The 144,179-nt window shown below is 42.3% G+C and overlaps 2 protein-coding genes and 3 pseudogenes across 3 annotated transcripts in view; 3 read left to right on the forward strand and 2 right to left on the reverse strand.

Moving 5' to 3' along the window:
• Nucleotides 1–1,523: 1,523 nt before the first annotated feature.
• LOC122706223 lies at nt 1,524–3,172 on the forward strand (annotated as a pseudogene).
• Nucleotides 3,173–25,484: 22,312 nt separating this feature from the next.
• On the forward strand, nt 25,485–34,151 carry LOC122704776 (pregnancy-associated glycoprotein 1-like). The gene is made up of 9 exons (XM_043919758.1): nt 25,485–25,585; nt 26,663–26,813; nt 27,793–27,910; nt 28,010–28,128; nt 29,327–29,520; nt 30,341–30,457; nt 31,989–32,130; nt 32,218–32,316; nt 34,002–34,151. Exons 1-9 carry the CDS (start codon nt 25,485–25,487, stop codon nt 34,149–34,151), a joined length of 1,191 nt encoding a protein of 396 aa, XP_043775693.1.
• Nucleotides 34,152–61,335: 27,184 nt separating this feature from the next.
• Nucleotides 61,336–88,163, reverse strand: LOC122706229 (annotated as a pseudogene).
• Nucleotides 88,164–133,938: 45,775 nt separating this feature from the next.
• On the forward strand, nt 133,939–142,788 carry LOC122674347 (pregnancy-associated glycoprotein 1-like). The gene is made up of 9 exons (XM_043872598.1): nt 133,939–134,039; nt 135,113–135,263; nt 136,241–136,358; nt 136,458–136,576; nt 137,774–137,967; nt 138,894–139,010; nt 140,461–140,602; nt 140,687–140,785; nt 142,481–142,788. The coding sequence occupies exons 1-9, from the start codon at nt 133,987–133,989 to the stop codon at nt 142,628–142,630; spliced, it is 1,143 nt and encodes a 380-aa protein (XP_043728533.1). The 5' UTR covers nt 133,939–133,986; the 3' UTR covers nt 142,631–142,788.
• Nucleotides 142,789–143,937: 1,149 nt separating this feature from the next.
• Nucleotides 143,938–144,179, reverse strand: part of LOC122674369 — a 1,350-nt pseudogene continuing 1,108 nt past the window's right edge. Inside the window, exon 1 of the transcript XR_006334960.1 lies at nt 143,938–144,179. This exon is cut by the window's right edge and continues 1,108 nt beyond it. The product of XR_006334960.1 is annotated as a Y-box-binding protein 1-like (transcript).

The following is a 144,179-nucleotide window of genomic DNA, read 5'->3' on the forward strand; positions in this document are numbered from 1 at the left end:
ATTGTGTCACATGGCATGTATAAACCTCACTTCAGTCCTTCGAAGATCTCTACTGACCAGTCTGTCTCTTTTATTCTGAAGCACAGTTCACATCCATCTAGCTGTTTCTCATTGCTTCCCCTTCCTCCTGGCTCCCATACTGTGCCCAGCAGTTCAGCCTCATCCATTAGAAAAGATTTATTCTTTAAGGCAGGCACTTATGGCTACCTACCAAATGATCTATTCTCTGCTTCTCTTTAAAACTAAAAATAGTTTGTTATGTAGTTATGAGCCCAGTAGCTACAGGACTGCATTTCCTGCCCACCCATGCTCTTAGTCATGACCGGTGACTTTGAGATGCAAGCAGACCTAGAAGAGGGATTTCTTGGAAGACTGCTTTCAAAGAGCTGATTTAGCTGAGAGATGAGACTCTTCCTTTGAGGCGAGCATAAGTAATGCAACTTAGATTAGGAGTAGGCCTTCCTACTATCAGGTAGCTTTTGCTTAACAATGACCACTGCTTGCCAATTAGGACCAATTAGCTTTCACTGATGTTTGCCAATTAGGAAATTAGGAATGGGGCGGAAACCCCCGGGAAAGTCCCAAGCGCGTGAAAGTATTGACCAATGAAATTGCTTTGCAAACGTGTAACCAATCTGCTTCTCACCCTGTAAATTTTTGTAACAGCTTGGGCTCGGGGCTCTCTGACTCGCACCACTGCGTTGATTGCGGGCGGAGAGTCCTGGCTCGAGTCAGTAATAAACTTCCCTTCCTGTGAGTTGCATTGTCTTGGAGGCCTTCTCTCTTCCCGCTCAGGGATTCAGACATTGGGCATAACATTTGGGGGCTCGTCCAGGATCCCTTTACCGGTGGAGGAGAACACTTCCAGGACAGAGGGGAAGGATAGATAATAGCACCGGTGCTCAGGAAAACTCAGGGGGCCTGAAAACCCAACGCTGTGTTGTCAGCTGTCCGTGTGTTTGTCTTTGGCTCTCCATGTTTGTGTGTGTGCCGGCATTGTCTCAGGCAGGACAGGAAAAGCCCAGAGTAATTCTGGGGCCCTACTGCAAAGCAAGAAGGTATCTGGCACGGGAAAAGCCCAGAGTAATTCCGGGGCCCTGCTGCAAAGCAGGAAGGTATCTGGCACAGGAAAAGCCTAGAGTAATTCCGGGGCCCTGCTGCAAAGCAGGAAGGTATCTGGCACAGGAAAAGCCCAGAGTGATTCCGGGGTCCTGCTGTGAAGCAGGAAGGTATCTGGCACAGGAGAAAGCTTTCTCCAGCCGGCGTAAGGCTGAGGCCAGCGAGCGCGCTGGAAGGCAGCCGGCTCTGTGGGAAGGAGAGTTACTCTCCTGATCCCGAGTCTGGTCAGGGGGCCCGAAAACCCAGCGCTGTGTTGTCGGCAGACATTTGTCTGTCTGTGTGTTTGTCTTCAGCTCTCTGTGTTTGTCCGTGTTTGTGTGTGTGCTGGCATTGTCTCTGGTTTTTAATTAGACTCTTTTCAGGCAGGAGTTTCAGTGAACAGGTGAATGGTTGCAGGGCAATTGATGAGTCCCGGCCAGGGCTACACTCTAGCGGACTCTGGAGGCCCTACAATAAGTGAGCCTCAGTAACTAGAGCCCAACCAGGTGAAACTCTCCTTTCACTACGATTGTCAGCAGCTGTTGCAGGAGCGAATTCTGGCAGAAGCATGGAAATGGGTCCCAGGGGCCGACGGGAGGCCAACCGCTCAGCCTCATCTCATGGACGAAGGGTTTCCTCTGTTGCAGCCTAACTGGGATTTTGAGTGAGCAGAAGGTAGGGAGCATCTCCGAGTGTACCGCCAGGCTCTGATGGCTGGCCTGTGGGCCACAGCAAGAAAGCCAACAAATTTGTAGTAAGGCAAGAGCCCACTGAGAGCCCGGCAGCCTTCCTAGAGAGGCTAATGGAAGCTTTCAGGACACCTATGGACCCCCAGGCTTAGGAGTCAGCGCTGCATTTCTGTTAGCATTTGTAAATCAGGCAGCCCCAGATATTAGGAAGAAGTTACAAAAGATAGAGGGATTGGAAGAACAGATTTGCTGAAAAGGTATTTAATAATAGGGAGACCCCAGAAGAAAGGGAAAAATGAATTCGTCGGGAGGAAAGGGAATTAGCTGAGAAGTATGAGGGAAGTAAAGAGACCCCAAACTGCACTTGGACTGAGCCAATGAAACAGACTTTCCAGACACTCAGATGGGCCCTACTAGAAGCCCCAGCCCTTGCCCTGCCTAACCCAAATAAGCCATTCCAGCTGTTTGTAACTCCATGATTGCAGCGAGATACTTGCTGAGGCCCTGGTGGCACAAAAAGACTTAACTGATGTACCCCTAGACAACAGTGAGCTAGTATGGTTCACCGATGGGAGCAGCTATGTAAGAGATGGGCAAAGGAAAGCTGGAGCTGCCGAATATGGCTCCGTGAAGTTTTATGCACTGTCTGGCTTTGGTGGGGTCTTAAGTTGTGGTCTGACACACACTGCTGTTGTTCCTCTGGATCTGGTGAAATGCTGTATGCAGGTGGACCCACAGAAGTACAAGGGCATTTTTAATGGATTTTCAGTTACACTCAGAGAGGATGGTTTCCATGGTTTGGCCAAAGGATGGGCCCCGACCCTTATTGGCTACTCCCTGCAGGGGCTCTGCAAGTTTGACTTTTATGAAGTTCATGCTTGGAGAGGAGAATGCCTATCTGTGGTGCACATCACTGAATTTGGCTGCCTCTGCCAGTGCTGAATTCTTTGCTGACAATTAACTTGGACCCGCCTCCCACAGGGGTTCAAGAACTCCCCTAATGAGGCTCTGAGTGAGGCTATGGAAGCTGCTAAGGTTCGAGTTCAAACCCAACCAGGTTATGGTAACACTCTGAGGGATGCAGCTCCCAAAATGTATAAGGAAGACAAGGGGGTTGCTCCTCTTTGGATGAGACAGATACCATGAAGTTTGCCTGCTTTGAACGTACTGTTGCCGATTCCATGGTGTCTGTGTTGAATAAAGAGAAGGGTAGCAGTGCCTCTCAGATCCTCAAGAGACTTGGATTTAGAGGTGTATGGAAGGGTATCATCATGATCGGCACTCTGACTGCACTACAGTGGTTTAAGGTCTACTTCAGGCTCCCTCGCCCTCCTCCCCCTGAGATGTCAGAGTCTCTGAAGCAGAAGCTTGGGTACACTCAGTAGATAAATGAAAGCAAATATGGACTGAATCTGCGTGTTGATCAGTGTTTGAGGAAAATACAACTGGACAAGAGATAATCCAGGCTTGTAAAGCGTGCCAGCTGATGAGGACAGGGAAAAAAGCAGCACACAGGAACGAGGTACTGAGGGGAAGAGCCAGGGCAACACTGGGAGATAGATTTCACTGAGGTAAGGCCAGGCAAGTATGGGTATACCTTCTCGGGGTGAGTGGAAGGGAGAGCTTAGAGGAGACAGTGCCTAGGTACGGGCTGCCAGTGACTATGGGCTCTGATAACGGACCTGCCTTTGTGAGTCAGATTGTACAAGGGCTGGCCCAAGCTCTGGGGATGAAATGGAAATTACATTGTGAATATAATCCCCAGAGCTCAGGACAGGTTGAGAGAATGAATTGGACCCTAAAAGAAACTTTGACAAAGTTGGCAATAGAGACTGGTGGGGACTGGGTGACCCTCCTTCCCTTCGCACTCTTTCAGGCACGTAACACCCCTTATAAGCTTCCCTTTTGAGATTCTGTATGGAAGACCCCCTCCTGTGTATTAGAACCTAGATGGAAAGGCCCTTATGTTGTTCTCCCTACCACTTCTACTGCTGTCAAGGTCGACGGGGTTGGACCCTGGGTTCACTGCAATCACGTGCGGCAAGCCACACCGGAAGAACAGGAAAAAGCACGAGTAGAATGGAAGACGAGTCCTCACCCGTCAAATCCTTTGAAACTGAAACTCGTCCACGGGGAGGTCTCCTAATTCTCCTGCTGATTATTGCAGGAGTTGAAGCTGCGTAACCTCTTGTGATGGGCCCCGGGAATGGGAAGTAGGAAACAGATTTGGTAGCCCTGAGTGTGGCGCAACCCGCAGGGAGTGCGGCCGCCCTGGGAGCTGCGGAGCGGTGGCGGTGGCGGCGGGGGGAGGAAGGAGAGGAAGGCCGAGCCGGCGGCCGGGGATGCCCGGTTTTGAAACCGCTTCTTTGCCAGAGTTTGGTCTCTCCCAGCCCTGTTTCTTTCTCATGCGTACTTTGCACAAGTAAGTTTGGGAGCATCGCTTAACAGCCTATGGGTGAAATTTGGCTTTCATTCGTGCATGAGGAATTCTTGACAGGCTTTCATTCGTGCATGAGGAATTCTTGACAGGCTTTCGTTCATGCATGAGGAATTCTTGACAGAAGTATTTTGAAAGAAAAATCTTTACAATGGCCTCAGCAGTACTTAGTTCTGTTCCCACTACTGCCTCTCATTTTGCCTTGTTGCAAGTGAATAGTGGCAGTGGTTCTGATTCTGAGCCTGGAAAAGGCAAAGGTCGAAATACTGAAAAGTCTCAAACAAATACAAATGAGAAAAAAAAGAGAGAAAAGAAGAAAAAAGAAGGAACAGCAGCAGAGTGAAGCAAATGAGGTAGCAATTATATTTCATGTCTGCTTTCTCAGTAGATTGTAAGCATGAAGAGGACAGTTACTATCTTGTTGATCCATGTATCCACACTTCCTGGTCCATAGGTACTTGGTAATTATGACTGTAGAAACCAAGTACCTCAGATATGGGTGAACCAAGCTTTACTATCTCTGCAAGGCCAAGGGCTTTCCTCCATACAAGCTGCTGTAGATGACTTGATTTTTCTCCAACAGGGTAGGGTCTGCGAGGTTTCTATGCAGACCATACAAGAGTGGTAAGAGAATCAATCAGTCATTTAGAGAAGTCTTTGACTTCCTTGTCTGAGGTGGTCTTGATTAGAAAGAGAGAACGGGAAGCCCAGCAGAGATGGTTTGAGTCTTGTTTTCAACTACCTTAATTTCCACCCTCCTGGGTCCAAAAGAGGAAGATTCCTCTACTTGAACAACAGACAGGGGGGAATGTGAGGCAAGAAGAAGTAATGCAACTTAGATTAGGAGTAGGCCTTTCTACTATCAGGTAGCTTTTGCTTAACAATGACCACTGCTTGCCAATTAGGACCAATTAGCTTTCACTGATGTTTGCCAATTAGGAAATTAGGAACGGGGCAGAAACCCCTGGGAAAGTCCCGCATGCACGAAAGTATTGACCAATGAAATTGCTTTGCAAACGTGTAACCAATCTGCTTCGCACCCTATAAATTTGTGTAACAGCTTGGGCTCGGGGCTCTCTGACTCACACCACTGCGTTGGTTGCGGGTGGAGAGTCCTGGCTGGAGTCAGTAATAAACTTCCCTTCCTGCGAGTTGCATTGTCTTGGAGGCCTTCTCTCTTCCCGCTTGGGGATTCAGACATCGGGCATAACACTTCCCTTCCTTACCTATTTCCTAACTGTTATCTGGATTTTAGTTGTGATGACTGGATCTCCTGTAGCTGTATTGGACAATCATGTAACCTTGGAGATGCATACCACACAAGCTCTGGCTGGCCCACCTCCAGCTTGGTTTCACCGGGAGAGAAAAATCAAGTTTGTCTTGCTAAAGTTATGGTTGTTTTAGTTTTTTGCAATGTGCATCCAACTTAATCCTGATACTACTATGTGTTGAATATGGTAATGCCTTACTATTTTGCTGGGGTTAGTGAATATGTTTATATTTTACATTTCTCTTATTTTTTATTCCATAAATTGATGCATAAAGCCCAGGTATACCTAAATTGTATAAATGCAAAATTATGATTATAAGCATGCTTTCCTATAGATTTTGCATTTTTATACTTTCTTATCTTCTTTCCTTTTTTGTTTTCTCCATATTTTTACACCCTTAGCCATGTTCTCTCTTATAACCTCATCCATATCCATATCTGCAGGCCAAAACAGACTGAGAGCTGTGTGGGGAGAATCAAAGAAGAATGCATTACAGGACATGAATGAAGGATGGTGGCTCTTGTTACTCATCATGAATGCTCTGTAGTAGGATCACATTCCCCTGCCCTTGGTGGACCCACCACCCTCAGGTTTGCCATGACCATGGAAGATACTTCTGCCAGTGGAATTTGAGTAGAGTTGATAAGTCACTTCCAAATGGAAGTATTATTTTCTGTCCCATGAGCTGGGATGCAGATGTAATAACAGGAGTTGGAGTAGCCATTTTAGACCAGAGGTAAGTAGCACAGCTGGAAGATGTGATAAGAAAGAAGTGGGTCTCCATCTCTCTGGAGAGACCTGAACTACTATTATATGATAGAGAATTGAAAGTGTATTCTATTTCAGACAATGCTATTTAGGGTTTGATTACAGCAGTTGAACCTGTAACCTAGCACTCATAATAGAATAAGTGATCTTTGTGTTAGCCTTGTCTTGGCATAAGAGTCTGAATGAGACAAGATCTACTGACATATACTTACAAGTGAGTCAACTGACAGCCCTGCCCTCTGGAAGCTGTGATCTAGTGTGGGTTTCAGAAACTCAAGCAAGAACAAAGCCACAAGGCAGGACAGTCAAGATGCTGTAGGAACACTTGGGAGGGGAGCCTAAACCAGTCCTGTTCTCAGGAGGTTGCTTGAAGCAGGGCACAATCCTCTAACAGTCTCCTCATAAATGGGCCATGGTGCCAAGATTCATGTAATAGTGATGCATTTCAAATTCTTTCCAGAGTGTTTTCCCTTTTGATCCAGTGCTTAAGATACGTGTTTGAGACCTGGTTTGGGAAGATTGCTTATGCCCAAGGATAACTAAGCCGGTGGGCCACAACTACTGAGCATGAGTACCCTAGAGCCTCTGATCTGCTCAAGAGAAGCACAGGATTGAAAAGCAGTGCACTGCAATTACAGAGTAGCCCCTGCTTGCTGAAAAAAGAGAAGTCCTTAGCAGCAATTCAGACCTAGTGCAGAGAAAAATTAAAAAAAAAAAATTATCCCAGAGAAACCAGTGTGGTCTCAAAAGAAGCAGGCCATGATGAAGGATGAAACCAGCCTGGGTCTTATTTCATGCAAGTTGTCGAAGAGGGAAGCTGCGGTCTGTTTTCACATGGAAGTTGGGATATAAGTTGTGCTTCAAATGTGCCCAAACCCAATGCTAGGGAGCTGTGATTTCACTGTCCTACTAGCACCTCTGTCCCATCCTGCACCTATACCCAGCTGGTTTTCTCAAGCCCTTGTATTAGATCCTCCAAAGACAAATGAAAGGTGACACTAGAATCAAAAGACACCAAAGCTCAAAAATGAAACCTCAGGTCATGTCTAGATTTCTGCACCCACTCTGTCATCTCCAGCATCATATCTGGAATCCTGCACGTCTAAAGAACCCAGTGGGTCACTACAGGTAATCTTTTTATTTTTTTCTAAATTGAGCTTTTAATTTATATAGGTGTATACTGTATTTACAGTATTGTGTTAATATCATGTGTATGGTAAATTAATTCCCTTATATATACATATGTATCCATTTTATCTTAGATTCTTTTACCATACAGGATATTACAGACTACTGAGCAAAATTCCTGTGCTGTACAGTAGGTCTTTGTTGATTATCAAGTAAATATAGTAGTATACATATATTAATCTCAAACTCTCAATTTATCCCTCTCCCACCTTGCCACTGTGGAAACTATAATTATTGTTTTGACCGAGGGAAGTGTCTGGGTGCTTTTTGGATCTGAGTCTGTGCTTGTTAGAGTGCAGTGGCCAGGGAAAGCAAACCTGAGAGACACACATTTGAGATGATGCTAAATGTTGAGAAGGACATGGCGATGAAACAAGCTGGGAGAAAAGCATTGTAGATATGGAAAGTAGCCCCTGCTAAGAACCAAGGTAACCAAGCTTAATAAATGGCTACCGTTCCACTGCCAACCATCCTTCCATGCTTGGAACGTGGCCTACAAGTCAACAACCATGGCCTCATCGCATACTTCAGTTGTGAGTTAGCAGCAATGAGCCATATCAACCTTCCCAAGAAGGAAGAACCTCGGACTATCACAAGGCTGAATCGGCTCTGGACTCAGGGATGTGTACACAAACTGCTTATCACCAGGCGCATCAGGTGCCAGGGCCACCACCAATGCCTTGACTATCTCCATGTACTTGTTCTCAGGCGTAGAAACACCAAGGAACTGATAGAGCAAAGAAACAAGTAATCACTCGTGTTTCATCTTGCCCTGTGTGATTCCCATGGCCCTTTGACCACACTGCTCTCCGCCCAAAAGCTCTTTCCTCTATTATTTCTTCAAAGGTGGCTTGTGAATAACATCAGCCCCTGACTCTGAAGCCTGGTGGCTGAAACTCAACTCACAATCAGATGGGCCCCAGAAATGTCCAGCCTTGTCCTGTGTTTCTGTCCTTTTTATCCAACCAGATTCATAAAGCACAGCCCCTGAAAAACATAAATGTTATTGTAACCTACTCAAGGCCTTTGAAGCTCCAAGATCTCTTGGAGCATCAAAGAGGGAACACATCCCCTTCATCCAGGCTAGTCTCAAACCCCAACTTCGCTCAGCCAGGGGTTCCCTGGGGAAACATAAGACATTTATCTAAGATGCCAGAAGGCTGAGAAGAGAATGATTCTGTGAATGCAGGTTCATGTTACCCAGGCAGCCAAGGGTCTGTGTTGTGTGAATGAGGGGCAGGTGCTCTTTGGATTCTGAGTTGGGAGTGACTCAGTCACCACCTGCACGACTGCCTCCTGGTGTCACTACAGCTAGAGTTTCCCCACTGTGCCTTGAACACAGAAGAAACAGCCCTGAATATTGCTTTCCTGCTGCTACATGGTGGCAGGTCTGCTGATAAAATCGGAGCCAGACTTGAGGGGTGACAGGAAATGAACTTCCACTCTGGTAATTACAGACATCTGAGAGCTGCCCAGCAGTGGATGCAATTGAGCTTTCACTCATCTTGCCCTTCCTGGAAGTGTCCTAACCTGAGAACCAGAGTTCCTGGGTCCCAAGTCTTCAGTAACTTACCTGCAGCCTTACACTGAGTCACACACCCCAGGGTTCAGTTTCCCATTTCTCAGATGAGGGAGACTGGACTTCCTCCAGAACACTTGTTCCATACTGAAGCTCAGTGCCAGTCAGTGGACAAGTGGCTCAGAATTGCGTGTTGCTGAGGATGCTGAGGCTGCCTCTGGTGGGCCGGGGGCTGTAACTGTCTGGTGATGTTCCTAGGTCCTGAGCTCAGGACTGGGAGTGGTAGACCACTTGGCACACAGCTGCTGTGACACCGAGAACCTTAGAGGACCTGCCCATTGGAACTTACCATGACTTGGGTTCTGTGGGATAAGATCAGGCCATTATAAATCAAATGTTACCAAAGGGGAAGTTTGTAGATTATTCAGCAGAAACCCAAATTAGGCTGATGAATCTTCTCTCCTAAAAAATTCCTGGAACAAGATATGCCAGGACTCTTAGACAAATTTTATAGTATTTTTTTTTTCAATTTTATAGTATTTTAAATACTATTTCAAGTAGGTAATCTTTTGGATGACCTGTCATTTGCTCTCTGACTTGGGAGGATACCCACTGTTAGAGTGGAATCAAAAGGCCTCAGAGGGAGGCTGCCCATGTCCCTGTGACTCGTTGACAGTGTGTACAGCTCTATCCCCTCCACACCTGGAGTAAGACTTCCAGCAGGAAAGACATGACTTCCATGTTTAACGAGAAGACTCAGGTAGGTCTGGCCCTCTGTTAGGCACTATTCTTTTCCCAGTGCTTTTTACTTCCCTCCTGGGTCCTGTGTAAGCTGCCTGCCTCCTGGTTACTAGCTTCTGATTTCCTCCTCCCTTACCTTGCAGTTATCTATGGAGCCCCACTTGTGGCTCACTCCTTACCCAGGCCCAATCCCTCACCTGACAATGGCACTAAAGAAGGGAAAACCAAGGAGGCGTCTGCTCAGTTCATTGTTTCTAAAATTGTCTGCTTTCCTTCTGCTTCCAGACCCTGTCCTGATCAAAATCTCCAGCTAGATGACTCAGTTTAGCAGGGAAATGGAGATGCAGATGGTGGGGGGTGGGGAGTGGCAGTAAGGTTGTCATGTGTGGGGGACAGTTTTCAGATGACAAGAGATGAGTTGGAGTAATGAACATGTGGTCCTCCAATCACTCATTCATTGGGGACCTGCCAGAATCTGCTATCTTGGGCTCCTCAGGGTATCACTAAGACATAAACTTCAAAATGGACCTTCTATAAACTTCTTACTACTAAACGACTTCACACATAACAAATATAAGTAGGAAGAGTGTCATGAACCCTATATTTCATCATTTGACATCTATAACTGCAAAACTAACCTCTTAGTCCCACAGGTTGTCAATAGACTAGAGACTAAGCAACATCAAGGTGGTGGACAGTTGAGTTCCCAGTAAAGATATTCTTGACTTGCATCAGATCTTTCTCTTCTTGCTATGTTCACGCATGTGGTGGGGGAAGGGATGGATGAAGAGGAAGAATAAGAAAGAAAAAGAAAGAGAGGCTAATCCCATCATGAGGGACCACCATCAAAACCCCATGTCAACCTGCATACCTCCCAAAGACCCTACTTCCTAATTCCATCACATTGGGAGTGAAAGGTGGACACAATTCAATCCATAGCAGCTATGCAGATATCTTTTTAAATCAAGACAGACCCTCATTTCATTCTCTCTTTTACTCCGTATTCATTTTGTCTGAAGTGTTTTAGGGATGAGATGAACATTTCACAAAAGGTACATAATGAGTATTGGGGGTAAAATCATAGGATGTGAAAAAATTGATATTTTTTCCCCAATAAAATGAACATCTTATATCCAGTCCATATGCAAATTTCCCTGATTCTCAAAAAGCAGATGTCTTTTCAAAGTTTATTGAAAGAATGCACTCTGTTGCACTTGGTTGTTTTCCTTTAAGAAAAAATAACTGTTCCTCTCCCAATTCTAATACCATCTACTGTTCAGAAACTGGGAGGAAGCATGGTGGTTTGTCTTACAGAATGTCCCACTATTGGGTTTAGAGCAGGAATCAACAATACCAGCAGAGTGGGCCAGGACCCGTACCAGTCCTTGGTCTATTAGGAACCAGAATTCCATGGTAGGAGGTGAGCTGCCAGCCAGTGAGTGAGGCTTCATCTGTATTATAGCTGCTCCCTGTCACTCTCTCATCACCCCCAGAAGGGACAGTCTAGATTGTTTTCCTAAAACTGTTTGTAGTTGCATGACATATGCTTAATAGAAACAAAAATAGCATACACATTGATGATTATTTCCTTTCTCAGAGCTCAGAATGGTGAGTTGGTGCCCCAGCAGTCTATCACAGTGCCAAATTAGATGTTGCCTATTAACATTTGGACACATTTGGCCAGCTTAAAATTAAATATTAGAACACTCTGATCACGGGATCCAGCCCCATCCTTCAAGGCAAATAGAAGGAGAAAAGGTGGAAGGAGTGACAGATCTCTTCATCTTATCCTCTAAAACCACTGTGCATTGTGACTGTAGCCATGAAATCAGAAGTTTGCTTCTTGGCAGGAAAGCTATGACAAAGAGAAACAGTGTGTTGAGAAGGAGAAATATCATTCTGCCCAACAAACTTGTAGATGTTTGGGCTTTTCATTTGGATTCCTAAAGTTTCTGTCCAGTCCCCACTGGTCTTTGAAGTTCCTAAGATTCCTGTCATTCAAGATTCTCAAGATTATTTTGTGCATTTCTTGACCCAGTCCTGAAATCAGCCATCTCTTTAAGATCATGGGATGGGAAATGACTTTAGAAGCTACATATTAGACCTCAGAACAGTCACTGTTATGAAGTTGTCTTGTTTCTAGGCTTTATAGTGGTTACAGGAGGAAGGATACATTTTCCTTAGAAAATAAAAATAAAACGGAAGATAATTAGTTGGTACAAACTTATGCTTTTAGTTCAAGATTTAAGACTCAGGGTTTTAATTAAGCTTCTTTATGTTATGTGTTAACTTTTTTTTCTAGCCACTGAAAGGCTTACATCAGAATATTAGCTTTAATTATTGTCTTGCTTTTAGCTATTAACGTATGTATGATTCTGTCACAATAACAAAAACAATATTAGGAAGAATAAGTTTTTGAATTATTGCTAGCCACAGCTGTGATGGCAGGGCAGAAGCATGGCAGCTGCAAAGGCAGCAGAGAAGCGCATTGGAGAGGAGCTTCCCCGCATCCAAGGTCAGGGGTGGCAACCTAGAGGAGCTACACTAGTTCCAAGGTAATGAGCAGTGGCTGCACTTTGCTGGAGCAGCCGTGAAGAGGGACCCCAGGTCCAAGGTAAGAGAAACCCAAGTAATATGGTATGCACAGTGAGAGGGCATCAGCGGACAGACAGACTGAAACCACAATCACAGACAACTAGCCAATCTGTCATATGGACCAAGCCTTGTCTAACTCAATGAAACTAAGTCATTTCGTGTGGGGCCACCCAAGACAGATGGGTCATGGTGGAGAAGTCTGACAGAATGTGGTCCACTGGAGAAGGGAATGGCAAACCTGTTCAGTATTCTTGCCATGAGAACCCCAAGTTCAGTATGATAAGGGAAAAAGAAAGGACAGTGAAAGATGAATTTCCCAGGTTGGTAGGTGCCCAATATGCTGTTGGAGATCAGAGGAGACATAACTCCAGAAAGAATGAAGGGATGGAGCCAAAGCAAAGACAACATACAGTTGTGGATTGGACTGCTGATAGAAGGAAGATTGGATGCTGCAGAGAGCAATATTGCATAGGAACCTGGATTGTGAGGTCCATGAATAAAGGCAAATTGGAAGCAGTCAAACAGGAGATGACAAGAGTAAACATCGAGATTCTAGGAATCAGCGAACTAAAATGGACTGGAATGGGTGAATTTCACTCAGATGACCACTATATCTACTACTGCAGGCAGGAATCCCTTAGAAGAAATGGAGTAGCCATGATAGTCAACAAAAGAGTCTGAAATGCAGTACCTGGATGCAATCTCAACAATGACAGAATGATCTCTGTTTGTTTCCAAGGCAAACAATTCAATATCACAATAATTCAAGTCTATGCCCCGACCAGTAATGCTGAAGAAGCTGAAATTGAAGTTATATGAAGACCTACAAGACCTTCTAGTACTAACACACAAAAAAGATGTCATTTTCATTACAGGGGGCTGGAATGCAAAAGTAGGATGTCAAGAAACACCTGGAGTAGCATGCAAATTTGGCCTTGGATTACAGAATGAAGCAGGGCAAAGACTAATAGAGTTTTGCCAAGAGAGCACACTGGTCATAGCAAACACCCTCTTCCAACAACACAAGAGAAGACTCTACACATGGACATCACCAGATGGTCTACACTGACATCAGATTGATTATATCCTTTGTAGCCAAAGATGGAGAATCTCTACACAGTCAGCAAAAACAAGACTGGGATCTGGCTGTGGCTCAGATCATGAACTCCCTATTGCCAAATTCAGACTGAAATTGAAGAAAGTGGAAAAAACCACTCGACAATTCAGGTATGACCTAAATCAAATCCCTTATGACTATACAGTGGACGTGAGAAATGGATTTAAGGGACTAGATCTAATAGTCAGAGTGCCTGATGAACTATGACAGAGGTTAATGACATTGTACAGGAGACAGGAATCAAGATCATCCCCAAGAAAAAGAAATGCAAAAAAAGCAAAATGGCTGTCTGAGGAGGCCTTACAGATAGCTGTGAAAAGAAGGGAAGCAATAAGAAAAGGAGAAAAGGAAAGATATACCCACTTGAATGCAGAGTTCCAAAGAATAGCCAGGAGAGATAAGAAAGCCTTTCTTAGCGATCAGGGCAAAAAAATAGAGGAAAGCAATAGAATGGGAATGACTAGAGATCCCTTCAAGAAAATTAGACATACCAAGGGAATATTTCATGCAAAGATGAGCTCAGTAATGGACAGAAATGATATGGCCCTAACAGAGGCAGAAGATATTAAGAAGAGTTGGCAAGTATACACAGAAGAACTGTACCAAAAAGATCTTCACAACACAGATAATCACAATGGTGTGATCACTCACCTAGAGCCAGACATCCTGGAATGTGAAGTCCAATGGGCCTTAGGAAGCATCACTACAAACAAAGCTAGTGGACGTGATGGAATTCCAGTTGAGCTACTTCAAATCCTGAAAGATGATGTTGTTATAGTGCTGCACTCAATATGCAAGCAAATTTGGAAAACTCAGCAGTGGCCACAGGACTGGAAAAGGTCAGTTTTCATTCCAATGCCAAAGAAAGGCAATCCCAAAGAATGCTCAAACTAGTGCGCAATTTCACTCATCTCACACACTAGTAAAGTATTGTTCAAAATTTTCCAAGCCAGGCTTCACCAATACGTGAACCATGAACTTCCAGATGTTCAAGCTGGTTTTAGAAATGGCAGAGTGGCCAGAGATCCTATTGCCAACATCCAATGGATATTCGAAAAAGCAAGAGAATTCCAGAAAAACACATACTTCTGATTTACTGACTATGCCAAAGCCCTTGACTGTGTGGATCACAATAAAATGTTGAAAATTCTGCAAGAGATAGGAATAACAGGCCACCTGACTTGCCTCTTGAGAATCCTGTATGCAGGTCAGGAAGCAACAGTTAGAACTGGACCTGGTAACAGACTTGTTCCAAGTAAGAAAGGAGTCTGTAAAAGCTGTATATCGTCACCCTGATTATTTAACTTATATGCAGAGTACATCATGAAAATGCTGGGCTGGAGGAAGCACAGGCTGGAGTCAAGACTGCCAAGAGAAATATCAATAACCTCAAATATGCAGATGACACAAACCTTACGGAAGAAAGTGAGGAGGAGCTAAAGCGACTCTTGATGAAGGTGAGAGAAGAGTCAAAAAGTTGGCTTAAAGCTCTATATTTAGAGAATTATCATCATGGCATCTGGTCCCATCACTTCATGGCGAATAGATGGGGAAACAGTGGAGACACTGGTTCACTTTATTTTTATGGGCTCCAGTATGACTGCAGATTGTGATTGTAGCCATGAAATTAAAAGACACTTACAACTTGGAAGGAAAGTTGTGACCAACCTAGACAGCATATTGAAAAGCAGAGAAATTACTGTGTCACCAAATGTCCATCTAGTCAAGGCTATGGTTTTTCCAGTGGTCATGTATGGATGTGAGAGTTGGACTATAAAGCAAGCTGAGACCCAAAGAATTGATGCTTTTGAACCGTGGTGTTGGAGAGGACTCTTGAGCATCCCTTGGACTGCAAGGAGATCCAACCAGTCCATCCTAAAGGAAATCAGTCTTGAATGTTCACTGGAAGGACTGATGCTGAGGCCGAAACTCCAATACTTTGGCCACCAAAATATTGAGGGCAGGAGGAGGAGGGAATGATAGAGGATGAGATGGTTGGGTGGCATCACCGACTCAATGGACATGATTTTGTGTGTACTCCACGAGTTGGTGATGGACAGGGATTCCTGGCGAACTGCAGTTTGTGGGCTCACAGAGAGTTGGACACGATTGAGTGACTGAACTGAACTGAGGATGTTGAATATAGTTTCAGATTTCTTTCCTTTTTTTCTTTTGGTTTTCTTTGGTTTTGTTTTTGAGGGGCAGTGTTTTTATTTTTCCTTAGAAGATATTCCACTCTGAATGTAGTCAGAAGCCTGAATTTTAAAGCCACTTAAGTAATGTGTTGTTATATGCAACTTGTCACCAACTTGATGCAATTAGATTTATTAGTCTTTGTTCTCATTTGTTCAGTTCAGTTCAGTCCTTCAGTCGTGTCTGTCTGTTTGCAACACCATGGACTGCAGCATGCCAGGCTTCCTTATCCATTGCCAACTCCCGGAGCTTGCTCAAGCTTATGTCCATCGAGTGGGTGATGCCATCCAACCATCTCATCCTCTTTCTTACCCTTCTCCTCCTGCCTTCAATCCTTCCTTACATCAGAGTCTTTTCCAATGAATCAATTCTTCCCAACAGGTGGGCAAATAATTGGAGCTTCAACTTCAGCATCAGTCCTTCCAGTGAATATTCTGGACTGATTTCCTTTAGGATGGACTGGTTTGATCTCCTTACAGTCCAAGAGACTCTCAACAGTCTTATCCAGGGGGAGGAGCTAAGATGGTGCAGAAATAGGATGGGGAGACCACTTTCTACCCCACAAATTCATCAAAAGATCATTTGAATGCTGAGCAAACTCCACAAAACAACTTCTGATTTCTAGCAGAGGACATCATACACCCAGAAAAGCAGCCTTTGTTTTTGAAAGGAGGTAGGACAAAATATAAAAGATAAAAAGAGAGACAGTAGAGTAGGGAATGGAGATCTGTCCCAGGAAGGGAGTCTTAATAAAGGAAGTTTCCAAACACCAGGAAACCCTCTCACTGGCGGGTCTGGGGTCAGTTTTTGAATCTCGGAGGGCAACCTAACTGGGAGAAAAAATAAATAAAACCCACAGATTACGTGCCTAAAAACAGCTCCCAGCAGAAAAGGACCCCAGATGCTCACTTCTGCCACCAGCAAGTAGGGGCTGAATGGAGAGGAGTGGGTGGCAGCATTGCTTAGGGTAAGGACAGGACCTGAAAGCCCTGAGGGCAACCTGAGGGAGCTAACAAGAGATAGTAACTTAAACTGTGGGATAGCAAGATAGAGAGAATTAACCTGGGAAAAGCCCTAAACTAAGGCACTACCCGCCTGTTCCCAGAACAAAGGACTGAGCGAATACCAGAGAAAAGCTAGCCTGCTGTGGACTGGCCCATCCCCCACCAGAGGCAGGAGGCAGGGGGGAGGGGAAAGGGGCAAACGTGGCCCCAGAGATGGCATCCCCTACCAAACTGCAAACAGGCTTCCAGTCTCCAACCAAAGACTTCCTGAGATTCTGGATGGTTGACATCCCCCGGGAGGGTCGCTGCCAGAAATCAGCTCCCCAGAAGAGACACAAGGCACACCTGACCAGCGCACCCTGAAAGTGAGGCTGGGACCGGGTAGTGAATAAGGCGCACTACACCCGGGCAGAGTGCACTCGTCAAGCTCCTGGTTGTCTGAGCTGCTCAGACAGGGAAGGCAGAAAACGCGGGCCCCACTGAGTCTGGGCCTTTGTGGAGTACCCCAGAACATGAATCTGAGCGGCTAAGGCTTGGGAAGTGCACACAACTCAGGGTCCGCTCTCTGTAGAGCAGACTGGAGCCTGAGCAGTGTAGACGGGGAAAGCACACATGTCGTGAGCAGGGGCAAACCCAGTGTGGCCAGAACACTGTGAGTACTCCCCACACATGCCAGTGATATTTGTCTGCAGTGCCCCTCCCTCCCCACAGCACCACTGAACAATCGAACCTTAGCAACAGGCCACCTCCACCCAGTTGTGTCAGGGCAGAAATTAGACACTGAAGAGACCTGCAAGCAGAAGCCAAATAAACAAATGGAACCGCCTTAGAAGTGACAGGTGCAATGGATTAAAATCTCTCTAGTGAACACTGACCACACTGGAAGGGGCCTATAAATATTGAGAAGTGTAAGCTGGAAGAAGGAGCTGTCTGAAACTGAACTGAATCCACATTGCCTGCAACAACTCCAGAGAAATTATTAGGTATATATTTTACTATTATTATTAACTATTTTTTCTTTTTTATTTAAATATCTGTTTTACTCCTTAATTTTCATTTTATAACCCACTATAAACTGGCCCCCAAAAAAAAAAAAAAACACCTATTTTGAAAACGAAATTCATATATATTTATTAAATTTTTGTTTATTTTAATATAGTATTTTTAAGAGTCTAACCTCTACTCTAGATTTTTAATCTTTGTTTTTCAGTATTTGATATCAATTTTGGACATTTACAAATCCAACCTTCAATATCCATTTTTACTGAAGAGTGTGATTACTGGTTTGATCACTCTTTCCCCATTTTAATTCTCCCTTTTCTCCCCCAGATCACCTCTATTTCCTCCCCCACCCCTTCTTTTCTCAATCCAATTCTGTGAATCTCTGTGTTTTTGGTCTGCAGAGAACACTTAGGGAACAGAGTACTGCCTAGATCTGTCTCTCTTCTCTTGAATCCCCCTTGTTCTCCTGCTTCTCACGTCTATCACCTTCCTCCCTCTCCTCTTCTTCATGTAACTTTGTGAACCTCTCTGGGTGTCCCTCACTGTGGAGAACCCTTTCACCTTAAACCTGTAAGTTTTATTATCAGTGCTGTATGGATGGAGAAGTCTTGAGGCTACTGGAAGAACAAGACTGAAATCCAGAGGCAAAAGGCTTAAGCCCACAACCTAGAACACCAGAGAACTTCTGACTACAGGGAATATTAACTAATAAGAGATCATCCAAAAGCTTCCATACCTACACTGAAACCAACCACCACCCAAGAGCCAATAAGTTCCAGAGGAAGACATACCATGCAAATTCTCCAGCACCGCAGGAACATAGCCCTGAGCATCAATACACAGGCTGCTCAAAGTCACACAAAACAAACACATAGACCAATCTCAAAACTCTCTACTGGACACTCCATTGCACTCCAGAGAGAAGAAATCCAGCTCCACCCACCAGAACACCAACCCCAGCTTCCAAACCTCGACAAGCCAAATGTCCAGCACCACCCACAGGGAGAAAGATCCACAATAAAAAAAAAAAAAAAAAACAGACTACCAGAATACAAAAAGGCCACCACAAACCCAGCAATCTAAATAGGATGAAAAGGCAGACAAATACCCAGCAGGTAAAGGAACATGAAACATGCCTACCAAGCCAAACAAAAGAGGAGGAGAAGGGGAATATACATGAAAAAGAATTTAGAATAATGATAATAAAAATGAACAAAAATCTTGAAAACATAATAGAGTTACAGATAGATAGCCTGGAGACAAGGATTGAGAAGACACAATAAATGTTTTAACAAGGACCAAGAAGAAATAAAAAAGAGTCAATTAAAAATGAATAATGCAATAAATGAGATCAAAAACACTCTGGAGGGAACCAACAGTAGAATAACGGAGGCATAAGATAAGATAAGTTAGGTAGAAGATAAAATGGTGGAAATAAATGAAGCAGAGAGGAAACAAGAGAAAAGAATAAAAAAAAAAAAATGAGGACAACCTCAGGGACCTCTGGGGCAATGTGAAACACCCCAACATTCAAATCAAAGGAGTCCCAGAAAAGAAGACAAAAAGAAAGGCCATGAGAAAATACTTGAGGAGATAATAGCTGAAAACTTCCCCCAAATGGGAAAGGAAATAGTGACACAAGTTCAAGAAACCCAGAGAGTCCCAAACAGGATAAACCCAAGGTGAAACACTGCAAGACATATATTAATGAAATTAACAAAGATCAAACACAAAGAACAAATATTAAAAGCAGCAAGGGAGAAAAGACAAATAACACACGAGGGTATTCCCATAAGGATAACAGCTGATCTTAAATAAAAACTCTTCAGGCCAGAAGGGAATGGCAGGACATACTTCAGGTAATGAAAGAGAATAACCTACAACCTAGATTACTGTACCCAGAAAGGATCTCATTCAGATATGAAGGAGAGTTCAAAAGCTTTACAGACAAGCAAAAGTTGAGAGAATTCAGCACCGCCAAAACAGCTCTTCAACAAATGCTAAAGGATCTTCTCTAGACAGGAAACACAGAAAGGCTGTAAGAACGTGACCCAAAACAACAAAGCAAATGGCAACGGAACCATTCTTATCAACAATTACCTTAAATGTAAATGGGTTGAATGCCCCAGCCAAAAGACAAAGACTGGATGGATAGATACAAAAGCAAGACCCCTATATATGCTGTCTACAAGAGACCCACCTCAAAACAAGGGACACATAGAGACTAAAAGTGAAGGGCTGGAAAAAAAATATTTCACACAAACAGAGACGAAAAGAAAGCAGGAGTCACAATACTCATATCAGATAAAATTGACTTTAAAATAAAGGCTGTGAAAAGAGACAAAGAAGGATACTACATAATGATCAAAGGATCAATCCAAGAAGAAGATATAACAATTATAAATATATATGCACTGAACATAGGAACACCACAATATGTAAGGCAAATGCTAACAAGAATGAAAGGGGAAATTAACAATAATATAATAATAGTGGGAGACTTTAATACCCCACTCACACCTATGGATAGATCAACTAAACAGAAAATTAACAAGGAAACAGAAACTTTAAATAACACAATGGTCCAGCTAGTCCTAATTGATATCCATAGGACATTTCAAACCAAAACAATCAACTTCACCTTTTTCTCAAGTGCACAAGGAACCTTCTCCAGAATAAATCACATACTGAGCCATAAATCTAGCATTGGTAAATTCAAAAAGACTGAAATCATTCCAGTCATCTTTTCTGACCACAATGCAATAAGATGAGATCTCAATTACAGGAAAAAAAAAAAAAAAAAACAACTATTAAAATTTCCAACATATGGAGGCTAAATAAAAAGCTCCTGAATAACCAACAAATCATAGAAGAAATCAAAAAATAAATCAAAATATGCATAGAAATGATGGAAATGAAAACACAACAACCCAAATCCTATGGGACACTGTAAAAGCAGTGCTAAGTGGAAGGTTCATAGCAATACAGGCTTACCTCAAGAAACAAGAATAAAGTCAAATAAATGACATAACTCTACACCTAAAGCAGCTAGAGAAGGAAGAAATGAAGAACCCCAGGGTTAGTAGAAAGGAAGAAATCTTAAAAATTAGGGCATAAATAAATACAAAAGAAACAAAAGCGACCATAGAAAAATCAACAAAGCAAAAAGCTGGTTTTTTAAAAAGGTAAATAAAATAGACAAACCATTAGCCAGAATCATCAAGAAACGAGGGAGAAGAAGCAAATCAACAAAATTAGAAATGAAAATGGATAGATCACCACAGACAACACTGAAATACAAAGGATCGTAAGAGACTACTACCAGAAGCTATATGCCAATAAAATGATCATCTTGGAGGGAATTCACAAATTCATAGAAAAGTATAGCTTTCCAAAATGAAACCAGGAAGAAATAGAAGATCTCAACAGACCCATCACAAGCATGGAAAGTGAAAATGTAATCAGAAATCTTCCAGCAAACAAAAGCCCAGGACCAGATGGCTTCGCAGCTGAATTCTACCAAAAATTTAGAGAAGACCTAACACCTATCTTACTCAAACTCTTCCAGAAAATTGCAGAAGAAGGTAAACTTCCAAACTCATTCTATGAGGCCACCATCACCCTAATACCAAAACCAGACAGAGATGCCACAAGAAAAGAAAACTACAGGCCAATATCACTGATGAACATAGACGCAAAAATCCCTAACAAAATTCTAGCAAACAGAAATCAAGAACACATTAAAAAGATCATACATCATGACCAAGTAGGCTTTTTCCCAGGAATGCAAGGATTCTTTAATATCCTCAAATCAATCAATGTATTACACCACATTAACAAACTGAAAGATAAAATCCATGTAAATATCTCAATAGATGCAGAAAAAGCCTTTGACAAAATTCAACATCCATTTATGATAAACAACTTTCTAGAAAGCAGGAATAGAAGGAGCATACCTCAACATAATAAAAGCTATATATGACAAACCCACAGCAAACATTATCCTCAATGGTGAAAAATTGAAAATATTTCCCTTAAAGTCCGGAACAAGCCAAGGGTGCCCACTATCCCCACTACTATGGAACATAGTTTTGGCAGTGTTGGCCACAGAAATCACAGCAGAAAATGAAATAAAAGGAATCCAGATAGGAAAAGAAGAAGTAAAACTCTCATTGTTTGCAGATGACATGATCCTCTACATAGAAAACCCTAAAGACTCTACCAGAAAATCACTAGAACTAATCACTGAATACAGTAATGTTGCAGCATATAAAATTAACACGCAGAAATCCCTTGCATTCCTATACATTAAGAATGAGAAAACAGAAAGAGAAATTAAAGAAACAATACCATTCACCATTGCAACAAAAAGAATAAAATACTTAGGAGTATATCTACCTAAGGAAACAAAAGACCTATATATAGAAAACTATAAATACTGATGAAAGAAATCAAGGAGGACACAAACAGATGGAGAAATGTACTGCATTCGTGGATTGGAAGAATCAATATTGTGAAAATGCCAATACTACACAAAGCAATCTATAGATTCAATGCAATCCGTATTAGCTACCAAAGGTATTTTTCACAGAACTAGAACAAATAATTTCACAATTTGTATGGAAATACAAAAAAAAAAAAAAATCCTCAAATAGCCAAAGCAATCTTGAGAAAGAAGAATGGAACAGGAGGAATCAACCTGCCTGACTTCACGCTCTACTACAAAGCCACATTCATCAAGCCAGTATGGTTCTGGCACAAAGACAGAAATATAGATCAATGGACCAGAATAGAAAGCCCAGAGATAAATCCACGCGCCTATGGACACCTTGTCTTCAACAAAGTAGGCAAGGATGTACATTGGAAAAAAAGACAGACTCTTTAACACGTGGTGCTGGGAAAACTGGTCATCCACTTGTACAAGAATGAAACTAGAACACTTTCTAACACCATACATGAAAATAAACTCAAAATGGATTAAAGATTTAAATGTAAGACCAGAATCTATAAATGTTCTCCTAGAGGAGAACATAGGCAAAACACTCTCCGACATAAATCACAGCAGGATCCTCTATGACCCACCTCCCAGAATATTGGAAATTAAAGCAAAAATAAACAAATGAGACCTAATTAAACTTAAAAGCGTTTGCATAACAAAGGAAACTATAAGGAAGGTGAAAAGACAGCCTTCAGAATGGGAGAAAATAATAGCAAATGAAGCAACAGACAAAGGACTCATCTCAAAAATATACAAGCAACTCCTGCAGCTTAATTTCAGAAAAATAAATGACCCGATCAAAAAATGGGCCAAAGAATTAAACAGACATTTCTCCAAAGAAGACATACAGAGGGCTAACAAACACATGAAAAGATGCTCAACATCACTCATTATCAGAGAAATGCAAATCAAAACCATGATGAGGTGCCATTACACGCCAGTCAGGATGGCTGCTATGCAAAAGTCTACAAGCAATAAATGCTGGAGAGGGTGTGGAGAAAAGGGAACCTTCTTGCACTGTTGCATGGGAATGCGAACTAGTACAGCTACTATGGAGAATAGTGTGGGGATTCCTTAAAAAACTGGAAATTGAACTGCCATATGACCCAGCAATCCCACTCCTGGGCATACACACCAAGGAAACTAGATCTGAAAGAAACACATGCACCCCAGTGTTCATCGCAGCACTGTTGATAATAGCCAGGACATGGAAGCAACCTAGATGCCCATAAGCAGACGAATGGATAAGGAAGCTATGGTACATATACACAATGGAATATTACTCAGCCATTAAAAATAATTCATTTGAATCAGTTCTAATGAGATGGATGAAACTGGAGCCCATTATACAGAGTGAAGTAAGCCAGAAAGATAAAGACCAATACAGTATACTAATGCATATATATGGAATTTAAAAAGATGGTAATGATAACCCTATACCCAAAACAGAAAAAGAGACACAAATGTATAGAACAGACTTTTGGACTCTGTGGGAGAAGTCGAAGGTGGGATGTTCAAGAGAATAGATTTGAAACACGTATACTATCAAGGGTGAAACAGATCACCAGTTCAGGTTGGATGCACAAGACAAGTGCTCAGGACTGGTGGACTGGGAAGACCAAGAGGTATGGAATGGAGAGGGAGGCGGGAGGAAGGATCGGGATGGGGAACACATGTAAATCCATGGCTGACTCATGTCAATGTATGGCAAAAAACACTACAATATTGTAAAGTAATTAGCCTATAACTAATAAAAATAAATGAAATAAACCATAACAACAACAAAAAAAAACAAACGAGTCTTGTCCAATGCCATAGTTCAAAGAGCATATATGTGTGCCAATTCTCAGTGATGTCATATTCCCTCTGTTGAGATTTACTCACCAAAACTGAATTGAAACAAAATGCAAAAATGAGGATTAAGACACAGAGCCCCACCTACATGCACCTGGCAAAAGGAGAGGCTCCTATTGTATTTAAGGGACAAGCCTGGATAGATCTCATGCTGAATAGGCCCTGGGAGTCCTAGATGAGTCATTAAACACAATTGTCTGTACTTTGGCTGCCACGGGTGTTTGTCTTCTTTGATTGGGAAGACCTTTCAAAATTATTTTTTGTATGTTTGCTTTGGTAGACAAAATTTTTCATGTTATAGACCCTATGGGGGAAATTATATCAGAAATGTATCCATTTATCTTCAGCAGTTAAATTTGTTGGTCTGTATGTCCCCGATGACCTTTCTTTATGAGTAGAAAAGAAACAAACATGTTCAGTATGCATTTAGTCTCTTTGTAAATCAACCAACTTGAATTACATTCCTCTCTGTCCCCACTCTACTCCCAAGTCTAGGCTAGAAATAAAAACCTGCAGAAACTGAAGACTGATTACAGCACATCATTGTGGAGATTTTGTTTCCACTGTTTTTTGGGGAAGAAAAAATTAGTTGTTACCATTAAAATCAGTAGCTTGGACGTAAATATCCAAACTTCTGATTCTCTTGAAACAAGGCCAACTGGCTTGCTTTCCAGCATGGTTGAAGCAGAGGAAAGGCTGCTCCCAGTGGTCAGGCCTGTGCTGCCCAGGGTCCAGCATGGCCGCCTAGTCTGACAATCATTTCTCTTGCCTGCTGGGGCCATGAGTTTGTGAGAACTAGACTGCTGGCTCTCTTAAGATAAAGATTACTTTTGTCTTGATCAGCTTTGACTTTGAAGACTTTAACCCAGAACCCAGCATAAAGTTCTCCCTTGTACATTTGTTGGGTGATATAAAATATCTTGTGGATGCATATGACATTTTTTATGATACTGAAACCCATGTAATTGAAGTACAACTCTGCCCTAAATCTTTGATGCAGACTGACATCACAGGTGCCCCTGATCTCTGCCATTAGACCCACTACATAAGGCCAGTTGTAGGTCCCTGGGCTGTCCCTGAAGTCTTCACTTTGCTGTCTGAAAACTTATCCTCCTAGCAATCTCTTCTCCAATGAAGACAGCAATGCATATCTCATGAAGTGGCTAGGAAGATGACATGAAACCATTAATGTCGAGTATGGCCCCTAGTTACCATTTTCATGATGTTCTTAGCAGTTTTTTTTTTTTTTTTTTCCTACAAGTAGGCAAGGTTCTCCATCTTCTTAGATGTCCACGCAGATCAGGTAGATTTTCCAGCCAAGATTCAAGGAAGAGATTACAGTTCAATTATCTGTATTTTGAGAAGTTTCAAAGTCCATTCACCAGGGACACTGAGGAAGGTAAAGATTTTATCAAAAGCTTTGTATTTTTATCAGATCTACTAGTGGCATAAAGGGGAAAACTAGGGTAGGTCAGAGCATATATAACTAGGGGCTCATGGTCACCACTGCATGCTCAGAACCCAAACATCCCTGAGTACTTGGAGCCAGGAAAGAAGCATGAAGTGGTTTGTGCTCCTCGGGCTGGTGGCCTTCTCAGAGTGCATAGTCAAGTAAGTATGGGGACTGTAATATGTGTCATCTTGCTTTCTCGTATTTTTCTTTTCATCTGATTATTCTTCCACCCATCAGGTTTAGATGGGAATGGAATATTTCCCTGACAGTCTTGAAATTCTACCCTTACTTATTGATAAGTACCTTGCTTTAGGAACTGTGGATCCCAAGGGTCTTGGTGTAGATTTGCATGGTTGCACAACTCTTGGGGTCCAGTCATGACCTATTGAAAGTGCAACTCCTTACAGCTGTTCAGTGTACAGTCTATGCAGATGTAGGTGTGGTCCTGTGGAATGGCACTTTTCTACATTTTATTCAACAAGTCCTCTTTGTTCCCTGTCTACTTCAGTGTGTATATGACTATGTCTGCATCTCTCTATCACTATCATTTTCCTCTCCATCTCTTTGGAAGTCTCTGTGAGTACATTTCTCTCTGTGTTGTTTTCAATTAATTTTTTCATTTGACTCATCCTTCCTTCTCAAGCCTCTGAATTTCCCTTACTTATTCCCTATCTCCTGGATTCTTCTTTCAACTCCCTCTTCTCTTTCAACTTGGAGATAAATACACTGATTTATATACAGTTTTATATCTGACAAGCATTGTGACCACAGCCAACTCAGTAACCTCCTGCATTTCAAATTGCTCCCTTGTTAAAGGGCATAAGAGTCCCCCTTATACCTCCTTCCTTGAGGTTCTATGAGAAGGATACAGTGGGATGGCAACAGCAATGCTAATGCCTGTCATTGTTGAGACTTCCTATTTATCAGGTACCTTATATCCATCACTTCACTATCTCCAAGATATTCTATTTGGAGATAGTTTGTTTTGTTACATTCTACCATTTTACCAAGGGGGAGATTGAGACACCACATGGTCATATGGCTTATCCCAGATTGCAGAACAGAACCTGTAATCACACCTATGTCTTTCCTATTGTAAATGCATAAAATTCTGATAATAATGTGCCTCATAGAAATGATTAGAAAATACACAGGGCCATTACAACAACAGTTTTATCTTAACAATGACGGCTAATTGTAGCTTCTTTGTTTTCTTTGTCAAATGCTCGGTAAAGAATACCTCTAACGAGAGTGCAGATCATGAGAAAAACCCGCAGTGAAAAAAAAATGCCGAACAATTTCCTGAAGGAACATGCTTACAGTCTGTACCTGACATCTTCTCCTGGCTCAAATATAACTACTCACCCCCTGAGAAACATCCAGGATGTGAGTATTTTGGGAGGATGGTGCTTCACAGCGCCCCCTGGTGCTCTAGCCTAGAACCGGGGCTCATCTGGAGGTGCCAGGTGGGATGTTGGAGTTGGGGTTCCTGCAGGAGGTAGAAACACTGGAAAACAGGTACCCCACCAAGAGGAGAACACACTCTCATCCTCAACTGTTGGTCTTTGTGACTGGGCATGGCAATTACCAGGTGGCAGGTAAATATCCATTTCTGTGTCAAAGATGTGTCATTAGTTTGAGGGAGATTGTTCCTTCTGAAATAAGTGAGTCAGTAAGTTACAGATGAAGAGTGAACCATCACTGATCACATGGTAGAACCAACGGCAAATCAATTGTGAATGACCAGGCAGAGGAATTCAGTTCACACAGCAGCAAGAACCAGAGCCGTAAAATGTTACTGAACCCGTATTCCGTGTAAGGCCATGAGTATCTAACACTGTGGTTACTGTTTTTAGATTGGAAAAAGGGCTTATTTTGTCTTCAAGAATACTCATGCCAGCCTGAGAGATAGGCATATTAGTAAATACATGTTAAATGAAAGGGTCACCTGTGTGGTATTGATTGAATGTGGTCTGAGTTTAGATGGAGTGGCTGAGGTTGATCAAGAAGGACCTCCTGGAGAAGGGGGTGCTAAGGCTGGGTTTGAAGAGACTACAGAGCTTCTCAAATGAAGGCACCAGGACTTCCCTGGGTGTCCAGTGGTCCTGGAGGCCCAGTGGTTATGCCTCTGTGCTTCCAGTGCAGGAGGTACCACTTCAACACCTGGTCATAAAGTCAGTATCCTGCATACCATGTAGCACAGGAAAAATATATCAAATGCAGGAACCTCTGTGACCAAAGTCAGTGAGCTGCACGGTGGTTAGAAAGTGATCTCAAGAGATATGTGACATCCAGAGGGAGGCATGAGTGTGGGAATAGAGGGTAGCCAGTTCTGCACTAACCCACTCCCTCCTTTTCCCTGTAGATGGTCTATGTGGGTAACATCACCATTGGAACACCCCCTCAGGAATTCCAGGTTGCCTTTGACACAGTATCAGCTGACTTGTGGGTGCCCTCCATCTTCTGCATCAGCCCAACCCTTGGTGAGTACAGACACCCTGCACCCAGATCATCATTCTCTTGCCCTGCCACCCTGTTTTGCACCCTTGGCACCTGATGACACTTATCTCTTGTGTCTGCAGCCTCACACGTTATGTTCAATCATCTTCGGTCTTCCACCTTCCGGCTTATCACAAAGACCTTCAACATTGTATACGGTTCTGGGAGGATGCAGGGATTTCTTGGTCGTGACACCGTTCGGGTAACAGTGTAACAAATGCTAAGTCAGGACTGGCTGTGGGGTGACCACTGCTTGCAAAACAGATGCAGGACCATCTGGCAGGACCCTTTCCGGCCTAAGTCCCATAGATATTAGCCATCTTACCCACAGGATCCTGTCCCTGGGTAGGCAGTGCCCCTGGTGACACATGAGCACTCAGATTAGCTAACCCAGAGAGTGGCTTGAGATGGGGACTTGCAGCTTCTCTGCCCATGAGCAGTTCAAGGTTCATTTTGCTGGGAATGAGAAGAGGGAGGAAAAGGCACCCACTTTTATATTCACAGACTGTTCCAGGCACTTTCAGGTGATAACTAGTTTAGTTCTACAACAACCCCACACAGCAGTTACTCTGATTACCTCATGAGACATATGAGAAAACTGAGGTACAGACATCAAGGGCCTTGCTGAGGAAACACATGTGGTAAACTGTGGAGCTCGGCTGGCTTTTCAGGACTGCAGTTGCTGTGGGGTGTTTGGGGACAGGATAAAACTGATCTGGGGACCCTCTGTGCAGTCAAGGGCTTCAGGTATCCAGACTGGGAAACTGGAGGCCTGAGAAGTTAGGGGGCTGATAAATGAGTTCTCACTCTAGAGGGCCTTTGAGAGTCCAACAAAACTTATGGCCTGCCTCCCCCAAAGTATTTGAGTAGTTCCCCCCTCTCTCTTTCTCTCCCATACACACTCACACAAAGACACACTTATCCCCAAAAGTGAATCCCCAGGCAGGAATTTTATGGATACCTGCAAGCAAGATTGTGTTTTTGGCTTCTGTCTTCCTGGACAGATGCAGAATCCACAGTACCTTACAGAGAATGCAATCCATTCCTCTCATTAGGTCAAAGTGATGCCAAAGTGAAGGCTACCTTTCTCTCGGTTCATTTTGTCCACAATGGGGCACCGATGGGACCTGGTCTGACTCTTGGTTGCCCCACCTGTACAGAAGTCACGAGGCCAATTTGACACCAAAGTGGTGTTTTTCAGAGGGGCAGATGTTTTAAAATTCACAGCCTCTCTCAAATGGAACACAAAATTCCTCTCCCAGCTTAGTCTAATGTCTGAGGTCCACCGAAGACACAGCCCAGACTCAATTCTTCTCTGAGGATCTACTGGCAATGCACCCCAGCCAAGTCCTAGCCCCAATTCACATATCTGTAAGTGGGATCACTCTTCTCTCCCACAGATTGGAGACCTTGTAAGTATTGACCAGCGATTCGGTCTAAGCTTGGAGCTAAGCGAGTTTGAGGAATTACCTTTTGATGGCGTCTTGGGCTTGAGCTACCCCAACATGTCTTTCCTGGGAGGCATCCCCATCTTTGACAACCTGAAGAATCAAGGTGCCATTTCTGAGCCTGTCTTTGCCTTCTACTTGAGCAAGTAAGTCTGAGATGGACAATCCGTTTCTCCAAATTAGCTGAAATATGCTTTCAGTTGTAGGAAATTAATAGAACATTTTATAAAGAAGTATCCTGAGAGATAATCTAATCCAAGATAACTATGGCCCCAAGGCCCTTCCTGGCTTCACCATTGGCTTTTATAAATAACATTTTATTGGAACATAACCCTGTTCCTGGGCTCCAGATCAGTAACCTGGTCTAGGGGGATGAGTGAGGAGAAAGACTAATGGAAGGCAAGAGGAAACAAGTTGGAGGGAAAGGCATTAGGATTTGCTTATGTATTGGATAAGGAAGGAGAAAGATGTTGGGTAGTTTTCCTTCCTCATTAGCATTTCACTGTGAGCCCAGGACCAGCTACTCAATTTGCAATAGCCAGTGAAAAAGGAAAATGTGGGAGGTCACAGGCCAGTGGAGCCAAATCTGGGTGACCTGAAACCATACCCTTAGCACTCCCAGGCCTTGATTTTGCTGAAAAATGACAAAGTGGATAAGAGGAGAGACAAAATGCTTCAGCACCCTGTCCTCTGAGGGTGTCTGAGCACTCATGTCACAGGAGGTAAAGGGCATCTTCAGAAGATATAGTGGGTGGAGCCCAGCAAGGTGACTCAGCTTCTAAACTCCTCTGTGCCACTCATTAGCCAGTAACCTACCTCAGTCTGGTTCTCAATTGCTCCTAGCCTCGATTTCTGCATCTGTTGATGAGGACCTTATTAGGGCCTTGATGGGTAGACAAGCACAGCTCTCAGACAGTGTTGTTGTTACCATCCTCCAAGGATCCCCTTGCTGTCTTCTCTCTACAGAAGCAAGCCAGACGGCAGTGTGGTGATGTTTGGTGGGGTGGATAAATCCTACTACCAGGGAACGCTCAACTGGGTACCATTGATCCAAGCGCGCACCTGGCGTGTACACATGGACCGGTAAGCCTTTCTTTCTGAGGTTCAACCCAAGGGAGGCTCCCACTACTGTACATGGACACAGGCAGACACTCACAAATGCATTCTCAGACAAACAGTCACAGAGACATATACACCACCCACAATGACAGAGACAGACACACAGACACATGTAAAAAACAAACAGACACATATAAACGTACAAAGAGACACATAAAAACATGCAAGAATTGCATAGCTCATCAGAAACACAGAAGTACACACAGAGACACATACAAACAAACACACAAGCAAATAGATACACAAACAGCCCATGGGTTCATAATCCCCAGGCCTCCTGACCAGGGCTCAGAGCAGGGTCCTCAAAGGGTCCAGAGAAGTCTGTGCAGCTGAGAGAGTGTTGCACCCACTGCCCTGTGAGGCAGGGAGCATGGTCAGAGGACTCTGCAGTGTGGTAAACAGGATCAGGGAGGATTTTACTAGCATGGACAGCATTATAAGATGACAAAATGTCCAGGTATACTTAGGACCAAGGAAGTTCTCAGTAGAAATAAATGTCAGTTTACAAACAGGGAAAGTCTTGAGAAAATGGGGAAAACTGGTCTCCTTATGGAGAAGCTACCCAGCAGTCGAAAGAGGTTGGCTGCAGTCTTAAGATGTGAAAGCAACTAACAAAAATGACACCCTGCATCCCTGGGCACAGAGTGGGGCAGGGGCTATAGCTGAAAGAATCAGAAAGGTGGGATCCAGGAGTGACCTGAGGACAAGAGGCAATAACTGATAGGATTCTGTGTGATACCCTCAGGCAAAAGCTGACATGTCCTTTGGAGTTTCCGTGGGCTAGTCATGTATTTCCTGGCCACGGTCTCAGGGTCTGAGCTGGTTGTAGGAGCAGTGCTGGGAGACACCCTCTCCCAGAGGAGCCCCTCTTTCTCCCTACTATGAGAATCTGCTACCCCTGCGAATCTCCATCTTCACTCTGTGTTTGACCCATTATTTCCTCCCCACCAGATACAGCTCTCTGGATGTCTCTCATTATTTTCACAGTCTTCATTCACTCATTGAACAGACAAACATTGGGCATCCACTGTGTGCCAGGCACTTTAAGGAGGCAATGAGAATAAAACTTGCCCTCACATCTAAGAAATCAGACGCACAGAAATGACACAGACAAATAGTGAATTGTGACTTTGGTACATGCTAGACATGAGGAAGGCTCTACAGAGAGTGTCAAGAAGGGAGACTGATAAACACCAGGGGAAAGTCTTCCTTGAAAACAATACAATTAAGCTGGAATGGGGAAGGTGAAAAGAAATTTGCTGATCAAAGGGGAGGGGAGTCTTCTAGGAAGGAAGACCAGCTTGTGTCAAGGTATGAAAGATCCTGGTGTATTCAAGTACTGCATTCAAGGATGTCAAGGGAGGTGCCGTGTCGAGAGCAGATGAAGAGAGTCAGGGCAAGAGACAAAGGGTGGTTTAGGAGACAATCAGGAAGGGGGCAGCTATGGGGAGACTCACAGTGACCTTGATGCCCATTTTCTTCTACTGTCTCTCAGCATCTCCATGAACAGCCAGACAATTGCTTGTTTTAGCGGCTGTGAGGCCCTTATGGACACTGGGGCATCACTGATCCAAGGCCCAAGAAGTCTGGTCAATAACACCCTGACGCTCATCGGTGCCACGCCACGGGGTTCCAAGGTGAAAGGTCATGCCCCAGGGTTACTCCCTGTCTCCACACGCAACAATGATCTCCAGGGCTAACCTCTCTCACTCTCTCTCTAACAGCACTACATTTCATGTTCTGCAGTCAATACCCTGCCCTCTATTGACTTCACCATCAACGGCATCAACTACCCACTGCCAGCTCAAACCTACACCATCAAGGTGAGGGGGCAATACTGTGGGTTGGTTCTCAAACTGGAGCTTGCAGGATCCCCTGGGCTGCTGCTGGGAAGAGGGCGCCATCTGCAGGCCATGTCACACCATTTGCAGATGCTACTGAGCCTTAGGGCTGGGCCAGTGCCTCCCACAGAACCAACTACCTGAGAGTAAAGGGCCGTCTGGGACACTGATCATCCTGAAATAAATGTGGAGACGCCACACCATGCTGGCATGGTGGGAGTCACAAGGCGAGGGGAACACTGAGGCCCTCAGTCCTCAGAGAGCTTCAGTTCAATCTGAACCCTTAGGTGCATGAACACAAAAGTCAGCCCTAGCAGTCCCTGAAATAGGCCATGTTACAAGGAGAATGGCTTGGGACAATCCCAGTGTGATGTCCCATCATAAATTAACAGTCTCCCTTCCCTTCTCAAAGTTTTCCTGCTTTGGATGACAAATTACATGGTCAGCCTAGATCTTGGCTGCTTCTTCCCCTTGCTTTGGCCAGGTTCCCCCTTTGTGAATTGGGGTACCCGACCCCTCTATGGGGATGTTGGATACTAAGGTGAATAAAGGGTGCACAGTGACTGCTCACCCCGGCACAGGGTGGAGGCTTCATGTCAGCTCCCTGTGGGAGTACATAGCAGGCTGATGGGCTCAAAGAAGGCTTTGAGGAACAGAGGGAATTTCAGCAATTCTAAAACCACAAACTCATGGAGCCATATGGAGGGTTGCTTGGTTCTAGGCAACACTGCACTGGACTCCATGCAAATGGCATCCCAAGGTGCTCTGCACTGGGGCACTGGGCACTTACTATGGTTGATGATGTCTACGGACTGACTGGTGGGAATGGGGAACCAGAGTAAGTTACCCAATCAAGCCTGGAGTGGCCAAAGAGGGTGAGTATGGGCTGAATGTTTCCCAGAGTTCCTGAGTTAAGTCTTCAAGAACGTGTTGTGGGCACTGCTATATTTAAGATGGATAACCAACAGTGAGTTACTGTGTAGCACAGGGAAATCTGCTCAGTTATATGACAGCCTGGATGGGAGGGGTATCTTCGGGACCAGGATACATAGGTACATACAATTGAGTGTGTTTACTATTCACCTGAAACTCAGAATATTGTGAATCAACTAACTCCAATACAAAATAAAGTTTTTTAATAAAGTTTGGATTGTGGGCATGCTGGAGGAGAACCTGCATTCTCTGTAGACAAAACAACAAGCAGGTGTCAGAAGGAAAGAAATAGGGAGTGAGGAGACCCAGGGGCCACTATTGTTCTTTTCTAAAAATTGTATTGAAGTGTGGCTGATCTTCAGTGTTGCCTTATGTTCTGCTGCACAGCAATGTGACTCAGTTATACACATAAAAATATATATTGTTTTTCTTATTCTTTTGAAGTGGTTTATCACTGGATATTGAATATAGTTCCTACAGTAGGACTTTGTTGTTTATCATTTCACTGTTTCCCGAAATCCCAGTCATCCACTCACCACACTCTTCCTCATGGCAGCCACATGTATGGGCCCTTTTTGGTTTTGGATGAACTCTCACATCCCCTGCTGCTCATAAAACCTCTTGATACTTACCAAAATAGGGAAATAAATCCAAGAATTGTGCTGGGTCTGGATATTTGTGGGAGTCACACATAAGGGCTCAGGCTGACGGGTGTGTGTCTCTGACTCCCCCAGGATTCTAGCGGCGACTGCTATATCGGCATTAGAGAGAACCCAGTAAGTGAATCTACAGAGACCTGGACCCTGGGTGACGTCTTCCTGAGGCAGTACTTCTCGGTTTATGATCGAGGAAATGACAGGATTGGCCTGGCACAGGCAGTGTAAATACTTGGAATGATTCAGGAATGAGTAAGGACACTCCTAACACACACTCACTTACACTTAGGGCACTCCTGCCCAGGATGCTGGTGAACTGTATTTGGTGGTCTGCACACCCTATTCTCAGTAAAGAATAAAGGATTTCACTCGTAATGGTGCTGGAACAAATGGGTGCCTCTGTTTGTGTCTGGGAGTGAAGGATCTAGAACCTAGTCTGAATCAAAATTGAGAGGAGCCCAACTCCAACTGGCTTCAAGGAGAAGGGAGACTCATTGAAATGATTCTGGGAATCCAGGACACAAGAATCAGAGCAAATACAAAGATCTCAGTGACTGGACCCAAGAAATCAGAAGTCTTCAGTTCTCTCTTTCTCACCTTCGCTCTTTCCCTTCCCTCTTCTTTGATGATCTTAGCCTGACAACTTTCTTCCTCAAGGCTTCTACACCTAGTGTGGGAGTCCAAGCTACATCCCCTAGGGTTTTATATCCCCAAGGCATCACCTAGTAAGGAAAGAAGCTAGGAGATATCAGAGTTCAATGGTGTTCTCTGAATGACCCACCTCAGATCACCTGTACAGCCCCAGATCAGTCATCCTAGCAGGGCTATGGGGTCCTATGACTGGCTCTACATGGTCACTGGCCCTAACCCAGCAGCACACATGATTCTCAGTTTCCTCCAGAACTACATGACTGAAGCTGGGGAGAGGCAGCCCCAAGGATAGCGACTGGGGGATGGTCTAGGCCATGGAAGAGTTGGTGATGATCCACCAACTCCACCACCTCCTCATTCAGAGGAATTCTAAGGGGTAATGAAATAGACTCTCTTCATCACATCTCAGATGATCTTATCACTGGACTTCTACTCCAGGGGAGTTGGGTGAGGTAGTTCATGCAGAGCTTGTTCCCTCTTGTTCCCACACCCCAGCCACCAGGTCTCTGCCACATATGCCTGTTCTGTTCTTTGCAGTCCTTCTTGGTAAGTGGTGGCCCCAGTTGGATCCCTGAGTCATCCCCCTCCTCCAGGGCCCAGAATGCCCCTTGGCCTCCAGTGCTGCTGGGGAGAATGCAACGCATGTATCTGGGGACCCAGGATACTCAGAGCCTTCAGCCTTTCTAAGCCTCCTCCAGGGGTGGAACTACAAACTCTTTGCTTGGAGCTGCCACGTTTAGGCACTTTTTCCAGGGTAAGCATCCGTTCTTTCCACCTGGAGGCCCTCAGTAGATGCCTCAGCTGAGACAGCAGGTGTCAGACGTTGATTTCCTTTCAGATTGACTGGTTTGATCTCCTTGTTGTATAAGGGACTCTCAAGAATCTTCTGAAACACCACAGTTCAAAAGCTCAGTTTTTTGCCTATCATCCTTTCTTATGGTCCAGATAGCACATCTATACATGATTACTGGTAAAATCATAGTTTTGACACTACAGACTTCTGTAGCAAAGAGAATCTCTGCTTTTTAATGCACCATCCAAGTTTTTTCATAGCCTTTCTTCCTTCCAAGGAGCAAGTGTGTTTTAATTTTGCAGTTGCAGTCAAGGTCCATAGTGATTTTGGAGCCCAAGAAAATAAAATCTGCCACTGTTTCCACTTTTCCCTCATCTATATGCCTTGAAGTGTTGGGACTGGATGCCATGAATGTTGAGTATTTTTTTGTGAATAGTTTTTTCAATGTTGAGTTTTAGGTCAATTATTGCATCTCCTCTCCTCATCAAGAGGTTCTTTAGTTCTTTGCTTTCTGGCATTAGGGAGGTGTCATCTTCATATCTGTGGATGTTGGTACTTCTCCCAGCAATCTTGATTCCAGCTTGGGATTTATGTAGTCCAGCATATCGAATGATGTATCCTACATAGAAGTTAAATAACAAGAGTGACAATGTACACCTTGTCATGCTCTATTCCCAATTTTAAATCTTTCAGATGTTCCATGTCTGATTCTAACTGCCACTTTTTGATCTACATACAGACTTTTAGGAGACAGATAAGGTGATCCTGTACTTCAGTTTCCTTAAGAATTTTTCACAGTTTGTTGTTGTCCACACAATGAAAGGCTTTAGCATAGTCAGTGAAGCAGACGGAAATGTTTTTCTGGGATGCCCTTGCTTTCTCTATGATCGAATGGATATTGGCAATTTGATCTCTGGTTCCTCAAACTAGTTTGTACATCTGGAAGTTCTCAGTTCATGTACTGTTGAAGCTTAGCTTGAAGGATTTCAAGTATTACCTTGCTAGCAAGTGAGATGAGCACAATTGCATGATAGGTTGAACATTCTTTGAAATTGCCTTTTTTTTGGATTCATTGAAAACTGACTTTTTCTTAGACTGTGGCCACTGCTGAGTTTTCCAAATTACTGACATATTGAATGCATCATTTTATAGCCTCATTCCTTAGGATGATTTAAAGAGCTCAGCTGGAATTCCATCACCCCCACTAGCTTTGTTTGTAGTGGTGCTTCCTAAGGCCCACTTGACTTCATACTCCAGTATATCTGGCTTTATAAGTGTGACCCAAGCATCATCCCTATCCCGAATTTTTGACCATTTTTGTATGGTTCATCTCGGCATTCTTGCCACCTCCTCTTAATCTCATCTGCTTCTGGTAGGTCTTTGACTTTGCTGTCCTTTATTGTGCCCATGTTTCCATGAAGTGTTCCTCTGGTAGCTCCAATTTTCCTGAAGAGTCCTATACTCTTTAAAATTCTATTATTTTCCTCTAATTCTTGCACTGTTCATTTACGAACATTTTCTTATCTCTGCTTGCTTTTCTCTGGATGTCTGCATTCCATTGGGCATATCTTTCCCTTTCTTCTTTGCCTTTTACTTCTCTTATTTTCTCAGCTGTTTTTGAGACCTTCTCAGGCAACCACTTTTCCTTCTCATATTTGTTTTTCTTGGGGATGATTTTGGTGACCACCTCCTGTACAATGTTACAAACTTCCATCCATAGTTCTTCAGGCTACTGGACCTAATCTCTTGAATCTATTTTTCAAGTCCTCTATATAATCATAAGGGATTTGATTCAGGTCATAGCTGAATGTTCTAGTGGTTTTCCTTACTTTCTTCAATTTAAGCCTGAATATTGCTTGTTTCTGCCTAAGCATTGTGCCCGATCAGCACCCAACACTCCCAGTGAGTGTGGAGCAAACACACACAAATTGAGGACTGTTGCCCTGGGTTTTTGCTTGGCCATTCACGTTTATAGGTGTGTGAACTTGATCAAGTCCCTTAACCTCAGTTGTCTTATCTGGAAAATGGGCACCATGATGATAATTCCGCCTTCTAGATTGTATGTGTGCCTGCTGAGAAAAAGTGGCACTGAGAGGGCTTTCTGGGTTCTTGAGTCTGGAACAAATATGAATTATCCTCCCACCCGGGGAGAAGGGAATCTACTGCTTAGATGTTATGGCTGCCATCCCCAAGGCTAAATACTGATTCAAGCCAAATGACCTCTATTTCTGAACCATGACACAGAACTCTGAGTTGATGCATCTGTTTTCTGGGGTACAACAAGAGGTAATGATTACTAGCTCAGATTACTCCCTTCCCAGCCGTAACTGTCAGCCTTTCCTTGTCAAGTACTTCTAGCCTAAAATTGCACTGCATGGAGAATTGTAAGGCTTTTGGTCTCTGGTCAGTTTCCCACATCTCCAGCATAGCAACAAGTAGCTGTTATGGCTATTTGTCATAGCAACATCTATGGCAACCTATACAGCCCAATTTCAGCCTATTAAATGAAACTGTCCCCATTTGGGCCCTCATGTTGAAATTACCTACAGTTGCCTTAGAAACCTTCCTATGCTTCCTGTTTAACGACGAAATATGTGTGGACCTCATCTAGTTTTCTTTCCCAAGCATGATTCCAAGCATGCAGTGAAGTAACCAGACACTGAGTCATCTAACTATCCACAGGAACTGACAAAAGCAAAACACCCATCGTGCATTTCTTCCTTGCCCCAAAACACCATTGAAGTGATCTACTACAACAAAGGGATACGCTGGCATGTACACTCCAGAAGGGACACATTTTCTGGATTTGTTTTCCACCTAGTGCAGAATGTTTACCACATGCCTTGCCCTCCGGCAGCTGGTCACCTGGTTTTTGCAGACTCAGCCCACTCCAGTTTCTTTCCACATCCCTCAGTATAATCTAGAGCACAAACTCAGTCAAATTTCTCACTCCTGCAGAAAACAGTTTTTTTTGTTTTTTATTAGAAAACTATGGTTGGTAACACATTCAATATCTTGTGCTCCTTGCATTGGATTCAAGGACCTGGACCAGAGAATGGGAAGCCTCCCTTTCCACCTAAATTTTTTCCACTCCCACCAGGGCCAGAGGCTTCACTGGACACACTGTTCTCATTGGTATTATTCAGTTGCTAAGTCATGTCTGACTCTTTGTGATTACATGTATGGCAAAAGAACAGGCTTCCCTGTCTTACACTATTTTGTGTAGTTTCCTCAAACTCATGTCCATTGAGTCAGTGATGCCATCTCACCATCTCATCCCTTTGATCCCTCTCCTTATGTCTTCAATCTTTCCCAGCATCAGGGTCTCTTCCAATGAGCTGGATATTCACATCAGAAGGCCTAAGGGTTGGAGTTTCAACTTCAGCATCAGTCCTTTCACTGAATATTGCTCTACTACTTCCAAAAAAAACTCATGTTTTCAACCATCTAACAAAATTGAGCATTGATGAAGTTTAATAGAATAGGGATCTTGTCCTCTGGAATATCTGAGCATTGCTGCCCTGCCTTTCTCTTACCATTCTCTCCACCTGGCATAGAACTGCTTCCCTACAGCTTCTCCAGCTTGAACCAGCCTGCCAACCCATCATTGTCAGCTATTCAGGAATCATTCCCTCCTCCTTCCCCAAAGACTTCTGCCTGCTCCCTGATTGCCCTCTGTACATCAGTTCATTTCAGTCTCTAAGTCATGTCCAACTCTTTGCTATAACATGCGGTGCAGCATGCGAGGTTTCCCTGTCCATCACCAACTCCTGTAGCTTTCTCATACTCATGTTCATCAAGTTGGTGATGCCACCCACCAATTTCGTCTTCTGTCTTCCTCATTGCCTCCTGCCTTTAATGTTTCCCAGCATCAGGGTCTTTTCTAATGTGTCAGTTCTTCCCATCAGGTGGCCAAAGTATTGGAGGTTTAGCTTCAGCATTGTTCCCTGCAAAGAATATTCAGGAATGATTTCCTTTAGGATGGACTGGTTGAATCACCTTGCAGTTCAAGGGACTCTCAAGAGTCTTGTCCAACACCACAGTTCAAAAGCATCAGTACTTTGGTGCTCAGCTTTCTTTATGGTCCAACTCTCACATCCACCCATGACTTCTGGAAAAAGCCATAGCTTTGACTATACAGAGGTTTACTGGTAAAAGAATGTCTCTCTTTTTTAGTACGCTGTCAAGGTTTGTCATAGTTCCCCCCCCCTTCCAAGGAGCTAGTGTCTTTTTTTTTTCACAGCTGCAGTCACTATCTGCAGTGATTCTGGATCCCAGGAAAATAAAGTCTGTGACTGTTTTCATTTTTTTTCCATGTATATGCCATGAAGTAATGTAACTGGAGGCAATTATGCTTGTTTTTTGATCTCTATGCACAACATCAAGGCCACGCGCAAGAAATGAAATGCAAAAATGCAAAATGGTTGTCTGAGGAGACCTTACAAATAACTTGAAGAAAAGCACAAGTCAAAAGAGAAACAAAAAACATACGCTATGAATGTAGAATTCCAAAGAATAACAAGAAGAGATTTTTTAAAAAAGCCTTCCTAAGTGATCAGTGCAAAGAAATAGAGGAAAACCATAGCATTCGAAAGATCAGAGATCTGCTCAAGAAAACTAGAGTTAGGGAAGGAACATTTCATGCAAGATGAGCACCATGAAAGCCATAAATGGCATGGATCTGGCAGAAGCAGAGTATATTAAGAAGAGGTTGAGAGAATATAGAGAAGAACTATACAAAAAATATATTAATGACCTAGATAACCACAATGGTATCATCACTCACCTAGGGATAGACATCATGAAATGTGAAGTCAAGGGGGTCTTCAGAAGCATAATTACAAGCAAAGCTAGTGGAGGTGATGGAATTGCAGGTGAGCTATTTGAAATCCTAAGAAATGATGCTATTAAAGTGCTGCACTCAATATGCCATCAAATTTGGAAAACTCAGCAGTGGCCACAGGACAGGAAATGTCATTTTTATTGCAATCCCAAAGAAAGGTGAATTCAAAGAATGTTCAACTACCACACATTTGCACTCATCTCACATACTACCAAAGTAATTTCTCCAAGCAAGTCTTCAACAGTACATGAACTGCGAAATTCTATATGTTCAAGCTGGATTTAGAAAAGGCAGAGGAAGCAGGGATCAAATTGCCAACATCCACTATAAAAAAAAAAAGAAAGAGAATTCCAGAAATACACCTACTTCTGCTTTATTGACTGTGTAAAAGACTTTGACTATGGATCACAACAAACTGTGGAAAACTTACAGAGACTGGAATACCAGACCATCTTACCTGCCTTCTGAGAAATCTGTATGCAGGTCAAGAAACAACAGTTAGAACTGAACATGGATCAAAAGACTGGTTCCAAATCGGGAAAGGAGTATGTAAAGGCTGTGTATTGTTGAGAGAATCAATTCCTAGGCAGATTGATAAGAAGTCCAGGGGTCCCCAAGGAGAGAGGTGTCTGGAATTCTCAAGGAGGAAGAAAGGACAAACTTTTTGTGTCCCTCTATGTTTCTTATGATTATATAAGGATAATGTATCCTGCTTGAGGACAGTTTCTGAAAAAAACAAAACAAAACAAAACAAAACTTCTGGCTAATCCTGTTATCTTAAGGTGTAAATTATGGGAGTAGGTCTATTGAGGTGTTTATGACCTCCAGATATTATTTTGATTCACTGCAATAACAAATTAGAGAGCATATAACTCCAATGCTAACATTAGCAAGGGGGTACTCTTTCTGCCCCCTTCTGATGCCTATGTCAGTAGCTTTCTCTATCTCCTTTATACTATAATAAAATTTTATTACACAAAAGCTCTGAGTGATCAAGCCTCATCTTGGATTGAATTCTTCTCCTCTGGATGCCAAGAATCCAGGCATCTTTGCGTGGTTCAGCAACAACCTTTCATCTTGGGGGGATTCTTCAGGAAAAGGTAAGGATGCTTGGAGCTCTACTTCCTTGTTCTCCTAGCAAACACGTTTTCTGCTCTGCTTTACTAGCTCTATGCTGTGCTTGTGTGAATGAATCACATGCCCTGCACAATGCACATGTGGAGCCCCGCTCTGTGGTTCCGTGGCGACCTCACACGGCTTATGGAAGATACTTGTTGGGGGTTTATACCGACCTGCCAATGCCAAGAGGCACCCTTGACTTCTTTGGGGACCCCCCAGAAATGGGAAAAGGTGTGTGGACTGAACTCTCTTTTTTGGTCAAACTTTTTGATCTCTTTGATAATTTCAGAGCTCTTTGGAATTAGAAGTACTAACATAATCTTTTGGATCATAGACTGTAAAGGGACTTGTGACCTATGCTATTACTGTGTACAATGACTTTGGACCCAAACTTGGATTGGTAGCCAGGAAGCGCCTAGCCTTGCTAGGCATGGAAACTTGGAAGATAGATGGAGCTCTAGCTTCAAGAGCATCTCTGAGGTTAAAGGTTATTCAGATTGGAACGTCAATGATTTTTTTTCCCCCCTTTGATAATGCAGGCTCTTAGTGGACCAAAAGAGACTCTTAGACTGGTGTGGTGATTCTTAGGAGGCTTTTATATTGGTGTTGTGAGACTTGGAAGGAACATCTCAGGTTTATGTTCATATTGGCTGGATTATGGTCAGAAATATACTTAGGGTTGTGCACAGGCACTTAGGTGACGAGAATGTGTCCCCCAGCGATTAAGCATGGGAGGCGTTCTGGAAGGTTACTCTGATTGCAACCTGGGTGGCATCAGAGGCAAGCAAGGTTTTAATGGTGAGGAGCTGGACGTCACTCAGGGATACCATCATGTCTACCCCTGGTGCATCTGCACCCCATCTCGGTGGTAGAACCGGGAGGGACGAGTAGGTCGCCTGCGTCAGTAAGGGCCCAACTAAGTCCGACCAGGAAAGAAAAGCTTTGGTGTAAAGTCTGTCTATAACCCTATCTACAGCAGGGAGGAATGCCTCTGGTAGAAAGAAGGCACTGGTTGCCTTTTTTTTTTTTTTTTCCTCTCTCTTACAGATGGGAGCTAAGAATTCCAGCCTCACTACTTTGAACTGTATCCTGAAAAATTGGGATAGATTTGATCCCCAGGGCTTAAACAAAACACACCTGGTCTTCCTATGTGATACTACATGGCCACAGTATCCATTGGAGGACAACAAATGGTGGCTGGTTGGAGGGTCTCTTAAGTATAATACTGGTTTACAATTAGACCAGTTCTGTAGAAAACAAGGAAAATGGGTAGAAGTAGCATATGTGTTGCCCTTTTTCTCTCTGTGAAATATGCCAGACTTAGGTCCTAAGGAAATAGATTTGGGTGTGAAACCTTCAGCTCCCTCCTGTCCTCCTACTTTGCTAGATGAGATGGAGGACAGGAGACAAAGAGATAAAGAAAAGCAGGTTTCTCCAATCTATCCCTGGGATCATATGCACAGAGCAGCCAGAGAGACTGAGGAACAGCCACACAAGCTGTTGCCTCTTCATGAAGCACCCACCAGGAGAAATAATCAGTCTATGAGAGTTAATAAGCCTTTTTCTTATCAAGAAATACAAAAAATCAAGGAGAATCTGGGAGACTACTTAGAGGACCCAGAAAAGTATATTATAGCTTTTAAAGGTGTTACTCTGTTTTATGACCTTACTTGGAAGGATGCAACGTATGTCTTGGGACAAACACTGACTCCTGACTCAACGACTCAAGTATTGGGCAAAGCAGTTGCTTATTGAGATGAATGGCTAGGTAATGATTCAGTAGGGAAGAGGGAGGACGAGATAACCACCCTACCCACTAGAAATCAGCAGTACCAACTACAGAACCAGACTGGGACTACAAAACAGCTGAATAAAGATGGGATCAGAGTCATTTTGTCAGATGTGTTCTTGAAGGACTCATGCAGGCACTTGCTAAGCCTTTCAGTTCAGTTCACTTCAGTTCAGGTCTGTTCAATTCAGTCACTCAGTCGTGTCCAACTCTTTGTGACCCCATGAATCGCAGCACGCCAGGCCTCCCTGTCCATCACCAACCCCAGAAGTTTACTCAAACTCATGTCAATCGAGTTGGTGATGCCATCCAGCCATCTCATCCTCTGACGTCCCCTTTTCCTCCTGCACCCCCCAATCCCTCCCAGCAGCAGGGTCCCTTCCAATGAGTCAACTTTACGCATCAGGTGGCCAAAGTACTGGAGTTTCAGCCTCAGAATCAGTCCTTCCAATGAACACCCAGGACCGATCTCCTTTAGGATGGAATGGGTCGATCTCCTTGCAGTCCAAGGGACTCTCAAGGGTCTTCTCCAACACCATAGATCAAAAGCATAAATTTTGGGGTGGAGAGGGTGTGGAGAAAAGGGAACCCTCTTACACTGTTGGTGGGAATGCAAACTAGTAAAGCTGCTATGGAGAACAGTGTGGAGATTTCTTTAAAAAGTAGAAATAGAACTGCCATGTGACCCAGCAATCCCACTTCTGGGCATACACACTTAGGAAGCCAGATATGAAAGAGACACGTGTGCCCCTATGTTTATCACAGCACTGTTTATAATAGCCAGGACATGGAAGCAACCTAGATGCCCATGACCAGACGAATGAATAAGGAAGCTGTGGTACATATATGCTATGGAATATTACTCAGTCATTAAAAAGTATTCATTTGAATCAGTTCTAATGAGATGGATGAAACTGGAGCCCATTATGCAGAGTGAAGTAAGCCAGAAAGATAAATACCAATACAGCATACTAATGCGTATATATGGAATTTAGGAAGATGGTAACGACAACCCTATATGCAGAACAGAAAAAGAGACACAGATGTACAGAACAGACTTTTAGATTCTGTGGGAGAAGGTGAGGGTGGGATGTTCAGAGAGAACAGCATTCTAACAATTATACTATCAAGGGTGAATCAGATCACTAGCCCAGGTTGGATGCATGAGAGAAGTGCTCAGGGCTGGTGTACTGGGAGATCCAGAGGGATGGGATGGAGAGGGAGGTGGGGGGGGGGGGGTCGGGATGGGGAACACATGTAAATCCATGGCTGATTCATGTCAATGTATGGCAAAAACCACTACAATGTTGTAAAGTAATTAACCTCCAACTAATAAAAATAAATGCAATAAATAAATAAATAAAAGAATGTCTTTACTGGGAACTCAACTGTCCACCACCTTGATGTTGCTTTGTCTCCAACTATGACAACCTCTGGGATTAAGAAGTCAGTTCTGTAGTTATAGATGTCAAATGATGAAATATAGGGTTCATGACACTCTTCCTTCTTATATTTGTTATGTGTGAAATTGTTTAGTAGTAAGAAGTTTATACAAGGTCCATTTTGAAGTTTCTGTCTTAGTTATACCCGGAGGAGCCCAAGATAACAGACTCAGGCAGGTTCCCAATGAATAAGTAATTGGAGGACCACATGCTCCTTACTCCATCTCATCTCTTGTCATCTGAAAACTGTCCCCCACACCTGAAAAACTTACCGTCCTCCACGCCCGCCCCTCGCCCCCATCTGCATCTCCATTTCCCTGCTAATCTGAGTTATCTTGGTGGAGATGTTGATTCAGGACAGGGTCTGGAAGCAGAAGGAATGCAGACATTTTTAGAAACAATGAACTAGGCAGACCACTCCTTGGTTTTACCTTCTTTAGTGCCATCGTCAGGTGAGGGATTTGGCCTGGGTAAGGAGTGAGCTACAAGTGGGACTCCATAGATATCTGCAAGTGAGGGAGGAGGAATTCAGAACCCAGTCACCAGGAGGTGGGCAGCTTGCACAGGACCCTGGAGAGAAAGAAGAAGTACAGGGAAAAGAATAGAGCCTAACAGAAGGCCAGACCTACCTGAGTCCTCTGGTTAAACATGTAAGTCACGTCCTTCCTGCTGGAATTATTACTCCAGATGTGGAGGGGATAGAGCTGTACTCACTGCCAAGGAGTCACGAGGAGATGGACAGCCTCCCCCAGAGGCCCTTTGATTCCTCTCTAACTGTGTGTATCCTCCCAAGCCAGAGAGCAGGTCATCCAAAAGATGACCTATTTGAAATAGTATTTAAAACACTACAAAATTTGTCTAAGAGCCTTGGCATATCTTGTTCCCAGAGTTTTGTGGGAGAGAGGATTAATCAGCCTAATTTGGGTTTCCACTGAAGAATCTACAAGCTTCCCCATTGGTAACTTCTGACTTATAATGACCTGATCTCATCTCACAGAACCCAAGTGATGGTAAGTTCCAGTGGGCAAGGCCTCTAAGGTTCTTGGTGTCACAGCAGCTGTGTGCCAAGTGATCTACTACTCCCAGGCCTGAGCTCAGGACCTAGGAACATCACCAGACAGTTACAGGCCCCGGCCCACCAGAGGCAGCCTCAGCATCCTCAGCAACAGGCACTTCTGCGGCATTTGTCCACTGATTGGCACTGAGCTTCAGTCTGGAACAAGTGTTCTGGAGGAAGTCCAGTCTCCCTCATCCAAGAGATGGGAAACTGAACCCTGGTGTGTGTGACTCAGCTTAAGGCTGCAGGTAAGTTAGTGAAGACTTGGGACCCAGGAACTCTGGTTCCCAGGCTAGGAGGCTTCAAGGAAGGGCAAGAGGAGTGAAAGCTCAATTGCACCCACTGCTGGGCAGCTCTTAGATGTCTGCAAGCACCAGAGTGGAAGTTCCTTTCTGTTGCCCCTCAAGTCTGGTTCTGATTTGATCAGCAAACCTGCCTCCATGTAGCAGCAGGAAAGCAATATTCAGGGCTGTTTCTTCTGTTTTCAAGGCACAGTGGAGAAGGCCCAGCTGTTGTGACCCAAGGAGGCAGTCTTGCAGGTAGTGACTGACTCACTCCCAACTTAGGATCAAAAGAGCACCTGCTCCTGATTCACATAACACAGACCCTTGGGTGCCTGGGTGACATGAACCTGCATTCACAGCTAGAAGCATTCTGTTCTCAGCCTTCTGGCAACTTAGGTAAGTGTCTTATGTTTCCTCAGGGAACCCCTGGCTGAGCGAAGTTGGGGTTTGAGACTAGTGTGGATGAAGGAAATGTGTTCCCTCTTTGATGCTTCAAGAGATCTTGGAGATTCAAAGGCCTTAAGTAGGTTACAATCAATTTTATGTTTTTCAGGGACTTTGCCTTATGAATCTCATTGGAGAAAAAGGACAGAGATACAGGACAAGGCTGGATATCTTTGGTTCCCAGCTGATTGTGAGTTGAGTTTCAGCCACAAGGCTTCAGAGTCAGGGGCTGATGTTATTCTCAAGCCACCTTTGAAGAAGGAATAGAGGAAAGAGTTTTGGAGGAGAGAGCAGTGTGGTCAAAGGGCCATGGGAATCACACAGAGCAAGATGAAACAAGAGTGATTACTTGTTTCTTTGCTTTATCAGTTCCTTGGAGTTTCTACACCTGAGAACAAGTACATGGAGATAGTCAAGACATTGGTGGTGCCCCTGGCACCTGATGCTCCTGGTGATAACCAGTTTGTGTACACATCCCTGAGTCCAGAGCCGATTCAGCCTTGTGATAGCCCCAGGTTCTTCCTTGTTGGGAAGGTTGATATGGCTCATTGCTGCTAACTCACAGCTGAAGCATGGGATGACGGCATGGTGGTTGACCTGCAGGCCGCGTTACAAGTATGGAAGAATGGTTGGCAGTGGAAGGGTAGCCATTTATTAAGCATGGTTACCTTGGTTCTTAGCATTGGCTACTTCCCACATCTAGAATGCTTTTCTTCCAGCTTTTTGCGTGGCCAGGCCCTTCTCAACATTTAGCATCATCTCAAATGAGTGTCTCTCAGGTTTGCTTTCCCTGGCCACTGCACTCTCACAAGCACAGACTCTGATTCAAAAAGTGCCTAGACACTTCCCTCGGCCAAAACAATAATTATAGTTACCACAGTGGCAAGGTGGAAGAAGGATAAATTGAAAGTTTGAGATTAATATATGTATACTACTATATTTAATAGATAATCAACAAAGACCTACTGTACAGTACAGGAATTCTGCTCAATAATCTGTAATATCCTGTATGGGATAAGAATCTAAGAAATAATAGATACATGTGTATGTATAAGGGTATTAATTTCCCATACAACTAATATTAATACAATACTGTAAATACACTATACTCCTATATAAATTAAAAGTTCAATTTAGAAAAAAAAAAAAGATTACCTGTAGAGACCTATGTTGTTCTTTAGAGACGCAGGATTCCAGATATGATGCTGGGGTTGGCAGAGTGGGTGCAGAAATCTAGACATGATCTGAGGTTTCATTTTCCTGAGCTTTGGTGTCTTTGGCTTCTAGTGTCACCATTCATTTGTCTTTCAAAGATCTAGTACAAGGGCTTGGAGACCCCAGCCGGTGTAGTTGCAGGATGAGAGGGAGGTGTTTGTAGGAGAGTGAAATCCCAGCTCCCTAGCCTTGGGTTGGGGCATGTTTGAGGCACAACTTATGTCCCAAATTCCATGTGAAAACTGACTGTAGCTTCCTTCTCCACGACTTGCATGAATTCAGACCCAGGCTGGTTTCATCCTTTGCCATGTCCTGGTTCCCCTGAGACCACACTAGTTTCTCTGGGATATTTTTTTGTTTGTTTGTTTTTAATTTTGGCTGTGCTAGGGCTTCATTGCTGCTCAGGACTTCTCTATTTGCAGCAAGTACAGGCTACTCTGTAATTGCACTTGTTTTCAATCCTGTGCTTCTCTTGAGCAGATCACAGGTTCTAGGGTGCTGAAGCTCAGAAGTTGTGGCCCACCAGCTTAGTTGCCCTGGGCCAGTTGCAATCTTCCTAAACCAGATCTCAAACACATATCTTAAGCACTGGATCAAAAGGGAAAACAATCTGAAAGGAATTTTATTTTATTTTATTTTCTCCTTTATTTATTTATTTATTTTTTTCAGTGGGTTTTGTCATACACTGATATGAATCAGCCATAGATTTACACGTATTCCCCCTCCTGATCCCCCTTCCCACCTCCCTCTCCACCCGATTCCTCTGGCTCTTCCCAGTGCACCAGGCCCAAGCACTTGTCTCATGCATCCCACCTGGGCTGGTGATCTGTTTCACAATAGATAATATACATGCTGTTCTTTCAAAACATCCCACCCTCACCTTCTCCCACAGAGTTCAAAAGTCTGTTCTGTACTTCTGTGTCTCTTTTTCTGTTTTGCATATAGGGTTATCGTTACCCTCTTTCTAAATTCCATATATATGTGTTAGTATGCTGTAATGTTCTTTATCTTTCTGGCGTATTTCACTCTGTATAATGGGCTCCAGTTTCATCCATCTCATTAGAACTGATTCAAATGAATTCTTTTTAAAGGCTGAGTAATATTCCATGGTGTATATGTACCACAGCTTTCTTATCCATTCATCTGCTGATGGGCATCTAGGTTGCTTCCTTGTCCTGGCTATTATAAACAGTGCTGCAGTGAACATTGGGGTGCACGTGTCTCTTCTGAAAGGAATTTTAAATGTATCACTTTTACTTGAATCTTGGCACCATGGCTGATTGATGAGAAGACTGATAGAGGATTGTCCCCTGCTTCAAGCAACCTCCTGAGATCAGGACTGGTTTAGGTTCCCCTCCCAAGTGTTCCTACAGCATCTTGACTATCCTGCCATGTGGCTTTGTTCTTGTTTGAGTTTCTGAAACCCACACTAGACCACAGCTTCCAGAGGGCAAGGCTGTCATTTGACTGCCCTTTCAAGTGACTTAAAAGGCTGTCACTTGTAAGTATACATCAGTAGATCTTGTCTCATTCAGACTCTAATGTCAAGACAAGGCTAACACAAAGATCAGTTATTCTATTATGAGTGTTAGGTTATAGGTTCAACTACTGTAATCAAACCCTAAATACCATTGTGTTAAACAGAATACAATTTCAATTATCTTTCATATAATGGTAGTGCAGGTCTCTCCAGAGAGATGGGGACCCACTTCTTTCTTGTCACATCTTCCACCTGTGCTACTTACCTCTGGTCTAAAATGGCTACTCCAGCTCCTGTCATTATATTTGCATCCCAGCTCATGGGACAGAAAATAATTTTTCCATTTGGAAGTGACTTATCAACTCTACTCAAATTCCACTGGCAGAAGTATCTTCCATGGTCATGGCAAACCTGGGGTGGTGGGTTCACAGAAGGGCAGGGTAATGTGATCCTACTACAGAGCATTCATGATGAGTAACAAGGGCCACCGTCCTTCATTCATGTCTCTGTAATTCTTTCTTCTTTGATTCTCCCCACAAATCTCTCTGTCTGTTTTGGTCTGCAGATATGGATATGGATGAGGTTATAAGAGAGGAAATGGCCCAGGCTCTACAAATATGTAGAGAACAAGAAAGGAAAGAAGATAAGAAAGTATAAAAGTGCAAAATCTATAGGAAAGCATGCTTGTAATCATAATTTTGCATTTATACAATTTAGGTATGCTGCTGCTGCTGCTGCTATGTCACTTCAATCGTGTCTGACTCTGTGGAACCCCATAGATGGCAGCCCTCCAGGCTCCCCATCCCTGGGATTTTCCAGGCAACAACACTTGAGTGGGTTACCATTTCCTTCTCCAATGCATGAAAGAGAAAAGTGAAAGTGAAGTCACTCAGTCATGTCCAAATCTTAGGGACCCCATGGATTGTAGGCCACCAGGCTCCTCCGTCCATGGGATTTTCCAGGCAAGAATACTGGAGTTGGGTGCCATTGTCTTCTCTGTTATGAATCAATTTATAAAATAAAAAAAAGAGAAATGTAAAATATAAATATATTCACTAAACCCAACAAAATAATAAGGCTGTATCATATTATACACATAGTAATATCAGGATTAAATTTGGATGCACATTGCAAAAAACTAAAACAACCATAATTTTAGCAAGATAAACTTGATTTTTCTCTCCCTCTGAAACAAAGCTGGAGGTGGGCCAGCCAAGCCTGGGTGGTATCCATCTCCAAGTTTACATGATTGGCCAATACAACTACAGGAGTTCAAGTCATCTCAACTAAACTCCAGACAACAGTTAGGAAATAGGTGTGGAAGGGAAGAGTCTCATCTCTCAGCTAAATGAGCTCCTTGAAAGCAGTCTTCCAAGAAATCCCTCTTCTACATCTGCTTGCATCTCAAATTCACTGATCATGACAAAGAGCATGGGTGGGCAGGAAATGCAATCCTGTAGTTCCTGGGCTCATAACTATATAACAAACCATTTTCAGTTTTGAAAGAGAAGCAGAGAATAGATCATTTTGTAGGTAGCCACAAGTGCCTGCCTTAAAGAAAAAACCTTTTCTGAATGGATGAGACTGAATGGCTGGGCAGTGTGGGAGCCAGGAGGAAGGAGAAACGATGGGAAACAGTTAGATGGATCTGAACTGTGCTCCAGATAAGAGACAGACTGGTCAGTAGAGATCTTCTAAGGACTGAAGTGAGGATTATACATACCACATGACCCAATTTGTTCTGAAAACTGCTTTTCCCACTCAGGTCCCAAATCTCTCTCAATTCTTCAGCTTCTAAATACCTTGTCTTTGTTACCTCACATTCTGGCCTACCTGTCTCACCTTCCTTATTTCTGTTCACATCACTTCTCCGTCTAGTCCACCAGCATTGCAAGGTCCAGAGCTGAGGAGTTAGCAATACTTTCTAGAAGTGGGTAGAAACACAATGACTATTTCTACTTTAGTATTTTTTTGTGCTGATCAAGGTCTTTTGAAGGACTGAGATGGCTAGAACTATGGAGATCTCATGTTTCCTCTAAAATCCTAACCAAGAATGTGACTTTCTTGGCCCTGGAGGGGATGCGTTCACTTTTGCACCACAGGTCTTAGCAGAACAATAAGTCCCCTTTATATGAACAAGTTACATTTCAAAAGGGTCCTCAAAAATCCCAATTTCTTCATAAGTCCAGGAAAGTTACTTAGGTAGCCAACTAAGACAATTGCTTATGTATTAAAACAGTAGTTTAATAGCTTTATGATACTATTTACGCAAGTAATGCATAAAATAACAAACACAAACAATATAACAAACATATTTAATCTTGCAATACCTAGAGAGAGTATGGCAACCCTCTCCAGTATTTTTGTCTGGAGAATCCCCATGGCAAGAGGAGCCTGGTGGACTACAATCCATATGTTGCCAAAGTTGGACGCAGCTGAGCAACTAAGCACACCTTTAAAAGTAGAGTGCTAGTACCATCTACATCACCACTGCATTTATGCTTCCATCCAGACAGCGTAGGCTTGAAATAAAAACACTGCACTATTGTCCTCCATACACTTCTGTACAATAAAATACGCAAAGCACACCCACTTGTCTGGGATGTGCCCACGACAATGTGTCAGATCTGTGAAATAACTGATGTGATTGCACATTCAGTTGCATTTTTACATGTTTGAAAGTTTTCAACTTGAAGGTCTGTATGTAACAGACTTGTTACACATGCTTTCAGTGAATGTATGTAGTGAAGGAACAAGAGATGAGAGTAAGGATCTGCCTGTTCTTTCCCTTTTTCCATGTATTATGGCCACTCTAAATAGGAATTTCAATGGGTATAATTGAGGCCCAGTGTATGGGAACACGGTTGCAAGTGACAGAGGACCAGGATCCCAGGATGTAGAGCAAGAGCCATGGTATGTTGAAAAGAGCCAAGAGTGTGAAATAGGAGGAAACAAGTTGTCACTGGTTTATGTGAAAGACTTGGCAAATATCATCTGGATTTGTCTGTAGTGATTGAGCGGTGGTTTAGACGAGCAGTCCCTGTTGCCCAGGGTGTGCAAGAGAGGAGAAGAGAGTGGAGACTGAACTGTGAAAATCAAACCTGTATCCCAGGTCAAGTATGTCTAGTATTGAAGAGACCTAAGTCCTGTCAATTTATCTGCTCCCTCCTGAGAAGAATTAGAGTAGTATAAGAGGGAAGGTCCACACTATACTATCACCTAGTTCTTCTTTTGTCCAGTGAACATTGATTTCTAATGCAATTTCTTTATAAACAGGGCCTATACTTTGTATGATGGAAGACTTCTAATTTACTGTCCTATATAAACCTTTGGGGCTCTTCTGTGCCCAGGCACATGGTGCCCTGGAGACTGGAAGGCTCTGTTTCGGCTTCAGAGTGCAGTGTATGGGGATCTGCTGTCGTCTGGGGCCTGGGTTATATCTTCAGTCTGGGTTCACATCTGAGGGGTTAACTCTAGTTGGGTTTAATTCTATCATCTTGCTCTTTATCTTCAATTTATCCCATGTTCTTTCTTGCCACCTCTCTTTCTATCCCTGACTTCTTTGTGACTGAGTAGTTTCTATGATTCCCTCTTATATCCTGTGTCACTTTATTAAATATAACCATATTTTAAGTAGTTTTAAGATCCATGGTATGCACCTTTAACTTTCCCATCTATCATTATTAATTATGATAATTATTAATAATTATTAAATTATTTATTTATTTGTCATTTCTTTGACTGTATTGGTTCTTAGTGTGGAATGCAGGTCTTCTTTGTGGAAGGGATTCTCTATTTGAGCAGGTCAAGCTCAGTACTTGCAGCATGTAAACTCTATTTGAGATATGCAGACTTAGTTACTTAGTGGTATGTGGGATCTTAGTTCTCTGGCAAAGGAACAAACCAGCATCCCATGCAATGCAAAGCAATTCCCTAACCATTGGACCACCAAGGAAATATCTATATTTATCTTTTAACACATATTACATGTTTATCATTTTGGGTACTATTCATTCCCCTGCAGATCCAGATTTCCACTTCGTTTTAAATTCATTCTGACTTGAGACCTTTAAAAAAACATTTATTACATTGGTGTGTTGGTGGTGATGCAGTCTTGTAGTTGTTGTATGTCTGAGAAAGTATTTTATCTTGTTTTTGATATATATTTTTCTTGGCTATAGAATTCTGAGTCAATTATATTTCTTTCAGTATTTTAAGATGTGGTGCCAGTGTCCTCTGGGTAACGTTGTTTCACATTCCTAATCGGCTGTCATTCCCATTTTTGTTCTGCTATTTCTGTTTTCCCTTCTGGTTACATTCTTTTGATTGATTATTTTAAACAATGAATTATGATATGCCTTTTATTGGTTGTCATATTTCTTGTCCTTGAATTAATTGTGCTTCTGTGTTAACGGGTTTAAAGCTTTCATGATATCTGGAAATTTTTCAGCCAGTAATTATGAAGTTCTTTCCTCTATTCTCCTGTCTTTCACTTCCTGTGGGATTCCATTTACATATATTTTAGCACTCTTAAAGCTGTTTCTAAGCTCTCTGATGCACAATTACTTCTTCCCACAGTCTTTCCTTTTTATTTTACATTTCTCTATTTAACATACTCAATATTCTTCAGCTTCATGAATATAAGGATTATTGATGTAGGAAGCATCTTAATGTCCTTTCTTGCTAATTATGTGATGTATATTTTACCTGTGTTTTCACTAACTGATTTTTCACTCATTATGGGTATTTTCTTGCTTCTTTACACATTTGGATTTTTTTCTTCTTAAGTTTATTTATTTATCTTAATCAGAGGATAATTACTTTACAATATTGAGATGAAACTAGGACGAATACTTTCACAATTTATATGGAAATTTTAAATTGGATTGTGGCTGTAATCACTTTTACCCTTTGGATGCTGGATATTTTTTAATTTTTATAAATTTTTCCTTTCACTGTTTGCAAACACTCTTAATTTCTTGGAAACAATTGCATTTTTGAAGGCTTGCTGTTCTTCACCAACTCCTGGAGCTTGGGCAAGCTCATGTCCATCAAGTCAATGATGCCATCCAACCATCTCATCCTCTGTCATCCTTTTCTCCTCCTGCCTTCAATCTTACCCAGTAACAGGGTCTTTTCTAATGAGTCAGTTCTTCACATCCATTGGCCAAATTATTGGAGGTTCAATTTCAGCATCAGTCCTTCCAATGAATGTTCAGGATTGATTTCCTTTAGGATTGACTGGTTGTATCTCCTTACAGTCCAAGGGATGCTCAAGAGTCTTGTCCAACACCACAGTTCAAAACCATCAATTCTTCATTGCTCACCATTTTTTATGGTCCAACTGTCACATCCATACATGACAACCGGAAAAATCATAGCTTTGGTTATACTGAACTTTTTCAGCAAAGTAATGTCTCTGCTTTTAAAAAATTTGTATAGGTTTGTCATAGATTTTCTTCAAACAAGCAAGCCCCTTTTAATTTCATGGCTGAAGTTATCATCTGCAGTAATTTTGAAGCCCCCAAAAATAAATCTCTCACTGTTTCATTGTTTTGCCATCTATTTGTCATGAAATGATGGGACCAAATGCCATGATCTTCATTTTCTGAATGTCCAGTTTAAACCAGATTTTCACCCTCCTTTTTCACTTTCATCAAGAGGTTCTTCAGTTCCATTTCAATGTCTGCAGTGAGAGTGTTGTCTTCTGCATATCTAAGGTTATTGATATTTCTCCCAGCAATCTTGATTTCAGCTTCTACTTCATCCAGTTGGCATGATGTACTCTGCATACAAGTTAAATAAGCAAGGTGACAATATACAGCCTTTACCTACTGGTTTCCCGATTTGGAACCAGTTCATTGTTCCATGTTCAGTTCTAACTGTTGCTTCTTGACCTGCATACAGATTTCTCAAAAGGCAGGTAAGATGGTCTGGTATTCACATCTCTGGAAGTTTTCTGCAGTATGTTGTGATCCACACAGTCAAAGGCTTTTGCACGGTCAAAACAGCAGAAGTAGGTGTTTTTCTAGAATTCTCTTGTTTTTTCCATGATCCAAAGGATTTTGGCAATTTGATTTCTGGTTCCTCTGCCTTTTCTAAATCCAGCTTGAACATATGGAATTTCACAGTTTATGTAGCATTAAAGATTTGCTTGGAGAAATTACTTTGATAGCATGTGAGATGAGTGCAACTGTGTGGTAGCTGAGCATTCTTTGAAATCACCTTTCTTTGGGATTGGAATGAAAATGAACTTTCCAGTCCTGTGGCCACTGCTGAGTTTTCCAAATTAGTTGGCATATAGTGCGGCACTTTCACAGCATCATCTTTTAGGATCTGATATAGCTCTACTGCAATCCCATCACCTCAACTAGCTTTGCTGATAATGATGCTTCTGAAGGCCCATTTGACTTCGCATTTCAGGATGTCTAGCGCTAGGTGAGTGATTACACCATCATGGTTACCTGGGTCATTAACGTCTTTTTTGGACAGTTCTTCTATGTATTATTTCAGCCTCTTCTTAATATATTCTTCTTCTGTTAGGTCCATATCATTTCTCACTTTTATTGTGCCCATCGTTGCCTAAAATGTTCCCTCCCTATCTCTAATTTTCTTGAAGAGATCTCTGGTATTTACCATTCTAATATTTTCCTCTATTTCTTTGCCTTGATCACTTAGGAAGGCTTTTTTTAAATTTTTAATCTCTTCTTGCTATTCTTTGGAATTCTGCATTCAGATGGGTATGTCTTTGTTTTCTCCTTTACCTTTTCCTTCTCTTCTTTTCTAAGATTTTGTAAGGCCTCGTCAGACACCCATTTTGCCTTTTTGCACTTCTTTTTCCTGGGGATGGTCTTGATGTGGCATGTACAGATCAAAAAATGAAGATCACGGCATCCAGTTCCATCACTTCATGACAAAAACCTGGATAAACACTGAAAACAGTGACAGCCTTTATTTTCCTGGGCTCCAAAATCACTGTAGATAGTGACTGCAGCTGTGAAAAAAGAGATGCTTGCTCCTTGGAGAAAAGCTATGAAAAACCTGACAGCATACTAAAAAGCAGAGACATTACTTTACCAGCAAAGGTCTGTATAGTCAAAGCTATGGTTTTGCTAGAAGTCGTGACTGGATGTGAGAGTTGGACCATAAAGAAAGCTGAGCACCAAAGAATTAATGCTTTTGAACTGTGGTGTTGGCCCAGACTCTTGAGAGTCCCTTGGACCTCAAGGAGATCCAACCAGTCAATCTTAAATGAAATCTGTCCTGAATATTCTTTGTAAGGACCGTTGCTGAAGCTGAACTTCCAATACTTTGGCCATTGATGAGAAGAACTGACTCATTAGAAAAGTCCCAGATGCAGGGAAAGTTTAAAGGCAGGAGGCAAAGGGGAAGATAGAAGACGAAGTTGTTGGGTGGCATCACCGACTTGATGAACCTGAGTTTGAGCAAGCTATGGGAGTTTTTGATGGACAGGGAAACCTGGCATGCTGCACCGCATGATATAGCAAAGAGTTGGACATGACTGACAGACTGAACTGAACTGATGTACAGAGGACATCAGGGAGCAGGCAGAAGTCTTTGGGGAAGGTAGAAGGATCAATTCATGGCTGGCTGACAATGATGGGTCAGCAGGCCTTTTAAAGCTGGAGAAGCTGTAGGGAAGCAATTCCATGCCAGGTGAAGAGAATGGTAAGAGAAAGACAGGGCGGCAGTGCTGGGATTTCCCAGAGGACAAGATCCCTGTTTGATTAAACTTTATCAATGCTCAATATTGTTCAGTGATTGGAAACATGAGTTTTGTTTTGGAAGTGGTAGAGCAATAATCAATGGAAGGACTGATGTTGAAGATGAAGCTCCAACACTTAGGCCACCTGATGTGAAGAGCCAACTCATTGGAAAAGACCCTGATCCTGGAAATTTTGTGGGCAGAAGGAGAGGGGTCAAAAGGATGAAATGGTGATTCAGCATCACTCACTCAATGGACATGAGTTTGAGGAAACTCCACAAAACAGTGAAAGCCAGGGAAACCTTTTCTGTTTCCTTACATGTAATCACATAGAGTCAGACATGACTTAGCAACTGAACAATACCAATGAGAACAGAGGGTCCAGTCAATCCTGTGGCCCTGGTGGGAATGGTGAAAGATTTAGGTGGAAGGGGAGGCTTCCCATCCTCTGGTGCAGGTCCTTGAATCCAAGACAAGGAGTACAAGATTTTGAATGTGTAACTAAACATTGTTTTCTGAAAAAAACAAAACAAAACAAAAAAACTGTATTCTACAAGAGTGAGAACTTTGGCTGAGTTTGTTCTATAGATTTTGTGAGGGATGTGGAAGGGATATGGATTGGGCTGAGTCTGCAAAAACCAGGTGACCAGCTGCTGGAGGACGAGGCATGTGGTAAACATTCTGCACCAGGTGGAAAACGAATCCAGAAAAATTGTCCCTTATGGAGTGTACATACCAATGTATCAGATTGTTTCAGCAGATCACTTCAGTGCTGTTGTGGGGCAATCGAGAAATGCATGATGATTTGTTTGCTTTTGTCAATTCCTGTGGGTAGTTAGATGAGTCAGTGTCTGGTTACTTCACTGCATGGTTGGAATCATGCTTGGGAAAGAAAACTAGATGAGGTCCACACATATTTTGTTGTTAAACAGCAAGCATAGGAAGGTTTCTAAGACAACTGTAGGTGATTTAAACACGAGGGGCTAAATGGGGGCAGTTTCATTTAACAGGCTGAGATTGGACTGTACAGGTTGCCATAGTAGATGCTATGTCAAGTAGCTATAAGAGATACTTGTTGCTACTCTGGAGATTTGGGAAACTGACAAGAGACCAAGAGCCTTTTTGGCTTTCCTTTCAGTGTGATTTCAGGGGAGAAGTAGTTGACAAGGAAAGGCTGACTGGTAAGGCTGAGGAAGGGATTAATCTGAGCCAGTAATCATTAGCTCTTTTGGGAACCCAAAAAACTGAAGCATCGGCTCAGTCAGAGTTCTGTGTCATGGTTCAGAAATAGAGGTCATTTGGCTTGAGTCTATATTTAGCCTTGGAGATGGCAGCCATAACTTCTAAACAGAAGATTTCCTTCTCCCCAGGTGGCAGAATAATTCATATTTGTTCCAGACTCAGAAACCCAGAGAGCTCTTTTAGGGCCACTTGTTCTTTGCAGGCACACATGCAACCTAGAAGGTGGGATTATCATCATGCTGCCCATTCTCCAGATGAGAAAACTGAGGTTAAGGGACTTGATCAAGGTCACACAGCTAAGTATGTGAAAAGCCAAGCACAAACCCAGGGTAACAGTTGTCAAATTGTGTGTTTTTGCTCCACACCCACTGGGAGTGGTGGGTGGTGATCTGCAACCAATGCTTAGGCAGAAGCAAGCAATATTCAGGCTTAAATTGAATAAAGTAAGGAAAACCATTAGAAAATTCAACTATGACCAGAATCAAATCCCTTATGATTTTATAGGGGAGATGAAAAAAAGATTCAAGGGATTAGGTCTGGTAGCCTGAAGAACTATGGATGGAGGTTTGTAACACTGTACGGGAGGTGGTCACCAAAACCATCCCCATGAAAAACAAAAGTGAGTAGGCAAAGTGGTTGCCTGAGGAGGTCTTAAAAACAGCTGAGAAAATAAGAGAAGTGAACAGCAAAGGAGAAAGGGAAAGATACACCCAATGGAATGCAGACTTCCAGTGAATAGCATTCACTGGAATGAATAGCAAGGAGAGATAAGAAAAGTCCTCATAAGTGAATAGTGCAAGAATTACTGGAATACAACAGAATTGTAGAATATGGATCTCTTCAAGAAAATTCTAGATACCAGAGGATCACATCATGCAAACTTGGGCACAATAAAGGACAGAAAACTCAATGACCTCACAGAAGCAGATAGATTAAGAAGAGGTGGCAAGAATGCACAGAAGAACTACACAAAAATGGTCATAATGACTGGGATAGGGAAGATGCTGGGGTCACTCACATAAAGCCAGATATACTAGAGAACGAAGTCAAGTGGGCCTTAGGAAGCATCACTACAAGCAAAGCTAGGGAAGGTGATGGAATTCCAGCTGAGTTGTTTAAAAATCCTATAGAATGAGGCTGTAAAAGTGCTGCATTCAATATGTCAGCAAATTTGGAAAACTCCACCATGTCCACACTGCTGGAAAAGGTCAATTTTCATTTCAATCCAAAAGAAAGGCAATTTCAAAGAATGTTCAACCTATCATGCAATTGCGCTCATCTCACTTGCTAGCAAGGTAATGCTCAAAATCCTTCAAGCTAAGCTTCTACAGTACATGAACTGAGAACTTCCAGATGTACAAACTAGTTTGAGGAACCAGAGATCAAATTGCCAACATCCATTGGATTGTAGAAAAAGCAAGGGAATCCCAGAAATACATTTTCATCTGCTTCATTGACCATGCTAAAGCCTTTCACTGTGTGGACCAGAACAAACTGTGGAAAATTCTTAAAGAAATGGGAGTATTATGTCATACCTTTCTCCTAAAAAAGTCTGTATGTAGGTCAAAAAGCAGCAGTTAGAATCAGACACGGAACAACTGAAAGATTTAAAATTGGGAAAGGAGCATGACAAGGTGTAGTTTGTCACTCTGGTTATTTAACTTATATGTAGGATGCATCACTCAATATGCTAGTCTGGATAATTCCAAGCTGGAATCAATATTGCTGGGAGAAGTATCAACATCCACAGATATGAAGATGACACCATCCTAATAGCAGAAAGCAAAGAACTAAAGACCCTCTCAATGAGGAGAGGAGATGAAAATACTGGCTTAAAACTCAAGATTCAAAAAACTATTCACAAAACGATACTCCCCATTCATGGCATCCAGCCCCACCACTTCATGGCATATCAATGAGGGAAAAGTGGAAACGGTGGCAGATTTTATTTTCTTGGGCTCCAAAATCACTATGGACCTTGTTCGCAGCCACAAACTTAAAACACACTTGCTCCTTGGAAGGAAGAAATGCTATGAAAAGCCTGCACAGTGTATTAAAAAGCAGAGACACACATTGCTACAGAGGTCTTCAGTGTCAAAGCTATGGTTTTTCCAGTAATCATGTACAGATGTGAGATCTGGACCATAAGACAGGGTGAATGCCAAAGAATTGAGCTTCTGAATTGTGGTGCTTGAGAAGATTCTTGAGAGTCCCTTATACAACAAGGGGATGAAACCAGTCAATCTGAAAGGAAATCAACCTCTGACCCCTGCTGTCTCAGCTGAGGCATCTATTGAGGGCCTCCAGGTGGAAAGAACGGATGCTTCCACAGCAAAAGTGCCTAACCATGGCAGCTCCAAGCAAAGAGTTTGTAGCTCCAGAGGAGGAAGCTCAGAAAGGCTGAAGGCTCTGTGTACCCTGGGCCCCCTGAAACAAGTGTTGCATTCTCCCCTGCATCACTGAAGGCCAAGGAAGGGGCATTTTGGACCCTGGAGGAGGGGGATGGCTCAGGAATCCACTGGGACCACCACTTACCAAGTAGGACTGGAAAGGACAGAGCAGGCATATGTGGCAGAGAGCTGGTGACTAGGGTGTGATCACAAAAGGGAACCAGCTCTGCATGAAGTACCTCACCCAAACTCCCCTGGAGGAGAAGCCCAGTGATAAGTACCTCTGAGATGGGAAGAAGAGTGTCTATATCATTACCCCTTAGAATTCCTCTGAATGAGGAGGTGGTGGAGTTGGTGGGTCAACACAAACACTTCCATGGCCTAGACCATCCCCCAGTCGCTATCCTTGGGTCTGCCTCTCCCAAGCTTCAGTCATGAAGTTCTGGAGGAAACTGAGAATCATGTGTGTCCTCTGGGTGAGGGCCAATGACCATGTAAAGCCATCTGCCAGGATGGCTGATCTGGGGCTGTACATGTGGTCTGAGGTGGGTCATTCAGGGAACACACTTGAAGTCTGATGTCTGCAATCTTTTTCCTTATTGGAGATTCCTTCAGGACATAAAACCCTAGAGCAGGTAGCTTGGACTCCCTCACTAGGTGTAGAAGCCTTAAGGGAGAAAGTTGTCAGGCTAAGACCCTCAAAGAAGAGTGAAGGTTAGAAAGAGAAATATGATGACCTATGATTTCTTGGGTCCAGTCACTGAGATCCTTATATTTGCTCTCAGTCGTTTGTCCTTGATTCCCAGAAACATTTCAATGAATCTCCCCATTCTTCCAAGCCGGTTGCAGTTGTCTCCCCTTTACTGTGATTCAGACTTTGTTCCAGATCCTTCCCGATCTTTGTACAACTCCCAGGCACAAACATACGCACCCATTTGTTTCAACACCATGATGAGTGAAACCCTTTATTCTTTACTGAGAATAGGGTGTGCAGACCACCAGTTACAGTTCACCAGCATCCTGGGCAGGAGTGCCCTAAGTGTGAGTGAGTGTGTGTTAGGGGCGGCCGTACTGATTCCTGTGCCACTCCAAGCATGTACACTGCCTGTGCCGGGCCAACCCTGTCATTTCCTCGATCAAAGACTGAGAAATGCAGTCTCAGGAAGACGTCACCCAGGATCCACGTCTCTGTAGATGTACTCACTGTGTGCTCTTTAAAGGTGGTATGGCAGTGGCCTCTAGAATCCTGAGGGAGTCAGAGACACACACCAGGCACCCTGAGCCCTTACATGTGACTCCCACAAATATCCAGACCCAGCACAATTCTTGGTTTTATTTCCCTCTTTTGGTAAGTATCAAAGGATTTTCCTTTTAGCAGGGGATATGTGAGAGCTCATCCAAAACCAAAAAGGGCCTGTACATGCAGTTGCCATGAGGAAGGGTGTGGGGGAGGGGAGAACTGGGAGTTGGGGAAACAAGGAATGTTAAAAAAACTAAGTCCTAATGTAGAGCATAAGGAACTATATTCAATGTCCAGTGATAAACCACATGAAAGAGAATAAGAAAAAGAATATATATTTTTTATGTGTATAACTGAGTCACTTTGCTGTGCAGCAGAACTTAAGGCGACACTGAAGATCAGCCACACTTCAACACAATTTTTAGAAAAGAACAAGAGTGTCCCCTGGTTCTCCTCACTCCCTGTCTCTTTCCTCCTGACTCCTGCTCCTTGTTTTCTCTGCAGAGAATGCCGGTTCTCCTCCTGCATCCCCACAATCCATACTTCATTAAAAAAAACTTTATTTTGTATTGGAATATAGCTGATAAACAATATTCTGGGTTTCAGGTGGACAATAAAGTGACTCAACCATATGAATCCGTGTATCCTGGTCCCAGAGATACCCCTCCCATCCAGGCTGTCATATAACTGAGCGGAGTTGCCTGTGCTACACAGTAACTCGTTGTTGGTTATGCATCTTAAATATAGCAGTGCCCACAACACATTCTTGAAGACTTAACTCAGGAGCTCTGGGAAACCTCCTTCAGCCCACACTCACCCTCTTTGGCCACTCCAGGCTTGATTGGGTAACTTACTCTGGTTCCCCATTCCCACCAGTCAGTCCGTAGACGTCATCACCCCTAGTAAGTCCCCAGTGCCCCAGTGCAGAGCACCTTGGGATGCCATTTGCATGGAATCCAGTGCAGTGTTGCCTAGAACCAAGCAACCCTCCATATGGCTCCATGAGTTTGTGGTTTTAGAATTCCTGAAATTCCCTCTGTTCCTCAAAGCCTTGTTTGAGCCCACCAGCCTGCTCTGAACTCCCACAGGGAGCTGACATGAAGCCTCCACCCTGTGCCGGGGCTGAGCAGTCACCATGCACTCTTTATTCCCCTTAGCATCCAACCTCCCTAGAGAAGGGTCAGGTATCCCAACTCACAAAGGCGTCACTTGGCCAGAGCAAGGGGAAGGTGTTAGCCGAGAACTAGGCTGACCATGTAATTTATCATCCAAACCAGGAAAACTGCGAGAAGGGGAGGGAGAGTGTTATTCCCTGTGTTGAGACAGCACACTGGGACTGTCCCCAGCCATTCTCCTTGTCACGTGGCCTATTTCAGGGACTGCTAGCGCTGACTTCCCGGGTTCATGCATCTGAAGTTTCATTTTGAACTGAAGCTCCTTGAACACTGAGGACCTTAGTGTTCCTCTCTCGTTGAGACTCCCACCATGCCAGCATGGTGTGGCGTCTCCGCATTTATTTCGGGATGATCAGTGTCCCAAACGGGCCTTTACTCTCAAATGGTTGGTGTTGTGGGAGGTTCTGGCCCAGCCACAGGGCTCAGCAGCATCTGCAATAGTGAGAGATGGCCTGCAGAGGGCGGCCTCCTCCCAGCAGCAGACCAAGGGTTATTTTGAGTCCCTATTTGAGAACCACCCCTCAGGGTCCTCCCCTCACCTCGAGGATGTAGGCTCGAGCTGGCACTGGGGGTAGTTGATGCCATTGATGGTTGAAGATAATAGAGGGCAGGTTATTGACCACAAAATATGAAACGTAGTGCTATTAGAGAGAGAGGGAGAGAGGTTGGCCCTGGGGATCATTGTTGTGTGTGGAGACTGGGAGTGATCCTGGGGCATGAGCCTCCACCTCGGAACCCCGTGGCGAGGCACTGATGAGCTCCTGGATGTTATTGATCAGTCTTCTTGAGCCAAGGGTCAGTGATGCCCCGGTGTCCACAAGAGCCTCGCAGGTTCCAGAACAAGCAGTTAACCTGTCTTTTCATGGAGATGCTGAGAGACAGTGGAACAAAGCAGGCATCAAGGTCACTCTGAGTCTCCCCAGAGCTGCCCCCTTCCCGACTGTCTCCTAAACAGCCCTTTGTCTCTTACCCTGAATCTTTTCCCTTTCTCTTGACACGGCATCTTCCTTGACATCCCTGAATGCAGTACTTGAGTACACCAGGATCTTTTGTACCTTGACACAAGCTGGTTTTCCTTCCTAGAAGAGTCCCCTCCCCTTTGAAGAAACAAATTTTTTCTTATCTTCCAGATTCCAGCTTAACTGATATGGTTTCAGGGAAGTCTTTCCCCCGGTATTTATCAGCCTCCCTTCTTGACACTCTCTGTAGACCCTTCCTCACGTCTAGCATGTACCAAAGTCACAATTCATTATGAGTGTGTGTCACTTCCGTGCATCTGCCTTCTTAGATGTGAGGGCGAGTTTTATTCTCATTGCCTCCCTAAAGTGCCTGGCACACAGTGGATGCACAACGCTTCTCTGTTTAGTGAGTGAATGAAGACTATGAAAATAATGAATGAGAAACATCCAGAGAGCTCTGCAAATAACCAGTCAACCACAGGGTGAAGATGGAGATTAGCAGGGTCAGGAGATTCTCATAGTGGTGGGAATGAAGGGCTCCTCTGTGAGAGGGTGTCTCCCAGCACTGCTGCTGCAACCAGCTCGGACCTTGAGACCCTGGCCAGGAAATACATGACTAGCACATAGAAACTCCAAAAGACAGGTCAGCTTTTGTCTGAGTGTATCACACAGAATCCTCTCAGTTATTGCCTCTTGTCCTCAGGTCACTTCTGGATCCCACCTTTCTGATTTTCTGTTATAGCCCCTGCCCCAGTATATGCCCATGTACGTGGGGTGTCTTTTTATTAGTTGCTTTCATGTCTTAAGACTGCAGCCAACCTCTCTCCACTGCTGAGTAGCTTCTCTAGAAGGAGACCTGTTTTCCCCATTTGCTCAGGACTTACCCTGTTTTTAAACTTACATTTATCTGTACTGAGAACTTGCTTGGTCCCAGGTAACCCTGGACAGTTGGTCATCTTATAACGCTGTCCAGGCTGGTGAAATCCTCCCTGACCCTGTTCACCACACTGCAGAGTCCTCTGACTGTGCTCCCCGCCTCACAGGGCAGTGGGTGCAACGCTCTCCCAGCTGCACAGACCTCTCTGGACCCTGTGAGGATCCTGGTCAGAGTGCTGGTCAGGAGGACTGGGGTGATTATGAATGCATGGGTTGTTTGTGTATCTATGTGCTTGTGTGTTTGTTTGTATGTGTGTTTGTATGTATGTGTGTGTTTCTGTGTGTCTCTGACTAGTATGCATGTTTATACATGTCTCCGTGTATGTTTATATGTGTCTGCTTATGTGTTTCCATGTGGCTGTGTGTCTCTCTGTGTCGTTGTGGGTGGTATATATGTCTGTGTTACTATGTGTCTGAGAATCCATTTGTGTGTGTCTGCCTGTGTCCATGTATAGTAGTGGGAGCATCCCTTGGGTTGACCCTCAGAGGGAGAGGCTTACCGGTCCATGTGTACACGCCAGTCACCCGCTTGTGTCAATGGTATCCAGTTGAGCTCTCCCTTGTAGTAGTGTTGGTCCACCCCACCAAACATCACCACACTGCCTTTTGCCCTGCATGTGTAGAGAGAATAGAGGAGGGGATATTTGGAGGACAGTAACAACAGCACTGTCTGAGAGCTTTGCTTCTCCACCCATCAAGGCCCTAATAAGTTCCCCATCTACAGATGCAGAAATCGAGTCTAGGAGCGATTGAGAACCAGACTGAGGTTGGTTACTGGCTAATGAGTGGTACAGAGGAGGTTACAAGCTGAGTCACCTGGTTGGGCTCCACCCACTATGTCTTCTGAAGATGCCCTGGACCTCCTGTGACCTGAGTCCTCAGACAGCCTCAGAGGACAGACTGCTGAAGTACTTTGGCTCTCTCCAGGTTGTCATTTTTCAAGAAAATCAAGGCCTGGGAGTGCTAAGGATGTGGGTTCAGGTCACCCAGACTAGGCTCCGCTAGCCTGTGACCTCTACTGTCCAAAGGGCCCCACACTCAGAAGGGAACCCACCTCTGCTCTCCATGTTTTGAAATGCCTAATATTTAGTGGACAAGGGGTCCCACACTTTTGTTTTGTGTCACACACTTTCATTTTTCACTGGCTCCTACAAATTGGGTAGCTAGTCCTGAGCTTGCCATGAAATGCTAATGAGGAAGGAAAGCTACCCACCATCCTTTTCCTTCCTTCCTTATCAAATTCATAGGCAAATCCTATTGCCTTTTCCTCCAACTTGTTTCCTGTTGCCTCCCATTAGTATTCCTCCTCACTCAGTCCCCTAGACCAAGTTACTGGTCTTGAGCCCAGGAGCATGGTTGTGTTCCAATAAAACATTATTTATAAAAGCCAGTGGTGAAGCTAGGTATGGCCCTAGGCCTATAGTTATCCTGGGTTAGATTATCTCTCAGAATACTTCTTTATCAAGTGTTCTATAATTTTCGTGCAACTGAAAACATCTTACAGCTAATTTAGAAAAGGCATTGTCCATATCAAACTTACTTACTCAAGTGGAAGGCAAAATCAGGCTAAGAAATGGCACCTTGATTCTTCAGGTTGTCAAAGATGGGGATAGCTCCAAAGATGGGTAGCTCAGGGTAGTTCAAGCCCAAGATGCCATCAAAGGTACACCCTCACACCTGTATTCTGCCACACGTAGACCGATCAGCTGGTCAGTACTTACAAGGTCCCCAATCTATGGGAGAGAAGAGTATTCCCACTTACAGATATGTGAAGTGGGACTAGGACTGGAATGGGGTGCACTGTCATTAGATCCTCAGAGAAGAATTGAGTTTGGGCTGTGTCTTTGGTGGACTTCAGATGGTTAGACCAAGCTGGGAGGGGAATTAGGGTTCCATTTGTGAGAGGCTGTGAATTTTATAACATCTGGCCCTCTGAAAAACACCAACTGAGTGAGTCAAATTGGCCTCGTGGCTTCTGTACAGGTTGGGCAACCGAGTCAGGCCAGGTCCCATCAGTGCCCCCTTCTGGACAAAATGAGCCGAGAACAAGGTAGCCTTCTCTTTGGCATCACTGTGGCCTAATGACAGGAATGGACTGCATTCTCTGTAAGGCACTGTGGATTCTGAATCTGTCCAGGAAGACAGAAGCTGAAAACACAATCTTGCTTGTAGGGATCTATGAAATTACTGCCTGGGAAATTCACTTTTGGGGATATGTCTGTATTACTTTGGGTATGAGAGAGAAAGAGAGAGAGAGGAACTACTGAAGTGTGTTGAGGAGGCAGGCCATAGGTTTTATTAGACTCTCAACTGTGCTCTAAAGTGAGAACTCATCTATCAGGGCCCCTGACTTATCTGGCCTCCAGTTTACCAGTCTGGATACCTAAAGCCCTTGACTGCCCCGAGGGTCCCTAGATCAGTTTTATCCTGTCCCCAAACACCCCACAGCAACTGCAGTCCTGAAAAGCCGGTCTAGCTCCATTGTTCACCATATATGTGACCTCAGCAAAGCCTTTGCTGTCTGCACCTGTTTCCTCATATGTCTCATGAGCTAATCAGACCACCTGCTATGTGGGGTTGTTGCAGGATTAAAACAATTATTACCTGAAAGTGCCTGGAACAGTCTAAGAATATAAAAGTGGGTGTTTTTTCCCGCTCTTCTCGCTCCCAACAAAATGAACCTTGAACTGCTCATGGGCAGAGAAGCTGCAAGTCCACACCTCAAGCCACTCTCTGAGTTACTTAATCTGTTTACTTGTGTGTCACCACAGGCACTGCCTCCCCAGGGATTGATTCCTGTGGGTAAGATGGCCAATATCTATGGGAGTTAGGCTAGGAAGGGTCCTGCCAGATGGTCCTGCATCTGTTTTGCAAGCCATGGTCACTCCATAGGCAGTCCTGACACAGCTTCTGTTTACACATTACCCAAATGGTGTCATAAGCAAGAAATCCCTTCATGCTCCCAGATCCATATGCAATGCTGAATGTCTTTTGGGTAGGCCGGAAGGTGGAAGACTTGTAATGTCTGAACCTAACTTGTGTAGCTGCAGTCAAGAAACGAGTGTCATCAGGGCCAAGAGTGCAAAACAGGGTGGCAGGGCAAATGAAAGATGGTCCAAGTACGGGTGTCTGTACTCACAACAAGTTGGGCTGGTGCAAAAGAGGGAGGGTACCCACAAGTCAGATGAGCCTGTGTCAAAGATAACCTGGAATTCCTAAGGGGGTGTTCCAATGGTGATGTTACCCACACAGAGCATCTACAGGGAAAAGGAGGGAGTGGGTTAGTGCAGAACATCTAACTGCATAGACATCTAAGAAGATTTAGAACCTTGCCTACTTGAAGAAAAAAAAACTGCTAAGAACATCATAAAAATGGATACTAAGGGCCATATTCAACATTAATGGTTTCATGTCATCTTCCTAGCCACCTCATGAGATATGCATTGCTGTCTTCGTTGGAGAGGAGATTGCTAGGAGGATAAGTTTTCAGATGGCAAAGTGAAGACTTCAGGGACAGCCCAGGGACATACAACTGGCCTTAGCTAGTGGGTCAAATGGCAGAGATAAGGGGCACCTATGATGCCAGTCTGCATCAAAGATTTAGGGCAGTGTAGTACTTCAATTACATGGTTTCAGTATTGGAAAAAATGTCATATGCATCCACAAGATATTTTATATCATCCAACAAATGTACAAGGAAGTACTGTGTGTTGGGTTCTGGGTTAAAGGCTTCAAAGTCAAAGCTGATCAAGACAAAAGTAGTCTTTATCTTAAGAGAGCCAGCAGTCTAGTTCTCACAAACTCATGGCCCCTGGAGGCAAGATAAATGATAGTAGGACTAGGTGGCCATGCTGGACCCTGGGCAGCACAGACCTGACCAATGGGAGCAGCCTTTCCTCCACTTCAACCATGCTGGAAGGCAGGCCAGTTGGCCATGTTTTCAATAGAATCAGAAGTTTGGATATTTATGTACAATCTACTGATTTTAATATTAGCAGCTAATTTTTTTTTCCCCAAAAAAACAGTTGGAATGCAATCTCCACAATGATGTGCAGAAATCAGCCTTCAGTCTCTGCACTTTTTTATTTCTGGCCTAGACTTGGGAGTGCAGCGGAGACAGAGAGGAATTTAACTCAAGTTAGTTGATTTACAAAGCGACTGAATGCATACTAAACATGTTTGTTTCCTTTCTGTTTATAATGAAAGATCATCCGGGACATAGAAGCCAATGAATTTCACTGCTGAAGATAAATGGATATATTTCTGATACAATTTCCCCATAGGATCTATGCCTTGAAAAATTTTGTCTCCCAAAGCAAACATACAAAAAATAATTTTGAAATGTCTTCCCAATAAAAGAAGACAGAACAACTGTGGCAGCCAAAATAAACACAGTTGTGTTTAATGACTCATCCAGGACTCCCAGGGCCTATTTCTGCGTGGGATCTATCCAGGCCTGTCCCTTGAATATAATAGGAGCCTCTTGTATTGCCAGGTGTATGTAGGTGGGACACTGTGACTTAATGCTCATTTTTGCATATTGTTTAAATTCAGTTTTGGCGGTTGAATCCCAAAAGGGGAATATGACATCACTGACAAATGACACACGTATATGCCCTTTGAACTATGGTGTTGGAGAAGACTCTTGAGAGTCCCTTGGACTTAAAGGAGATCAAACCAGTTCATCCTAATGGAAATCAGTCCTGAATATTCACTGAAAGAACGGATGCTGAGGCTGAAGCTCCAATTATTGCCCACCTGATGGGAAGAACTAACTTAATGGAAAAGACCCTGATGTTAGGAAAGATTGAAGGCAGGAGAAGAAGACAGAAGATGAGATCATTGGATGACATCACCAACTTGATGGACATGAACTTGAGCAAGGCCTGGGAGTTGGTGATGGATAGGGAAGCCTGGCATGCTGCAGTCCAAGTCGTTGCAAACAGAAGGACACGACTGAGTGACTGAATTGAACTGTACAAATACAGAACAAAGACTGATAAATCTCATTGCATCAAGTTGGTGACTAGCTTCCCATAACAACACATTACTTGAGTGGCTTTAGAATTCAGAATTATGACTACATTCAGAGTGGAATATCTTCTAAGGAAAAACAAAAATACTGCCCATCCAAAACAAAACCAAAGAAAACAAAAAGAAAAATAGGAAAGAAATCTGAAACTATATTCAACAACTTATTGTTCCTCATATTGCTTCTGTTATTGTGACAGAGTCATATATATGTTAACAGGTAAAAACAAAACAATAATTAAAACTACTGTTCTGAAGTAAGCCTTTCAGTGACTAGAAAAAGAGGCTCACACATAACATAAAGAAGTTTAATTAAAACCCTGCTGTCTTAAATCTAGAACTGAAAGAGTAAGTTTCTACCAACTAATTAAATTCCTTTTTATTTTATTTTTTAAGGAAAATGTGTACTTCCTACTCTGACCATTGTAAAGCCTACAAGCAATGACAGCTTGATAACCCTGACTATTCTGAGGTCTACCATGTAGCTTCTAAATACATTTTCCATCAGACGATCCATGGATTCTTAAAGAGAAGGCTGATTTCAGGACCTGGTAAAGAAACACACAAAATAATCTTGGGAATCATGATGGACCAGAAAGCTGAGGGACTTCAAAGACCAGTGGGGACTGGACAGAAAGTTTAGGAATCCAAATGAAAAGGCCAACCATCTATCAGTTTGTTGGCCAGAATGATGTTTCCGCTTCTCAAACAACTGTTTATGTTTGTCAAAGCTTTCCTGCCAAGAAGCAAATGCCTTCTGATTTCATGGCTGCAGTCATCATCCACAGTGGTTTTAGAGGCTAAGATGATGAAATCTCTCCTGCTTTGACCTTTTCTCCTTCTATTTGCCATGAAGGATGGGGCTGGATCCCATGAGGTTTTTTTTGTTTTTTTTTTTTTAATTTTTTTAATAGTTGGAGGCTAATTACTTCACAACATTTCAGTGGGTCTTGTCATACATTGATTATTTAATTTTAAGCTGGCCAAATGTGTCCAAATGTTAATAGGCAACATCTAATTTGTCACTGTGATAGACTGCTAGGGCACCAACTCACCATTCTGAGCACTGAGAAATGAAAATAATCATCAATATTTATGCTATTTTTTGTTTCTATTAAGCATATGTTATATAACTACAAACAGTTCCAGGAAAACAAGCTGGACTGTCCTTTCTGGGGGTGATGAGAGAGTGATGGGGGCAGCTATAATACAGATGAAGCCTCACTGACTTGCAGCTCACCTCCTGCTGTGGAAGTCTGGTTCCTAATAGAGCAAAGACTGGTACTGGCCCTGGCCCACTGTGCTGGTATTGTGGACTCCTGCTCTAAACCCAATGGTGGGACATTCTGTAAGAAAAACCACCCTGCTTCCTCCCAGTTTCTGAACATATAAATGGCATTAAAATTGGGAGAGGAAGATATTTTTCCTTAAAGGAGAACAACCAAGTGCAACATATGATTACATTCTTTCAATAAACTGTGAAAACAGCTTTTTGTGAATCAAGGAAATTTGTACATGGACTGGATATTAGATGGTAATTTTATTGGGGACAGAAGAGCATTTTTTTCACATCTTATCATTTTACCCCAAATACTCATTATGTACATTTTGTGAAATGTTCATCTCATCCCTAAAATACTTCAGGAAAAATAAATAAAGAGGACAAAAGAGAATTAAATGAGGGTCTGTCTTGATTTAAACACAGATATGCATAGCTGCTATGGATTTAATTGTGCCCACCCTTGACTGCCATTGTGATGGAATTAGGAATTAGGGTCTTTGGAGGTACACAAGTTGACATGGGGTTTTGATGGTGGTCCCTCATGATGAGATTTGACTCTCCCTCTTTTTCTTTCTTATTCTCCCTCTTCCTCCTTCCCTTCCCCCTCCACAAGTGAGAACATAGCAAGGAGAGAAAGACCTGATACAAATCAAGAATGTCTTCACTGGGAACTCAATTGTCCACCACCTGGATGTTGCATAGTCTCCAGTATGTGGCAACCTCTGGGACTGAGAAATTAGTTTTGTAGTTATTGATGTTAGATTATGAAATATAGGGACATGACACTCTTTGTTCTTATATTTGTTATGTTTGAAATCATTTTGGAGTAAGAAGTTTATAGAATGAAATTTCTCTCTTAGTGATACCATGAGGGGCCCAAGATAGCAGATTCAGGCAAGTCTCCAAAGAGTGAGTGCTTGGATAACCACTGCTTTGTACTCCAACTCTTCTCTTGTCATTTGAAAACCATCCCCCCTCACCTGACAACCTTACTTCCAACCCTATCTGCATCTCCACTCTCTTGCTAAGCTACTGAGTCATCTAGCTGTAGGTATTGATGATTCAGGAGAGGGTCTGGAAGCAGAAGGAATGTGGACATTTTTATAAAGAATGAATTGGGCAGACCCCTCCTTGGTTTTCCCTTCTTTAGTGCCATCTTCAGTTGAGGGTTTGGGCCTGGGTAGGGAGTGAGCCACAAGTGGGACCTTGTAGATATCTGCAAGTGAAGGGAGGAGGAATTCAGAAGCCAGTAACCAGGAGGTGGGCAGCTTGCACAGGACCCAGGAGGGAAGGAAGAAGCATTGGGAAAAGAATAGTGCCTACCAGAGGGCCAGACCTACATGAGTTCTCCGGTTAAACTTGGAGGTCATGTCATTTCTGCTGAAATTCCTACCCGAGATGTGGAGGGGCTAGAACTGTACTCACTGCTATTGAGTCATGGGAAGAGGGAGAGCATCCCCCACGGGCCCTTTGATTCCACTATAACTATGGGCATCATACCAAGCCAGAGAGCAAATGGCAGGTCATTCAAAAAATGACCTACTTTAAACACTATTTAAAACTACAAAATTTGTCTAAGAGTTCTGGCATATCTTGTTCCCAGAGTTTTTTAGAAGAGAGGATTCATCAGCCTAAATTGGGTTTCCACTGAAGAATCTACAAGCTTCGCCATTGGTAACTTCTGACTTATAACTGCCTCATCTCAACCCACAGAACCCAAGTGATGGTAAGTTCCAGTGGGCAAGGCCTCTAAGGTCTTCGTCGTCACAGCAGCTGTATGCCACTTGTTCCATCACCCCCAGTCCTGAGCCCAGGACCCAGGAACATCACCAGAGTTACAGACCCCTGCCCACCAGAGGAAGCCTCAGCATCCTCAGCAACACGCCCCCTCTGAGCCATTTTTCCAATGATTGGCACTGAGCTTCAGTCTGGAACAAGTGTTCTGGAGGAAGTCCAGTCTCCCTCATCCAGGAGATGGGAAACTGAACCCTGGGGTGTATGACTCAGCTTCAGGCTGCAGGTAAGTTAGTGAAGACTTGGGATGCAGGAACTCTGGTTCCCAGGCTCGGAGACTTCCAGGAAGGGCAAGGTGAGCGAAAGCTCAATTGCATCCTCTGCTGGGGAGCTCTCAGAAATCTACAAGTACCAGAGTGAAAGTTCCTTTCCTGTTTCCCCTCAAGGCTGGCTCCGATTTTATCAGCAGACAGGCCTCCGTGTAGCAGCAGGAAAGAAATAGTCAGGGCTGTTCTTCTGGGTTCCAGGCACAGTGGGAGAGCTGCAGTTGCAGTGACCCCAGGAAGCAGTCATTCAGGTGGTGACTGACTCACTCCCAACTCAGAATCCAAAGAGCTCCCTCTCTTCATTCATACAACACGGATCTTTGGTGACAGGATAACATGGAACTGCATTCACAGTGAGAAGCATTCTCTTCTCAGCCTCTGGCAACTTAGATAAGTGTCTTATATTTCCTCAGGGAACCCCTCAGTGAGCGAGTTTGGGCTCTCAGACTAGCCTAAATGAAGGGGATATGTTCCCTCTTTGATGTTCTAAAGAGACCGTGGAACTTCAAAGGCCTTGAGAGGGTTATAATCACATTTATGTATTTCAGGGACTTTGCTTTATGAATCTGGTTGGAGCAAAAGGACAGAAACAGAGAACAAGGCTGGACATCTCTGGGTCCCAGCTGATTGTGAGTTGAGATCCAGCCACCAGGCTTCAGAGTCAGGGGATTATGTCATTCACAGGCCACCTTTGAAGGAGGAATAGAGGAAAGAGTTTTTGGGCAGAGAGCAGTGTGGTCAAAGGGACATGGGAATCACATGGCGCAAGATGAAACAAGAGTAATTACTTGTTTCTCTGCTCTATCAGTTTCTTGGAGTTTCTACTCCTGAGAACAACTACATGGAGATAATCAGAGGCAGTAGTGGTACCCCTGGCACCTGATGCTCCTGGTGATAACCAGTTTGTGTACACGTCCCTGAGTCCAGAGCCGATTCAGCCTTGTGATAGCCCCAGGTTCTCCCTTCTTGGGAAGGCTGTAATGCCTAATTGCTGGTAACTCACAACTGAAGTATGGGATGAGGTCATGGTGGTTGACCTGTATGCCAAGTTCCAAACATGGAAGGCAGGTTGGCAGTGGAAGGGTAACCATATATTAAGCTTGATTACCTTGTTTCTTAGCAGTGGCTATTTCCCACATCTAGAATATTTTTCTCCCAGCATTTTGCATGACCGGGTCCGTCTCAAAGTTTGGCATCATCTCAAATGAGTCTCTCTCAGGCTTGCTTTCCCTGGCCACTGCACTCTCACAAACACAGACCTTCATCCAAAAAGTGTCTATAGACACCTCCCTTTGTCAAAACAATAATTCTAATTGCCAAAGTGGAAAGGTAGAAGAGGATAAGTTGAGAGCTTGAGATTAATATCAATAAAACTTTATTCAATATATAATAAAAAAAAAAGATCTACTGTACAGCACAGAAATTCTGCTCAATAGTCTGTAATGTCCTGTATGGGAAAAGAACCTAAGAAAGAACAGGTACATGTGTATGTATAAGGGAATTAATTTCCCATACAACTAATACTCATACAATACTGTACATTAACTATAGTTTTATATAAATTAAAAGCTGAATTTTTAAAAATGCTTATGTCTAGAGACCCACGAAATTTTCTAGACTTGCAGGATTCCAGATATGATGCTGGAGATGGCAGAGTGAGTGTAGAAATCTAGACATTATCTGAGGTTGCATTTTCCTGAGCTGTGGTGTCCCTTTGCTTCTAGTGTCACCTTTCATTTGTCTTTGGAGGATCTAATACAAAGGCTCGGAGACAGCAGCTGGGTGTTAGTTGAATGATGAGAGGCAGCTACTAGTGGGAGAGTGAAATCCCAGGTCCCTAGCTTTGAAACCTGTATGCAGGTCAGGAAGCAACAGTTAGAACTGGACATGGAACAACAGACTGGTTCCCAATAGGAAAAGGAGTATATCAAGGCTGTATATTGTCACTCTGCTTATTTAACTTATATGCAGAGTACATCATGAGAAACGCTGGGCTGGAAGAAGCACAAGCTGGATTCAAGATCACCGGGAGAAATATCAATAACCTCAGATATGCACATGACACAACCCTTATGGCAGAAAGTGAAGATGAACTAAAAAACCTCTTGATGAAAGTGAAAGATGAGAGTGAAAAAGTTGGCTTAAAGCTTACCATTCAGAAAACTAAGATCATGACATCTGGTCCCATCACCTCATGGGACATAGATGGGGAGACAGTGGAAACACTGTCAAACTTTAATTTTTTGGGCTCCAAAATCACTGCAGATGTTGATTGCAGCCATGAAATTAAGAGACGCATACTCCTTGGAAGGAAAGTTATGACCAACTTGGATAGCATATTAAAAAGCAGAGACATTACTTTGCCAACAAAGGTCCATCTGGTCAAGGCTATGGTTTTTCCAGTGGTCATGGATGGAAGTGAGTTGAACTGTGAAAAAAGCTGAGCACTGAAACATGGATGCTTTTGAACTGTGGTGTTGGAGAAGACTCTTGAGAGTCCCTTGGACTGCAAGGAGATCCAACCAGTCCATCCTAAAGGAGATCAGTCCTGGATGTTCACTGGAAGGACTGATGCTGAAGCTGAAACTCCAGTACTTTGACCACCTCATGTGAAGAGTTATCTCGTTGGAAAAGACACTGATGCCAGGACGGATTGGGGGCAGGAGGAGAAGGGGATGACCGAGAATGAGATGGTTGGATGGCATCACCGACTTGATGGACACGGGTTTGAGTAAACTCCGGGAGTTGGTGATGGACAGGGAGGCCTGGCGTGCTGCGATTCATGGGGTCACAAAGAGTCGGACATGACTGAGCGACTGAACTGAATGACTGACTGACAGACTGAGCCTTGGGTTGGGGCACAACTTATGTCTCAACTTCCCTGTGAAATCAGGCTGTAGCTTCCCTCTCCATGACTTGCCTGAAATCAGACCCAGACTGGTTTCATCCTTTTTCATGTCCTGCTTCCCCTGAGACTTCACTGATTTCTCTGGGAGAATACTTTTTTAAAAAATATAAATTAATTTATTTTGATTGGAGGCTAATTACTTTACAATATTGTAGTGGTTTTGCCATGCATTGACATGAATCTGCCACAGGTGTACATTTGTTCCTCATCCTTAACCCCCCTCCCACCTCCTTCCCCATCCCATCCTTCTGGGTCATTCCAGTACACCATCCCCAAGCACCCTATCACATTCATCAAACCTGGACTGGCGATCCATTTCACATATGATAATATACATGTTTCAATGCCATTCTCCAAAATCATCCCACACTCGCCCTCTCCTACAGAATCCAAAAGACTGTTCTATACATCTGTTCTCTTTTGCTGTCACATATAGCGTTATCATTACCATCTTTCTCAATTCTATATATACGCATTAGTATACTGTACTGGTGTTTTTCATTCTGGGTTACTTCACTCTGTAAAATAGGCTGCAGTCTCATCCACCTCATTAGAACTGATTCAAATGTATTCTTTTTAATGGCTGAGTAATATTCCATTGTGTATATGTACCACAGCTTTCTTATCCATTCGTCTGCTGATGGACATCTACATTGCTTCCATGTCCTGGCTATTATAAACAGTGGTGCAATGAACTTTGGATACATGTGTCTTTTTCAATTCTGGTTTCTTCAGTGTGTATGCCCAGCAGTAGGATTGCTGGGTCATATGGCAGTTCTAGTTCCAGTTTTTAAAGTACTCCCCACACTGTTCTCCAGAGTGGTTATACTAATTTGCATTCCTGTCAACAGTGTAAGAGGGTTCCCTTTTCTCCACACCCTATCCAGCACTTATTGTTTGTAGGCTTTTGGATAGCAGCCATTCTGACTGGCATAAAATGGTACCTCATTGTGGTTTTGATTTGCAATTCTCTGGTAATGAGCAATGTTGAGCATATTTTCATGTGTTTGTTAGCCATCTGTATGTCTTCTTTGGAGAAATGTCTGTTTAGTTCTGTGACCCATTTTTTGATTGGGTCGTTTATTTTTGTGGAATTAAGCTGCAGGTGTTGCTTGTATATTTTTGAGATTAATTCTTTGTCCATTGCTTCATTTGCTATTATTTTCTCCCAATCTGAAGGATGTATTTTCACCTTGTGTATAGTTTCCTTTGTTTTGCAAAAGCTTTTAAGTTTAATTAGGTCCCATTTGTTTATTTTTGCATTTATTTCCAATACTCTGGGAGGTGGGTCATAGAAGATCCTGCAGTGATTTGTCAGAGAGTGTTTTGCCTATGTACTCCTCTAGGAGGTTTATAGTTTTTGGTCTTACGTTTAGATCTTTAATCCATTTTGAGTTTATTTTTGTGTATGGTGTTAGAAAGAGTTCTGGTTTCATTCTTTTACAAGTGGTTGACCAGTTTTCCCAGCAACACTTGTTAAAGAGATTGTCTTTTCTCCATTGTATATTCTTGCCTCTTTTGTTGAAGATAAGGTGTCGATAGCTGTGTGGATTTATCTCTGGGCTTTCTATTTTGTTTCACTGAGCTATGTTTATGTCTTTGTGCCACTACCATACTGTCTTAATGACTCTAGCTTTGCAGTAGAGCCTCAAGTCAGGCAGGTTGATTCCTCCAGTTACATTTTATTTCTCAAGTTTGCTTTGGCTATTCGAGGGTTTTTTTTTTTTTTTTTTTTTGTATTTCCATCGAGATTGTGAAATTATTTGTTCTAGTTCTGTGAAAAATACCATTGGTAGCTTGATAGGGATTGCATTGAAAATCTATACATTGCTTTGGGTCATATACTCATCTTCACTATATTGATTCTTCCAATCCATGAACATGGTATATTTCTCCATCTATTTGTGTCCTCTTTGATTTCTTTCATCAGTGTTTTATAGTTTTCTATATATAGATCTTTTGTTTTTTAGGTAGATTTATTCCTAAGTATTTTATTCTTTTCATTGCAATGGTGAATGGGATTGTTTCCTTAATTTCTCTTTTTGTTTTCTCATTGTTGGTGTATAGGAATGCAAGTGATTTCTGTGTGTTAATTTTATACCCTGCAACTTTACTGTATTCATTGATTAGTTCTAGTAATTTGCTTGTGAGTTTTTAGGGTTTTCTATGTAGAGGATCATGTCATGTGCAAACAGTGAGTTTTATTTCTTCTTTTCTAATCTGGATTCCTTTTATTTCTTTTTCTGCTCTGATTGCTGTTGCTGAAACTTCCAAAACTATGTTCAATAGTAGTGATTAGAGTGGGAACCCTGATCTTGTTCCTGACTTTTGGGGAAATGTTTTCAATTTTTCACCACTGAGGATAAGGTTTTCTGTGGGTTTGTCAAATATAACTTTTATTATATTGAGGTATGTTCCTTCTATTCCTGCTTTCTGTTGGTTTTTTTTTTTTTTCAATCATAAATAGATGTTAAATTTTGTCAAAGGCTTTCTCTGCATCTATTGAAATAATCATATGGTTTCTATCTTTCAATTTGCTAATCTGGTGTATTACATTGCTTGATTTGCAGATAATTGAAGAATCCTTGCATCCCTGGGATAAAGCCCACTTGGTCATGGTGTATGATCTTTTTAATATGTTGTTGGGTTCCTTTTGCTAGAATTTTGTTAAGGATTTTTGCATCTGTGTTCATCAGTGATATTGGCTGTAGTTTTCTTTTCTTTTCCTTTTTTTTTTTTTTTTTGTGGCATCGTTGTCTGGTTTTGGTATTAGAGTGATGGTGGCCTCATAGAATGAGTTGGGCAGTTTGTTTCCATCTGCAATTTTCTGGAAGAGTTTGAGTAGGATAGGTGTTAGCTCTTTTCTACATTTTTGGTAGAATTCAGCTGTGAAGTTGTCTGGCCATGGACTTTTGTTTCCTGGAAGATTTCTGATCACAGTTTCAATTTCTGTACTTGTGATGGGTTGGTTAAGTTTTTCTATTTCTTCCTGATACAGTTTTGGAAATTTTATTTTTCTAAGAATTTGTCCATTTCTTTCAAGTTGTCCATTTTATTGGCATATATTTGCTGATAGTAGTCTCTTATGACCCTTTGTATTTCTGTGTTGTCTGTTGTGATTTCTCATTTTCATTTCTAATTTTGTTGAGTTGATTCTTCTCCCTTTCTTTTTTGATGAGTCTGGCTAATGGTTTGTCAATTTTATTTATCTTCTCAAAGAACCAGCTTTTGACTTTGTTGATTTTTGCTATGGTCTCCTTTGTTTCATTTGCATTTATTTATGCCCTAATTTTTAAGTTTTCTTTCCTTCTACTAACCCTGGGATTCTTCATTTCTTCCTTTACTACTTGCTTTAGGTGTAGAGTTAGGTTACTTATTTGGCTCTTTTCTTGTTTCTTGGGTTAAGCCTGCATTGCTATGAACCTTCCCCTTAGCACTGCTTTTACAGTGTCCCATAGGTCTGTGGTTGTTGTGGTTTCATTTTTATTCATTTCTATGTATATTTCATTCCCTTTTTTATTTCTTCTGTGCTTTGTTTGTTATTCAGCAACGTGTTGTTCAGCTTCCATATGTTGGAATTTTTAAAAGTTTTTCTTTTGTAACTGATATCTAATCTTACTGCATTGTGGTCAGAAAAGCAGCTTGGAATGATTTCAATTAATTTGAATTTACCAAGGCTAGATTTATGGCCCAGGATGTGATATATCTCAGAGAAGGTTCCATGCGCACTTGTGAAAAAGGTGAAATTCATTGTTTTGGGGTGAAATGTCCTATAGATATCAGTTAGGTCTCACTGGTCTATTGCATCATTTAAAGTTTGTGTCTCCTTATTAATTCTCTATTTAGTTGATATATCCATAGGTATGAGTGGGATGTTAAGGGCTCCCACAATTATTGTGTTATTGTTCATTTCCCCATATTTTAAAAACAATTTTGGCTTCACTAGGTCTTTATTGCTGCTCAGGATTTCTCTATTTTCAGGAAACAAGGGCTACTCTGTAATTGCAGTGCACTGGATTTTCAATCCCATGCTCCTCCTGATGCAGATCACAAGCTCTAGGGCACTCAGGCTCAGTAGTTGTGGTCCACTGGTTTAGTTGACCTGGGGCATTTACAATCTTTCCAAACCAGGTCTCAAACGCATATCTTAAGCACTGGATCAAAAAGGAAAACACTTTGGAAGGAATTTGAAATACATCACTTTTACAGGAAACTTTCAACCATGGCCTATTTTTAAGGAGACCTACAGAGGATTCTCTGCTACCTCAAGCAACCTCCTGAGACAAGGACTGATTCAGGTTCCCCTCCCAAGTTTCCCTACAGCATCTTGAAGCTGTCCTGCCATGTGGCTTTACTCTTGCTTGAGTGTCTGAAACCCACACTAGACAACAGCTTCCAGAGGGCAGGGCTGTCACTTGACTCACTTGTAAATATAGGTCAGTAGATCTTTTCTCATTATACCAGACTCTAATGTCAAAACAAGGCTAACACAAAGATCACTTATACTATTATGAGTGTTATGTTACAGGTTTAACTACTGTAATCAAACCTTAAGTAACATTGTCTTAAATACAATACAATTTCAAATATCTTTCATCTAATGTTAGTGCAACTCTCTCCACAGAGATGGGGACCCACTTCTTTCTTGTCACATCTTCCACCTGTGCTACTTATCTCTGGTCTAATATATCTACTCCATCTCCTGTCATTGCACCTGCATTCCACCTAATGGGACAGAAAATAACCCTTCCATATGGAAGAGACATATCACCTCTACTCAAATTCCACTGGCCAAAGTATCTTCCATGGTCATGGCAAACCTTGGGGTGGTGGGTCCACAGAAGGGCAGGGGAATGTGATCCTACTACAGAACATTCATGATGAGTCACAAGGGCCACCATCCTTCATTCTTGTCCCTGTAATTCATTCTTCTTCGTTTCTCCCCACACAGCTCTCAGCCTGTCTTGGCCTGCAGATATGGATATGGATGAGGTTATAAGAGAGGACATGGCCAAGGGTGTACAAATATGGAGAAAAAAAGAAAGGAAAGAAGATAAGAAAGTATAAAAATGCAAAATCTATAGGAAAACATGCTTCTAATAATAATTTTGTATTTATACAATTTAGGTACACCTGGGGTTTATGAATCAATTTATAAAATAAAAAATAAGAGAAATGTAAGTATAAATATATTCACTAAACACAACAAAATAATAAGGCAGTATTATATTAAACACATAGTATTATCAGGATTAAGTTTGGATGCATATTGCAAAAAATTAAAATAACCATAACTTTAGCAAGACAAACTTGATTTTTCTTTCCCACTGAAACAAAGCTGGAGGTGGGCCAGTCAGAGGTTGTGTATAATCCATCTCCAACGTTACATGATTGTCCAATTCAACTGCAAGAGTACCAGCCATCACAACTAAAATCTAGGCAGCAGTTAGGAAGAAGGTCGGGAAGGGAAGAGACTCATCTCTCAGGTAAATCAGCTCCTTGAAAGCAGTCTTCCAAGATATCCTTCTTAAAGGTCTGTTTGCATCTCAAAATCACTGGTCATGACTAAGAGCATGGGAGGGCAGGAAATATAGTCCTGTCTCTCCTGGGCTCATAGCTGTATAAAAACTATTTACAGTTTTCAAAGAGAATAGATCATTTTGTAGGTATCCAGAAGTGCCTGCCTTAAAGAAAAGACTTTTTCTGAATAAATGTGGCTGAACTGCTGGACACAGTGTGGGAGCCAGGAGGGAGGAGTAGCAATGAGAAACAGCTAGATGGATCTGAATTGTGCTCTGGAATAAGGAGGCAGACTGGTCAGTAGAGATCTTATAAGGACTGATGTGAGGATTAGACATACCACCTGACCCAATTTGTTATGAAAACTGCTTTTCCAACTCAGGACCCAAATCTCTCTCAATTCTTCAGCTTCAAAATACCTTGTCTTTGTTACCTCACATTCTGATCTACTTGTCTCACCTTCCTTATTTCTGTTCACATCTCTTCTCCATCCAGTCATCAGCATTACAAGATCCAGTACTGAGAAGTTAGCAACACTTTCTAAAAGTGTGTAGAAAGACAATGAGCTTTTCTACTTTAATATTAGTTTCTGATGATCAAGGAGTTTTGAAAGGACATTGATAGCTAGAATTATGGAGATCTTACATTTCCTCCTAAATCCCAAACAAGAATGTGACTTCTTTGGACCTGGAGGGGATGCGTTCACTTTGTATCCACAGGTCTTAGCAGTGAAGTAAGTCCCCAGTATATGAAAAGGTTACATTTCAAAAGGGTATTCAAAATCCCAATTTCTTCATAAGCCCAGCAAAGATACTTAAGTAGCCAAGTAAGACAATTTCTTATATATTAGTTTAATATAGTAGTTTAATAGCTTTATGATACTTTTCACACAAATAATACATAAAAAAGAATCACAAACTATAAAACAAACATTTTTAATCTTGCAGTACCTGGATAGGGCATGGAATCCCACTCTAGTATTCTTGTCTGGAGATTCCCTATGGCAAGAGGAGCCTGGCGGACTACAGTCTGTATGTTGCCAAACTTGGACACAGCTGAGCCACTAAGCACACCTTTAAAAGTAGAGTAGTAGTACCATCTACATCACCACTGCATTTATGCTTCCGTCAGACAGCGTAGGCTTGAAATAAAAATACTGAACCATTGTCCACCATACACTTCTGTACAATAAAGTACACAAAGCACACCCACTTCTCTGAGATGTGCCCATGGCAATGTGTGTCAGATCTGTGAACTAACTAATGTGATTGTACATGCAAATGCACTTTTGCATGTTTGAAAGTTTTCAACTTGAAGGTTTATATGTAACAGACTTGCTACACAGGCTTTCAGTGAATGTATGTAGTTAAGGAACAAGAGAGGAGAGTAGGGAGCTGCCTGTTATTTCCCTTTTTGCATGTATTATGGCCACTCTGAATAGGAATTCCATTGAGGATAATTGAGGCCCAGTGTATGGGAACATCACTGCAAGTGACAGAGGACCAAGATTCCAGGACGTGGCACAAGACCTATAGTTGGTTGAAAAGAGACAGGAGTGCAAAAAAGGAGGAAATGAGTTTTCCCTGGTTTATGTGAAAGACTTGGCAAATATTATCTGGATTTGTTTGTAGTGATTGAGCTGTGGTTTAGAGGAGCAGTCTCTGTTGCTCAGTATGAGCAAAGAGAGGAGAATGAACCATGAAAATCGAACATGTGTCCCAGGTCACGTATTTCTACTATTGAAGAGACGTAAGTTCTGTCAATTTATCTGCTCCCTCCTGAGAAGAATTAGAGTAGTAGAAGAGGGAAGATCCACACTATGTTATCACCTAATTCTTCTTCTGTCCAGTGAACATTGATTTCTAATGCAATTTCTTTATAAACAGAGGATGTACTTTGTATGATGGGAGATTTCTAATTTACTGTCCCATATAAAACTTTGGGGCTGTTCTGGTCCCAGGCACATGGGGCCCTGGGACCTGGCAGGCTCTGTTTTGGCTCAGAGTCCAGTGTATGGGGATCTGCTCTCATCTGGGGCCTGGGTTATATCTTCAGTCTGGGTTCAATTCTATCATCTTGCTCTTTATCTTCAGTTTTTCCCATGTTCTTTCTTCCCATTTCTCTTTTCATCCCTGACTTCTTTGTGACTGAGTAGTTTTTATGATTCCCTTTTATATCCTTTGTCACTTTAATAACTGTAAATGTTTTCTAAGTAGTTTTAAGATCCATGGTATGCATCTTTAACTTGCCAATCATTATTAATTATGATAATTATTAATAATTATTAAATTAATTATTTACTTATCTTTTCTTTTTTAGTTTGGCATGCAGGATCTTCCTTCTGCTAGGGAACTCTCTATTTGAGGAGGGCAAGCTCAGTACTTGCAGTATGTAAGCTCTATTTGAGACATACAGCCTTTGTTGCTCAGTGGCATGTGGAATATTAGTTCTCTGGCAAAGGAACAAACCAGCATCCCATGCATTGCAAAGCTGATCCTTAACCACTGGACAATTGGGAAGGCCCTATATTTGCCTTTTAATGTATATTACATGTTTTTCATTTGGGGTACTCTTCATACCCTGGTAGATATAGATTTCCATTTACTTTTCAATTCCTTCTGACTTGAGACTTTTTATAAAACATTTATTACATTGTTCTGTCGGGGTGATGCAGTCTTGTAGTTGTTGTATGTCTGAGAAAGTATTTTATCTGGTTTTTGATATGTATTTTTCTTGGGTATAAAATTCTTAGTCAATTATATTTCTCTCAGCACTCTAAGATGTGGTGCCAGTGTCTTCTGGCTAACATTGTTTCATATGCCTAATCTGCTGTCATTCTCATTTTTTCTTCTACTATTTCTGTGTTTTTCCTTCTGGTTACAATTATTTGGTTGATTTTTTTCATTTATTTTTATTAATTGGAGGCTAATTACTTTACAGTATTGTAGTGGTTATTGCCATACATTGACATGAATCAGCCATGGATATACAAGTGTCCCCCATCCTGAATCCCCCTCCCACCTCCCTCCCCATCCCATCCCTCTGGGTCATCCCAGTGCACCAGCCCCGAGCACTTCTCATGCATCCAACCTGGACTGGCTTTTAAGCAATGAATTATGATATGCCTTTGTATAGTTGTCGTATTTCTTGTCCTTGAGTTACTTGAGCTTCTGTGTTTATGGGTTTAAAGCTTTCATCACATCTGGAAATTTTTCAGCCAGTAATTATGAAGTTCTTTGCTCTATTCTCCTGTTTTTCACTTTCTGTGGGATTCCATTTACATATATGTTAGTATTCTTAAAGTTGTTTCAAATTTCTGTGATGGACAATTAAATTTTTCCCAAAGTATTTCCATTCCTATTTTCCATGTCTCAACTTAACATACTCAATATTCTTCAGCTTCATGAATATAAGGATTATTGTTGTAATAAACATTCTAATGTCCTTCCCTGCTAATTATGTAATGTATATTTTTAACTGTGTTTATGCTAATTGATTTTTCCATCATTATGGCCATTTTCTTGTTTCTTTGCACATCTGGATTTTTTTTTTCTTTTTAAATATATTTATCTTAATTTGAGGATAATTATTTTACAATATATGATGGAATTAAGACAAATACTTTCACGATTTATATGGAAATATTAAATTGGATGTTGTATGTGGTCATTTTATGCTTTGGAAGCTGGATATTTTTTAACATTTAGAAATTATTCCTGGTACTATTTGCAAACTCTGTTAATTTCTTGGATAGAATTGTACTTTTTGAAGGCTTGCTTTTCAGTTTTTTAAGCTGAAATGAGACCAGCTTTAGATCAGGTTTATTATTCCCCACTAGCAAGGCAATATTGTCTTCAGGGCCCTACTGATGTCATGGGAATTATGAGTAATTTCCACTCTGGTGGGTGGAGACACAATTAGACTTGGCTCAATTTGAGGCTCAAAGATTGTTCCCTATAATTCTAAGTAGGACTATCAATTCTCCACTGAAAACTGGAGAGGTGTCACCTGTACACTGCCACAGATCTCTGTGTGTAGCTCTTTCCTGTGAACTCTAACTACCTACAGTCTCAAATCTCTCTTCTTGAGGAGACTGCTTCTCTCTGCCTAGATACCCCTTCCATGGATGTGTTGGAAACTATTTCTTGGAGTTGGGGCAATTGTAGAACTCACCTTACTTGCTCCCTGCCTCAGGAATCCATTCTCTGCTGCCAGATGTTTGATGTAAAAAACTGTTCTTTCATGTATGATGTCTCCTTTGGAGGTGTTTGAGACAAGAAGATAAATGTGTCATTTGCTCCTCTATGTCTACCAAAATGGATGTTCCCCTGCAATCAGAACTCACTGAATGCCTTGTGAATGGTAGGTACTGACTTCTGTGCATGGGTGTAGACTTGATTGGGGATATGTCTTGGGGCCTTGGGAAGCCCAAGTCTTGCTGGAGAAACATGCCAATTACAAATAGTATTTGCTATGGGGTATGTTCAGTTCAGTTCAGTTGCTCAGTCATGTCTGACTCTTTGCAACCACATGGACTGCAGCATGCCAGGGCTCACTGTTCTTCACCAACTCCTGAAGCTTGCTCAATCTCATGTCCATCAAGTTGGTGATGCCATCCAACCATCTCATCCTCTGTCGTCCTCTTCTCCTTCCTTCAATCTTTCCCAGCAACAGGGTCTTTCCTAATGAGTCTCTTCTTTACATCAGTTAGCCAAAATATTGGAGCTTCAGGTTCAGCATCAGTCCTTCCAATGGACATTCAGTATTGATTTCCGTTAGCATTGACTGCTTGGGTCTCCCTGCAGTCCAAGGGACTCTCAAGGGTCTTGTCCAACACCACAGTTCAAATCCATCAATTCTTCATTGCTCACCATTGTTCACGATCCAACATTCACATCCATACATGACAACTGGGAAGAATCATAGCTTTGATTATACTGAACATTTTCAGCAAAGTAATGTCTCTGGCTTAAAAATGCTGTTTAGGTTTGTCATAGCTTTTCTTCAGAAAAGCAAGCATCTTTTAATTTCATGGCTGCAGTCATCATCTGCAGTGATTTTGGAGCCCCCAAAAGTAAAGCTTCTCACGTTGTCCATTGTTTCACCATCTACTTGCCATGAAGTGATGGGACCAAATGCCATGACCTTCATTTTCTGAATGTGGAGTTTAAGCCAGAAGTTTCACTCTCCTCTTTCACTTTCACAAAGAGGTCCTTTAGCTCCTCTTCACTTTCTACCATGAGGGTGGCGTCATCTGCATATCTGAGGTTATTGATATTTCTCCCAGCAATCTTGATTCCAGTTTGTGCCTCATCCAGTTGGGCATTTCTCAAGATGTATTCTGCATATAGGTTAAGTAATCAGGGTGACAATATACAGCCTCGACATACTCCTTTCCTGATGGAGCCTGTCTGTCGTTCCATGTTGAGTTCTAGCTGTTGTTTCTCGACCTGCATACAGACTTCTCAGAAGCCAGATAAGATGATCTGGTATTCCAGTCTCTGTAGGTTTTCCATAGTTTGTTGTGATCCACTCAGTCAAAGGATTTGCATAGTCAATGTAGCAGAAGTAGGGATTTTTTTGAAATTCTCTTGCTTTTTCTATGATCCAAAGGATGTTCGCAATTTGATGTCTGGTTCCTCTGTTTTTTCTAAATCCAGCTTGAACATATGGAATTTCACAGTTTATGTACTGTTGAAGACTTGCTTGGAGAAATTATTTTGGTAGCGTGTGATATGAGTGCAACTGTGTGGTAGTTGAACATTCTTTGAAATCACCTTTCTTTGGGATTGCAATCAAAACGACCTTTCCAGTCCTGTGGCCACTGCTGAGTTTTCCAGTTTATCAAGCACACTGTATATTAGATATAGTCCCTTAAATCTATTTCTCACTTCTACTGTATATTCATAAGGGATTTGATTTAGGTCATACCTGAATCATCTAGTGGTTTTTTCCACTTTCTTCAATTTCAGTCTGAATTTGGCAATAAAGAGTTCATGATCTGAGCCACAGTCAGCTCCTGATCTTGTTTTTACTGACTGTATAGAACTTCTCCATCTTTGGCTGCAAAGAATATAGTCAATCTGATTTTGATGTCGACCATCTGGTGATGTCCATGTGTAGAGTGTTCTCTTGTGTTGTTGGAAGAGGGTGTTTGCTATGACCAGAGCGTTCTCTTGGCAAAACTCTATTAGTCTTTGTCCTGCTTCATTCTGTAATCCAAGGCCAAATTTGCGTGTTACTCCAGGTGTTTCTTGACATCCTACTTTTGCTTTCCAGCCCCCTGCAAAGAGGAGGACATCTTTTTTGGGTGTTAGTACTAGAAGGCCTTGTAGGTCTTCATAGAACGGTTCAACTTCAGCTTCTTCAGCATTACTAGTTGGGGCATAGACTTGGATTACTGTGATATTGAATGGTTTGCCTTGGAAACAAACAGAAATCATTTTGTCATTGTTGAGATTGCATCCAAGTACTGCATTTCTGACTCTTTTGTTGACTATGATGGCTACTCCATTGCTTCTAAGGGATTCCTGCCTTGCAGGTAATTCCTCCTTACCTTGGAAGTAGGGTAGCTCCTTTTGACTGCCACCCCTGAGCTTGAATGTGGGGAAATTCCTCTTCACCGTGCTTCTGCAGTGACTTTGCAGCCGCCATGCTTCTGCACCGCCATCACAGCTGTGGCTAGCAATAATTCAACAACTTATTCTTCCTGATATTGTTTCTGTTATTGTGACAGAATCGTACGTATGTTAATAGCTCAAAGCAAGACAATAATTAAAACTAATGTTCTGATGTAAGCTCTTCAGTGGCTAGAAAAATAGGTTCACACATATCATAAAGAAGTTTAATTAAAATCCTGCTGTCTTAAACTGTGTACTGAAAGCATAAGTTTGTACCAACAAAATATATTCAGTTTTATTTTATTTTCTAAGGAAAATGTATACTTCCTCCTGTGACCACTGTTAAGCCCAGAAGAAAGACAACTTGATAACAGTGACTGTTCTGAGGTCTAACATGTAGCTTCTAAATATATATCCCATCAGATGATCTTAAAGAGATGGCTGATTTCAGGACTGGATTAAGAAATGCACAAAATAATCTTGGGAATCTTGAATGACAGGAACCTGAGGGACTTCAAAGACCAGTGGGGACTGGACAGAAAGTTTAAGACTCCGCATGAAAAGGCCAACCATCTACCAGTTTATTGGGCAGAATGATGTTTCTGCTTCTCCTCAACTGTTTATGTTTGTCATAGCTTTCCTGCCAAGAAGCAAACTTCTTCTGAGTTCATGGCTGAATTCACCATCCACAGTGGTTTTAGAGGATAAGATGAAGAAATCTGTCAGTACTTCCACCTTTTCTCCTTATATTTGCCTTGAAGAATGGGGCTGGATCCCATGATCAGAGTGTTTTAATATTTAATTTTAAGCTGGTCGAATGTGTCCCAATGTTAAAAGACAACATCTAATTTGTCACTGTGATAGACTGATAGGGCACCAACTGACCATTCTGAGCACTGAGAAAGGAAATAATCATCAATATGTATGCTATTTTTGTTTCTATTAAGCATATGTTATGCAACTACAAACAGTTCCAGGAAAACAAGCTAGACTGTCCCTTATGCGGGTGATGAGAGAGTGATGGGGATTATCTATAATGCAGATGAAGACTCACTCACTGCCCTGCAGCTCACCTCCTGCTGTGGAGGTCTGGTTCCTAATAGACCAGAGACTGGTACTGGTCCTGGCCCACTGTGCTGGTACTGTGGACTCCTGCTCTAAACCCAATAGAGGGGCATTCTGTAAGACAAACCACCCTGCTTCCTCCCAGTTTCTGAACAAGTAAATGGCATTAAAATTGGGATAGGAGCAGTTATTTTGTCTTAAAAGAGAAAAACCAAGTGCAACAAATAAGTACATTCTTTCAATAAACTGTGAAAAGACAACTGCTTTTTGAAAATCAGGGAAATTTTCATATGGACTGGATATAAGATGTTCATTTTATTGGGAAGAAAAGAGCAATTTTTTCACATCCTATCATGTTACCCCATATACTCTTTATGTACATTTTGTGAAATGTTCATCTCGTCCTTAAAATACTTCAGAAAAAATGAATATGGAGTATGATAGAGAATGAAATAAGGGTCTGTCTTGATTTAGAAACAGATCTGCATAGCTGCTATGGATTGAATTCTGTCCATCCTTGACTCCCAATGTGATGGGATTAGGAAATAGAGTCTTTGGGAGGTACTCAGGTTGACATGGTGTTTGATGGTGATTCCCTCATGATGGGATTAACCTCTCCTCTTTTTCTTTCTTATTCTCCCTCTTTCTCAGTCCCATCCCCCACCACATGTGTGAACATAGGAAGAAGTGAAAGACCTGATGTAAGTCAAGAATGTCTTTACTGGGAACTCAACTGTCCACCACATTGATGTTGCATAGTCTCCAGTCTACGACACCCTGTGAGAGTAAGAGGTTAGTTTTGTAGTTATAGATGTTAAATGATGTAATATAGGGTTCATGCCACTCTTCCTTCTTATTTTTGTTATGTGTGAAATCGTTTAGTAGTAAGAAGTTTATAGTAGGTCCATTTTGAAGTTTCTGTCTTAGTGATACCCTGAAGAGCCCAAGATAGCAGATTCAGGCAGGTTCCCAATGAATGATTAATGGGAGGACCACATGCTTCTTACTCCAACAGATCTCTTGTTATCTGAAAACTGTGCCCCACACCTGACAAACTTCCCGACCTCCCCCCTGGCCCTCCCCACCATCTGCATCTTCATTTTGCTGCTAAGCTCAGTCATCTAGCTGGAGATGTTGATTCAGGACAGGGTCTGGAAGCAGAAGGAATGCAGACATTTTTAAAAACAATGAACTGTGCAGAGCCCTTCTTGGTTTTCCCTTCCTTAGGGGCATTGTCGGGTGAGTTATGGGGCCTGGGTAAGGAATGAGCCACAAGTGGGACTCCATAGATAGCTGCAAGTGAAGGGAATAGGAATTCAGAATCCAGTAACCAGGAGGTGGGCAGTTTGCACAGGACGCAGGAGAGAAGGAAGAAGCATTGGGAAAAGAATAGTGCCTAACAGAGGGCCAGACCTACCTGAGTCTTCTGGTTAAATTTGGAAGTCACTTCTTTCCTGCTGGAATTCTTACTCCAGATGTGCAGCCGATAGAGCTGCAGAGTCACTGTTAAGGAGTCACGCAGAGATGGACAGCCTCCCCCAGGGGCCCTTTGATTCCATTATAACACTGAGTATCCTCCCAAGCCAGAGAGCAAATGGCAGGTCGTCCAAAAGATGACATACTTGAAATAGGATTTAAAATACTACAAAATTTGTCTAAGAGTCCTGGCATATCTTGTTCCCAGAGATTTTTAGGAGAGAGGATTCATCAGCCACATTTGGGTTTCCGCTGAAGAATCTACAAGCTTCCCCATTGGTAATGTCTGAATTATAACGACCTGATCTCATCCCACAGAACCCAAGTGACAGTAAGTTCCAGTGGGAAAGGCCTCTAAAGTTTTCGGTGTCACAGAAGCTGTGTGCCAAGTGGTCTGCCACTTCCAGTCCTGAGCCCAGGACCCAGGAACATCACCAGACAGTTAAAGCCCCCGGCCCAGCAGAGGCAGCCTCAGCATCCTCAGCAACAGGCACCTCTGAGCCACTTGTCCACTGATTGGCATTGAGCTTCAGTCTGGTACAAGTGTTCTGGAGCAAGTCGAGTATCCCTCATCCAAGAGATGGCAAACTGAACCCTGGGGTGTATGACTCAGTGTAAGGCTGCAGGCAACTAGTGAAGACTTGGGACTCAGGAACTCTGGTTCCCAGGCTAGGAGACTTCGAGGAAGGGCAAGATGAGTGAAACGTCAATTGCATCCACTACTCGGGAGCTCTCAGTTGTCTGCAATCTCAAGAGAGGAAGTTCCTTTGCTGTTGCCCCTCAAGTCTGGTTCCAAATTGACCAGCAAACCTGCCTCCATGTAGCACTAGGAAAGCAATGTTCAGGGCTGTTTCATCCATGAACAAGGCACAGTGGGCAAACCCCAGATGTTTTGACCCCAGGAGGCAGTCATGCAAGTGGTGACTGACTCACTCCCAACTTAGAATCCAAAGAGCACCTGCTCCTCATTCACACAACATATACCCTTGGCTTCCTGGGTAACATGAACCTGCATTCATAGAGAGAAGCATTCTCTTCTCAGCCTTCTGGCAACTTAGGTAAGTGTCTTATGTTAACTCAGGGAACCCCTGGCTGAGGGAATTTGGGGCTTGAGACTAGCCTGGAAGAAGGGGCTGTGTTCCCTCTTTGATGCTGCAAGAGATCTTGGAGCTTCAAGGGCCTTGAGTAGGTTACAATCGCATTTATGTTTTTCAGGAACTTTGCTTTATGATTCTCGTTGGAGAAAAAGGACAGAAACACAGGACAAGCCTGGACATCTCTGGGACCCAGCTGATTGAGTTGAGTTTCAGCCACCAGGCTTCAGAGTCAGGGGCTGATGTTATTCACAAGCCACCTTTGAAGAAGGAATAGAGGAAAGAGATTTTGGGCAGAGAGCAGTGTGGTCAACGGGCCATGGGAATCACATAAGGCAAGATGAAACACGAGTGACTCCTTGTTTCTTTGCTCTTTCAGTTCCTTGGAGTTTCTACGCTTGAGAACAAGTACATGGAGAGAGTCTAGGCGCTGGCGGTGCCCCTGGCATCTGATGCTCCTGGTGATAACCAGTTTGTGTACACGTCCCTGAGTTCAGAGCCGATTCAGCCTTGTGATAGCCCCAGGTTCATCCTTCTTGGGAAGCTTGATATGGCTCCTTGCTGCTGACTCAAAACTGAAGTATGGGATGAGGCCATGGTGATTGAGCTGTTGTCCACGTTCCAAGCATGGAAGGATGGTTGGCAGTGGAACGGTAGCCATTTATTAAACTTGGTTACCTTGGTTTTTAGTAGGGGCTACTTTCCACATCTAGAATTCTTTTCTCCCAGCTTTTTGCATGGCCGAGTCTTCCTCAACATTTAGCATCATCTCAAATGAGTGTCTCTCAGGTTTGCTTTCCCTGGCCACAGCACTCTCACAAGCACTGACTCTGATCCAAAAAGTGCCTAGACACTTCCCTCGGTCAAACCAATAATTATAGTTACCACAGTGGCAAGGTGTGAGAGGGATAAATTGAGAGTTTTAGATTAATATATGTATACTACTATATTAATTTTTCCCAATTATTTTTATTAGTTGGACACCAATTACTTTACAATATTGTAGTTACTTTTGCCATACATTGATATGAATCAGCCATGGATTTACATGTGTTCTCCATCGTCAACCCCCCTCCCACTGCCCTCCCCATCCCATCCCTCTGGGGCATCCCAGTGCACCAGCCTGAGCACTTGTCTCATGCATCCAACCTGGTGGTCTGTTTCACACTTAATAATATATGTTTCACTGCTGTTCTCTCAGATCAACCCACCTGCGCCTTCTCCCATAGAGTCCAAAAGCCTGTTCTATACATCTGTGTCTCTTTTTCTATCTTCCACATAGGGTTATCGTCACCATCTTTCTAAATTCCACATATATGCGTTAGTATATTGGATTGGTGTTTTTCTTTCTGGCTTACTTCACTCTGTATAATGGGCTCCAGTTTCATCCACCTCATTAGAACTGATCCAAATGAACTCTTTTTAATGGCTGAGTAATATTCCACTGTACCATTATATGTACCACAGCTTTCTTATTCATTCATCTGGTCATGGACATCTAGGTAGTTTTCATGTCCTGGCTATTGTAAACAGTGCTGTGATGAACTTTGTGGTACGCGTGCCTCTTTCACTTCTGGTTTCCTCGGTGGCTATGCCCAGGAGTTGGATTGCTGGGTCATAAGGCAGTTCTGTTTCCATATTTGAAAGAATCTCCACCATGTTCTCCATAGTGGCTGTACTAGTTTGCATTCCCACCAACAGTGTAAGAGGGTTGCCTTTTCTCCACACCCTCTCCAGCATTTATTGCTTGTAAACTTTTGGATAGCAGCCATTCTGACTGGAGTGTAATGGTACCTCACTGAGGTTTGATTTGCATTCCTCTGATAATGAGTGATGTTGAGCATCTTTTCATTGTATACTTTACTATATTTAATAGATAATCAACAAAGACCTACTGTATAGCACAGGAATTCTGCTCAATAGTCTGTAATATCCTGTATGGGAAAAGAATTTAAGAAAGAATGGATACATGTGTATGTATAAGGGAATTAATTGCCCACACAACTAATATTGATACTATACTGTAAATACACTATACTCTTATATAAATTAAAAGCTCAATTTAGAAAAAAAAAAAAGCTTACCTGTAGAGACCCATGGGGATCATTAGACAGGCAGGATTCCAGAGACAATGCTGGAGATGGCAGAGTGGGTGTTGAAATTTAGACATGATCTGAAGTTGCATTTTCCTGAGCCTTGGTGTCTTTTACTTCTAGTGTCAGCCTTCATTTGTCTTTGGAGGATCTAATACAAGGTCTTGGAGACACCAGCTGGGTGTAGTTACAGGATGAGAGGGAGGTGCTAGTAGGAGAGTGAAATCCCAGCTCCTTAGCCTTGGGTTGGGGCACATTAGAGGCACAATTTATGCCCCAAGTTCCATGTGAAAACAGATTGTAGCTTCCCTCTCCATGGCTTGAATGAAATCAAACCCAGACTGGTTTCTGAGTCATCTAACTGGAGATGTTGATTCAGGACAGGGTCTGGAAGCAGAAGGAATGCAGACATTTTTAGAAATAATGAACTGGGCAGACGCCTCCTTGGTTTTCCCTTCTTATGTGCCATCTTCATGTGAGGGATTGGGCCCACGTAGGTAGTGAGCCACAAGTCGGACTGTGTAGATATCTGCAAATGAAGGGAGGATGAATTCATAACCCAGTAGCCAGGAGATGGGCAGCTTGCACAGGACCCAGGAAGGAAGGAAGAAACACTGGGAAAAGAATAGTTCCTAACAGAGGGCCAGACTTGCATGAGTCTCTGGTTAAACTTGTAGGTCTTGTCTTTCCTGCTGGAATTCTTACTCCAGATGTGCAGTGGATAGAGTTGTACTCACTGGCAATGAGTCACGGGGAGATGGACAGCCTCCCCCAGAGGCCCTGTGATTCCACTCTAACTGTGGGTATCCTTCCAAGCCAGAGAGCAAATGGCAGGTCATCCAACAGTCTAGCCTGGATGAAGGGGCTGTGTTCCCTCTTTGACGCTGCAAGAGACCTTGGAGCTTCAAAGGCCTTGAGTAGGTTACAATCACATTTATGTTTTTCGGGGACTTTGCTTTATGAATCTGGTTGGAGAAAAAGGACAGAAACACAGAACAAGCCTGGACATCTCTGGGTCCCAGCTGATTGTGAGTTGAGTTTCAGCCACCAGGCTTCAGAGTCAGGGGCTGATGTTATTCCCAAGCCACCTTTGGAGAAGGAATAGAGGAAAGAGTTTTTGGGCAGAGAGCAGTGTGGTCAAAAGGCCATGGGAATCACACAGGGCAAGATGAAACAAGAGTGATTACTTGTTTCTTTGCTCTATCAGTTCCTTGGAGTTTCTACACCTGAGAACAAGTACATGGAGTTAGTCAAGGCATTCCTGCTTCCCCTGGCATCTGATGCTCTTGGTGAAAACCAGTCTGTGTACACGTCCCTGAGTCCAGAGCCGATTCTTCCTTGTGATAACCCCAGGTTTGTCCCTCTTAAGAAAGTTGATATGGCTCCATGCTGCTGACTCACAACTGAAGTATAGGATGAGGCCATGGTGGTTGACCTGTAGGCCAAGCATGGAAGGATGGTTGGCAGTGGAAGGGTAGCCATTTATTAAGCTTGGTTACCTTGGTTTTTAGCAGGGGCTACTTCCCACATCTAGAATGCTTTTCTCCCAGCTTTTTGCATGGCAGGGTCCTTCTCATCATTTTGCATCATCTCCAGTGAGTGTCTCTCAGGTTTTCTATCCCTGGCCACTGCACTCTCACAAGCATGAACTCTGATTCAATAAGTGTCTAGACACTTCCATCGGTCAAAACAATAATTATAGTTACCACACTGGCAAGGTAGGAGAGGGATAAATTGAGAGTTTGAGATTAATATATGTATAATACTACATTTAATAGATAATCAACAAACCTACTGTACAGCACAGGAATTCTGTTCAATAATCTGTAATATTCTGTATGGGATAAGAATCTAAGAAATAATAGATACATGTGTATGTATAAGGGTATTAATTTCCCATACAACTAATATTAATACAATACTGTAAATACACTATACTCCTATATAAATTAAAAGCTCAATTTAGAAAAATTTAAAAAAGGTTACCTGTAGAGACCCATGGGGTTCTTTAGACAGGCAGTATTCCAGATATGATGCTGGAAATGGCAAAGTGAGTGCAGAAATCAAGACATGATATGAGGTTTCATTTTCCTGAACTTTGGTGTCTTTTGCTTCTAGTGTCACCTTTGATTTGTCTTTGGAGGATCTAATACAAGAGCTCAGAGACACCAGCTGGGTGTAGTTGAAGGATGAGTGGGAGGTGCTAGTAGGAGAGTGAATTCCCAGCTTCCCAGCCTTGTGTTGGGACACATTTGAGGCACAACTTATATCCCAAATTCCTTGTGGAAACAGACTGTAGCTTCCCTCTCCACGACTTGCATGAAATCAGACCCAGACTGCTTTTATCCTATGTCATGTCCTGCTTCCTCTGAGACCACACTTGTTTATCTGGGATGATTTTTTTTTTTTTTTATTTTGACTGTCCTACGTCTTCATTTCTGCTCAGGACTTCCCTATTTGCAGCAAGCAAGAGTTACTCTGTAACTGCAGCACACTGGTTTTCAATCCTGTCCTTCTCTTTGGCAGATCACAGGCTCTAGTGCACTCAGGCTCAGTAGTTGTGGCCTACCAGCTTAGTTGCCCTGGGGAATTTTCAATCTTCCACAACCAGGTCTCAAATGCATATCTTAAGCACTGGATCAAAAGGCAAAACACTCCGGAAGGAATTTGTAATGCATCACTTTTACATGAATCTTGGCACCATGGCCTATTGATGAGGAGACTGATAGAGGATTGTCCCCTGCTACAAGCAACCTCCTGAGATCAGGACTGATTTAGCTTCCCCTCCCAAGTGTTCTGACAGCATCTTGACTGTCCTGACATGTGGCTTTGTTCTTGCTTGAGTTTCTGAAACCCACACTAGACCACAGCTTCCAGAGGGCAGGGCTGTCACTTGACTCACTTGTAAATATATGTCAGTAGATCTTGTCTCACTCAGACTCTCACGTCAAGACAAGACTAACACAAAGATCAGTTATTCTATTATGAGTGTTAGGTTACAGGTTCACCTACTGTAATCAAACCCTAAATAACAGTCTTAAATACAATAAATTTTCAATTCTCTTTCATATAATGTTTGTGCAGGTCTCTCCACAGAGATGGGAGCCCACTTTTTTCTTGTCACATCTTCCAGCTGTGCTACTTACCTCTGATCTAAAATGGCTACTCCAGCTCCTGTCATTACATCTGCATCCCAGCTCGTGGGACAGAAAATAATACTTCCATTTTGAAGTGACTTATCAACTCTACTCAAATTCCACTGGCCAGAGTATCTTCCATGGTCATAGGAAACCTATGGGTGGTGGGTCCACCAAGGGCAGGGGAATGTGATCCTACTACAGAACATTCATGATGAGTAACAAGGGCCACCGTCCTTCAGTCATGTTCCATCATTCATTTTTCTTTGCTTCTCCCCACACAGCTCTCAGTCTGTCTTGTCCTGCAGATATGGATATGGATGAGGTGATAAGAGAGAAAATGGCCCAGGCTGTACAAATATGAGGAAAACAAGAAAGGAAACAAGATAAGAAAGTATAAAAATGCAAAATCTATAGGAAAGAAGGCTTGTAATCATAATTTTGCATTTATGCAATTTAAGTATACCTGGGCTTTATGAATCAATTTATAAAATAAAAAGATAAGAGAAATGTAAAATATAAATATATTCAATAATCAGAACAAAATAATAAGGCTGTATCATATTAAACACACAGTAGTTTCAGAATAATGTTTGGATGTGCATTGCAAAAAACTAAAACAACCGTAGCTTCAGCAAGATAAACTTGATTTTTCTCTCCCACTGAAACAAAGCTGGAGGTGGGCCAGCCGGAGCTTGGGTGGTATGCATCTCCAAGGTTACATGATTGTCCAAAACAACTACAGGAGTTCCAGCTATCACAACTAAAATCCAGACAACATTTAGGAAATAGATGGGTAAGGGAAGAGTCTCATCTCTCAGCTAAATCAGCTCCTTGAAAGCAGTCTTCCAAGAAAACCCTCTTCTAGGTCTACTTGCATCGCAAAGTCACCGGTTATGACTAAGAGCATGGGAGGGCAGGAAATGCAGTCCTGTATCTACTGGGCCCATAGCTATATGACAAACCATTTTCAGTTTTGAAAGAGAAGAAGAGAATAGATCATTTGGTAGGTAGCCACATGTGCTTGCCTTAAAGAACAAACCTTTTCTGAATGGATGAGGCTGAATGGCTGGGCACAGTGTGGGAGCCAGGAGGAAGGAGAAGCAATGAGAAACAGCTAGATGGATCTGAACTGTGCTCCAGAAAAAAAAGAGACAGAATGGTCAGTAGAAATCTTCTAAGGACTGAAGTGAGGATTATACATGCCACGTGACACAATTTGTTTTGAAAGCTGCTTTTCCAACTCAGGACCCAAATCTCTTCCAGTTCTTCAGCTTCTAAATACCTTGTCTTTGTTACCTCACATTCTGACCTACCTCTCTCACCTCCCTTATTTCTGTTCACATCACTTCTCCATCTATTCCACTAGCATTGCAAGATCCAGGAGTGAGGAGTTAGCAATACTATCTAGAAGTGGGTAGAAACACAATGACTATTTCTACTTTGGTATTTGTTTGTCCTGATCAAGGTCTTTTGAAGGACTGAGATGGCTAGAATTATGGAGATCTCATGTTTCCTCTAAAATCCCAAACAATGTGACTTCCTTGAACCTGGAGGTAATGTGTTCACTTTTGCATGCACAGGTCTCAGAAGAACAGTATATCCCCTGTATATGAAGAAATTACATTTCAAAAGGGTGTTCAAAAATCCCAGTTTCTTCATAAGTCCAGCAAATTTACTTAGTAGCCAACTAAGTCAATTGGTTATATATTATTGTAGTTTAATAGCTTTATAATGCTTTTCACACAAACAATACATAAAAAACAAGCCCAAACAATAAAACAAACAGTACCTGGATAGGGCATGGAAACCCACTTCAGTATTCTTGTCTGGAGAATCCCCATGGCAAGAGGAGCCTGGCGGACTACAGTCCATAGTTTGCAAAAGTCAGATACAGATGAGCAACTAAGCACAGCTGTAAAAGTAGAGTAGTAGTACCATCTACTTCACCACTGCATTTATGCTTTTCCGTTCAGACAGTGTAGGCTTGAAATGAAAACACTGCACTGTTGTACTCCATACACTTCTGTACATTAAAGTACACAAAACACACCAACTAGTCTGGGATGTGCCCACGAAAATCTGTCTCAGATCTGTGAACTAACTGATGTGATTGTACATGCAAATGCACTTTAACATGTTTGAAAGTTTTCAACTTGAATGTCTGTATGTAACATACTTATGATACAGGTTTTCAGTGAATGTATGTAGTGAAGGAACAAGAAGGGTGAGTAAGGAGCTGCCTGTTCTTTCTCTTTTTGCATGTATTATGGCCACTCTCAGCAGGAATTTCATGGGGTATAATTGAGGCCTTGTATATGGGAACATCCCTGCAAGTGACAGAGGATAAGGATCCCAGGATTTGGTACAAGAGACATGGTTGGTTGAAAAGATCCAGAGGTGCAAAATAGGAGGAAACAACTTTTCACTGGTGTATGTGAAAGACTTGGCAAATATCATCTGGGTTTCTTTGTAGTGATTGAGTGGTGGTTTAGGGGAGCAGTCCCTGTTGCCCAGGATGAGCAAGAGAGGAGAAAAGAGAGGAGACTTAACCGTGACAATCCATCCTGTATCCCAGGTCAAGTGTGTCTAGTATTGAAGAGATGTAAGTCATGTCAATTTATCTGCTCACTCCTGAGAAAAATTGGAGTAGTAAAAGAGGGAAGGTCCGCACTGTGCTATCACCTAATTCTTCTTCTGTCCAGTGAATGTTGATTTCTAATGTAATTTCTTTATAAGGAGAGCATATATTTTGTATGATGGAAGACTTCTAATTTACTCTTCCATATAAACATTTGGGGCTGTTCTGGGCCCAGGCACATGGCACCCTGGAGACTGGCAGACTTTAGGCTTGAAAGTGCAGTGTATGGGGGAATCTGCTGTCGTCTGGGCCCTGGATTATATCTTCAGTCTGGGTTCACATCTGAGGGATTAACTCTAGCTGGGTTTAATTCTATCATCATGCTCTTTATCTTCAATTTGTCTTCAATTTCTCTCAGCACTCTAAGATGTGGTGCCAGTGTCCTCTGTTTCATATGTGCAATCTGCTGTGATTCCCATTTTTTTGTTCTACAGCATCTGTTTTTCCTTCTGGTTACATTACTTTGGTTGATTGTTTTAAACAATGAATTACTGTGCCTTTGAATTATTGTCATATTTCTTGTCCTTGAATTAAGTGAGCTGCTTTGCTAATGGGATCGAAGGTTTCATTGTATCTGGAAAATGTTCAGCCAGTAATTATGAAGTTCTTTTCTCTATTCTCCTTTCACTTCCTGTGGGATTCCATTTACATGTATTTTGGTATTATTTACATATATTTTACATATATTTAGTTTCAAGTCTCTGTGATGGACAATTAATTTTTTCCCAAAGACTTTCCATTCCGATTTTCCATGTCTCTATTTAACATACTCAATGTTCTTCAGCTTCATGAATGAAAGGATTATTGTTCTAGTAAGCATTTTCTTTGTTTTTTTTTCTAGTAAGCATTTTAATGTCCTTCCTTGCTAATTATTTAATGTATATTTTAACTGTGTTTTTACTAATTGATTTTTCCCTCATTATAGATATTTTCTTGCTTCTTTGCACATTGGAATTTTTTTTCTTTTTAAATGTCTTTATTTATCTTAATTAGAGGATAATTACTTTTCAATATTGTGATTGACCTATGACAAATACTTACACAATTCATATGGAAATTTTAAATTGGATATTGAGCATGGTCATTTTTATCCTTTGGATGCTGGATATTTTTTAATTTTTATAAATTACTCCTGGCACTGTGTGCAAACACTGTTAATTTCTTGGAAACAATTGTACTTTTTGAAGGATTGCTATTTACCCTTTTTTGCTGAAAAGAGACCAGCCTTTAGACCAGGTTTACTATTCTCCACTAGCAAGGCAATATTGTCTTCAGGGCCATACTGGTGTCATGGGAATTATGAGTAATTTGCATGCTGGTGGGTGGGGACACAATTAGACCTGGCTCAATTTGAGACTCAAGGATTGCTCTCTATAATATTGACCAGTGCTATCAACTCTCTGCTGAAAACTGGAGGGGTATCCCCTGTACACTGCCACAGATCTCTGTGTGTAGCTGTCTCCTGTGAACTCTAACTATCTAAAGTCTCAAATTTCTCCTGTTAGGGAGACCATTTGTCTCTGCCTAGTTACCACTTCCATGGATGTGTGGGAAATTATTTCCAGAGTTGGGGCAATTGTCTATCTCACCTTACTTGCTTCCCCGTTCAGGAATCCATTCTGTGATGCCTGATGTTTGATGTAAAAAAAGTGCTCTTTCATTTATCTTGTCTACTTTGGAGTTGTTTGAAACAGGAGGATAAATGTGTCCTTTACTCCTTTATGTCGACTAAAATGGATGTCCCCATGCAATCAGAACTCACTGAATGCCTTGTGAATGCTAGGCACTGACTTCTGTGCCTGGGTGCAGACTTGATTGAGGATATGTATTAGGGCCTTGGGGAGCTCCAGTCTTTCTGGAGAAACTCACCAATTACAAATAGCATTTTCTATGGGGTATGTTCAGTTCAGTTCAGTCTCTCAGTCGTGTCCGATTCTTTGCAACCCTATGGACTGCAGCACAACAGGTTTCCCTGTCCTTCACCAACTCCTGGAGCTTGTTCAAACCCATGTGCATCACGTTGGTGATGCCATCCAACCATCTCATCCTCTGTCGTCCTCTTCTCCTCCTGCCTTCAATCTTTCCCAGTAATAGGGTCTTTTCTAATGAGTACGTTCTTCACATCAGTTGGCCAAAGTATTGGAGCTTCAACTTCAGCATCTTCCAATATCCTTCCAATATATATTCACGATTGATTTCCTTTAGCATTGACTAGTTGGATCTCCTTGTAGTCCAACGGATTCTCAAGAGTCTTGTCCAACACCACAGTTCAAAACCATCAATTTTTCATCGCTCACCATTCTTTATGGTCCAACTGTCACATCCATACACGACAACTGGAAAATTCATAGCTTTGATCATACTGAATTTTTTCAGCAAAGTAATGTCTCTTCTTTTAAAAATTTTGTCTAAGTTTGTCATAGCTTTTCTTCAAACGAACAAGCATCTTTTAATTTCATGGCTGCAGTCATCGTCTGGTAAGTCAGGTGGTCTGGTATTCCCATCTCTTTCAGAATTTTCCTCAGTTTATTGTGATCCACAGAGTCGAAGGTTTTGGCAAAGTCAATAAAGCAGAAATAGATGTTTTTCTGGAATTCTCTTGGTTTTTTGATGATCCAGTGGATGTTGGCAATTTGATCTCTTGTCCCTCTGACTTGTCTAAAACCAGCTTGTACATCTGGAAGTTCTTGGTTCACGTATTGCTGAAGCCTGACTTGGAGAATTTTGAGCTTTGCTTTACTAGCATGTGAGATGAGTGCAATTGTGTGGTAGTTTGAGCATTACTTGGAATTGACTTTCTTAGGGATTGGAATGTAAACTGAACTTTTCCAGTCCGGTGGCCACTGCTGAGTTTTCCAAACTTGCTGGCATATTGGGTGCAGCACTTTCACAGCATCATCTTTCAGGATTTGAAATAGCTCAACTGGAATTCCATCACATCGACTAGCTTCATTCATAGTGATGCTTTCTAAGGCCCACTTGACTTCACATTCCAGGATGTCTGGCTCTAGGTGAGTGATCACACCATTGTGATTATCTGGGTCATGAAGATCTTTTTTGTACAGTTCTTCTGTGTATTTTTGCCACTTATTAATATCTTCTGCTTCTGTTAGTTCCATACCATTTCTGGCTTTTATTGATCCTTTTTTTGCATGAAATGTTCCCTTAGCATCTCTAATTTTCTTGAAGAGATCTCTAGTCTTTCACATTCTCCTCTATTTTATTGTGTTGATTGCCAAGGAAGGCTTTCTTATCTCTCCTGGCTATTCTATGGAACTCTGCATTCAAATGGGAATATCTTTCCTTTTCTCCTTTGCTTTTTGCTTCTCTTCATTTCACAGCTATTTGTAAGGCCTCCTCAGACAACCATTTTGACTTTTTGCATTTCTTTTCCATGGGGATGGTCTTGATCCCTGTCTCCTGTACAATGTTACGAACCTCTGTCCATAGTTCATCAGGCTGTCTGTCTATCAGATCTAGTCCCTTAAATCTATTTCTCACTTCCACTGTATAGTCATAAGGGATTTGATTTAGGTCATACCTGAATGGTCTAGTGGTTTTCCCTACTTTATTCAGTTAAGTCTGAATTTGGCAATAAGAAGTCATGGTCTGAGCCATAGTCAGCTCCCAGTATTGTTTTTCTGACTGCATAGAGCTTCTCCATCTTTGGCTGCAAATAAAATCAGTCTGATTTCGGTGTTGACCATCTGGTGATGTCCATGTGTAGAGTCTTCTCTTGTGTTGCTGGAAGAGGGTGTTTGCTATGGCAAGCGTGTTCTCTTGGCAAAACTCTATTAGCCTTTGCCCTGCTTCATTCCATACACCAAGGCCAAATTTGCCTGTTACTCCAGGTGTTTCTTGACTTCCTACTTTTGCATTCCAGTCCCCTATAATGAAAAGGACATCTTTTTTGGGTGTTAGTTCTAAAAATTCTTGTAAGTCTTCATAGAACCGTTCAACTTCAGCTTCCTCAGCATTACTGGTTGGGGCATAGGCTTGGATTACCATGATACTGAATGGTTTGCCTTGAAAACAGAGATCATTCTGTCGTTTTTGAGATAGCATCCAAGTACTGCATTTCAGACTCTTTTGTTGACTATAATAGCTACTCCATTTCTTCTAAGGGATTCCTGCCCACAGTAGTAGATATAATGGTCATCTGAGTTACATTCACCCATTCCAGTCCATTTTAGTTCGCTGATTCCTAGAATGTTGACATTCACTCTTGCCATCTCCTGTTTGACTACTTCCAATTTGCCTTGATTCATGGACCTATCATTCCAGGTTCCTATGCAATATTGCTCTTTACAGCATCAGACCTTGCTTCTATCACCAGTCACATCCACAACTGGGTATTGCTTTGCTTTGGCTCCATCCCTTCATTATTTCTGGAGTTATTTCTCCACTGATCTCCAGTAGCATATTGGGCACATACTGACCTGGGGAGTTCCTCCTTCAGTATCCTATCATTTTGCCTTCTCATACTGTTCATGGGGTTCTCAAGGAAAGAATACTGAAGTGATTTGCCATTCCCTTCTCCAGTGGACCACATTCTGTCAGACCTCTCCATCATGACCCAACCGTCTTGGGTGACCCCACACGGCATGGCTTAGTTTCATTGAGTTAGACAAGACTGTGGTCCGTGTGATCAGATTGGTTGCGCTTCTGTGATTATGGTTTTAGTGTGTCTGCCCTCTGATGCCCTCTCTCAACACCTGCCATCTTACCTGGGTTTCTCTTACCTTGGACGTGGGGTATCTCTTCACGGCTGTTCCAGCAAAGTGCAGCCACTGCTCCTTACCTTGGACGAGGGGTATCTTCTCATGGCTGCCACTCCTGACCTTGAGCATGGAGTAGCTCCTCTCGGCCATCCTGTGCCCACACAGCAGCCACTTCTTGAAGGTGGGGTTGCTCCTCTAGGTCACGGACACTGACCTCGGGTGTGAGTCAGCTCCTCTCTTGCAGGGTCCCTGACCTCCGGGGTGGGGTAGTTCCTCTCGGCCGCCGCCCCTTTCCTCAGACGTGGGGAAGCTCCTCTCGGCCGCTGCTCCTGCGCTGTCACAGCCTGGCGCTCTCAGTCACTACCGCTGACCTTGGGTGAGAGGTAGCTCCTCACAGTCACACTTCTGCGTGGTCCATTGCGGCCGGCGCACTTCCAGAAGGTTTTTTTTCCAGAGACTATCCTCAAGCAGGATACATTATTGTTATATAATCCTAAGGAATGTAGAGGGACAAGAAAATGTTGTCCTTTCTTCATCCTTGAGAATTGCAGACCCCTCTCTTTGGGGACCCTGGACTTCTTATCAATCTGCCTAGGAATAGACTCTCTCATTCCCCTCTTTTCTTTTAGGAGAATTATTTTCCCAAGGGAAAGGGCCTTTGTTTTCATTCCATAACTACTTCCAGCTCTTTAGGGGCCTGGTCCCTAAATTGTTAAGGCAACATATTCTCCAAACCCTCATATTGAGGGTCTCTGACCCAGGGCCCTAAGTAATGGAGGAGGCTGTGGCACTCATAGGAGATCAGACAACCATTTGTAACTTAAAAGCTTTCATTCGGATAGAAACAAATCCAATTACCTAGTTACAGATGCAGGGAACAAACAGCAAAAATAGAACAATCAGAATTACTGTCATTAAGATAGTTTTCCACCATGGGGAACTAGTTATCGTCTCCCAAATTGAGGCAACTAAGGCTTCAGGAGTCTCCATAGCCCTAATCATCTTGGTCATGCGTTTAGTAAAATGAGTAACATTAGTGCTCATATCAGGTATATAAGTACAGCGTTGGGTATGAAAAATAGCACAAGTTCTTTCTTGCACAGCTGGCAGAATATCTAAAGCTAATCTGTTTTATAAAACCGCCTTTCTAATTTGTGCTTGTTCAGCATTAAGATCTAAAATAGCTTTTTGAGAATCGTGTAATGCCTGTTGAGTAAAATTAGTCAAAGTATCCACTTGTAGCATAACATCTGTAGTTCCCAAAGAGGGAACAAACACTGCAGCCAAATAATCATACCAGTGAAATACAGACCTTGCCCACTGAGTTTTAAGGTGGGGTAAATTAGCAGGCTTTTCCGGAAGCTTTGAAAATATAAAGCCGTGAGTAAAGACCAGACCTAGCGTGCATCTCCCTATCCAACCAGGGGGAAGCCATGCCCATAGGTAAGAGCCACATATCCAATACATCCCAATTGGAGCAAGCCAGCATGACTGTGATATCCAGTCCTAATCAGTGCATGGCTAGACAAAGAGAAGACATGAATTGGGGTTGGAACACACGGGAATTATTATACTGTATATTTCCTGAGGCAAAAATCCCAAGTGTTTTGAATCACTGTAATTAAGTTGCCGACTAACTTCTGACGATGGCTCTCTTTGTTCCTATCATATAGGGGCAGTAGATATTAGACATCCTTTTTCAGGAGTTAACCATATAACCTCATCCCATATTTGATAGACACCAGGCAAAAAACCATTAGATCTAGACCTGTTTACCTTATATGTAGCAAAATAGTCATTGAACAGAGACAAAGTGTAATCAAATTAAAAGTCACACTATATCCATAGTTAAAGTACAACGTGTTGCACCCTTCCATTTTAAGGTTGTTATATTTCTTCAGATGAAGAAGTGGCATCACATATGATTGTTGTCAAAGGTATTCGCAGACTTGGAGAAAGTATTTCCTTGAAGTGGAGATGTCCACCATGGGAAGCCTTCCACTGATGAGGAGGGGAGTGCTCCACAGACCCAGCTATTAGACTGATTGTGAAATGCTGCATAGGAGTGAGCCCAGGACAGGAAGGCATTTTCTTGAGGATCAAATGGAAGACTCAGGATTTTTGGAGTAAGCATAAGTAGGCTCACATAGATTACCAGGCCCATCTGAAAAGTACAAACTCAGAGCATAGAAAGTAAAGACATAAAATGAAGTAATTTAGTTCTGGTCAGGGTGCAACCTCTTAACTTGATGTGATGTACCCACAAATCAATTTCTGGCCCTTTGACAGCTGTGGGAGAAGAAAGAATAACCCGGTAAGGGCCTTCCCATCAGTGCTCGAGAGATGGGCCCCTAGGCCCCAATGTTTTTATGAGGAACTCAGTTCCTGGCTCAAATAGAGGCTTGTTTGACTGAGAGCCTTGATCAGGAGTCATCTCTGGGAGTTCTGTTAATGCCTGTTGAAAAACCGAGAGCTGAGTTACATAACTATTTAATTCCAAGTCTTCAGGGTCTATGACAATGTCTGTGCATAAGAAAGGCCTTCCATAAATACATTCAAAGGGGGGCAGTCCCTACTTTTTGGGGGCAGTTCACACCCACATTAAAGATATGGTATGAGATTAAACTAATTGTCCTGGGTCTCTTGAGTTAATTTGCACACAAGTTTTTTTTTTTTTTTTTTATTGTTGTCTTTTTTTTTAATTTTATTGAAGTATAGTTGATTTACAATGTTGTGTTAGTTTCAGGCCTACTGCAAAGTGAATCACTTATATGTACACATTTATCCACTCCTTTTCAGATTCTTTCCCATATTGGATATTACAGAGTACTGAGTATAGCTCCCTCTGTTATTCAGTAGGCCCTTATTAACTATTTTATATATAGTACTGCATATATGTCAACTCTGGTCTCTCAGTTTATCCCTCCCATGCCTTACCCTCTGGTAACCATAAGTTTGTTTTCTACATCTATAACTCTATTTCTGTTTGTAGATAAATTTGTTTGTACTCTTTTTTTTAATTCTACATAGAAGCAAAATCATTTATTTGTTTTTCTTTGTCTGACTCACTTCATTAAGTAGGACAATCTTTATATCCATTCATGTTTCTTCAAATGGCATTATTTCAGCTTTTTTATGTCTGAGTAATAGTCCACTGCAGGCTTCACAGGTGGTGCTAGTGGTAAAGAATCCACTATGCAGAAGACATAAGAGATGCAGGTTTGACCCCTGTGTTGGGAAGAACCCCTAGAAGAGGGCGTGGCAATCCACTCCAGTATGATTGCCTGGAGAATCCCATGGACAGAGGATCATGGTAGGTTACAGTCCTCATGGTCAGAAAGAGTCAGTCACAATTGAAGAAATGTAGCACACACATTTCGCTGTATATATCTTCTTTATATATCTTCTGTACCACATTTTTATACATTCCTCCACTGATGAACATTTAGGTTGATTCCATGCCCTCGCTAGTGTAAATATTGCTGCAATGAACATTAGGGTTCATGTATCTTTTCAAATTATGGCGTTCTCTGGATATATATCTAGGAGTCAGAATGATGGATGATGCGGTAGCATTATTTTTAGGTTTTTTTTTTTTTTCTTCATTTATTTTTATTAGTTGGAGGCCAATTACTTTACAATATTGTAGTGTTTTTTGTCATACATTGACATGAATCAGCCATGGATTTACATGTATTCCCCATCCTGATCCCTTCTCCCACCTCCCTCTCCACCTGATTCCTCTGGGTCTTCCCAGTGCACCAGGCCCGAGCACTTGTCTCATGCATCCCACCTGGGCTGGTGATCTGTTTCACCCTAGATAATATACATGTTTTGATGCTGTTCTCTCGAAACACCCCACCCTTGCCTTCTCCCACAGAGTCCAAAAGACTGTTCTGTACATCTGTGTCTATAATTCTGTTTTGCATATAGGGTTATCATTACGATCTTTCTAAATTCCATATATATGCGTTAGTATACTTTATTGGTCTTTATCTTTCTGGCTTACTTCACTCTGTATAATGGGCTCCAGTTTCATCCATCTCATTGGAACTGATTCAAATGAATTCTTTTTAATGGCTGAATAATATTCCATGGTGTATATGTACCACAGCTTCCTTATCCATTCTTCTGCTGATGGGCATCTAGGTTACATCCATGTCCTGGCTATTATAAACAGTGCTGCGATGAACTTCGGGGTGTTTGTGTCTCTTTCAGATCTGGTTTCCTAAGTGTGTATGCCCAGAGTGGGATTGCTGGATCATATGGCAGTTCTAATTCCAGTTTTTTGAGAAATCTCCACACTGTTCTCCATAGTGGCTGTACTAGTTTGCATTCCCACCAACAGTGTAAGAGGGTTCCCTTTTCTCCACACCCTCTCCAGCATTTATTGATTGTAGACTTTTGGATAGCAGCCATCCTGACTGGCATGTAATGCTACCTCACTGTGGTTTTGATTTTCATTTCTCTGATAGTTAGTGATGTTGAACATCTTTTCATGTGTTTGGGAGCAATCTGTATTTCTTCTTTGGAGAAATGTCTGTTTAGTTCTTTGACCCATTTTTTGATTGGGCCATTTATTTTTCTGGAATTGAGCAGCAGGGGTTGCTTGTATATTTTTGAGATAAATCCTTTGTTTGTTGCTTCATTTGCTATTATTTTCTCCCAATCTGAGGGCTGTCTTTTCACCTTGCTTATAGTTTCCTTTGTTGTGCAAAAGCTTTTAAGTTTCATTAGGTCCCATTTGTTTATTTTTGCTTTTATTTCCAATATTCTGGGAGGTGGGTCATAGAGGGTCCTGCTGTGATTTATGTCAGAGAGTGTTTTGCCTATGTTCTCCTCTAGGAGTTTTACAGTTTCTGGTCTTACATTTAGATCTTTAATACATTTTAAGTTTATTTTTCTGTATGGTGTTAGAAAATGTTCTAGTTTCATTCTTTTACAAGTGGTTAACCAGTTTTCCCAGTACCACTTGTTAAAGAAGTTGTCTTTTTCCCATTGTATATCCTTGCCTCCTTTGTCAAAGATAAGTTGTCCATAGGTTCGTGGATTTATCTCTGGGCTTTCTATTCTGTTCCATTGATCTATATTTCTATATTTCTGTCTTTGTGCCAGTACCATACTGTCTTGATGACTGTGGCTTTGTAGTATAGTCTGAAGTCAGGCAGGTTGATTCCTCCAGTTGCATTCTTCTTTCTCAAGATTACTTTGGCTATTCAAGGTTTTTTGTATTTCCATACAAATTGGGAAATTATTTTCTCTAGTTCTGTGAAAAATACTGTTGATAGCTTGATAGGTATTGCATTGAATCTATAGATTGCTTTGGGTATAATAGCCATTTTGATAATATTGATTCTTCCAATCCATGAACACGGTATGTTTCCCCATCTGTTTGTGTCCACTTTGATTTCTTTCATCAGTGTTTTATAATATTTTTATGTATAGGCCTTTTGTTTCTTTAGGTAGATATACTCCTATGTATTTTATTCTTTTGGTTCAATGGTGAATGGTATTGTTTCCTTAAACAATCTAAACAATCTTAAAAAATATAAAATGGCAGAGAAATACCCAACAGGTAAAGGAATATGAGAAATGCCCACCAAGTCAAACAAAAGAGGAGGAGATAGGGAATCTACCTGAAAAAGAATTTAGAATAATGATAATAAAAATGATCCAAAAACTTGAAAATAAAATGCAGTTACAGATGAATAGCCTGGAGACAAAGATTGAGAAGATGCAAGAAATGTTTAATAAGTACCGAGAAGAAACAAAAAAGCATCAATTAAAAATGAATAATGCAATAAATGAGATAAAAAACACTCTGGAGGGAACCAACAGTAGAATAAAGGGGGCAGAAGATATGATAAGTGAGGTAGAAGATAAAATGATGGAAATAAATGAAGCAGAGAGGAAAAGAGAAAAAATAATCAAAAGAAATGAGGACAACCTCAGGGACCTCTGGGACAATGTGAAACACCCCAACATTCAAATCATAGGAATACCAGAAGAAGAAGACAGAAATAAAGGCCATGAGAAAATACTTGAGGAGATAATACCTGAAAATTTCCCTAAAATGGGGAAGGAAATAGCCACCGAAAACCAAGAAACCCAGAGAGCCCCAAACAGGATAAACCCAAGTCAAAACACCCCAAGACACATATTAATGAAATTAACAAATATCAAACACAAAGAACAAATATTAAAAGCAGCAAGGGAGAAACAACAAATAACAAACAAGGGGATTCCCATAAGGATAACAGCTGATCTTTCAATAAAAACCCTTCAGGCCAGAAGGGAATGGCAGGAAGTAATGAAAGAGAATAACCTACAACCTAGATTACTGTACCCAGCAAGGATCTCATTCAGATATGAAGGAGAGTTCAAAAGCTTTACAGACAAGCAAAGGCTGAGGGAATTCAGCACCACCAAACCAGCTCTTCAACAAATGCTAAAGGATCTTCTCTAGACAGGAAACACAGAAAGGTTGTTTAAATGTGAACCCAAAACAGCAAAGTAAATGGCAACGGTACCATACCTATCAGTAATTACCTTAAATGTAAATGGTTTGAATGCCTCAACCAAAAGACAAAGACTGGCTGAATGGATACAAAAACAAGACCCCTATATATGCTGTCTACAAGAGACCCACCTCAAAAAAAGGGACACATACAGACTGAAAGTGAAGGGCTGGAAAAAAATATTTCACGCAAACGGAGACCAAAAGAAAGCAGGAGTCGCAATACTCATATCGGATAAAAGAGACTTTCAAATAAAGGATGTGAAAAGAGGCAAAGAAGGACACTACATAATGATCAAAGGATCAATCCAAAAAGAAGATATAACAATTATAAATATATATGCATCCAACATAAGAGCACCACAATATGTATGGCAAACACTAACGAGTATGAAAGAGGAAATTAGTAGTAACACAATAATAGTGGGAGACTTTAATACCCCACTCACAACTATGGATAGATGAACTAAACAGAAAATTAACAAGGAAACACAAACTTTAAATGACACAATGGACCAGCTAGACCTAATTGATATCTATAGGACATTTCACCCCAAAACAATCAATTTCACCTTTTTCTCAAGTGCACACGGAACCTTCTCCAGAATAGATCACATCCTGAGCCATAAATCTAGCCTTGGTAAATTCAAAAAAATTGAAATCATTCCAGTCATCTTTTCTGACCACAGTGCAGTAAGATAGATCTCAATTACAGGAAAAAAAATTATTAAAAATTCAAACATATGGAGGCTAAATAACACACTTCTGAATAACCAACAAGTCATAGAAGAAATCAAAAAAGAAATCAAAATATGCATAGAAATGAATGAAAATGAAAACACAACAACCCAAAGCCTATGGGGCACTGTAAAAGCAGTGCTAAAGAGAAGGTTCATAAAAAAACAGGCTTACCTCAAGAAACAAGAAAAAGTCAAATAAATAGCCTAGCTCCCCACCTAAAGCAACTAAAGAAGGAAGAAATGAAGAACCCCAGGGTTAGTAGAAAGAAATAAATCTTAAAAATTAGGGCAGAAATAAATGCAAAAGAAACTAAAGAGACCATAGCAAAAATCAACAAAGCTAAAAGCTGTTTGTTTGTTTTTTTTTTGAAAAAAATAAACAAAATTGACAAACCATTAGCAAGACTCATTAAGAAACAAAGGGAGAAGAACCAAATTAACAAAAATAGAAATGAAAATGGAGAGATCACAACAGACAACTCTGAAATACAAAGGATCATAAGAGACTACTACCAGCAGCTCTATGCCAATAAAATGGACAACTTGGAAGAAATGGACAAATTCTTAGAGTAGTATAACTTTCCAAAACTGAACCAGAAAGAAATAGAAGATCTAACAGGCCCATTACCAGCAAGGAAAATGAAACTGTAATCAGAAATCTTCCAGGAAACAAAAGCCCAGGACCAGATGGTTTCACAGCTGAATTCTACCAAAAATTTAAAGAAGAGCTAACACCTATCTTACTTAAACTCTTCCAGAAAATTGCAGAAGAAGGTAAACCCAAACTAATTCTATGAGGCCACCATCACCCTAATGCCAAAACCAGACAAAATTGAGAGGATTTTTGAGAATCACTGGCTACTGTCATATTTGGATTCTGGCATATGGGGAACCTGCCCAGCGTTTGTATAAACTTATAGCTGAAAGTCAGCAGGCCCAAACTGATGAACTGCTTTGGTCTCCAGCTACTCAAAAGGCTTTTAAGGTTCTTCAGATTGCCCTCCTGCAAGCTCCTGCTCTGAGTTTGCCCACAGGGTCAGAATTTAATTTGTTTGTCACTGAAAGAAAAGGTATGGCCTTGGGAGTTTTGACACAAACCTCAGGAGCAACCTGTCTCTTATCTAAGGAGAGAATTAGATGTAATTTCACATGGGTGGCCCCACTGCCTAAGAGTAATTGGGGCAGTGGCTTTATTAGCAACTGAAGCTTTAAAAATGAAACCTTACTATATTGACTTCTCATGATGTGAGGGGAATCTTAAATTCTAAGGTTAATATTTGGATGACAGACAGTAGACTTCTTAAATATCAGTCGTAGTTGTTAGAAGGACCAGTAACTAACCTTAAAGTCAGTGGAAATTTAAATCCCACCACTTTCCTTCCTGAGAAGGAAAATGAAACACCTGATCATGATTGTTCCCAACTCCTAACTGTGAACTATGAGGATCGGGAGGATCTAATGGATACCCCATTAGACAATCCTGACATGGAAATATTTACTGATGGCAGTCCTCTTGTTTGGGATGGAGAGTGTAAAGCAGGTTATGCTGTGGTGACTGCTGAACAGGTTTTAGAAGAAAAATCTCTCCCCCAGGGAAGCAGTGCTCAGTTAGTGGAGCTTGTGGTTCTGATCCGAGCTCTAGAGTTAAGCAATGGGCAGTAGGTAAATATCTACCCTGATTCTAAGTATGCTTATTTGATTTTACATGCTCATGCTGCAATATGGAAAGAAAGACAGTTTAAAACAGCAACAGGAGAACTTATTAAATGTTTCAGAGAGATCCAAGACTTTTAACTGCTATATATTGTCCTAAAGAAGTAGCTGTTATGCATTGAAAAGGACACAACAGGGATGGAAGTAAGTAGCTTAAGGTAATCAGCTGGTTGACTGTCAAGCCAGAAAAGTGGCACTTTATGAAACCCCTTCACTATAAATGCCTTTGATCTGGACAGGTCCTGTGGAACAGGAAAAACCACAATATACTGAGGAAGAATTAGAAAGATATGAGAAAAGAGGAGCAAAGTTTACTCATAAAGAATGGTTCCAGTCTGAGAATGGATGATTAATAATTCCTAAAAGCGTTCAATGGAAAATTCTTAAAGGTTTACACCAGAGTTTTCATTTGGGTGCAGAGAGTACTTACCAGATGGCTTCTCGTTTGTTTGAAGGTAAAAAAATAATGAAAACTTTAAAGAACATTATCAAAAGATGTGAGGTATGTCAGGAAAAAAAAAACAAAGACTGAAAATCTAGCAAAATCTGGATTACAATAAAGTGGAAAGTATCCTGGAGAGAACTGGGAAATTGATTTTACTCATATGCAAAAAAACTAACAGATATTCTTGCTTACAAGTTTGGGTGGATATGTTACTGGATGGATTGAGGCTTTTCCATGTCGTAGTGAATAAGCTAAGAAGGTTATAAAGATTTTAATCCATGAAATTATCCCCAGGTTTGGACTGCCACAGAGCCTTAAGAGTGACAATGCCTCCTCCTTTAAAGCTGCTGTAACTCAGGGGGTGTCTAAAGCTCTAGGAATAGAGTATCACTAACACTGCTCCTGGAGACCCCAATCCTCAGGACAGGTTGAAAAAGCTAATGACATTATCAAAAGACATGTGTGCAAATTAACTCAAGAGATGCCAGACAATTGGATTAAAGTCCTACCCATAGCTTTAATGAGGGCTCAAAATGCCCCCACAAAGGAGGGACTGTCCCCCTTTGAATGTATTTATGGAAGTCCTTTCTTATGCACAGACACTGTTATAGACCCTGAAGCCTTGGAGTTAACTACTTATGTAACTCAGGTATCAGTTTTTCAACAGGCATTAACAGAACTCCCAGAGACGACTTCTGACCCAGTCTCTGACTCAAGCAAGCCTCTATTTGAGCCAGGAACTGAGGTCCTCAATAAAACACTTGGGCCTAGGGGCCTGTCCCTGGAGCCCCACTAGGAAAGCCCTTACCAGGTTATTCTGTCTTCTCCCACAGCTGTCAAAGTGCCAGGAATTGATTCGTGGGTACATCACACTGGACATAAGAGGTGGAACCCTGACCAGAACTAAGTGACTTCAGTTTAAGTCTTTACTTTCTATGCTCTGACTTTGTACTTTTCAGATGGGCCTGATAATCTATGTGAGCCTACTTATGCTTACTCCAAAAATCCTGAGTCTGCCGTTTGATCCTCAAGACAATGCCTTCCTGTCCTGGGCTCACTCCTATGCAGCATTTCACAATCAGTCTAACTGCTGGGTCTGTGGAGCACTCCCCTCCTCATCAGTGGAAAGCTTCCCATGGTGGACATCTCCACTTCAAGGAAATGCTTTCTCCAAGTCTGCGAATACTTTCGACAGCAATGATACGTGATGCCTCTTCTTCATCTGAAGAAATCTAACAACCCTAAAATGGAACTAGTGCAACACGTTGTACTTTAACTATGGATATAATGTGACTTTTAATTTTGATTATACATTGTATCGGTTCAATGACTATTTTGCTACATATAAGGCAAATAGGTCTAGATCTAATGGTTTTTTTACCTGACATCTATCAAATATGGAATGAGATTATACGGTTAACTCCTGAAAAAGGATGTCTAATATACACTGCCCCCATATGCTGGGAACAAATAGAGCCATCCCCTGAAGTTAGTCAGAACCTTAATTATACTGATTGGAAACACTTCAGATTTTTGCCTCAGGAAATATGCAATATAATCATTCCCTTGTGTTCCAACTACAAAAGGTCCTCCTTTTGTCTGCCAGGCACTAATTGGGACTGGATATCTCAGTCACGCTGACTTGCTACAATGGGGACTTATTGGATATGTGGCTCTTACCTATGGGCGTAGCTTCCCCCTGGATGGATAGGGAGATGCACCCTAGGTCTAGCCTTTACTCATGGCTTTATATTTTCAGTGCTTCCAGAAAAGCCTGCTACTTTACCCCACCTTAAAAGCCAGTGGGAAAGGTCTATATTTCACTGCTATGATTATTGGGCTACAGTGTTCATTCCCTCTTTGCAAACTACAGATGTTATGCCATGAGTGAATGCTTTGACTAATTTTACTCAACAGGCATTACACGATTCTCAAAAAGCTATTTCAGCTTTTAATGCTGAACAAGCACAAATTAGAAAGGTGGTTTTACAAAACAGATTAGCTTTAGCTATTCTGCCAGCTGTGCAAGGAGGAACTTGTGCCATTATTCACACCCAATGCTGTACTTATATACCTGATATGAGCACTAATGTTACTCATTTTACTAAACACATAACCAAGATGTTTGGGGCTATGGAGACTCCTGAAGCCCCAATTACCTAACTTTCAGGGACGTTAACTAGTTCCCCATGGTGGAAAACTATCTTAATGACAATAATTCTGATTGTTCTATTTTTGCTGTTTGTTCCTTGCATCTGTAACTATATAACTGGACTTGTTTCTAGTCGAATGAAGGCTTTTAAGTTACAAGTGGGTGTCCGAGCTCCTATGAGTACACAGCCTCCTCCAACTATTACTTGGGGTCCCTGGTCAGAGACCCTCAAAATGAGGGTTAGGAAAATTTATCACTTCAACAATTTAGGGACCACACCCCTAAATAGCAGGAAGTAGTTATGGAATGAAAATAAAGCACCTTTTCCTCGGCAACATAATTCTCCTAAAAGAAAAGGCGGGAATGACAGAGCCAATTCCTAAGCAGATTGATAAAAAGACCAGGGGTCTCCAAGGAGAGAGTGGTCTGGAATTTTCAAGGAGGAAGAAAAGACAAACTGTTTTTGTCCCTCTACATTCCTTAGGATTATATAACAATAATGTATCCTTCACGAGGACAAGCTCTGCAAATAAACCTTCTGGCTAATCCTGTTATCTTAAGGTGTAATTCATGGGAGTAGGTCTAGTGAGGTCTTTATAACCTTCAGACATTCTTTTGATTCACTGTAATAACTAATTAGAGAGTATATAACTCCATGGCTAACACTAGCAAGGGGGTACTCTTTCTGCCCCCTTCTGATGCCTATGTCAGTAGCTTTCTCTATCTCCTTTATACTTTAACAAAACTTTAATACACAAAAGCTTTGAGCAAACAAGCCTCATCTCTGGGCCCAGATTGAATTCTTCTCCTCCAGAGTCCAAGAATCCCAGAATCTTTGCATGGTTCAGCAACAATGTTTCTTTGTCACCTTGCTTATTTAAATTACATGCTGAGTGTATATCATGTGAAATGCCCAACTGGATGAAGCACAATCTCAAATCACGATTGCTGGGAGAAATATCAATAACCTCAGATATGCAGAAGACACCACCCTAATGGCAGAAAGTGAAGAGGAACTAAAGAGTCACTTGATGAAAGTGAAAGAGGAGGGTAAAATATCAGGCTTAAACTCCACATTCAGAAAGTGAAGATCATGACATTTGGTCCCATCACTTCATGGCAAATACATGGGGAAACAATGGAAACAGTGAGAGACTTTATTTTTGGGAGCTCCAAAATCACTGCAGACAATGACTGCAGCCATAAAATTAAAAGATGCTTGCTCGTTTGAAGAAAAGCTATGACAAACCTAGACAAAATTTTTAAAAGAAGAGACATTACTTTGCTGAAAATGTTCAGTATGATCAAAGCTATGATTTTCCGGTTGCCATGTATGGATGCGACAATTGGACCATAAAGAATGGTGAGTGATGAAGAATTGATGGTTTTGAACTGTGGTGTTGGACAAGACTCTTGAGAATCCATTGGACTACAAGGAGATCCAACCAGTCAATGCTAAAGGAAATCAATCGTGAATATATTTATTGGAAGGAGCGATGCTGAAGTTGAAGCTCCAATACTTTGGCCAACTGATGTGAAGAACGTACTCATTAGAAAATACCCTATTACTGGGAAGGATTGAAGGCAAGAGGAGAAGAAGACAACAGAGGATAAGATGGTTGGATGGCATCACCGACTCAATGCACATGAGTTTGAACAAGCTCCAGGAGTTGGTGAAGGACAGAGAGACCTGGCGTGCTGCAGTCCATGGGGTTGCAGAGTCGGACATGACTGAGCGACTGAACTGAACTGAACATACCCCATAGCAAATGCTATTTGTAATTGGCATGTTTCTCCAGAAAGACTGGGTCTCCCCAAGGCCCCAACACATATTCCCAATCAAGTCTACACCCAGGCACAGAAGTCAGTGCTTGGCATTCACAAGGCATTCAGTGAGTTCTGATTGCAGGGAGACCTCCATTTTAGTCTACATAAAGAAATAAAGGAGACATTTATCCTCCTGTCTCAAACAACTCCAAAGTAGACAAGATAAATGAAAAAGCAGTTTGTTACATCAAACATAGGCAACAGAGAATGGATTCCTGAGCAGAGGAGCAAGAAAGGTGATTTCTACAATTGTCCCAACTCTAGAAATAATTTCCAACACATCCATGGAAGTGGTAACTAGTCAGAGACAAATGGTCTCCCCAAGAAGAGAGATTTGAGACTCTAGATAGTTCGAGTTCACAGCAGAGAGCTACACACAGAGATCTGTGGCAGTTTACAGGGGATACCCCTCCAGTCTTCAGCAGAGAGTTGATAGTACTGGTCAGTATTATAGGGAGCAATCCTTGAGTCTCAAAATGAGCGAGGTCTAATTGTGTCCCCACCAACCAGCCTGCAAATTACTCATAATTCCCATGACACCAGTATGGCCGTGAAGACAATATTGCCTTTCTAATGGGGAATAGTATACCTGGTCTAAATGCTGATCTCATCTCAACTAAGGAAACTGGACAGCAATCCTTCAAAAAGTACAATTGTTTCCAAGAAATTAACAGTGTTTGCAAGCAGTGCCAGGAGTAATTTATAAAAATTTAAAAATATCCAGCATCCAAAGTGTAAAAATGACCATATCTAATATCCAATTTAAAATTTCCATATGAATTGTGAAAGTATTTGTCCTAGGTCAGTCACAATATTGTAAAGTAATTATCCTCTAATTAAGATAAAGACATTTAAAAAGAAAAAAAAAATTTCCAATGTGCAAAGAAGGAAGGAAATATCTTTAATGAGGTAAAAATCAATTAGCAAAAACAGTTAAAATATACATTACATAATTAGCAGGGAAAGACATTAAAATGCTTACTAGAACAATAATCCTTATATTCATGAAGCTGAAGAATATAGAGTATGTTAAATAGAGGCATGGAAACGAGTGGGAAAAAATTAATTGTCCATCACAGACATGAAACGAAATATATGTAAAGTATATGTAAAAAATACTAAAATATATGTAAATGAAAATCCACAGGACGTGAAAGGAGAATAGAGAAAAGATATTCATAATTACTGGCTGAAAATTTTGCAGATATGATGAAAGCTTTAAACCCATTCACACAGAAGCTCACTTAATTCAAGGATAAGAAATATGACAACTATTGAAAGGCACATCATAATTCATTGCTTAAAACAATCAAGCAAAGATAGGTAACCAGAAGGAAAAACAGACACAGTAGAACAAAAAAAAAAAAAAAAAAGGAAATGACAGCAGATTAGGCATAGGAAACAATGTTAGCCAGAGGACACTGGCACCACATCTTAGAAATATAACTGACTCAGAATTCTATACCCAAGAAAAGTACATACCGAAAACAAGATAAAATACTTTCTCATACAATGACTACAAGACTGCATCACCACCAACAGACCAATCTAATAAATGTTTTATAAAAGGTCTCAAGTCAGGAGGAATTTAAAGAAAATGGAAATCTGGATCTACAGGGGAATGAACAGTACCCAATATGATAAACATGTAATATATATTAAAAGGCAAATATAGGGACTTCCTTGATGGTCCAATTGTTAAGGAACTGCTTTGCAATGCAGTGGATGCTGGTTTGTTCCTTTGCCAGAGAACTAAGACTTCACATGCCACTGAGTGTCTAAGCCTGCATGTTTCAAATAGAGTTTACATGCTGCAAGTACTGAGCTTGCCATGCTCAAATAGAGAGTCCCTACCACAAGGAAGACCTGCATGCCAGACTAAGACCCAACACAGCCAAAGAAATGACAAATAAATATATGATTTAATAGCTATTGATAATTATCATAATTAATAATGACAGATGGGCAAGTTAAAGATGCAAACCATGGATCTTAAAACTATTTTTTAAAAAAGTTAGTCTTAATAAGTGACAAAGGATAGAAAAGGGAGTCACAAAAAACTACTCAGTCACAAAGAAGTCAGGGATAGAAAGAGAAATGGAAAGAAAGAACATGGGACAAATTGAAGATAAAGAGCAAGATGACAGAATTAAACCTGACTAGAGTTAACCCCTCAGATGTGAACCCAGACTTAAGATATAACCCAGGCCCCTGACGACAGCATATCCCCATACACTGCATTCTGAAGCTGAAACAGAGCCTGCCAGTCTCCAGGGCCCCATGTGCCTGGGCACAGAACAGCCACAAAGGTTTATATGGGACAGTAAATTAGAAGTCTTCCGTCAAACAAAGTATATGCTCTGTTTATAAATAAATTGCATTAGAAATCAATGGTCACTGGACACAAGAAGAATTAGGTGATAGCCTAGTGTGGACCTTCCCTCTTTTACTTCTTGAACTCTTCTCAGGAGGGAGAAGATAAATTGACAGGACTTAAGTCTCTTCAATACTAGACATACTTGACCTGGGATACATGTTGAATTTTCATGGTTCAGTTTCCTCTCTCTTCTCCTCTTTTGCTCATCCTGGGCAACAGGGACTGCACCCCTGAACCACAGCTGAATCACTACAAACAAATCCGGATGATATTTGCCAAGTCTTTCACATATACCAGTGAAAACTCATTTCCTCCTATTTTTGTGTATGGTGTTAGAAGGTGTTCTAGTTTCATTCTTTTACAAGTGGTTGACCAGTTTTCCCAGTACCACTTGTTAAAGAGGTTGTCTTTTATCCATTGCATTTCCTTGCCTTCCTTGTTGAAGATAAGGTGTCCATATGTTCATGGATTTATCTCTGGCCTTTCTATTCTATTCCATTGATCTATATTTCTGTCTTTGTGCCAGTACCATACTTTCTTGATGACTATGGCTTTGTAGTAGAGCCTGAAGTCAGGCAGGTTGATTCCTCCAATTCCATTTTTCTTTTCAAGAGTGCTTTGGCTATTCGAGGTGTTTTTTTGTTTGTTTGTTTGTTTGTTTTTGTTTTTGTATTTCCATACAAATTGTGAAATTATTTGTTCTAGTTCTGTGTAAAATACCGTTGGTAGCTTGATAGGGAGTGCATTGAATCTATAGATTGCTTTGGGTAGTATACTCATTTTCACAATACTGATTCTTTCAACCATGAACACGGTCTATTTCTCCATCAATTTGTGTCCTCTTTGAGTTCTTTCATCACTGTTTTATACTTGTCTATATATAGGTCTTTTGTTTCTTTAGATAGATATACTCTTAAGTATTTTATTCTTTTTGTTGCAATTATGAATGGTATTGTTTCCTTAATTTCTCTTTCTGTTTTCTCATTGTTAGCGTATCGTAATGCAAGGGATTTCTGTGTGTTAATTTTATATCCTGCAACATTACTGTATTTATTGATTAGCTGTAGTAATTTTCAGATAGAGTCTTTATGGTTTTTTATGTAGAGGATCATGTCCTCTGCCAAACAGTGAGAGTTTTACTTCTTCTTTTCCTATCTGGATTCCTGTTGTTTCTTTTTCTGCTCTGATTACTGTGGTGAACACTTCCAAAACTATGCTGAATAGTAGTGGTGAGGGTGGAAACCCTTGTCTTGTTCCGGACGTTAAGGGAAATGTTTTCAATTTTTCACCATTGAGGATAAAGTTTGCTGTGTGTTTGTCATATATAGCTTTTATTATGTTGAGGTGTGTTCCTCTATTCCTGCTTTCTGGAGAGATTTTTTGCATGTAAAATCACATCATTCAGTTCACAGATTTGATACACATTATCATGAGCACATCCCAGACAAATGGGTGTGCTTTTGTGTATTTTTCTACTACTCTATTTTAAAAGGTGAGCTTAATGCTCAGCTGTATCTGACTTTTGCAACCTATGGACTATAGTCCACCAGGCTCCTCTGCCATGGAGATTCTCCAGACAAGAATACTGAAGTGGGTTTCCATGCCTTATCCAGGTACTGTTTGTTTTATTTTTTGTGTTTGTTTTTTATGTATTATTTGTGTGAAAAGTGTCATAAAGCTATTAAACTACAGTAATATATAGCCGATTCTCTCAGTTGGCTACCAAAGTAACTTTGCTGGACTTATGAAGAAATTGGGATTTTTGAGCAATCTACTGAAATGTAACTTGTTCATATACTGGGGACTTACTGTTCTGCTAAGACCTGTGGATGCAAAAGTGAACACATACACTCCAGGGCCAAGGAAGTCACATGCTTGGTTGGGATATTAGAGAAAACATGAGATCTCCATAATTCTATCCTTCTCAGTCCTTCAAAAGACCTTGATCAGGACAAACAAATACCAAAGTAGAAATAGTCATTGTGTTTCTACCCACTTCTAGAAACTATTGCTAACTTCTTAGTACTGGATCTTGCAATGCTGGTGGACTGGATGGAGAAGTGATGTGAACAGAAATAAGGGAGGTGAGACAGTTAGGTCAGAATGTGAGGTAACAAAGACAAGGTATTTAGAAGCTGAATAACTGAGAGAGATTTGGGACCTGAGTTGGAAAAGCAGTTTTCAAAACAAATTGGGTCACATGGCATGTATAATCCTCACTTCAGCCCTTAGAAGATCTCTACTGACCAGACTGTCTCTTTTTTCTGGAGCACAGTTCAGATCCATCTAGCTGTTTCTCATTTTTTCTCCTTCCTCCTGGCTCCCACACTGTGCCCATCCATTTAACCTCATCCATTCTGAAAAGGTTTGTTCTTTAAGGCAGGTGCTTGTGGCTACCTACAAAATGATCTATTCTATGCTTCTCTTTCAAAACTGAAAATCGTTGTTATATAGCCATGAGTCCAGTAGCTACAGGACTGCATTTCCTGCCCTCCCATGCTCTTAGTCATGACTGGTGGGTTTGAGATGCAAGCAGAGCTAGAAGAGGGATTTCTTGGAAGACTGCTTTCAAGGAGCAGACTTAGCTGAGAGATGAGACTCTTTTCTTCCCCACCTGTTTCCTAACTGTTGTCTGAATTTTAGTTGTGATGGCTGGAACACCTGTAGTTGTATTGGACATTCATGTTACCTTGGAAATGGATACCACCCAAGCTCCGGCTGGTCCACCTCCATCTTTGTTTCAGTGGGAGAGAAAAATCAAGTTTACCTTGCTAAAGTTATGGTTGTTTTAGTTTTTTGCAATGTGCATCCAAACTTAATCCTGATAGCACTATGTGTTTAATATGATATAGCCTTAATATTTTGTTGTGTTTAGTGAATATATTTATATTTTACATTTTTCATATTTTTTATTTTATAAATTGATTCATAAACTCCAGGTATACCTAAACTGTATAAATGCAAAATTATGATTACAAGCATGCTTTCCTATAGATTTTGCATTTTTATACTTTCTTATGTTCTTTTCTTTCCTGTTTTCTCCATATTTGTATAGCCTGGGCCATTTCCTCTCTTATAACCTCATCCGTATCCATATCTGCAGGCCAAAACAGACTGAGAGCTGTGTGGGGAGAACCAAAGAAGAATGAATTATGGGGACATGACTGAAGGATGGTGGCCCTTGTAACTCATCATGAATGTTCTTTAGTAGGATCATATTCACCTGCCCTTCTGTGGACCCACCACTCCTATGTTTGCCATGAGCATGGAAGATACTTCGGCCAGTGGAATTTGAGTAGAGTTGATAAGTCACTTCCAAATGGAAGTATTATTTTCGGTCCCATGATCTGGGATGCAGATGTAAAGACAGGAGCTGGAGCAGACATTTTAGGCCAGAAGTAAGCAGCATGGGTGGAATATGTGACAAGAAAGAAGTGGGTCCCCATCTCTGTGGAGAGACCTGCACAAACATTATATGAAAGAGAATTAAAATTATATTCTATTTAAGACAATGTTATTTAGGGTTTGATTACAGTAGTGGAACCTGTAACCTAACACTCATAATAGAATAACTGATCTTTGTGTTAGCCTTGTCTTGACAGTAGAGTCTGAATGAGACAAGATCTACTGACGTATACTTACAAGTGAGTGAAGTGACGGCCCTGCCCTCTGGAAGCTGTGGTCTAGTGTGGGTTTCAGAAACTCGAGCAAGAACAAAGCCACATTGCAGGACAGTCAAGATGCTGTAGGAACACTTGGCAGGGGAACCTAAATCAGTCCTGGTCTCAGGAGGTTGCTTGAAGCAGGGGACAATCCTCTATCAGTCTCCTCATAAATAGGCCATGGTGCCAAGTTTCATGTAAAAGTGATGCATTTCAAATTCCTTCCAGAGTGTTTTCCCTTTTGATCCAGTGCTGAAGACATGCGTTTAAGACCTGGTTTGGAAAGACTGCAAATACTCCAGGGCAACAAAGCCAGTGGGCCACAACTACCGAACCTGAGTGCCCAAGAGCCTGTGATCTGCTCAAGAGAAGCACTGGGCTGAAAACCAGTGTGCTGCAATTACAGAGTAGCCCCTGCTTGCTGCGAATAGAGAAGTCCTGAGCAGCAGACCTAGTGCAGCCAAAAAAAAAAAAATTTTTTTTTTTTTCCTAGAGAAACCAGTGTGGTCTCAGGGGAAGCAGGACATGACAAAGGATGAAACCAGTCTGGGTCTGATTTCATGCAAGTCGTGGAGAGGGAAGCTACAGCCTGTTTTCACGTGGAACTTGGGACATAATTTGTGCCTCAAACGTGCCCCAACCCAAGGCTATGGAGCTGGGATTTCACTCTCCTACTAGCACCTCCCTCTCATCCTGCAACTACACCAAGCTGACGTCTCCACGCCCTTGTATTAGATCCTCCAATGACAAATGAAAGATGACACTAGAATCAAAAGACACCAAAGCTCAGGAAAATGAAACCTCAGATCATGTTTAGATCTCTGCACCCACTTTGCCATCTCCACCATCATATCTGGAATCCTGTGTGTCTAAAGAACCCCATGGGTCTCTACACATAACCTTCTTTTTTTCTAAATTGAACTTTTAATTTATATAGGAGTATAGTGTATTTACAGTATTGTATTAATATTTGCTGCATGGGAAATTAATTCCCTTATACATACACATGTATCCATTCTTTCTTAGTTTCTTTTCCCATACAGGATATTACAGAATACTGAGCTGAATTCCTGTACTGTACAGTAGCTTTTTGTTGATGATCTATGAACTGTAGTAGTATACATATATTAATCTCAAAGTCTCAATTTATCCCTCTCCCACCTTTCCACTGTTGTAGCTATAATTATTGTTTTGACAAAGGGAAGTGTCTAAGCACTTTTTGGATCAGAGTCTGTGCTTGTGAGAGTGCAGTGGGCAGGGAAAGCGAACCTGAGAGACATTCATTTGAGATAATGCTAAATGTTGAGAAGGATCTGGCCATGCAAAAAGCTCAGAGAAAAGCATTCTAGATGTGGGAAGTAGCCACTGCTAAGAACCAAGGTAGCAATAACCTCAGATATGCAGATGAAACCACCCTTAAGGTAGAAAGTGAAGAGGAACTAAAAAGCCTCTTAATAAAAGTGAAAGAGGAGAGTGAAAACGTTCGCTTATAGCTTAACATTCAGAAATTTAAGATAATGGCATCTGGTCCCATCACCTCATGGGAAATAGATGGGGAGACAGTGGAAACAGTGTCAGACTTTATTTCTGGGGGCTCCAAAATCACTGCAGATGGTGACTGCAGCCATGAAATTAAAAGACACTTATTCCTTGGAAGGAAAGTTATGACCAACCTAGATAGCATATTAAAAAGCAGAGACATTACTTCGCCAAGAAATGTCCGTCTGTTCAAGGCTATGGTTTTTCCAGTGGTCATGTACAGATGTGAGAGTTGCACTATGAAGAAAGCTGAGCACCAAAAAATTGATGCTTTTGAACTGTAGTGTTGGAGAAGACTCTTGAGAGTCACTTGGACTGCAAGGAGATCCAACCAGTCCATCCTGAAGGAGATAAGTCCTGGATGTTCATTGGAAGGACTGATACTGAAGCTGAAACTCCAATATTTTGGCCACCTCATGTGAAGAGCTGACTCATTGGAAAAGACCTTGATGCTGGGAGGGATTGGGGGCAGGAGGAGAAGGGGATGACAGAGGATGAGATGGCTGGATGGCATCACAAAATCGATGGACATGAGTTTGAGTAATCTCTGGGAGTTTGTGATGGACAGGGAGGCCTGTTGTGCTGTGATTCATGGGGTCACAAAGAGTCAGACACGACTGAGCGACTGAACCAAGCTTAATAAATGGCTACCCTTCCACTGCCAACCATCCTTCCATGCTTGGAACTTGGTCTAGAGGTCAACCACCATGGATGGCCTTATCCCATACTTCAGTTGTGAGTTAGCAGCAATGAGCCATATCAACCTTCCCAAGAAGGAAGAACCTGGGGCTATCACAAGGCTGAATCAGCTCTGGACTCAGGGACGTGTACACACACTGGTTATCACCAGGAGCATCAGGTACCAGGGGCACCACCAATGCCTTGACTACCTCCATGTACTTGTTCTCAGGCATAGAAACTCCAAGAAACTGATAGAGCAAAGAAACAAGTAATCACTCTTGTTTCATCTTGCCCTGTGTGATTCCCATGGCCCTTTGACCACACTGCTCTCTGCCCAAAAACTCTTTCCTCTATTCCTTCTTCAAAGGTGGCTTGTGAATAACATTAGCTCCTGACTCTGAAGCCTTGTGGCTGAAACTCAACTCACAATCACCTGGGACCCAGAGATGTCCAGCCTTGTCTGATGTTTCTGTCCTTTTGCTCCAATCAGATTCATAAAGCAAAGTCCCTGAAAAACATAAATGGGATTGTAACATACTCAAGGCCTTTGAAGCTCCAAGGTCTCCTGGAGCATCAAGGGGGGAACACACCCCCTTCATCCTGGCTCATCTCAAATCCCAACTTCGCTCAGCCAGGGGTTCCCTGAGGAAACATAAGACAGTTCTCTAAGTTGCCAGAAGGCTGAGAAGATAATGCTTCTCTCTGTGAATGCAGGTTCATGTTACCCAGGCAGCCAAGGTTCTGTGTTGTGTGAATGAGGAGTAGGTGCTCTTTGGATTCTAAGATGGGAGTGAGTCAGTCACCACGTGCAGGATTGTCTCCTGGGGTAACTACAGCTTGGGTTTTCCCACTGTGCCTTGAACACAGTAGAGACAGCCTTGAATATTGCTTTCTGCTGCTACATGGAGGCAGGTCTGCTGATTAAATTGAAACCAGACTTGAGGGGCAACAGGAAAGGAACTTCCACTCTTCTGCTTGCAGACTCTTAGAGCTCCCCAGCAGTGGATGCAATTGAGCTATCTCTCATCTTGCCCTTCCTGGAAGTCTCCAAGCCTGGGAACCAGAGTTCCTGGGTCCCAAGTCTTCATTAACTTACCTGCAGCCTTAAGCTGAGTCATAGACTCCACGTTTCAGTTTCCCATCTCTTGGATGAGGGAGACTGGACTTCCTCCAGAACACTTGTTCCAGACTGAAGCTCAGTGCCAATCAGTGGACAAATCGCTCAGAGATGCGTGTTGCTGAGGATGCTGAGGCTGCCTCTGGTGGACCGGGGGCTGTAACTGTCTGGTGATGTTCCTGGGTCCTGGGATCAGGTCTGGGAGTGATAGACCACTTGGCACACAGCTGCTGTGACACTGAGACCGTAGAGGCCTTCCCCACTGGAACTTACCATCGCTTGAATTCTGTGGGATGAGTTCAGGTCATTATAAGTCAGAAGTTACCAATGGAGAAGTTTGTAGATTCCTCAGCAGAAGCCCAAATTAGCCTGATGGATCATCTCTCCTAAAAAACTCTGGAAACAAGCTATGCCAGGACTCTTAGACAAATTTTGTAGTATTTTAAATACTATTTCAAGTAGGTCATCTTTTGGATGACCTGCCGTTTGCTCTCTGGCTTGGAAGGATACCCATAGTTAGAATGGAATCAAAAGTCCCCTAGGGGAGGCTGTCGGTCTCTCTGTGACTCATTGGCATTGTGTACAGCTCTATCCCCTCCACACCTGGAGTAAGAATTCCAGCAGAGAGGACGTGATCTCCAAGTTTAGGCAGACGACTCAGGTAGGTCTGGCCCTCTGCTAGGCACTAATCTTTTCCCAGTGCTTCTTACTTCCCTCCTGGGTCCTGTGCAAGCTGCCCACTTTACCTGGTTACCTGGTTCTGAATTCCTCCTCCCTTCACTAGAAAATATCTGTGGAGTCCCACTTGTGGCTCACTCCCTACCCAGGCCCAATTCCTCACCTGAGGATGGCACTAAAGAAGGGAAAACCAAGGAGGGGTCTGCCCAGTTCATTGTTTCTAAAAATGTCTGTAGTCCTTCTGCTTCCAGACCCTGTCCTGAATCATCATCTCCAGAGAGATGACTCAGCTTAGCAGGAAAATGGAGATGCAGAAGGTGGTGGGGGAGCGGTATGGTTGTCAGGTGGGGGGACCATTTTCAGATGACAAATATGAGGTGAAGTATGAACATGTAGTCCCCCAGTCACTCATTCATTGAGGACCAGCCAGAATCTGCTATCTTGGGCTTCTCCGGGTATCACTAAGACAGAAACTTCAAAATGTACATTCTATAAACTTCTTACTACTAAATGATTTCACACATAACATATATAAGAAGAAGTGTGTCATGAACCCTATATTTCATCACTTGGCATCAATAACTACAAAACTAACCTCTTAGTACCACACATTGTCATAGACTGGAGACTATGCAATATCAAGGTGGTGGACAGTTGAGTTCCCAGTAAAGACATTCTTGACATGCATCAGGTCTTTCTCTTCTTGCTATGTTCACACATGTGGTGGGGGAAGGGAAGGAGGAAGAGGGAGAATAAGAAAGAAAAAGAAGGAGAGGATAACCCCATCATGAGGGACCACCATCAAAACCCCATGTCAGCCTGCTTACCTCCCAAGACCTTACTTCCTAATTCCATCACATTGGGAGTCAATGGTGGACACAATTCAATCTTCATTTGATTCTTTCTTTTACTCCTTATTCATTTTTTCTGAAGTATTTTAGGGACCAGATGAACATTTCACAAAATGTACATAATGAGTACTGGGGGTAAAATAATAGGATGTGAAAAAATTGCTCTTTTATTCCCAATAAAATTAACATCTTATATCCAGTCCATGTGCAAATTTCTCTGATTCTCAAAAAGCAGTTTTCTTTTCACAGTTCACTGAAATAATGTACTCTTATGTTGCACTTGATTATTCTCTTTAAGATGAAATACCTGTTCCTCTCCCAATTTTAATGCCATTTATTTGTTCAGAAACTGCAAGGAAGCAGGGTGGTTTGTCTTACAGAATATCCCACTATTGGGTTTAGAGCAGGAGTCCACAATACCAGCACAGTGGGCCAGGACCAGTACCAGTCCTTGGTCTATTAGGAACCAGACCTCCACAGCAGGACGTGAGCTGAAGGTCAGGGAGTGAGGCTTCATCTGTATTATAGCTGATCCCCATCACTCTCTCATTACCTCCAGAAGGGACACTCTAACTTGTTTTCCTGGAACTGTTTGTAGTTACATAACATATGCTTAATAGAATCAAAAATAGCATAAATATTCATGATTATTTCCTTTCTCAGTGTTCAGAATGGTGAGTTGGTGCCCTAGAAGTTTATTACAGTGACAAATTAAATGTTGCCTATTAACATTTGGACACATTCAACCAGGTTAAAATTAAATATTAGAACACTCTGATCATGGGATCCAGCCCCATCCTTCAAGGCAAGTAGATGGAGAAAAGGTGGAAGCAGTGACAGATTTCTTCACCTTATCCTCTAAAACCACTGTGGATGGTGACTGTAGCCATGAAATCAGAAGTTTGCTTCTGGCAGGAAAGCTATGGCAAACATAAACAGTTGATTGAGAAGCAGAAATATCATTCTGCCCAACAAACTTGTAGATGGTTGACCTTTTCATTTGGATTGCTAAACTTTCTGTCCAGTCCCCACTGGTCTTTGAAGTCCCTCAGGTTCCTGTCATTCAAGATTCCCAAGATTATTTTGTGCATTTCTTGAGCCAGTCCTGAAATCAGCCATCGCTTGAAGATCATCTGATGGGAAATGTCTTTAGAAGGTACATGGTAGACCTCAGAACACTCACTGTTATCAAGTTGTCTTGCTTCTAGGTTTTGCAGTGGTCACAGAAGGAAGTAAACATTTTCCTTAGAAAATAAAATAAAATGGAATTAATTAGTTGGTACAAACTTATGCTCTCAGTTCAAGATTTAAGACAGCAGGGTTTTAATTAAACTTCTTTATGTTATGTGTGAACTTCTTTTTCTAGCCACTGAAGGGCTTATATCAGAACATTAGTTTCAATTATTGTCTCGCTTTTGGCTATTAACATACATATGAATCTGTCACAATAACAGAAACAATATCAGGAAGAATAAGTTGTTGAATTATTGCTAGCCACATATGCGATGGTGGTGCAGAAGTATGGCGGCTGCAAGGGCAGTGCAGAAGCTCGGTGGAGAGGAGCTACCCCACATCCAAGGTCAGGGGCTGCAGCTGAGAGGAGCTACCCTACTTCCAAGGTAAGGAGCAGTGGCTGCACTTTGCTGGAGCAGCCACGAAGAGGGACCCCAAGTCCAAGTTAAGAGAAACTCAAGTAAGACAGTAGACACCAAGAAAGGGCATCAGAGGACAGAAAGACTGAAACCACAGTCACAGAAAACTAGCCAATCTGTCACATTGGACCACAGTCTTGTCTAACTCAATGAAACTAAGCCATGCCTTGTGGGGCAACCCAAGACAGACGGGTCATGGTGGAGAGGTCTGACAGAATATGGTCCACTGGAGAAGAGAATGGAAAACCACTTCAGTATTCTTGCCTTGAAAACCCAATGAGCAGTATGATAAAGGAAAAAGAAAGGACAGTGAAAGAGGAACTCCCCAGCTTGAAAAGGTCAGTTTTCGTTTCAATTCCAAAGAAAGGAAATTCCAAAGAATGCTCAAACTACCACACAATTGCACTCATCTCACATGCTAGTAAAGTATTGCTTAAAATTCCCCAAGCCAGACTTCAGCAATAGGTGAATGGTGAACATCCAGGTGTTCAATCTGGGTTTAGAAAAGGCAGAGGAACCAGGGAATATAGCCAACATCCAATGGATCATTGAAAAAGCAAGAGAATTCCAGAAAAACACATACTTCTGCTTTGCTGATTATGCAAAACCTTTGACTGTGTAGATAACAAAAGAAAGTGGAAAATTCTTCAAGAGATGGAAATACCAGACCACCTGACCTGCCTCTTGAGAAACCTGTGTGCAGGTCAGGAAGCAACAGTTAGAACTGGACATGGTACAACAGCCTGATTCCAAATAAGAAAGGAGTACATCAATCTGTATATTGTCACCCTGCTTATTTAAATTATATGCAGGGTACAACATGAAAACCCTGGGCTTGAGGAAGCACAGGCTGGATTCAAGATTGCCAAGAGGAATATCAATAACCTCAGATATGCAGATGACACAACCCTTATGGCAGAGAGTGAGGAAGAACTAAAGAACCTCTTGATGAAGGTAAAACAGGAGAGTGAAAACGTTGGCTTAAACTATACATTTAGAAAACTAAGACCATGGCATCTGGTCCCATCACATCATGCCAAATAGAAGGGGAAACAGTGGAGACAGTGGTTGACTTTATTGTTAAGGCCTCCAATATGACTGCAGATGGTGATTGCAGCCATGAAATGAAAAGACACTTACACCTTGGAAGGAAAGTTGTGACCAACCTAGACAGCATATTCAAAAGCAGGGAAATTACTATGTCACTAGGGGCCATCTAGTCAAGGCTATGGTTTTCCAGTGGTCATGTATGGATGTGAGAGTTGGACTATAAATAAAGCTGAGACCCGAAGAATTGATGCTTTTGAACCGTGGTGTTGGAGAAGACTCTTCAGCATCCCTTGGACTGCAAGGAGAGCTGCAGTCTCTCCTTGATAGAGGATGAGATGATTGGATGGCATCACCAACTCAAGGGACATGAGTTTGTGTGGACTCCACGAGTTGGTGATGGACAGGGAGTCCTGGTGAGCTGCGGTTCATGGGTTCACAAAGATTTGGACACGACTGAGTGACTGAACTGAACTGAGGATATTGAACATAGTTTCAGATTTCTTTCCTGTTTTTTTTTTTTTTTTTCTTTTGGTTTTCTTTGGTTTTGTTTTTGATGGGCAGTATTTTTGCTTTTCCTTAGAAGATATTCCACTCTGAATGTAGTCGAAGCCTGAATTTTAAAGCCACTTAAATAATGTGTTGTTATATGCAGCTAGTCACCAACTTGATGCAATTAGATTTATTGGTCTTTGTTCTCAATGTGTTCAGTTCAGTCCTTCAGTCATGTCCGTCTGTTTGCAATGCCATTGACTGCAGCATGCCAGGCTTCCCTACCCATTACCAAAACCCAGAGCTTGCTCAAGATCATGTCCATCGAGTTGGTGATGCCATCCAACCATCTCATCCTCTGTCTTCCCCTTCTCTTCCTGCCTTCAGTCTTTCCTTACATCAGGGTATTTCCCAATGAGTCAGTTCTTCCCAACAGGTGGGCAAAATATTGGAGCTTTAGCATCAGTACTTCCAGTGAATGTTCTGGACTGATTTCCTTTAGGATGGACTGGTTTGATCTCCTTGCACTCCAAGGGACTCTCAAGAGTCTTCTACAAAAAGGGCATATATGTGTGTCATTTGTCAGTGATGTCATATTCCCCCTGTTTGGATTCAAACATCAAAACTGAACTTGAACAATATGCAAAAATCAGGATTAAGTCACAGTGCCCCATCTATACACACGTGGCAACCAGGAGAGTTAACTGTTGTATTCAAGGGACAGGCATTGATAGATCTTATGAAAATATAGGCCCTGGGAGTCCTAGATGAGTCTTTAAACACAATTGTCTTTACTTTGGCTGCCACAGCTGTTTTGTTTTCTTTGATTGAGAACACGTTTCAAAATTTTCTTTTTGGATGTTTGCTTTTGCAGGCAAAATTTTTCATGGCATAGATTGGGGGAAATTATATCAGAAATATATCCATTTATCTTCAGCAGTTAAATTTGTTGGTTTATATGTCCCCGATGGTCTTTCTTTATAAATAGAAAGGAAACAAACATGTTCAGTATGCATTCAGTCTCTTTTTAAATCAACCAACTTGAATTAAATTCCTCTCTGTCCCCACTGCATTCCCAAGTCTAGGTTAGAAACAAAAACCTGCAGAGACTGAAGGCTGATTCCAGCACATCGTTGTGGAGATTTTGTTCCCACTGTTTTTTCGTGAAAAAGAAAAAAATTAGTTGCTAACATTAAAATCAGTAGATTGTACATAAATATACAACCTTCTGATTCTCTTGAAAACATGGCCAACTGGCCTGCTTTCCAGCTTGGTTGAAGGGGAGGAAAGGCTGCTACCAGTGGTCAGGCCTGCGCTGCCCAGTGTCCAGCATGGCCACCCTAGTCCTACTATCATTTCTCTTGCCTGCTGGGGCCATGAGTTTGTGAGAACTAGACTGCTGGCTCTCTTAAGATAAAGACTACTTTTGTCTTGATCAACTTTGACTTTGAAGCCTTTAACCCAGAACCCAGCACAAAGTTCTTCCTTGTATGTTTGTTGGATGATATAAAATATCTTGTGGATGCATATGACATTTTTTCCAATACTGAAACCCATGCAATTGAAGTACAACTCTGCCCTAAATCTTTGATGCAGACTGACATCACAGGTGCCCCTAATCTCTGCCATTAGACCCACTACCTAAGGCCAGTTGTATGTCCCTGGGCTGTCCCTGAAGTCTTCACTTTGCCATCTGAAAACTTATCCTCCTAGCAATCTCCTCTCCAATGAAGACAGCAATGCATATCTCATGAAGTGGCTAGGAAGATGACATGAAACCATGAATGTCGAGTATGCCCCTAATTACCATTTTCATGATGTTCTTAGCAGATTTTTCTCCAAGTAGGCAAGGTTCTCCATCTTCTTAGATGTCCATGCAGATCAGTTAGATTTTCCAGTCAAGCTTCAAGGAAGAGATTACAATTCATTTGTCTGTATTCTGAGAAGCTTCAAAGTCCATTCGCCAAGGACACTGATGAAGGGAAAGATTTTATCAAAAGCTTTGGGTTTTTATCAGATCTATTAGTGGCATAAAGGGGAAAACTAGGGTAGGTCAGAGCATATATAACTTGGGGCTCCCGGTCACCACTACATGCTAAGAACCTGAATTTCCCTGAATACTTGGAGCTAGGAAAGTAGCATGAAGTGGCTTGTGCTCCTCGGGCTGGTGGCCTTCTCAGAGTGCATAGTCAAGTAAGTATGGGGACTGTAAGCCGCATCATCTTCCTTTCTCAGATTTTTCTTTTCATCTGATTATTCTTCCACCCATCAAGTTTAGATGGGAATAAATATTTCCCTGACAGTCTTAAAGTTCAACCCTTACTTATTGATAAGTGCCTTGCTTTAGGAACTGTGGAGCCCAAGGGTCTTGGTGTAGATTTGCATGGTTGCACAACACTTGGGGTCCAGTCATGACCTATTGAAAATGCAACTCCTTACAACTGTTCAGTGCACAGTCTATGCAGATGTAGGCGTGGTCTTGTGGAATAGCACTTTTCTACATTTTATTCAACAAGTCCTCTTTGTTCCCTGTCTACTTCAGTGTGTATATGTCTATGTCTGCATCTCTGTATCACTATCATTTACCTCTCCATCTTTTTGGAATTCTCTGTGAGTGTATTTCTCGCTGTGTTGTTTTCTTTTAATTTTTCATTTGACTCATCCTTACTTCTCGAGCCTCTGAATTTCCCTCATTTATTCCGTATCCCCTGGATTCTCCTTTCAACTCCCTCTTCTCTTGCAGCTTGGAGAATGATACACTGTTTTATATACAGTTTTATATCGGACAAGCAGTGTGACCACAGCAAACGCAGCAACCTCTTGCATTTCAAATTTCTCCCTTGTAAAAGAGCATGAGAGTCCCCCTTCTACCTCTTCCTTGAGGTTCCATGAGAAGGATACAGTGGGATGGCAACAGCAATGCTAATGCCTGTCATTGTTGAGACTTCCTATTTATCAGGTACCTTATATCCATTATTCACTCATCCCCAAGATATTCTGTTTGGAGGGTTTGTATTGTGACATTCCACCATTTTACCAAGGGGGAGATTGAGACACCACATGGTCATACGGCTTATCCCAGACTGCAGTACAGAAGTTGAAATCAAACCTATGTCTTTGTCATGGTATGCATAAAATTCTGATAATAATGGGTCTTATAAAAATGATTAGAAAATACACAGGGCCATTATAATGACACTTTTACCTGAACACTGACAGCTAATTGTAACTTCTTCTTTGTTTTCTTTGTCAAATGCTCGGTAAAGAATACCTCTAAGGAGAGTGAAGATCATGAGAAAAACCCACAGTGAAACAAACATGCTGAACAATTTCCTGAAGGAACATGCTTACAGACTGTACCCGACTTCTTCTCCTGGCTCAAATATAACTACTCACCCCCTGAGAAACATCCAGGATGTGAGTATTTGGGGAAGATGGTAATCCACAGTGCCCCCTGGTGCTCTAGCCTAGCCCCAGGACTCATCTGGAGGTGCCAGGTGGGATGTGGGGTTGGGGTTCCTGCAGGAGGCAGAAACACTGGAAAACAGGGACCCCACCCAGAGGAGAACACACTCTTATCCTCAACAGTTGGTCTTTGTGACTGGGCATGGCAATTACCAGGTGGCAGGTAAAATCCATTTCTGTGTCAAAGGTGTGTCATTAGGTTGAGGGAGATTGTTCCTTCTGAAATAAGTGAGTCAGTCAGTTACAGATGAAGAGTGAACAATCACTGATCAAATGGTAGAACCAACGGCAAAGCAATTGTGAATTTCCAGGCAGAAGAATTCAGTTTACACAGAAGCAAGAACCGCAGCTGTAAAAAGTTACTGAACCCGTATTTCGTGTAAGGTCATAAGTATCTACCACAGTGGTTACTGTTTTTAGATTAGAAAAAGGGCTTCTTTTGTCTTCAAGAATGCTCATGCCGGCCTGAGAGATAGACATATTACTAAATACATGTCAAATGAAAGGGTCACCTCTATGGTGTTGATTGGATGTGTTCTGAGTTTAGAGGGAGTGGCTGAGGTTGATCAAGAAGGACCTTCTGGTGAAGGCAGTGCTAAGGCTGGGTTTGAAGAAACTACAGAGCTTCTCAAATGAAGGCACCAGGACTTCCCTGGGTGTCCAGTGGTCCTGGAGGTCCAGTGGGTATGACTCTGTGCTTCCAATGCAGGAGGTACCACTTCAACGCCTGGTCATAGAGTCAGTATCCTGCATACCATGTAGCACAGGAAAAATATATCAAATGCAAGCACCTCTGTGACCAAAGTCAGTGAGCTGCACGATGGTTAGAAAGTGATCTCAAGAGATATGTGACATCCAGAGGGAGGCATGAGTGTGGGAATAGAGGGTAGCCAGTTCTGCACTAACTCACTCCCTCCTTTTCCCTGTAGATGCTCTACGTGGGTAACATCACCATTGGAACACCCCCTCAGGAATTCCAAGTTGTCTTTGACACAGCATCATCTGACTTGTGGGTGCCCTCTGTCTTTTGCACCAGCCCAACCTGTGGTGAGTACAGACACTCCGAACCCAGACCATCAATCTCTTACCCTGCCACCCTTTTTTGCACCCTTGGCACCTGATGACACTTATCTCTTGTGTCTGCAGTCTCACACGTTATGTTCAGACATCTTGAGTCTTCAACTTTCCGGCCTATCAGAAAGACCTTCAGCATTGAATACGGTTCTGGAAGGATGAAGGGAGTTGTTGCTCATGACACCGTTCGGGTAACAGTGTAACAAATGCTGAGTCAGGACTGGCTGTGGGGTGACCACTGCTTGCAAAACAGATGCAAGACCATCTGGCAGGGCCCTTTCCAGCCTAAGTCCCGTAGATATTGGCCATCTTACCCACAGGATCCTGTCCCTGGGAGGCAGTGCCTGTGGTGACACATGAGCACACAGATTAGCTAACCCAGAGAGTGGCTTGAGATGGCGACTTGCAACTTCTTTGCCCATGAGCAGTTCAAGGTTCATTTTGCTGGGAACGAGAAGAGGGGAAAAAAGCACCCACTTTTATATTCACAGACTGTTCCAGGCACTTTCAGGTGATAACTAGTTTAGTTCTACAACAATCCCACACAGCAGTTACTCTGATTAGCTCATGTGACATGAGGAAACTGAGGTACAGACATCAAGGGCCTTGCTGAGGAAACATATGTGGTAAACAGAGGAGCTCAACTGGCTTTTCAGGACTGAAGTTGCTGTTGGGTGTTTGGGGACAGAATAAAACTGATCTGGGGACCCTCGGGGCAGTCAAGGGCTTCAGGTACCCAGACTGGGAAACTGGAGGCCTGAGAAGTTAGGGGGCCTGATAAATGAGTTCTCACTTTACGGGGTCTTTGAGAGACTAATAAATCCTATGTCTTGCCTCCCCCAAACTGCTTGAGTAGTTGCCCTCTCTCTCTTTCTCTCTCATATACACACACACAAAGGCATACATATCCCCAAAAGTGAATTCCCCAGGCAGTAATTTCATAGATTCCTGCAAGCAAGATTGTGTTTTCAACCTGTTTTCCTGGACAGATGCAGAATCCACAACACCTTACAGAGAATGCAGTCCAATCCTGTCATTAGGTCACAGCGATGCCAAAGAGAAGGCTACCTTGCTCTCTGCTCATTTTGTCCACAAGGGGGTACTAATGGGTCCTGGCCTGACTCTTTGGATGCCCCGCCTTTACAGAAGCCACGAGGCCAATTTGACTCACTCAGTTGGTGTTTTTCAGAGGGGCAGATGTTTTAAAATTCATAGCCTCTCACAAATGGAACCCAAATTCCCCTCCCAGCTTAGTCTAACTGTCTGAGATCCACTAAAGACACAGCCCAGCCTCAATTCTTCTCTGAGGGTCTAATGGCAATGCATCCCATCCCAGTCCTAGCCTCACCTCACGTATCTGTAAGTGGGATCACTCTTCTCTCCCACAGATTGGGGACCTTGTAAGTACTGACCAGCAATTTGGTCTAAGCGTGGCAGAATACGGGTTTGAGGGAATACCTTTTGATGGTGTCTTGGGCTTGAACTACCCCAACTTATCTTTCACTGGAGGCATCCCCATCTTTGACAACCTGAAGAATCATGGTGCCATTTCTGAGCCTGTTTTTGCCTTCTACCTGAGCAAGTAAGTCTGAGATGGACAATCCATTTCTCCATATTAGCTGTAATTTGCTTTCAGTTGCACAAAATTTATGGAACACTTGAGAACGAAGTATCTTGAGAGATATTCTATTCCAAGATAACTATGGCCCCAGGGCCCTACCTGGCTGCACCACTGGCTTTTATAAATAATGTTTTATTGGAACAAAACCCTACAACTGGGCTCAAGATCAGTAACTTTGTCTAGGGTGATGAGTGAGGAGGAAGGCTAATGGAAGGCAACAGGAAACAAGTGGAAGGAAAAGGCATTAGGATTTCCTTATGAATTTGATAAGGAAGGGGAAGCATGGTGGATATCTTTCCTTCCTTATTAGCATTTCACTGGTAATCCTGGATCATCTACCCAATTTGCAAGAGCCAGTGAAAAACAAACATTTGGGACACAAAACAAAAGTATGGGACACCTTGTTCAAGAAATATTAGGCATTTCAAGACAGGGAGAGAAGAGGTGGGGTCCCTTTTGAGTGTGTGGCCCTTTGGACAGTAAAGGCCACAGGCTAGTGGAGCCAACTCTGGGTAACCTGATCCCACACCCTTAGCACTCCAAGGGCTTGATTTTTCTGAAAAATGACAAACTGGACAAGGGGAAAGCCAAAATGCTTCCTCACCCTGTCCTCTGATGATGTCTGAACACTCAGGTCACAGGAGGTCCAAGGCATCTTCAGAAGATATAATGGGTGGAGCCCAGCCAGTGACTCAGCTTCTAACCTCATCTGTGCCACTCATTAGCCAGTAACCAACCACAGTCTGGTTCCCAGTCGCTCCTAGCCTCAATTTCTGCATCTGTCGATGAGGACCTTATTAGGGCCTTGATGGGTGGAGAAGAAAATCTCTCAGACAGTGCTGTTGTTACTGTCCTCCAAGTATCCCCCCGCTATCATCTCCCTACAGAAACAAGCCGGAGGGCAGTGTGGTGATGTTTGGTGGGGTGGACCACCGCTACTACCAGGGAGCACTCAACTGGATACCATTGATCCAAGCGGGTGACTGGCGTGTCCACATGGACCGGTAAGCCTCTCCCTCTGAGGGTCAGCCCAAGGGATGCTCCACATCTGTACATGGACACAGGCAGACACTCACAAATGGATTCTCAGACAGATAGTCACACAAACATATACACCATCCACAATGACACAGACAGACACACAGACACATGGAAACACAGAAGCAGACACATATAGACATACATAGGGACACATATAAACATGCATAGCTAGTCAGAGACACAGAAGCACACACAGAGACACATACAAACACACATACACACAAACACACAAAAACATTGATACACAAACAGCCCATGGATTCATAATCCCCAGGCCTCCTGACCAGAGCTCAGAGCAGGGTCCTCACAGGGTCCAGAGAGGTCTGTGCAGCTGGGAGAGTGCTACACCTGCTGCCCTGTGAGGCGGGGAGCACGGTCAGAGGACTCTGCAGTGTGGTGAACAGGGTCAGGGAGGATTTCACCAGCCTGGACAGCATTATAAGATGACCAATTGTCCAGGGCTACCTGGGACCAAGCAATTTCTCAGTACAGATAAATCTGTTTAAAAACAGCGAAAGTCCTGAGCAAGTGGGGAAAACTGGTCTCCTTATGGAGAAGCTACCCAACAGTGGAGAGAGACTGGCTGCAGTCTTAAGACATGAAAGCAACTAATAAAAAAGACACCCCACATCCCTGGGCACAGAGTGGGGCAGGGGCTATAACTGATAGGATTCTGTGTGATACGCTCAGACAAAAGCTGACCTGTTCTTTGGAGTTTCTGTGGGCTAGTCATGTATTTCCTGGCCAGGGTCTCAGGGTCTGAGCTGGTTGTAGGACCAGTGATGGGAGACACCCTCTTCCAGAGGAGCCCCTCTCTCCCACCACTATGAGAATCTGCTGTCCCCATGAATCTCCATCTTCACTCTGGGTTTGACGCATTATTTATTCCCCACCAGATACAGCTGTCTGGATATTTCTCATTATTTTCACAGTCTTCATTCACTCATTGAACAGAAAAACATTGGACATCCACTGTGTGCTAGGCAATGAGAATAAACCTTGCCCTCACATCTAAAAAGGCAGATGCACAGAAATTTCACACACACACATAGTGAATTGTCACTTTGGTACATGCTAGACGTGAGGAAGGGTCTACAGAAAGTGACCAAGACAGGAGATGGATAAACACTGCTGGAAAGACTTCTTGGAATCTATGACAAATAAGCTGGAATGTGGAAGATGAGAAGAAATTCGCTAGTCAAGGAGGAGGGGAGTCTTCTAGAAAGGAAGATCAGCTTGTGTCAAGGTACAAAAGATCCTGGTGTACTCAAGTACTGCATTCAAGGATGTCAAGGGAGGTGCCCTGTCGAGAGCAGATGAAAAGAGTCAGGGTTTAGAAGACTGTCAGGAAGTGGGTAGCTCTGGGGAGACTCAGAGTGACCTCGATGCCCACTTTGTTCCACTGTCTCTCAGCATCTCCTTGAAAAGACAGGTTATTGCTTGTTCTGGCGGCTGTGAGGCCCTTGTGGACACCGGTACATCACTGATCCATGGCCCAAGAAGACTGGTCAATAACATCCTGAGGTTCCTCGGTGCCACGCCACGGGGTTCCAAGGTGAAGTGTCATGCCCTAGCGTCACTCCCAGTCTCCACACACAAGGATCTCCAGGGTCAACCTCTCTCCCGCTCTCTCTAACAGCACTACGTTTCATGTTTTGTGGTCCATAAACTGTCCTCTATTATCTTCACCATCAATGGCATCAACTACCCACTGCCAGCTCAAGCCTACACCATCAAGGTGAGGGGACAATACTGAGGGATGGTTCTCAAACTGGAGCTTGCAGGATCCCCTGGGCTGCTGCTGGGAGGAGGGCGCCATCTGCAGGCCATGTCACACCATTGCAGATGCTCTGAGCCTTGTGGCTGGGCCAGTGTCTCCCACAGAACCAACTACTTGAGAGTAAAGGGCCGTCTGGGACACTGATCATCCTGAAATAAATGTGGAGACGCCACACCATGCTGGCATGGTGGGAGTCACAAGGCGAGGGGAACACTGAGGGCTTCAGTCCTCAGAGAGCTTCAGTTCAATCTGAACTCTTAGGTGCATGAACATGAAAGTCAGCACTAGCAGTCCCTGAAATAGGCCATGTTACAAGGTGAATGTCTGGGGACAATCCCAGTGTGATGTCCCATCATAAATTAACAGTCTCCCTTCCCTTCTCAAAGTTTTCCTGCTTTGGATGATAAATTACATGGTCACCCTAGATCTCGGCTGCTTCTTCCCCTTGCTCTGGCCTGGTGCCCCCTTTGTGAATTGGGGTACCCGACCCCTCTGTGGGGATGTTGGATACTAAGGTGAACAAAGGGTGCACAGTGACTGCTCACCCCGGCACAGGGTGGAGGCTTCATGTCAGCTCCCTGTGGGAGTACATAGCAGGCTGGTGGGCTCAAGGAAGGCTTTGAGAAAGGGAGGGAATTTCAGGAATTCTAAGACAACAAACTCACGGAGCCATGTGGAGGGTTGCTTGGGTCTAGGCAACACTACACTGGATTCCATGCAAATAGCATCCCAAGGTGCTCTGCACTGGGGCACTGGGGACTTGCTAGGGGTGATGAGGGCTACGGACTGACTGGTGGGAATGGGGAACCAGAGTACGTTACCCAATCAAGCCTGGAGTGACCAAAGAGGGTGAGTGTGGGCCAAAGGAGGCTTCCCAGAGTTGCTGAGTTAAGTCTTCAAAAACGTGTTGTGGGCACTGCCATATTTAAGATGGATAACCAACAACGAGTTACTGTGTAGCACAGGCAACTCTGCTCAGTTATATGACAGCCTGGATGGGAGGGATATCTTTGGGACCAGTATACATAGCTACATACAATTGAGTATGTTTACTGTTCACCTGAAACTCAGAATATTGTTAATCAGCTATACTCCAATACAAAAAAAAATTATTTAATAAAGTTTGGATTGTGGGGATGCCAGAGGAGTACCTGCATTCTCTTTAGAGAAAACAACAAGCAGGAGTCAGAAGGAAACAAACAGGGAGTGAGGAGAACCAGGGGACACTCTTGTTCTTTCGTAAAAATTGTATTGAAGTGTGACTGATTTTCAGTGTCTCCTTAAGTTCTGCTGCACAGCAATGTGATTCAGTTATACACATAAAAAATACATTCTTTTTCTTATTCTTTTTCTTCTGGTTTGTCACTGGATATTGAATATAGTTCCTTACTCTCTACAGTAGGACTTTGTTGTTTATCATTCCACTGTTTCCTGAACTCCCAGTCCTCCACTCACCACACCATTCCTCATGGCAGCCACATGTATGGGCCCTTTTTGGTTTTGGATGAACTCGCACATGCCCTGAAGCTCATAAAACCACTTGATACTTACCAAAAGAGGAAAATAAAACCAAGAACGCTGCTCGGTCTGGATATTGGGGGGAGTCGCTGATAAGGACTCAGGCTGACTGATGTGTGTCTCTGACTCCTCCAGGATTCTAGCGACGACTGCTATATCACCTTTAAAGGAAACACAGCGAGTGCATCTACAGAGACCTGGATCCTGGGTGACGTCTTCCTGAGGCAGTACTTCTCGGTTTATGATCGAGGAAATGACAGGATTGGCCTAGCACAGGCAGTGTAAACGCCTGGAATGATTCAGGAATCAGTAAGGCCACTCCTAACACACACTCACTCACACTTAGGGCACTCCTGCCCAGGATGGTGATGAAGTGTATTTGGTGGTCTGCACACCCTATTCTCAGTAAAGAATGAAGTGTTTCACTCGTAACGGTGCTGAAACAAATGTATACCTCTGTTTGTGTCTGGGAGTGAAGGATCTAGTACCAAGTCTGAATCAAAATTGAGAGGAGCCCACTTCAACTGGCTTCAAGGGAAAGGGAGACTCATTGAAATGAGTCTGGGAATCCAGGACACAAGAATCAGAGCAAATACAAAGATCTCAGGGACTGGACCCAAGAAATCAGAAGTCATCAGTTCTCTCTTTCTCACTCCCGCTCTTTCCCTTCCCTCTCCTTTGGGGGTCTTAGCCTGACAACTTTCTTCCTTAAGGCTTCTACACCTAGTGAGGGAGTCCAAGCTACCTGCCTTAGTATTTTGTATTCCCAAGGCATAACCTAGTAAGAAAAGAAGCTCGGGGGTATCAGAGTTCAATGGTGTTCTCTGAATGACCCACCTCAGTTCACCTGTACAGCCCCAGATCAGCCATACTGGCAGGGCCATGGGGTCCTATGACTGGCTTTACATGATCATTGGCCTTGATCCAGCAGCACACATGATTCTCAGTTTCCTCCAGAACTACATGACTGAAGCTGGGGAGATGTAGCCCCAAGGATAGCAACTGGGGGATGGTCTAGGCCATGGAAGAGCTCGTGATGACCCACCAACTCCACCACCTCCTCATTCAGAGGAATTCTAAGGGGTAACGAAATAGACTCTCTTTGTCCTATCTCAGATGATCTTATCACTGGGCTTCTCCTCCAGGGGAGATTGGGAGAGGTAGTTCCTGCAGAGCTGGTTCCCTCTTGTTCCCACACCCCAGTCACCAGCTCTCTGCCACATATGCCTGCTCTGTCCTTTCCAGTCCTACTGGTAAGTGATGGCCCCAGTGGATGCCTGAGCCATCCTCCTACCCCAGGGCCCAGAATGCCCCTTCCTTGCCCTCCAATGCTGCTGGGGAGAATGTGAAGCATGTTTTGGGGCACCCAGGGTACACAGAGCCTTCAGCCTTTTTTTTTTTTTTTTTTTTTTAAGACCTTTATTAACAGGTGCTTGCAGTTTGTTGACTTTTTTTTTTTTAAATCAAGCTGTAAACTTTTATTACAAATTAAAAATGAGGTTCTTAAAAATCTCAACTTGACCAGATATGAAACAATTTAAAAACCTTTAAAGGTGTATTGAGAAAAAACAGGCTTTTTTTTTTTTTTAAAAAAAAAACACGTTTGTCATTACCAAAAAGAGACGTCTTTAGGTAAAAATAATAAAAACCCCATGCTGCATAGATAATGCAGATATTTCTAGTTATCTGGTCAACAGGCAAAAAGCAAGCACTTAAGGTCTTCAGCTCCAATCTTTTGTTCATTTCTTATTGCTGGAATTTCATAATCATTTTTTTCTTGTTGGATGACTAAACCGGATGATGGTAGAGATGGTAAGCCGGCATTTACTCAGCC

The sequence above is a fragment of the Cervus elaphus genome, chromosome 2, assembly GCF_910594005.1.
Source record: "Cervus elaphus chromosome 2, mCerEla1.1, whole genome shotgun sequence".
NCBI classification, from domain to species: domain Eukaryota; kingdom Metazoa; phylum Chordata; class Mammalia; order Artiodactyla; family Cervidae; genus Cervus; species Cervus elaphus.

Bases quoted from the DNA above. Each gene is read 5' to 3' on its own strand.
- LOC122704776 (XM_043919758.1), top strand. From the start codon at position 25,485: ATGCTCAGAACCCAAACATCCCTGAGTACTTGGAGCCAGGAAAGAAGC. The intron at 29,521-30,340 runs GTAAGTCTGAGA...TTCTCTCTACAG, and splicing joins TTTGCCTTCTACTTGAGCAA to AAGCAAGCCAGACGGCAGTG. The intron at 30,458-31,988 runs GTAAGCCTTTCT...ACTGTCTCTCAG, and splicing joins TGGCGTGTACACATGGACCG to CATCTCCATGAACAGCCAGA.
- LOC122674347 (XM_043872598.1), top strand. From the start codon at position 133,987: ATGAAGTGGCTTGTGCTCCTCGGGCTGGTGGCCTTCTCAGAGTGCATA. The intron at 136,359-136,457 runs GTGAGTACAGAC...TTGTGTCTGCAG, and splicing joins TTGCACCAGCCCAACCTGTG to TCTCACACGTTATGTTCAGA. The intron at 140,786-142,480 runs GTGAGGGGACAA...TGACTCCTCCAG, and splicing joins CTCAAGCCTACACCATCAAG to GATTCTAGCGACGACTGCTA.